A 112,434-nucleotide genomic window follows, 5' to 3' on the forward strand; every position below is an offset into this window, starting at 1 on the left:
GTTCACACTCTTTATGGACTTTCACACGTTCTGCACACTTGCACTGCAACGTCACTGTTCTTCCACTGCAAAGGTCATTGTTTGCATTATTATTATTATTATTATTATTATTATTATTATTATTATTATTATTATTATTACTTTACATGTTTACATTTTCACTTTTTATATGAGTTTTTAAACCTGTGTGTGTTTTATACATAACTTATGTTAGTCTTACACTGGCTCCCATCAATTCGCCGTTATTGTGCTGTGATCATACGATGATCGATGTGCAGTAGAATAAAGAGCAGTAAGTAGGGCACTTGATCCAAAGTGACTCATTTCAGTATCACCTGTTGGTTATTTGTGACCACACTGTATTGGACTTCCGCTCTCCAAGTGAAGTCGCCTGATCAGTTTCCACAGTGTGAAACCGACAGTATGAGGACACAACGCGATTGGCTGCATGCATACAGTATATGTTGCGCCCTCGGCAGCTCTGCAAGCTCTCTTCAGCACCACTGATTGACGTCGACAGGTAAGCGCAGCCTTCTCCGGGCAAACGCGTTATAGGAGGCACAAGCTTAAAACTTGGAAACACACTTGAGTGAATGATTGAAATGTGACGCTGTCTGCTGCTGTGTGTTGCAGAATTACAACAACCAAGTCTGTCAAGGTTGATCCCGTGCTCCAAGTCACCCCACAGGTGTCATCTTCTCATCCAGGTCAGTGCGGAGAGTACAGACATGAGACAGACTACTGTCAGTTCTTTTAATTAATCTACCCACTGTCTTATCTGGGGGTTTGTGAGGTTTTTTTTTTTTTATTTACCACCACATTTTTATAAATCTCAAGACGTTAAGACAAGAAGGCAGCAAACCACTCACTTCTTCACATGTTCTTTGCTGCTGTCGAAAATATTTTATGTGGTGAGTTTATGTGGTGGCGGAAGTATTCAGATGCAGTAAACAACATTTCCAGTCAACACTTCGTTTTTAAATCAAGTAGAGAAAACAAAACAAAAAAACAAATGCATCCAAATATACCAACAAAATGTAAATAGATCATAAAACGCGTGAACGTGAATGACTCGTTTCATGTTTATTACTGAATTGATGATGTTGCTCATGCAGTGTTTTGATGTTGAGGTTGAAGCCACTGGTGTTTCGTGTGTTAGTTATCTCTGTGCCCTCATCTATTTATCGCCCTACAGCTTATGAAATCTTCTAGATAGATTTTATAACTGATGTTCTGGTTACAACTTTTATTTCCCACTCCAGTCTTGTGACATGTCCACCCCGGGCAGCCCTGACGGTGCTGAACCCTCTTCCTCGGTCGAAAGCAGCGGCTACATGGAGTCTGATCCAGAACCTGGTTTCTTGCTCCCTGTGACACGGTCATCCGTGCTGGCCCGGCGTCTCCTGCGCTTGCGGGCCTGCAGCAGCCACCTGAGCCCCATGGCACGCCGCAAGAGGGAGATGATTCCCGCAGACAAGAAAGACTCCAACTACTGGGACAAGCGACGCAAGAACAACGAGGCGGCCAAGCGGTCCAGGGAGAAAAGGAGGCTGAACGACCTGATGCTGGAGGGTCAGCTGCTGGCTCTGAGTGAGGAGAACGCGCAGCTGCGGGCTCATGTGCTCAGCCTGCAGTATCACAGCAGCCTGAGCGCAGAGAAGAGCAAAGCTGCCACTGTGTGCGCAACTCCCACCGCACCTGTAGCTTCCACCTTGTCCTCTCCCAGACCCACTCACGGCCCTGCCCTCTTCCAGCCGGGACTCTGGGGCAACAGCAGGAGCAGCCCAGCCTCTATGCTGAGTCTGAGGCAACAAGAAACGGCCAGCCACCCGTTCGAGACTAAGATCCCTGGTTTTAGCGCACCCAGAGGTGCTGCTGGTTTTAATCCACTGAGCCCTCACACGTGTGGCACACAGCAGGGCATCTTCCCTCTCTCCGGGCCCCGCGTCCTCTCTCCCCGAGCCGCTCTGGAGGTCCGGAAGTCTGCGGAGGCAGAGCTAGATCCACAGCGACAGGTCTCCTCCAGCGATGACATCCCCAACTCCACCGATGAGTTTTCCTATTCCGCCTCTTCCATCCGAGCGTTCCTGTCCACACCTGACACACTCCACCATGCCTCCAACTTGTCCTACCCGCCCCAGAATTGGTTGATGCCCCATTTGAATCCCTCGGCAGTGTGTAATAATCTGCTGCTGCCCTGGCGGTCCTCCTACCTGCCTCCACCGGCCGTCTATCCGGGTCTGCCTCTCTACATCCAGGAGAGACAGGGCCAGGGTGTCGGTGTGGAGGCTGACGTACAGAAAGGGTTCAGGAGCCGGTTCAGCAGCGCACCGGCGGGGATGTCCCAAGTCGGGACGCGCCTCAGCCCCGAGAGACGCTAATGGGACAGTTTGACTGTCGATGCGTTTACTATGCAAGAAAGAAAGTGAGGAAAAACAGAGGTTGTGCTCTAATATCGATATTTATGTGTATATATGTTTCTCCAACTACAAATTAACACAAACTAGTTCACAAGTCTGAATGCAACCCAGAGGCTTTTCACTGGCATCATGGAAACAGATGAAATTTTGATTGTCCTGACAACGGTATTTAACCGTGCGCATTTTCCGAAATATAGAGTGCAAACGTCCCACACTGTGTAATTATTGTGTGACTTTCTGTGGTTTCAAATGAGCTTCTAATACCATGAAGCAGAGGTTAGAGTCGCACGCACGGATCACCGCTGTCAGAGACCAAACCAAAGCTCTTCAACAACAGGACAAACGCGGCGTCATCTCCATCTTTTATTAATGATGTTCAGAGCAAAGGTCGCACATGTAGCGACAGAAGGGCACAAGGAGGGCTTGATGATTTGGGACATTAGAGATATAAATTCAACAGGAAGTGTCTAGACAATATGATTACATGGGTTAAGGCTGATTGTTTGTGGATTTTTTACCGTTTACCTGCGGTGAAAGACAACGAAACTTAGTGCTTCTTGACTTGGTATTCCCCTCTATCCCCACTACGTGATTTCCCAGCAGACTTTGATTCAATGGAAAACCAAACGTTGAACCGTTTTCTAGGCTTGCAGCTCTGTGAGACATCATCTTCCATTGCGTCTGCTTTTGCTTCTGTGCTCACTTTCTTTTTGTATTATTAAATAAAAACAACCTAATAAATATATAAAATAACAAAAAACAATAACTGCGTAAATGTTTGAATCAGGATGATTCTTCAGCTATTAAATACATACATATAAAAAATACAGCATGCTGGGGATTTTCACCTTAATCCAAATATCAAGTTATGCAACTTCTGTCAAAATGTTCTTTTACGTTTGGTAAATAAGATGCTAAGAAAATATTATAGTATTAGTAGTAGTACACCAAGTGATACTTGAAAAGACTTTTTAAAAAATCCCTAAGAAAAGTCTTTGCGACACATGATCAAATATTGAACCTTTTTTATTGCCTATTATTGCAGCTTATGTCAGTTTAGGTCAAGGTTTATATAGGAGGCTGCAAACAGTTGCTCTGGTGCAAATGAAGCTAAAAGTTTCATTTTACTGCTTGCACTGCTGGGAAACTGCATGTTGAAAGCCCCTTCTCTTTTCACTATATTTGTCATTAGCAGCTAAACTTAAATAAATAGCAGAGCAGCATGATGATGGATTATTACAATGCAATCCGGGATAGCTGCTCTCAACAGGTTAGATTTTTTCTCCAGCTTCAGTCTATTGTGATGTCTGGGTTCGGATTAGTTTATGTAAAAAGGGTCATAGCAGTACTTTCAGATTTTGTCAGAAACAAACAAACAAAATTCTTCTCATTTGGTTTTGATTGGAAGGATCGTAGCGCACCGCACAGCAGCACACGCTCCCTGTACGCACCAGCAGGGGGCGCTGCAACACAAATAGTGCGGCAGGAGGCAAATGGCGGCTGCACAGCTCAAAGCAGCAGGAGCTGCACAATCCCCGTTAAAGTGCAGTGCAAGGAGCGTGAAGATCGGGTCTGACTGGACGTCTTAATGTCACATGATGCTCAAAGTAAAAGGTGCATCTCATATACTTCTCACATTCTGACAACAGGACTTCACAGATAGTTACATTACATCCCACAAACTCAACTGGCATTGACTGAACAGAAGTGTAAACACATACAGACACCAGGCCTAAATCTTAGTCTACAGCTTAGGAACTTAGCTTTGGTACACAGGATAGACCGTGTCTTCTTGCCCAAACATCTTTTTAACATTATCCGCTTCAGTGCATCACAACAGGAAGTAAAAAGTTTACTTATCTTCATGTGACTGTGTCTATAGATAGAAATTCACAGTGCAATGAGGTACAATTTGACAAAATCATGGGCTTCGAATATGATTAGAGGGTTAATTAGTGTTTCTATAATGTCTTATCTGCAGGTGAAGTGTGGTCCAAAAAGCACGGCAATAAGAGGATATTAAACGTGCAGAAATGTAGTTGCAACTGCGACACAGATAAGTGACAAACACTTCTCTTTTTTTTTTTTCTGTGAATCCGAGGTGCCAAAGATTTATTTAACACACACGCAGAAACATTTTAGTCACTTCAGTTGAATCGACTTAGTTAAAGTTTACTGTCAATATATAGAAAGCAACTATGTTGATAACTTTTGGCAGGCTTAGTTTCACTACTACTGCTTCTACTACCACTACTGCTACTACTATTACTACTACTACTACTACTACTACTACTACTACAAGTGCTGCGCTTAAGTCTTTTTCTGGGAAGAGGCACCAGGTAAGTTCCTGAAATGTAAAACTGTCTGTGTGTTCAAGTAATTTCATACTATACACCACACATGATGAAGCATCCTTTTAGTCATGACAGCCGGGCTCTGCAAAGACAAACAAACAGCACAGATTTCACTTTATTCTTTATTTACTAAAGTGGCTCCTTTGTTTTTTTGTTTTTCATAGTTATATATGCATGCTTTTGCGCAATATAAGCATTTAATACACAAAACGTCTATTCAAAATTGACAGCAGAATCATGCAGGGAAGACCCCTGTGTGGGCAACCCACCAACACCACAACACTATCAAGATCAAGGGGGGCAGTCAGACACTTTTCATGTGACTGTAGAGGTGGACAGTCAGAGTTGAACACAGGAAAACAACACATGACGGGTGAGAGAAAGCAAAGAAGGAGAGAGACAACAAGACATTATGAGCCCCCCTCCGCTTTTAACTGCATCAATCGTATAACAGTCTCAAAGGAGGGTTCACTGCTCTAAGTGGTAAACAAGTGCCGGGTGAAAGATACCTCTGAATTGGGCCATTGGTACCTCGGTGGCAGAACTTTCTGCTCCCAACAGTTGAAGGTAAAGCCTTGAGTTCATTTATATATTTAAACTGTGTGCTTAAAACTGGAGTGTGTATAGAAACAGCAGTTAGATTGGAGAGACAGTGGTTGAATTGTTTTTGACCACAGGATAGATGTGTTAGTTTTTACAAATGTAGTACCGATGACTTGTTCTATCACAGCACAATAACAGTGATGCTTGCTATGAAAAAGAGCGACCAACTCATTAAACTCTTGTAACCGTTGCCTTTATTTGCTGCTAAATAATAGTAAATGGCTGCACCCGTTTGCATTTTAGCATAGCCTACATGCATTTTTTTGTACATTATCAAAACAAAACCAATTAATTAATAATGTATTACCTGAAAATGCTACACTGCTATCTGGCAATTGAATGAGGAAGAGGAAGTGTTAGTACAGCACCTTGTATATTATCTGCAACATTACTTTAACGGACAGTTTCGTACATTGTGTGTTTCTATTTTAAAAGTAATATTAACAACTAACTGAACTTTACAATAGTTAACTTTTTATGCATTAACTAATCTCATATTGAGGATTTCGCCAGGGTGACATCATCGTACAGTTTGACTAACAACGGTTTAGAATCACACATTAAACCTAATTCAGATCTTTGATCATTTTTATTGATTCTCGTGCTGTGGCCAAAAAAAGCCCAATATGTATCAACACTGTATTGTTATGTGGTAGAACAGCACTGTGATAAGTCATTTATGCATCAATCAGACAATCAGTGATGGGTTTATTTAAAGCTACAGTCACTTTCTAAAGCTGTGCCTTGTGGTGTTGTTCCAAACTGCACTGTTACATGTTTCTTTCATTTGTAGTCTGCAAATATGGGCAGTGTACAAAATTTCACCTTTAAATTCTTAAAAAGTCCAATATAACACAAAAGATTAAGCTCTAACCAAAGATAGCAAGAGCTAAAGTAACACTGAACATTTAAATGGAAGTGTTTATAATAATATGTGTGAAGTTTGAGTTTGTGATGGACTAAAAAACATCACTTTTAATACTGTGATGGCTGCAACATGCTCAAACTGACAGAAACACAAGTTAATGTTGTGCGCTCTTCCACATCCTGTTCTCATATTCTGGATAAGTTATTATCAAGTGCTTTCAATATGTGTATTTAAGCAGGAATAGTAAAAATAAACATTAAATTCAGTTGGTAATGATGGTTTCATATGGGCTCTCAGTAGTAAGTTACTGTATCTATTTTATGTCGTGAAGATTTAAATTAAATATTGTACGTACATCTGTTGTTACAACAGCGCTGACGGCTCAGTGCCATGTTCACACTTACAGTTTAATAACCTTAATAAAACTGAATGGGGTCCATATACATGTACATATACATATATATAAAGAGCACATAGAAAAAGACCGCTATTATTTGCAGTGTCCTTAAAGGAATATATGTAACGGAAAATCTTAGCCAGGAACTGTGGTAAACCTTTTTATTTTCCCAAGAGGACATTAATTCACTCTAATTTCCCTGATGACAGTTTAGAAAAGACGCGAACGTAGTACACTGAGGTATGAACTGACCAGTTAATAGTTATTTTAACAATGGCTGGAAGCGTGCGCAGCAACACAACAGCAGATGGTATGAGTATGAGAAAACGGATAGACACCAAAAGAAGAAGTTTCAGAGCTCCTTACTAAAAAGCAGGCTGGCTATAATTAGTCAATAAGAAACAGGTGCAAATGTGCAGCAGAGGAGTGAGCAGGCTTGGCCTCAAGAGAGATTTCACTCAGAAGCCCTCTCTCTTTTATTTTCTCTCACTGTCTCCCTGTATGATTATTGTTCTGTCTCTTCCTGCTGTTGCTTTTTTGAGTATACAACGCTTTGTGTTGCACACTACTATGCAGGTGTGCATTTTCTCACATAGACATACAAACACGTATGGGCTTATGGTCTATGTTCTCACTGGGCACAGGCTAGAATATTTTTAACCTGATGCGTGTTCTCACTACCACACTCAGGGTGCATGGCCTCTTTGAAAATTTCGTTTTGATGCCTCCGGCACAATCTGACTGGTACATCAAAACTACTACACCGCACTACAAAGTCAGTGCTTATGAGGAGAAGATGCTTTAAGTGTGGAAATAAAAGTGAGTACTTACAGCTAAAGAGGATACAACCTGATAATTCTTGAGGTAATAGACTGTAAAGTTATGGTTTGTGCTCAAGTTCCGCATGTAACCACTCAAGCGATGGACAGTTTTTTGCAGCTCATATATGAGATGTCACTTGTGCCAGCAAGTAAAAAGTATTTTTGTGATATCTAATTAGAAATTAACTTGTCTGCTATAGTGTTGTTTGCAAGACATGAGGCACAAGGGAAACATCAATGACTTAAAAGGCGTATGTGTAAGCTAAATGTGTGAGTGATTCTGTCTCTGTATATGATCACACGTACAGAGGACTGCTGTGGTTACAACACACTGTTCATCCTTCTTGCACAGCTTCCCATGAAACCACCCACAAACCCACGCGAATGAAAAAGTTAAAAAGCTGCCAGCAATCCTCTCAGTCTGGTTATTCAAAATATCTTCCTGTTTGTACTTTCTGCCCTCACAACGAAATGGCCAAACAGCCTTTTGTCCCACAGCGTAGACACATGACGTGAAGCCAGTGAACGACATGAATGAAGAGGTGGATGTGGTGACTAGATGAACACGTCGATCAAAAAGAGACATGGGAGGGAGATGAAGTGAGAAAGTGACAATCACGTTACTTTCAAATTTGATTTACTTTACTGTTTAACAGCATTGTGCTAATGTTTTTGAGTTCAAGCTCTCATACAACAGCAAACGTGAAATACTACTAAAATATGGAACTAGGTGTGATTGCTGCTGCACAAACTCAATGTTGAATAAGACTGTGTTTAATGGCACTTTGACTCAAACAATAGTCCACTAATGTTTCCCGTATGTATAATGTGGTCTAGACAGGTAGGAGGTGTTGAGTCAGGAAGGTGGGTTGAGTGTTCAAGGCGCTAGACTAAGTGAGGTTCAACAGTGGCTTAGAAAAAAAAAAAGACAGGAAAATGTCAAATTTAAAGGACTTTTTATATTTATATAGTAACGTATATCTTAGACCTAGTATACCGATGGTTGTGTCAATTTGTGTATTCATTTATCATGTACTGTACAGTGTGATGTCATATATAACATTATGTGTGTACATTATGATATCCATATAATACTATATAGGACTCATATGTGTCATACTCTGTATGTATGACGTGTCTGCCAGTCAGGTGATGCAGCTGCAAAAGCTGACGAGTAGGCAGAACACCCACACCAGCGTCATGTCGCCCAGCCTGGCATGACAGATGTTTTTCTTTGAGTTTGTCGCTGAGAAAGACACCACTCAAGACAATTATCCACACAGTAAGCTGCCAAACGGCCGCATTAACACCACTTTAGTAACAGGATGAGAACATGTCATGGGTCTACACTTCACAATAGACAACATTTTACCCTATTATAAAACATACTGTGAAACATATTGCATATAACCAGCTGATTTGTCAAATGACTCATGACTCAATGTCTGTGATTTGTCCATTTTCTTGGATGCACAAAGTAAATATTTTCATTGTATTCACTCAACATGTTAGTTCTATTTCGTAAACACATTGAAACAGAAGTCGGGACAAAAACAAAAGAAGACGGAAAAGTTCTGCATGATTCCAACATCAGCAACAGTAACAGGTGTCGTTATGGGGTCTTATGGGAGAACCCACCGAAGGCTCCATCAGTTTGTAAAATATTTAGTTAGTTCATGCTCCACCATGTACAGTAAACAGAACTGTGAAAAGTTTCAAGGATTCAGATCATATTTCAGTGTGCAGCACGGAAAACACTGTTGAAGGTGCATGAACTTGAAGCCCTGAGACTACTGTGATGAATATGGCCACATGGGCTGGACTGCCTGTTAGATTTTACTGGCATTCAACATTGACTCAGTTGTTCTAGTTGCACTGTTATTGCAAGAAAGAAACATCTCAACATGACAAACATCTGGTTTTTATTTGTTGCTAACACTAATTTTATCCCACACTTACACATGTAAATAGATCGTCAGCAGCAGTCGCACAGAATTATCATTTAGTTCAGAAATAGTCTAGTGCTTTGAGCACAACACAAAAATAGTCACTGTAAAATGAGGTGAAATGCAAATCAGATAAAGTTACCATTGCATAAAAAGGAAGTACCTGTATGCCTCAGCCTCTCACACAAGACTAATTCCCTCCATCTATTGCTCTTGATTTTAGGTCTCTGTCTGCTGTTTCTCATTTCTCATCTACCATGGAGTCGCTGTCACTACCTTTCCACGAAGGCCAGGACAGCCATGTTTTACGAGTGGAGAATGAACTGGTGAGGAAGGGACCCCGTCGCAAAAGGGAGTTCATACCTGAAGAAAAGAAGGATGCCCTCTACTGGGAGAAACGACGCAAGAACAACGAGGCAGCCAAAAGGTCACGGGAGAAGAGACGGATGAACGACTACGTGCTGGAGTCTCATCTTATGGCCCTGAAAGAAGAAAATGCCAGGCTTAGTGCTGAATTACTGGCCATCAAACTCCACTTCGGCCTGGTCCACTCTGCAGGATACACTGCTCAGAGCAACCGACTGCCACATCATGTGCACAGCAGCGCACAGCCCATTTCTACCGCCAGCTCCCTCCACCAGTTCCTGCCGAGGGACTACTACTGGGCCGGCAGAGACTCATCTGTAATGTCCAACCCCCAAACCTCTCCACCTTATTTCATCCCTGCATATGCCCTCCGTACTATGACAGGCTATCCATACTTAAACCCACCTGGCAGTCCAAGCTCTAGCCTCCTCAGTCCCCTTGTACTCCCTCGAAATCTCCTGCCCACGCATTCATCCCATCCTGGAGCCTCTCTACTGAAACCGATTCCAACGAGAGCCACCTCAGATGAGGAGGAGGAGCAGCAGGTCCCAGGTGTGTTGCCCCTGTCCTGCTCTGCTCTGCCTCGCAAAGCCATCCCCAAAGGAAACACCTCTCCACCTAGACAATACATATCTGACTGAATGTCCAGTATACAGTGGTGTACCTCCCAATCATAACTATAGATAACAGCAAATCTGAAGAATCTAATCTAATCTAATACTATACAACTGTTAGATTGACTAACACATCCACATTAAAAACACCAAAACATGTTGTGACGTATTGGTGTATAACAGACAAAGCTGGGACACACCTGAATTAATTTCTACACTGTAGATTGAGCCTGAGTACATTACAACTGAAACACACATGTAATCATGCAGTGAGCTCAAGTGTTAAATCAAACAAAATGCACTCTGCTCGCTACTGGTAACATCTTAACCTGTATGTCTGGTTAGTGCTTTGACGGAGGCCATCAGTTGTGTTGTGCCATGTTAATGTTGGCACACAGACAGTAGCTCTATTTGACTAGTAATGGAAAAAAAAATTTATGTAAAAAGAAACAACAATTCGTACTTTAAGACTGGATAGTCAATAAAAAATGTCAAGAACCAGTTGCAGAAACCATCAAACTAGCAATGCAACTAGCTCTCATGGGGACTGCCCCATAAAAGGAACCTTTTCTGCAGAGGTTAAGATTATTATTAATCTCAAAAATCACAGATCAACCGTGCCTCAGATCAGAACCCACATCAATGCGTGTCAGAGTTCAAGCAGCAGGTACATCTCACCATCAACTGTTTGGAGGAGACTACGTGACTCAGGCCTTCATGGTCAAACTACTACATGGAAACCACGACTGAGGGAAACCTAGACCAGTAGGAATGATTACTTTTGTAAATAATGTTCTTATGTTAATGTTATCTAAATGTTAATATTTCTGCCTCTGTCTAAGTAAGTCACAATGAACTTAAAATGATGGTATCTGCATGTGTGGCTCACGTGAAGCAGAGAGGAGGAGGTGTGATGCTGTGGGGGAGCTTTGCAAGCAGCAGTGTTGACAGTTTATTCACAATTCAAGGCACACGTAGGCTGCACGGCTAACATTCTGCAGTGTAACATCACCTCCTCTGGTTTGTGCTCAGCAAGACCATGAGTGGGACTCTCACTTTTTTTTACTAGGGCAGAGATGCAGTAAAATTGACTTCTGGACTAAAATAAAAATTCATTATGGGTTTTCTGCCGGGACAGCTTTGCCATAACATCCTGTGGGTTATAGCCTCCCTCCAAATGGAAACAGTGAAGCATGATGATTTAATTCTTTGGTTTTTCTGTGTGGGCAGATAATATCATCTTCTTCCATACTGTGGCTGTAGTGCCTTTGAATCATCCAGTATTCCAGTTACATTTAGAGACCATGTTAAATATATTTTACAAAAATATTAAAATATATACATTAAAGTGTTGTGGGCAAGGTCTTCATTTGTTCTGCTTCTGATAACTTTTAATGCTTTGTGGCTAAAAATTCACTCCTTCCTTCATAACCCAGAAACTGATGATCCAGAGGTCACAGTAGCCTTAAGCAGACCTGGAGTACAAAAGTAAAATGTATCTTACAGTCTCGCAACGCAGCGAGGTGAGACGTCCACTGCAGCTATTTCTCTGGTCCACCAGGATGTTGTGTAGAGGATGGTCGGTGTACTGTAGAATGGCCTCTAGCTTTTTCTGTGCGCGTTTCTCCACCATGGACAGAAAAGACACAAGTTATCAGTTGCTGTAGTTATTATTGTTAGTATCAGGCTTTTAAAAGTGATCATAAAGATCTGTGTTCATTTGGAGACAGAATGTGTTCACTTGACTTTTTGCACGTTACTGTAATAGTAGTGTAATAGTTTTTTTTTATTATTTGTTTGTTTGTTTTTTTGCCATAACCATTAATGACAAAAAAGAAAAAATCTAACCTTTTTGTGTAGGCTGTAGATTGTCTATGGCGTGGACGGACGGATACATTTTTCCAAATTAAATATGCAATGCAAATCTGAATAATACAAAGTTAACTAGCTAGCCAGTCCTATTACTGCTTCCTAACAAGTACACACTAATTATTTCTAAAGTCTGTGTATTTGTACTTTCTCCCTTAACCTTCTTTGTCACACAGCTTTTTGTAAAATAATAACTATGGATCCATCTGGTTTTGAAGTTTTACTCTAACAGGACTTCGTAATATGCACGTTAAGCATTTATCATATAAGTTGTTCAAACACTGTGAGGAAACTTTGTGTTTCTCATCATTTCCTCACAGTGTGTCCGACTGAGATATACTTAGGAGTGTGATTAAAGTCTGGTCACACAGTCATGTTGGTCTTTGAAAGTTGGTTAACTAGCTACTGTTTTCTTGTTTTTAATCGATATTTTCAATGGGAAAATGCCTACAAACTGCTATTATCGTATTGGCAGGTAAAGGGAGAGTTACGTCCATAAACATAGAGATATCAGCATTAACTGTGCAGCTTCAGCTGGAGGGTGTTTTTCTGATTATCTGGCTCCGTAAGCTACACTATAATAAATGTCATCATAAACTATTCCAATCTATGCCCATGACATGGTTGAATGTTTGCTTAGACACAGACTTCAGTGTAGCCTTGCCTTCATCTTTACTATTTGTCAAAACTGAACCCTGGACACTGGTTGGATTCCAACCTTGTCTTATTTGTTGCTGTACAGTATGTGGGCTGATAATAAAATCATTAGGAAAGTACTATTACTACTCGTACGAGTCATGACTTCTTGTTATGCAGCTGATGTCACTGCCAAAACTCTGAATTCATGTTCTCTATTTCAATGTAATGTGGAATTTGATAACCATATTGAATAATATGAATTCATTTTATCCACAACTAACTAAGTTATTTATGGGGTGACACTGTCATGTCGTAGTTCGCACTGTTTCCCTCACGGCTAGAACAACCTTTGTTTAAATCTATCAGCTGGGTGCCTGTGTGGAGTTTATATGTTCTCCATGGGTTTACATAGGTTTTCTCTCATAGTTCAAACACATGGTTAATCTTTGACTTGAGATTGCTCATATTTAAGAATGTTGTTGAGGATGGTTGTCTGTCTTTGTATGTCAGCCCTGTTAGAGACTGGCGTCCTGTACAGTACTCTGCCTCTCGTTGGGGTACAGAAGAAATGCAAGTAAAATAATGGATAGATGCCTGTTATTTACACCATATTACAGCATTATGTAGGTTAATGGGTTTTGCAAACTTAATGCAAGGTCCAGCATTTACTGGCTAGATAAAAACCAAAACAGTGCAGTCTTGAATTCACTTTGTCGTACCTCTCTGTCCAAATACGACCACTTACATTTGCCACTTATACGAGCACTTACACTATACATCTTTCAACAGCCTCTCTTTTCCTGTCTTTCTGCCTCACCATCAACAGCAACTATTGTGGCAGCAGACACTGCCTGGCACTAGTCCAACAGTCAACTCTCTTGTTTGAATCTAATTACTCAAAAAGTTCAGAAACTGAAATTAATCTCTGGTCTATGTTGCAAATTCAAATAGTGATTGACATGAGTCATTTTGATGCTGGTACACGTAATTCATAATGAGAATTAGATAAACCTGGGGCTCCCACTGGCATCAAGTTCCATACAACATACTACTTTCAAATGTCCCTTTAGCTACAGATTGAACATTGATCAGCCACCGCATTAACACCACCTGCTTGTGTTAATGTTGCACACGTGGGCAGCGGTCGGCAGGAACACAGCAGCACATGCAGCATGCTGTGGTGCGCTGTGTTGATTATAGACGGCATAATATGTTTGTCATGCTGATCCCTGTTCACCACATTAAAACCACAAGGTTGCTTTAATTTAGTTCAGTTCAGTTTAGGTGACGGATACATCACTGTGTCATCAGGGTTGAAAGGTCTGAATAAATTAGGTTAATCAGAATGAGTGTGTTAAAACACGCAGCCAAAACTGCTCCTTTACACTGTTCATATACATTAAAAAGGAACTGGGGAAGGATAATTATTTTTAAATGATTGTTCATCAATCAGTGACTCAGTGTTCTGCAAGCAGGCCGTGGCCTGACACAAAGCTGGCTAGCATGTGCTTTCTGCAGGTGAGTTGTTTGTTCAACAACTGTTAACCACTACAATCCCATTTAGACCACCTCATTTCAACACCATGGTAACACAAAATGTGCGATTACTACCCACACACACACAAAAGCTTTACCGACACGCACATATGCACACAAATTGCGTTACATCACTTCAATCACTTGTCAATGTTCCCATGGTGTGGCTGGAAATAGCTGCTAAAGCAGAAGTTGAATGTCTATGTGTTAAAGAGCATTCTGACATAATTTCCCCTGTTAACCAAATAAAAGATATGCTGTTGGGGTGCTGAGCGCACAGTGCATTTACCACTACTGTCTTGGACTCATCTAAATAGCTAATACCGTAATTTCATAGTGTGATGGTGTTGAGTTCTTGGCTGATGACACATCTTACAGTTGCTAGTCTGAGATGTTGGCTTAATGTATTAATTCCACCTCTCCTACAGTCAACTCTAAACAAGAGTTTCAGGGTTGTCACTTTGAAGTCTACATAAGAAGCAAAAATCTACATTACTCACAGTGATTTCTAGTAAAAAAGATCTCGAGAATGGTTCTTCTAGAAACTGAGCCAAAGGTGAGAGCAACTCACCCTTTGAGTGCATGAGCTGTTGTCTCGGAACCACTTTCCAGAAAGTCTAGGTCCCCCAATTTCAAAATATTTCAGGCATGAGGTAAGTGAGAGATCTTCGTCTGTGAGCATGCAGAGGGACGACAAACCTAAATAAATGAGTGCAGAGACTGAAATGCAGATGATTCTTTAGTGCATGTATTAAATAAAGCAATTAACAATACACTATTATCACCCTGTATCAAAATGCTGGGCAGGACAAGAGGACTTTCCTTTCAAGATGAAAGGAAGCAAAAGATCTAAGTGATTTATTACAAAATGAAACATGCTTTTTGACAGATCAGAGGTGTAAAAACTATATGGTCAACTGAGATGTGGAAAAAAGGTGAGATAGTCATATGAGTCACTGTTCCACACCATATTCTTGAAGAGGAGGGGGTGCATGCAGATACCAAGATAACGGTACAGGTGCGAGGGTTTGCTCTTCACATTTTTCTGCACAGTTCCTCTCCTGAGAATAAAGGGTGGTCTGCAAATCAATAGCACTTCTGGGCTAACAGGAGCAGTTTCTTTGAACTGTCACTGAATGACGATGATGTTTAGCGTAATATTACTACAGCTTGCAGCTTGAATACTTGCAAGTAACTTTTTCACATGTTACTTAACAGATTATTTTAAGGGGAAATCTTCTGGAAGAATGATGTTCAGCACGCGAGTGCAGTTTCTGATCTGTGCTTTAGAGCTGTTGTGGTGTCTGTTGATCCCATGTATTCAGACAGCTTAGGCATTCAAGGGGGTGCTAGAGCCGATGACGGCTGTCACGGAACGAAAGATGGGGCACAACCTGGGCAGGTCACCAGAGAGGGGGGGGGGGCACAAATGGAGACAGACAATCATTCACACTCTCATCCCCATCTACGGGAAGTTCAGAATCATGAGTTAAACTACCTGCATGTCTTTGGGAGGAAACCGGAAACCACTCCACCGCAGTACTGCCCTACTTTTAAATTGTAAATGCGGCAGTCTGATTGTTTAACTGACCTTTGTATGAGCATGAGGATTAAAATATGTATTTAAATCATGCAAAAATACTCTCCTTGAAACAATGCTTTCTTTTTGCGACAGATTTTTCAACACGTTTCCTTTAAAATGTCTTTAAATTAGAATGGCTTTGCTCTCATTAAAGCATTTATGAATATGCAAATGTTGCTTAATTAACTTCTAGACACAAATCTGTATCCTTGAATTCAAAAGCCGGTTTTTGCTGTATGTGCAAAGGAGATGCTTCACATCACATTTATTTTAGTTGCTCACTGGACCATTGTTGGCCTCTGAACTAGCTGTGATGCCACAAAATTATATTTTGTGCCACACATACACAAACGTGTTAAAGGGGAGCACATACACTTTCTGCTTGTGCCGTCGTGTCAAACTAGGAGGCAAAGTGAAGGTCAGCAAGACAAGTAATAGTAGTACTTTTAAAATTGTGATGCTGGAACACATTGAGATAAATTTGTGCTAAACATCTTCCTGTTGCCACTTCCTCTTTGAGGTTTGTATATTTGACCTAACCTACTAGATTCTACAGTATAAGTTCATTTACCCACTGAATAACAGAAGGCCTTAGTGAGTCTTAGTCAAACTCCAGATTACACTGATTTCAGTGAATTAGATCATCGTAGCTAAATGGCTAATCAGTCGAGACCTTGAAAGCCTTTGACAAACAGCACATCCAAGTGCGAATGCAAACCAGTTTTTTCCGCTGCTTATAAAATTTTATTTATTTTAGAATCTTGTGTTTTGATGAATGCATGAAATGAACAATAATAACCCTCAGAAGACAATATATGCAGTACCTACAGTATGGTATATCATAAACGTGTATCATGGAAGGAATGGTTTCTTCTAAGCAGTATATTCCCTTCACACACATCTATCTTTCTGATTTGACTGATTTTTTTGTTATGTTAAACCCATGTAAAACATATCAAAATAACATTTACAACATTAAATCTCACAGTGACAGGGTCACAAGTGTATTGTAGACTCTCAGACTTCTCAGCCTGCTGTCATGAGGGTTGAGAGACCAGATGCGATAGAAACTGGACATGGAACAAGTCATTATCATTGCAGATAAATAGCATGCTTTATAAACAGTGTGCTTCTACTTCTTCTTTTTTTTTTTTTATAAAACAATATCATACAAAACAAACTAGCACAAATTCCAGACATAATGTTTTCCATATTTACAGAGTGAATTCAACAAAATAAAATACAGTTATTTGCATTTTTACTAACTATACTAAATGATGTTTAATGAGATGCTCTATACTTTTTTATCCCTGTCATAACCCATCCAGGTCAGCCCTCATTCACTTTAATAATTTAATTTTGGGAAACGAAATGAACCTCTACCTGTTAAGTCTACAGGTTGTGGAGTTTTGTTGTTCTTGTTGTTGTTGTTGATGTTTTTTATCAGTGAGGATTTTAATACCACATGTAGCCAACAGAGGACAGCAGAGGAACACTGTTATAAATTCAGTATTTGAAGCGCAACTGTAAGATCTCACTTCTGCACTGCTGATTAGAGGATAGACCCACAGACAAAGAGATATGGCTTGAGATTTGAAAGGTACAGGCAGGTCACCTGTTGTCTTTGTCTGCTAAACAAATAAATGCCCCTTTGTTTATACACAATATGATATAACAACTAAATGTGCATTTGCATGTATGATATTTTCAGTTGTCACGACTGTATTCCTATTATCAAAAACATTGCATTGTATTATCTCTAACAGAAATAGCATGTATCATTTAAATAAACACGTATGCTTATTTTGCATGAGTGAATACAGAAACATGCTTCATCATTCTAAAACACTTTTAGAGCATTTCTTAGTCACAAATTGAAAAATTTCCCCTTAGTGCTGAATAGGGAAATTACCATCATAACAACTTCTCCTTAACCTTTCACAGAATGCTGCACACCTGTCTTTTTAGGCTTATGTAGTTACAGGCCAGTGTCATTGTCTTACTTGAACATCTCACCCCTTCTCTGGCTCCGTTTCATCGCGACCTTTATTCCAGCCAGCAAGGTCTTCATCACATTAGCATTTTGTTTCCCTGCATATCTGAGACGCAATGAAGTGAACTGCTGTTAAGCCCAAGCCTCCCCCACTGTCGTTTATTTAGCGAGAATTGGGCAGGTGAACTAAAACCTTCGTGATTTGCCGTGTGTGAGCTCAGGAACGAGTAGGTGTGTCGCTGTCTCGTGTTGTGATACAATTAGACTACAAAAGCTCTCTATACAACTGGGCAGGATATCACCGAACTAGAAAAGAGATTTTTAACAGTAGAACAGTAAAACATGATTCATCACTAAACAGTTCTATAAACAACAACAAAGATTTCAGTAATTACAAAATATATAATACATCTTATACAGTAGATATTCTACCTATACAGTACGATGTTCAATGTTGGGATGAATACACCCTACCAAATGTTTCATTTACAAATAATATACATTATTGAAGGTAAGAAGCCTGCTCTGTACACATGTTCATCTTTAGCATATTTTCATAAACATAAAAGTGTTTTTCAGAATGTGCTTGATGCACAACAATGGAAAACCTTTTAAATGTGCATTTGCATGCACTGGATGTCACCACCTATGTTTGGTGACAAACTAACTTTGACCAGCTTATATTCATTGAGAACTGACTTCCATCTTCCATTTAAGAGTGGGTGCTATTACGTGGTGCTTTACGGTCAAATTGGCAGTGTGCAGAGTGTCGTCTCCTGGTGTCTATTGTATTCAGTAAGAATCCACTATCAGCAAAAAAGCAAAGTGTCTATATTTATGTCGTGATAGTGCTCTAAAATCCTGACTGTGGCTGAGTCTAAATTTGCAGTATACAGCTGGAACTGTTCAAATAAATATTGGCAAGTCCTTGGCATTCAATGAGCACCACCCATTATGTATTCATGAGTTTGGAAATAGAGAGCTTGAATCACCTCAGATGGAGCAGAGAGGTGAAGTCCTTTAAAGATGAAGAGGACAGAGTTCCTTGTAGTGAGGAAGGAGGAACTGGAAAGAGTTTTGTAGAGGTTAAAGACTGGTGGGACTCTGGTGTCTATGTTGCTTGGTCTTTAAAGAGTCTATTCAAGATTTTGAGAGTATCTTTAAATAGAAAGCAGATATCCTCTACACTGCACTGTGAACACATAGAGCAGTAGAAATATAGCTTATCAAATTCTTACAGATTTCCTTTTTTCCTTACATAAGTAATATTATTTTTTAATAATAAAACAGTTTCTCAATAATTGCCCTATAAATAATGTCTTTTAATGTTCTGCAAGCATAGATGTCCTTGTTTTTGTGTTCCTTTATGCCCTAGCTTAAGACTGCTTGTAAACAGTATCAAGGGAAGAATACTAATAAGAAAAATGGACCCACATAATCAAATCATTTTCATGTTGAACTTGCGTGCCCCGCCCTGTCCTCCACTGGCAGCGGGTCCATCCACTTTTCTGAAGGAATATTCCACGGAAAAATTGTTCTTGTGCTGCCCTCTCCCTCGACTCCACACAAATAGCAGAATGAAACAGAACAGGACCACACCAAGAAACATAATGCAGCCCATAGCTGTGGATATGAGGATGGTCTTGAGGTCCAGAGTGAACTTCAGGAAGACTCTGGTGTCATTCAGATTAGTGTCATTAAGGTCCCCAGTGTAGTAGGTACGGTTGGCCATGAGGGCTGCATCTAGCGGCAGCCCACTGACTGTAAGTGTGGCAAAATAGGTGTCATTTCCACCAGCATTACTGGCTATGCAGATGTAAGTTCCACTATCTGTTACCTGAGCATACCTTATTTCTAGTGTGCCTTCTGGTAGCACAGTTAGGCGGCCACTGCTCTTTGTGGTGATGCGGCGCCGCTGAGGAGAGATCCAGAATATCACTGGCGTTGGCTCGCCCTCTGCTCTGCAAATAAATGACACTACCTGTCCCTCGCGGGCAGATATCTGCTGCAGTTTCCTGTTACGGATTTTGGGCTTCTGACAAGTAAAGTGGTCAAAGAGAGCTGAGTCAGAGAAAGCGTTAAGAGCTCGTCCTTGCACCTCAACAGGTGCCATACAGACTGGGGAAGCACCATCAAAATTGAGGGTCTTCCTTCGCTGAAGGATCCAGAGCAAGCGACAGTCACAGGCCAGAGGGTTCCCATCCAAACGCAGCAGCTCCAGAGTGTTGACAGACTGAAAGGCTCCTTCTTCCAGGGTCACCAGGCTGTTGGTGGAGAAGTTAAGTAGGCGGATTTGTCTTAGACCACCCAGCGCATATGGCTGCACTGCAACCAGGTTTGTGTTAACCATATGCAGCTCCTTCAGTCTAACAAGGTCCCGCAGTGCCCAGGACTCCAACACAGAGATTGGGTTGTAGGAGAGGTTCAGGCTGGTGAGGTGAGCCAGGCTGCGAAGGGCAGAGGTCGGCACAGATGTGATGTTGGTGTGTGTAATAGACAGCCAAGATAAATTAAGACCCTGCAGGCTGTGAGGGGAAATGTGCTCTAAAAAAGGCCAGTGATCGATCTCGAGCCCCCTCAGGTTCCCCAGCTTACGGAAGTTTTGGTCCTCTAAGGCAGAGATACTAAGGTAGCGGAGCCGCAAAGTCACCAGGTTATGAAGGTAAGACAAAGACTGACTGGACACAGACGTCAGGTTGCACCTCTCAATAGTCAACTCCCTCAGCCCTACTAGACCCAGGAAGGCCTTATTAGAGATATAAACCAGATCATTGTCTCCAACTTCCAGATTTTTTAGACTTTTCAGGTCTTGGAAAGTAAAGTCCAAAAGAATTACAATCTTATTCCCACTGAGATCCAGTGAAGTGAGGTTGGACAGACGAGAGAATGCCCCCATGGGGACCAGCTTCAATTGGTTTCCCCTCAGTGAAAGCGACTGCAGGTTCTGAAGACTAGAAAAGGCATTTGGTTCCAGGACACTGATAATGTTATCACTCAGGTCCAACTTTTCAAGTCTTGGATATGGAAGCAGGTCACCATGCTCCACCCAGCGAAGTTTATTGCCAGATAGGTCCAGGATCTTGGTGTCTAGTGGGATGCTATCTGGCAGTGCAGACAGGCGTTTACCAAAACAGGACACAGTCTTGAGCTTTGCAATACAGTCACAACGTTGAGGACATCCTTGACTGCGGGTGTGTGACACTGTGATCATCAGTAGCAAAAACAGGAAAGGCATCAGCCAGCCTACGTCCTGGCTCAGTCTCACCTCCATGGTCCTCCTTTCTGCCGTTTTCTCCCGCTCCTGTCTGGGGTTGAATCACTGGGCCAGACACCTGAGGAAAGAGGAAAAGGGAGAGAGAAATTGGGCAGAAGGAATAAGAAGGAATGATAAAGAGACAGAGAGCGAGACAAATTAGTTCAGCTCAATTCCCCTTCAATGGCAGTGATCATACTCTCTAAATGAGTGGAATTACAATTACAAACTTGAATAGACCCGACACAGTGGTAAAATTAATTCTAGAGCTCCAAGAGGAGCCTCAAAGGCCTGAGAGTGTGTTCAGATGAAACTGTTTGGTTTACAGTGGTTTTCAAATTATATCCAAGAAACACACATACACAAATTCTCTAACGGCTAAGAGCCCATTTTTTTTTACATAATGCTTGTTTTGATCTCTAGGTATTTCATGCATCATAAATGAAAACAGGAAAATTTAAAATCCATTGCATTCATAAGACCTAATGGAGGACATCTTAAAATGCATGAAAAGGGAAAACAACTGCAGCCTTTTACAAACTTTTAACAGCAAATGGCCCATTTTAATGGTGTTGGGAAACAGAATACTAACAAATGGGCCGTCGATGAAAACACCAGCATATAAACAGGCTGAATAAAATCTGAACTTAAAGCTAAAACAATCCAATACATAAGACAATATATCCAGTCAATAGTAGCTCAGTAAATGCCTAACAGAGGTCACACACCATAGCAGTAGGCTTTGACTCAGTGCAACACAATAACTTAGTCCATCACATCATTTGCACAAGTCTCTGAGGCATGAGGCTTATCATGAGAAAAGCTTCCCAAGCCTGACCTGCCTATTGGTCTCATAGGACACACACAGACATACAGTACGCACACATGCACAGTCCCTCTCTCCCTACAGCCCTCTTTCTGTCTGTTGGTGGATGTTGACAGCAGGGCAGTAATCCCCATTTAAAGCCATTGTGAAATAGTGGGGAGGAGAGTAACTTCGCAAAACATATTCTACAACCCCATAAGAACTGAACGGTGAGGCTGACAGTGTGTTAAAAGATACTGGAAAGCTGCAGTTCCTACTGTGCGAACTCAAGTGGTTCATACATCAGGAAGTCCCCGACCTCAGATTTGTACACTACCCATTGGTAACAATAAACACATCTATAACTAATAGCCTACTAATAAAAAAAGGAATGGGTCATCAGAGCTATTCTCTTTCAATATACTTCCCTTCTGCACATGTTCTAATTTACCACTCTGCCGGGCTCATGGATGAATATTCCCATTACTCAATCTGCCACTGAATAAATGTAACTCACTGAAAATGCCGAGAAGTCGACCTGTCTGACATCAGACAGGCTTAAAATGAGCAGAACATTATTCTTAATAATCACTTGAAGCAACGAAATCTGAACATTTATAGATTTTGAGATTCCATTAGTAGTATCAAAAATGGCACAGTGGTAGAGAGCGATGCACCCCACACAGCCCTGTCTGTATATATGTTAGACATACTGTAGTAGCCTGTCATAGCTGCCCAAAAAGTGCGTGTCATTCACTAAGATCTAACAAGGCCCACTAGAAAATGAAGTAAAAGTGTGATCTACACAGATTTTAATTTGGACTTTATAACTGAAAACATATGTCAGCTGTTCTGGAGACATTGTCGAATTTTACCTTAAAAAGCACCGAAATTGTGAATCTGTGACAATAAACTCCCCAAATAATTACACTTTAGATTCAATGTCATGGTAAACTTTACCATAGCAGCTGTTTCAGATGTTTCATCTGGCCTCAATAGATTTCAACACAATGTTTTTTTTCCATAGTGTAAATATGGCGAGTTGGGTTGTTGCATGTCTTTATATAAATTCAGTGTCTTGACACTGGACATTCATGTACTTAATAATGTATTATGATGATTCATTCATTTTTCTGAATCAAACTCATTCCAAGAGGGGCCGATCTTTGCAGGGAACTGGACTTTAGACTTACTAGGATTTTCAGAGCTAGCTGAAGAGAACTTGTCTAAGTATGAAATAATGTCTTCATAAGTATTCGATATCATACAAGATTAGATCACAGTAGATACAGCATAGAGGGCTTTAATGAATTTCACTTTTTACTTAAAAACAGTGCAGCACTATGGGCATTGTTTCAAGGACTTTAACCTCCTACTTTGCCTACTTTGATTTTTTTAACATTTGGCACTTTAACACTTGACATTTTATCTTCTGCAACATGACTTAGAGGCATGCACCCTCCATTAAAAACAGTAGTAACTCACCAGCTTCTGCAAATGTTCATAACTCCTTTTCATAAACAGCCCATGGGTGGTGCCTGAAACAGCAGTAACCACTAACTTCCTCTCTGCTTACTCCCTCCCCACATTTAATAATGTCTCGAATTTCCCTGTCAGTCACATGGCTGGTTTTCCAAACCCATATCTGGTAGCAGTCACTCACCAGTGAGCCCAGAGGCCCCAACCAGCTAATGCAGCACAGGTCAACAGCAGGTGGAAAGAGCAATGTGCACTCTACTGTGTACAGCACACTCCCTCACCCCCCTACCCCCCTTCAAAGAGGGTACTGTTACCTGGTAGCAAGCTGCAGTCAAAAATAACCATCACTACCACATCTCTTTGATCACGCAGCAAGTGTTCAACAGAGCTCTCCCTTACTGTCATCCAGCTCTGTAGTTGCAGAGGTCAGGGCAAAGGTGCTGCTCAAAGAAAGGAAATGCTTGTCGAGGACTGACAGGAACTGGTACCCAGTCTTGATATTTCCTTTACTCTTTTTAAAAAGTTGTGGTTTACCACTAACAGAAATTATACTTGTATAGTATTGTAAGTTGTAAATGGTGATATAGTAACGGTGAAACAACAACTTGACCAAAGGAATGCAAAAACTATAAAGAAATTGCACCTAAACAGTTAAATAAAAAGTTTATCATTGCTTCGTGTAATAAAATGACTTGAACGTTAGAGGTTTTTAACATGCCCTGTTCATCAGATAAACATGAAATTGTTTTGTAGAGTGTAATGTTTCACTAAAGTAACGTAAAATCTCATCTGTGAAATCAGAAAATGTTCTCCAGACTGAACTATTCCAGCTATGTTTTACAGGCAGAATCAATATGCAGCTCTGATATAAACCACAATGCTCCGATTGACTTGAAAACTACAATACTGTAGGAGTGTAATGTTGTCATGGCGACGCCTGCACCATCTCCTTGTACTGCCCCCTCCTCTCTGGCTTCAAACTAGTCTTCTGGTTTCAATCCCCAGTAAAAACACACCTGTCCGCTAGATGCGAAACTTCAGTACATTTCTGTTTCTGTGTGCTGACCTCGCCTGAACGTCTCAGCCAGCTGCCACCTGCCTGCACAGCTGCTGCACATTTCCTTGTTGGCTCTTTAGTAAATATCTAAGGTTGTATGACAGATAACATTGTCTGCTTGTTGCACTATCTCAGGCATCTTACCTGCCTCACACTTGTTAAAGATGTCCTGCCATTTTGTCTTACCTGTTGTGTCATGTGTCTGCGTTTAGTTTTTGTTGCCTGTGACAAAAGACAGACGGCCTTTTGTCTGTCACTGTCAAACAGATTCATTATTTATGAATTTGTTTTCAGTGCATTCAGTGGCAAGAAAAACAGTGTAGAGTCCCTGGTTTCTTGCATTAATGGTTTATAAAATTTGATGTGATCTTCATCTAAGTCAAAAATAGACAAAGCACACAAGCAGTAAAATCCTTTCTGCCTTTGTTACACACACATAACCATCAAACATTCAAAGTGCTGATGGAGGAAGTAAGGGACCCCTTACAAGGAAGCAAGGAAGGTACAAGATGATCTGAGCTTCAGCTGGCAGACAGCCACCAAGATGTAATCCTGTAGGATACCTTGATAAGCTTGTCAATGAATTTTCCCCCCCACAATGCCAAGCTGTCCAGTCCCTGAGGCTGCGAAGCTGCACCATTTCATGATGTCCTTTCAACTCTACTTCACCATTAGGATAATCATTACATGCTGTATTTCAGGGCATCAGTTTGCTGCATGTTCTTTCGAAGCAACTTAACCTTGATGTCATCAGTCCACAGAACATTTTCACAGTGTGTGTTGTGTTGTTGTTTTCCTACCACAGACTTTATACTCCATGCAGCAGATTAAGCAGAAGTGTTAAGATTTCCTCCAAGCCTCTAGTTGTTACTCTGGACTTCTTTACACTGAGCTGCCTTTTGCGTTAGGTCTTGTAGTCATCATGTGTATACGCCTACTTCTAGGAAGAGTAGCCACAGCACTGACTTGTCTACATGCAGTTTGGATTGAAAGCTAAATATTATCTTTAAGTTTACTTGGTAACTTTTTCCCTCATCAGAAAATTCTTCTTGTTCATGGCAAAATCAGAATCTTTGAGTGTTAATAAATAAAACAAAGAAGCTCTAACTCATAATCTGAATGCATTGACTGGACTCCAGGTTTGCTAACTCCCGACTCCAATTAACTACTGTGGGTACTTTTAGATTAGGGAGCTTTTGCCAACCTTTACTGTGAAATATTTGAATAGAGTATTCATTATAGAGAAGAACAAATTAGAACGTATTATTAATTCAAATCGCTTGTGTTTGTGCAGAATTGTAACTAAAAAGATGTGATCAAATTTAAAGATGGAGGTATACAGAAATCCGATCATTCCAGGAGGTCCACTTGCCACTGTATTGTTCACACATCCAGCAGCATCAGATAAGTGGTCACTTTCTATATCTAAGTATTTTTGTTGCCAGGCAACATTTACTCATCATACTCTGCATTAGAAATAACTTTACTGCCTGAAGTGATGTTCTATTCTGGAAATGCTTCAATATTTACACACAAGGCCTGTGAATTGATTTGAAAAACCTCTGAAACTATATATTTTTTTGTTTTTTGTTAAGAGTGCTGGAGTGTTAGTCACAGCACATTTTCATATCTGGTAGTTTTAGCTGTCAGCACACTGTAAATGAAACACTGCTTTTATTATCAGTGTTGTGGTTTTTAAACAGTTACTTAGTTGTATTGAAGATTTGCATCAAGCCATGACATTGTCACAGAAAAACAAGAGACCCTGAAACTGAAGCCACTAAATAGAATTCAACCATCATTATTTACTTCTGTGCTTGTCTAGGTGTGAAATGCGAAATTGCCTGTTGTGCAAAACGTCTATGAGAAAAGACAATGTCTCTTTATAGCTGTATAATATTTTCTGAATAGGACAAATGATCTCATGTCAGCACAGGAAAAGTGACTAAATGTAAGAGTGATCTGTGAGATTCAAAAGTCACATTTAGAAATCAGAGCCCAACACACTGTAAAATGTCAGCAGCCCACTTAAGCATTGCTAACACACGGCATGGTTTTAAATGTGCAACATGTGTATTTGTGTCTCTGTGGATGTAAAAGTTCAGAAAGAGACTAATGGAGCTGCCCTGACTCTGAAGACGGCTTCATCCCGTCCTGCTGTAATGCTTTTAACTCACACTTTTACTGTGCTTCAAAGTTTAAATGACACATTGGCACAAGGAACAAACTTTTTTTTGGCTCAACAAATTTAAATATTTACAATTTGTATGTTTCTGACTTCCTGAAAGCCACAGGTGTCTGCTAAAATCAAACATTATTTCACAGCTTCTTATAGCACTGATGATACAAGAAAGGAGCTCTGATTGCCATTAATATTTACAAGCACTGAGGTAATGTGAAGTATTAATATTTTACACTAATGCCTGGGGACATGCTCCAATTACTGCATCATGAAATAGTCTGATTACAATATTCAAGACACGTCTGGTTAATGGCAGTCACATGGAAAGATTGCCATGGTATCAGCTGTATGTAGTCTTTAATAGTCTCCAGCTCGACAGAAACAACTATAAGAACTACAATGCTGTTAAAAGTCCACTAAAGAGGCTTTTAGCAGTCAAGATTGTTGATGCCCTCACTTTCATCATCTGTTATGACGTGAACAGTTGCACAGCTGCTGATGCAAACAGAGCTGCCGGTTAGTTGTGTCATCATTTTAATGTGTCATGTTTCTTCTTATCTTCTTCAGCTGTGCTTGTTGTTGAATACCTGGTCTTGTCTAGCTCCACTATGACATTCAATTCCTGTGCTTCCACTAAGATCAAACCGTGACCTTTACCCTAATCTTGAACATTTTTGCAATTAAAGTGTAACCTTTGTTATTAATATTCCTGTTTTAACCATTTGATCTTATCCACAGCTGCTTTATATTGCTGATTATAATCATAACCTGCGCTTTGGGAAGGTAAATTAATATCCATTGACTAGCTAGTGTGACTAAAATTACAGGCTTAATTAAACTTGTTAATTGATTCTTTTTTAGCCATGGTGTTGCTCCAGGGATGGTAATTTTAGTCTTGGTGTTCATTAATCCACCACTTTGGTATATCTGAATATCTGAGCCTCACATGAGCCTCAGCTGCACTTTTGGTGATGACCAAATTCAGTACAGATGAGCTATGCCATTAACCTTGAACACCTGCACTCTACACTCTTCTTCTACTGCCAAGAGCAGCTGCTAAAGGAATATTACCCAAACTGCCCTGTTAATACTAAATATGTGCAAACGAGATGTTTTGATAACAATTAAATAAAACTAAACGAAACAATCTGTTGATTTATAATTGTGATCTCTGTCCTTCAAAATGAAAGCTCTCTTGCCCTGAATAGGCTCGTTAGGTGAAACAAAGGATGGGGGGGATGTGAAGGATGTAATGATCACACCTCAGCCCACCCCCTCGTAACACCTAAATGGGTCGTTAAGTGTGTCCAACCTGGTGCAGGTGTGAACTGGTTCTGGCCTTTTTGGGGATAGATGAAAGGGCAGCATGATAAATAGAAGACAGGTTGTGTCTAAGTCCTCCACCTCTGTTGAGAGAGGGAGTGTTGATTTGCACATGCACGGCTTCCCTCACCCCTCTCTCAAACCACTTGTCCTCTTTGTCCAATATTTTAACGTCACAGTCCTCAAATGAGTGTCCTTTATCCTTAAGATGAAGGTACACCGCTGATTCAGGACCTGAGGTGTTACTCCTCCTGTGCTGTGCCATCCTCCTGTGTAGCGGCTGTTTGGTTTCTCCAATGTATAGTTCAGGGCATTCCTCACTGCATTGGACCGCATACACTATATTGCTCATCTTGTGTTTTGGAGTCCGATCTTTGGGATGTACAAGTTTCTGTCTGAGTGTGTTAGTGGGTTTGAAATAGACAGGGATGTTGTGTTTTCTGAAAATCCTCTTCAGCTTATCTGAAACCCCAGCCATGTAAGGTATGACCAGGTTTTTGCGTAGGACCTGAGACTCCGACTGTTCCCTTGTTCTTTTCCTGGAACAGGTTCCTGCTTTGTTAAAGGCCCACTTGGGATATCCACAAGTCCTGAGCGCTGTCTTCAGATTCCAGTACCTGTTGTTCGACTCACATCATCCACTACAACACAAAATAGGAGTCATCAGGACTTTGAACCACAGAGCGCAAAACATCCCCACCTCCATAGAAGCCCAAAAGAAAGAAGACAGGCATCTGAAGACAGCGCTCAGGACTTGTGGATATCCCAAGTGGGCCTTTAACAAAGCAGGAACCTGTTCCAGGAAAAGAACAAGGGAACAGTCGGAGTCTCAGGTCCTACGCAAAAACCTGGTCATACCTTACATGGCTGGGGTTTCAGATAAGCTGAAGAGGATTTTCAGAAAACACAACATCCCTGTCTATTTCAAACCCACTAACACACTCAGACAGAAACTTGTACATCCCAAAGATCGGACTCCAAAACACAAGATGAGCAATATAGTGTATGCGGTCCAATGCAGTGAGGAATGCCCTGAACTATACATTGGAGAAACCAAACAGCCGCTACACAGGAGGATGGCACAGCACAGGAGGAGTAACACCTCAGGTCCTGAATCAGCGGTGTACCTTCATCTTAAGGATAAAGGACACTCATTTGAGGACTGTGACGTTAAAATATTGGACAAAGAGGACAAGTGGTTTGAGAGAGGGGTGAGGGAAGCCGTGCATGTGCAAATCAACACTCCCTCTCTCAACAGAGGTGGAGGACTTAGACACAACCTGTCTTCTATTTATCATGCTGCCCTTTCATCTATCCCCAAAAAGGCCAGAACCAGTTCACACCTGCACCAGGTTGGACACACTTAACGTTAATAGCTTTTTAATTACAGTCAGAGTGCAGTGATTTAATTGTGTAAGTGGTAAGCAATCATCCAACAATCACTCTTGCCTATTTCTCCTCAGGTTCCCAGCAGTCCTCTCTCTAAAGCTCCTGCCCGAGTGGCTCCTCCTCAGCTCAGTCGATAAAGTACAGATGGTAAAGTGGTTGACCTGGAATTCACGTGCTCTTTAACCACAGCCCAATTACCATACAAACACTGGCGATAGTGAGGGAGGGAGAGAGAGAGAGAGAAGTGTGGCTTTTAAGCTTAAAAAAGACAAGTGCAGGTCAGATAGCAACAGAGACGGATTTAGACAGTGGAGTGGGCTGTGAAGCTGCAGGGGCAGGGGGCTTTCTGAGATGTACTGAGATCTCTTTAACCCCCCCTCACCTCTTCCTCCACAAACAGTTACATCATTCATTTGTGGGACTTTACTTCACTCTTACCTGCTCTCCAGCATTTTTTATTTAAACAGACGCTATTAGAGCACGAAACCCAGCAAATTAAGCTAATGGACCTTATGCAAACACTGTCCTTCTCTGCTAGTCAGAATAATAGATAGTGAAGCTTCCACATGTTTCAACATGAGGACATTAGGGCAGGATCAGGCAGAGGGCACAGCTGATGCTCAGCTAAATCTTACACATTAAACACGCACAAATTGCATTAATGTATGCATAAAGCTTCTCTAATAATCCAAAAAGTGTGTGTAAGAGAGATAAGGGATACACATAAACCCTGGTAGCAAAGTAGACAATAGATGTTTGTGCAAATGCAAACATGTACAGTAGTATGTCTGTCTTAGCTTACAAGTCCAAAATGTCAGATGTTCAGGGATAAGATTGGTGATGTTTTACAATTTGTTATAGTTAGTGTGTGTGTGTGTGCTATATATAGCAAGTAATTGAAGAATGAACCACAGTAGAACAGAAGGTGAGACTGCCACACTGATAATCTTGCTGCAGGTGTAGGGCACGGCTGACAAATGAGCAGGAAGTGTGTTTGAGAGTGTGTAGGTGTAGCCAAGTGCTCTCCAAAAAGGCACACAGGGCGAGTCATAACATCCACAACAGCTCCTCAAATGGCTGAGCACACACTGATTTGTGCCGTGCCCACTCATCACGCTTTACATAAGCCGACTCTGACGGTGGTATGTGCAAGAGCAACTCTGGGAGAAAACACATTTACAATGAGGGAAGCCACCGTCAGTGCCCATCAATCCGTGTAGGGTGACCCTGAAGCCCCATGGCAGTGCATGGTCTAGGGAACACACACACGCACACACACACTCGTATACACAGGCCATTATACACGCTCACCTGACAAGAGAGAAAGGTCCATGAGAGATAAAAAAAGACTGTGTTGCTTGCTTCTTTTTATGTCCATGTAACTTGCAGTCTGGTGATGGATTGTTAGTATTGGTTGAGCCATGCCAGAAGACAGGAGAGCTGGAAGTGCTGCATGGAGCATAAGCATCTGTACTGTGTGCATATATGAGTAGATACACACTGTATAGTGTGCATTTACATGTGTGTATTAGCATTTGACCACACAGGGGCTCATTCAGCAGCTTTGGGCACCGAGATGACAGGAGAAGTCACGAGAAGATGGATGAGGGGCATCATGTTCACCTTTTTTAATGTGCTTTTGTCCTTGGCCCCTGCACAATAACACATTATCAGTTAACTGATGCAGATATGTCGAAGATTTCCATTAAACCCCAGGACCACATGAAAATTTATGTGAAGCACTAAAGATAACTGCACTTCTGTCCTACGAAAAGCATGACCAGTGAAACCAAAGGGCACAAAAGCATGGTTAAGAATATGTCTTGCCATGTGCCATGAATGTTTAATAGGAGACAATTGTTTCAGGGCTTATGGACATAAAGGCTTCTATGACCAGGAGCTACATAATTTACAAGATTATGCTGCGTGGCCATGACCCACTGACATGAAGAATTTGTCACAACCTTTCCAGCTGCAATAGTCACCCATCCAAAGACATAAGGGAACCACAGCACTGATTAATCTAAACTTTTCCTCATTAATATATATACAGTTCTATGCTGCGTAGGTGCCCCTGAATGTAACCAGATCATCCTTTTACAGCAGAGAGGTACTGTTCTTGTGTTAACAACATTAACATTATAGGGCAGCATGCATGAAGAGTTTACAGCATCTCTTCTCCTTTTTTTTTTTTTTTTTTTAAACTAAAGAATAATGGGACCAGATCTCTTGACACAAGATTCCTGTACATGCTACACCTACGCTTTCGACCTTCACTGTCTTCTGTTAACACAGTGCCGTTTTGTTTGGTTTGAGGTTTGAGCTAAATCTGTAAAACTATTTCTACTTCATTTTTAGACCAGAGCTATGTACATATGTACAGTGCCAAGAAAAAGTGTGTGAGCCCTTTGAAATTTTATATTTTCTGCAATAATTTGTAATAAAATATGACCTGATTTTTATCTAAGTCAAGAGTATTAACAAAGAAACAGTGTTCCTTTACTTTTTTTTATGCATTTGGGAAAGTCTTAGGGATATCTGGACATCAGTCGATCGGCTTTATTCCACCAAAATAGCTCCAGTAGATATTTCAGGTTCCTTCCTAGAATAGTGAGAGCTACTATACAGCATTAACACCAAACAAGAGGCACAAGCATTATAGAAATCAATAGTCAACAACTAACATTTACATGACAAATAACAGAAATAAAACTGACAGCAATCAAGACGTAACACTTTTAATTATATACCTCTTCTCATAATAGAAATGTACTGTTTTATTAATGTTTCTTCATGGAAATCATTTAATAAGCATATTGAGAGGGGACAGTTGAGGCTGTAATGTCTTGCTGACTCACTGTGATGACAGGATCTGACCTGGATTTCCCTTTTATCCTTTTGCACTGAGGCATGTTCACAACTGAAGGTTAAAACAAATATTGGGGCTCCCACACAACCCGATGCCTCCAAACACCGTCAGTTTGCGTTAACACGAAGGAACTATGGCTCAAAAGAACATTAAGTTCGATGCCACTCTCTGAGGGCCCAAGGGCCATCACTGTAATGCAGGGTGACACATCTTCTCCCGGTCACACACTCAGTCGTGCCAGTCAAGGCTTTTACCACCCTCAGCAATATTGTTATTGTATCAACACATGACCTAACACACTTCCATTAGCGACGTTTTGTAACAGTATTCATTACTGTGATCCATCAATTTAGGCCTATTACATGGGTGGCAGACTTATTTATCCCGTGCTTGTTTATTTCAAGGTCTCATGAGACTTGAGAGCTCAGGCTGAAACTAATGATGATTAAAAATCCAATTATAGTAATAATAGTAATTATTCATTATTCATATTTGATATTTTAGCTCTCTCCTATAAGTTAACTATAATTTTTCAACTCATATGACACAAAACGCTCTCCAAATGACTCTGGAAATTTAATTTACGCGTGTTCAGGAGTGAATCTTTCTGAAAGCATCCAGTCTGTGCTGCTACATGTTAGTCAGGTTTCTCAAAGGGATAGGTAAACATTTCAGAAAATGGCCTTATTCATTTCTGAATGCTATCAAGTCAGTATTGTAAATATGAAGCTGGAGCCTGGCGATGGTTAACATAGCATAGCATAAATACTGGAAACAGGGAGAAATAGTTGGACTGGCTCTTTATAAAGGTAAAATAAACAGAAATAACAGAGTGAGCTGAACACAACTAGAAAAATTGTGAGGTGGTCGAAGTTGATTTTTTCACACTTTATGCTAAGCTAACCCTCTCCAGGCTCCAGCTTTGTGTTTAACAACCTGCAGCTGCGTATGTAGCAAGTGCATCTCTGGAAATGTCAAACTCTTCTTTTAAATCGCCCACTGTTTTCCACAGCCAATATTTTCCATTTTATGCCATCATCCACAGTTTAAAGTGTTTGCGTCATTCCCTTAAATGTCACTATGTCAGTGTGGTAGAAAACTACAAACAATGATGCCAATCTGGAGACATCTGGAACACCCGTGGTTCTGCGGGTGTCACGGTGGAACGACGGTGTCAGTCATCCGTCAGTATTTTCACACAGGACAGGCTGGAAAGGCTGTCACTGGCAGCTAGCCTATTAAATGGCCATCCTCTTTTTAAGTCCTTGTGATCAGAGTGTGTCAGTCAACCAGCAGTCCCCCCTCCCCAGGACAGACTCTCAGGCTACTTACACAACAGCACTAGCAATGAGAAGTGACAGACCACAAGGAAAGAAAGGCATAATTGGGGGAACTGGGACAACGAACGGATTGTTTGTGCTCAGTGAACAGATCAAAATGTTCATTTGTCCTTGTCTAAATCTTTTGGGGTTGTTTTTGAACAGAAGGAAAATATAAAAGAATGTGTTACTAGGCTGCTGCTTTAGCAATTACTGATAGGCTGATGGAATAAGACAATCCAGTTTGAAGGTGTCGGGGGCCATTTACCACAAGATTTGTGTCCTTGAAGTACCCTGATCAAATACACAATTTAATGATTCGGAAACGGCCATTACTACACTACTTGCTATAACTTCAGAGTAAATGGCTGGTCAACAACGTCTCCCCTTTGGTTGGTTTAATATGCATGGAACCTGTTCAAACTATTACTGTACACTATCCTCTTCTATTTCCATTACGCTGGTGAAATACAGAAGTGGAGCCAATTTACCAGAGAACATTGCTGTTGTTTTCACTCCTTTCAAATTAATTCAGACACAGCAGACCCCCACGGTTGTAATTTTGTACAAACAGTGACAATTCATCATCTGGCCTCAGTGTTTATGGCAAAATTAACAAATACTGGGGAATCTCAGCATAGTCTCTCCATACAAAAACAAGTAAGCAGCAATAAATCAATAAGGAAACCCCAGGCCAAAACAAAATTACCCCTCAGGAAATCAATTTCTAGCCCAGCATGAATAAAACACCTCAGGTCAAAGATTCATAGGAGTCATTTTCACCACCTCAAAAAAGAAAACATCCTAAATTTTCCTCCTTTTACACACTGTGACCCTTTATTTGAACAAATTTCCCCCATAAAGGCACTACTGCACCTGTTTATCTGTCTCACCAAAGCAGTTAGATACATGTCACAGAGACAAGGGCCAGAAAGACAAAGTCATCGAGAGATGGAGGTGAGTGTGATCAGTGTCCCTGCTGGCATCTATTTCCTGCCTGGCTGGCCTGTCTGCCACGTCTCCAGCCATCGCTTCAATCTCTTCGGATCTTTCCATGCCAACTGGCTCGACTCTCTGTCGCTCTCACACTCGCTGCCATATCCAGAGAGGCAGATATGGGGCATATTAGACCAGCATAACACATCACATGCTTATGGTTGTTTGCACTTCACATCATGCACGCACACACAATTTACACATGAAAACAGCTGAATGCACAGAGGCACAGAAATCGGCACGCACACACTCAAACCACTATCCTCAATCTGTGGAACGTGTTTGAATTGTATATTAAAAGGATAGTGTCTTGGGGACCTGACCTTTAGAAAAATCTTACTGTCCATGTCCAGATGGACAGCGGACAAAGATAAAGGTATAATGCAGGAAGGAAGAAATCGCCATTGCTACATATCCCTGTAAAGGACATCAATTCTCTTTCCTCGTCCTTTTTCACCCCTGAAGGTTGAGAGTCTTGTGGAAGCATCACAAGCCTAAATCTGCTGAAGCCTGCTCTAATCCTTTTTGAACTCCGCAGGCTCTCTGTGTCCTTCTCATTGGCTTCATTAAAAGGCTCCGTGTCCTTTCTACTTCACTTTCACTGCCTGCTCATCAACCAGGCCAATTACAACCTGTTATCCGGAGTCAATGAGTTTCTGAGAGGGGTCATACATGCGCTGCAGCTTCCTCTTCCTTCCAGAAGGAATATGAGAAATGTTATCTGATGTTCTTAATGTGCAAGAAGCAGTCCTATTCATGTACAGTACGAGTGAAACACCGGAGCAGCAACACTGTGTAACTTTATCCAGTGCAGGGAGCAAGCATGCAGATTAATTTCTCAAACTTTGTACATGATTGGTGGGGTTACAGTTTCAGGCAGCAATCTAACACTGCCCTCGAGGTCCCTTGAGAAAGAAGTCTGACTAACGGTGTGAGCCAGCGAGGGAGCAAGCGTAGCAGTGTGCAAATTGAAAGAAATCCTCAGGCCTGGCTGGCGGTACAGCTGGATTCACATCTATTCATAATTCATCACTTGACAGCAGCGGGGTGGAGAAAGTTCTGTCCGAGTAATAAACCAGGAAGAGACATAGTTGAAAGGCATTGATGGAATCAGGCCGATCGGTCTGTGTGTGGCTGGAGTTCCCAGGTGAGAAAGACACTTGTTATAAGCAGGGAGACAGATGGAGCAGATAGCTGGGAGTCTGCGCGTTTCACATCATATTAGATCTTACAGCTGTCCGTCCTCAGTGTTCAAGAGATAAGCTGACTGAGCCACTGCCTGTCTAACATAAACTGTCAAAAGCCCAATTAGACTGCTCCCAAGCACAGACAGCTAAGACTTTTATAAGTGAGACACTGGTTTTTCTCCAGGAGCTATTTAAACTTTTCTTCGCATGACCACATGAGAAGTAAAACTGACTTCTGGTGAATGCATTCACCTAACCAAATGGAAGACGAGCGCATAGCTGCAATAAATTATGATTAGTTCTCATCATTTGGGGAAAGTGGACAACACTTTGTTTTCTATGGAAACTATTTAATAAAGTTTCAGCTCATACTGTACATCTAGCAGACAGGAAACATTCATTTGGAGACATGTCATCTATCTACACTGTATATGGTTATGTTGTTATATTTGGTAAAGTCTTAAACTTCACATTGTATAGTGCCTAGAGGTGACTTTTGTTGTAATTTGAAGCTATATAAATAAACTAAATTGAAATGAATTTTGGGTTAAAGATTGACTCATTTTTTTGTCTGTTGACTTTACCCTCTAAATGCTAAAACTAAACGTAACCTACATTCACCAGCAGGTAGCATGTAGTAGAAACACATGTCCGATGCAGGCTACAATCATGTCATGTAAAAATCGATCTAAACAGTAAAGTTGTTGACCGGATAATCAAATCGAGCTGAATAAGGCTAATAAGCTCAGTCAAGCTCAGAAGAACTGTAGAGTAACATTGGTTTGCTATTGCAGTCTCATTGATTGACTGAGCCATAGTTGCTTTATTATTTTCATCTCTGTAGAGTCAGTAGGCAGAATGAGTGCTTCTCTGTAATATCTGAAGGAAGTCACTTTGTTCTGCATCTGTGACAAAAACTAAGAAGTAAATCAATTTAATTGTCATATCTCAAAACAGATTTGAAGCATAAATATAACTACAGCTGAAAATGTAGCAGGAGGAATCCTTTTAAACTCCTTTAGCAGGTTGCTACTGACATTTTCAAAAGGCCAGCTTCAAGATGATTGATGGGCACAGACACGATGAAAGAGAGACAACTCAGGGACCACACACACTCACTCAACTCGAATGAAATATGCAACATTACCAAAAGTGACTGAAAGTTAAAACAAAAGAACTCAAAAGAACAGAAAAGTTCACCTCAACACGTCTTCGAGTACATCTAAGGGGAGTCTGTAGAGGTGTTTCACCTTCAGAGCACATGTTAAACAAGTTCAGTGAAATGTCCCCGTGCTGACACAAACACAGCTTGTCTCATGACAACCCTGTGGAGGTGACTTTGGTTGTCAGGGGTGTTGGCTGGTCCTGCAACAAACTGGACACCTAAAGTAACGACACCACACTGACTGGAAGGTAAAGAAGAAAAAGTGAAAGTGAAGACGAGGATGGGGATGGGGAGGATGTGAGGAGGGATGAGAGCAAGGAGGATGAGTGTGGTACATTAGCATAAATGTTGGTCATGTCAGGAATGGAACAACTAACCCTGGGGTTTGTAGACGGCTGCCCTACCAAGTGAGTCACGATCAACTCTTCTCTTTAAACGAGAAGACTGATAACACTTCATCTGGGGAGACAGCTGACAGATGTTTTTTTTTATTATTTAACCTTTTAGAATTTTGTGGTTTTCTGCTTTTATTTGTCATAACATCTGATCTGATCTTCATCTAAGTCAAGAGTATTAAGAAATATAATATGCCTAAAATAATAACTCCAAAAGAATTGAGAACAACCATAAAATCATCATAGTGTTACTGGAAAAAGTATGTGAACCCTTGGACTCAGGTGTTGAGGGTGTGGACTAGAGCTACTACTACTGACAAACACCACTTGAACTGTTTGAGTTTGAACTGCACAAGAAGACTACACTTATGTGAGCATGCCTCGCCAAAAGGAGCTTTTTCAGAGGATCTTTCAGCGAATTGACGATGTACATAAAGCTGGAAAGCGTTACAAAGTGATGTCAAAGACTTCACCAGTCTACAGTTAGGAAAACAAATCTACAAATGGAGACATACTGTGACTGTGGCTACTCTACCAAGAAGTGGGTGGCCAGTCAAAATGACTCCAAGAGCACCACAAGTACTCATTAATGAGGTAAAGAAACAACCCTGAGTGTCAGCCAAAGATTTGAAGCCATCATTGGAACTGGCTAACATCCATGTTTATGAGTCTACAGTAGGTAAAACACTAAACAAACAGGCTGTCTATGGCAGGACACCACAAAGGAAGCTGCTGCTTACTAAAAAGAACATTGCTGAATGCCTGAAGTTTGCGAAAAAGCACATTGACACTCTACAGCAGTATTGACAAAATGTTCTGTGGACTGATGAAACTAAGATTGATCTATTTGGAGAAAACATGCAACACTACTTCTGGCATAAAAAGGTCACTGCATATCATAATAAAAACATCATCGTAAAGTATTTAGGAGGAAAAATCATGATTTGAGCCTGCTTTGCTGGCCGGGCCAGCTTGCAGTGATTGAGGGGAAGATGAATTCCCGAGTGTATCAAGAATTCTTTAGGATAATTTGAGGATGTCTGTACTTCAGCTGAAACTCTGTAGAAACTAAGTGATGCAACAGGACAATGACCAAAACAAACAACAGAATGGTTTCACTAAAACAAAATCCGCCTTTTGGAGTGGTCAAGTCAGAGCCCAGACCTCAACCCATAAAGATGCTTTGGAACAACTTGAAGAGAGTCACACATGAGACGTCCAAAGAATATGACAGAGCTAAAGCAGTTCTGCAGGAAGAATGGGTTAAAACTTCTGCTGAACAATGTGCAGGTCTGATCCACAGCTACAGGAAGCACCTGGTTCAGGTTATTGCTGCAAAGGGGGGGGTCATGCAGTTATTAATTGTAAGCGTTCATATACTTTTTCCACTAGCATTATGAGGTTTTTATGGTTGATCTCAATAATGAAATGAAAGAACAGATTTTTTTGTCTTGTATTATTTTAAGTACTTTATATTTGTTAATACTCTTGACTTATAGAAACATCAGATCAGATTTTATAACATATTAATGCAGAAAATCACATTTCTTGACACTGCATATATATATATAATATATATTTATATATGTATGTGTGTCTGTGTGTGTGTTTCTGTATTTACATCTGTATTAATGAAGTAAAAGTGCTTGACAATCACCATGTTACCTCCAGAGTAGAGTTCACTGCAACGTGTCCCTCAACAGCTCCTTGTGAGTGCTAATTACATTCTCGTCTCCTTGTATTGAGTCTGAAATAGAATAATATAAAGTAAAGCATTAGAGCCCTTCACAAGCAGAAATTTGAAACAGGCTCTTACTGTGCTTTTCTGCTGTGACACGATGCTGGCTGGCATTCCCAGCCTCTTCGCCCCTCTCATTTCCATCTGTCTTCACTGACTTTGAACTAAACTGCACACGCTCATGATTTTCACTGAACAGGAAGGAAACCTAGTGATGTGTTGTTATTGTGGATCATGTCAGTTCATGTAGTTCGGCTTGTTGAGTCGACAACATCTCAGCTGCTCAAAACTAACATCTGCTTCGAAGTAACTGTTCACAATCTCAGTTTCAGTTCTCAGACAATTTGTATGTCTTCTGTCTTATTATAGCTGCTCGTTTTCCATATCGTATTGGTTTCACTGTACATTAATTTGGAAGTTCATCTAGATAGTAAAATCTGAATGGCAACAAAGCAAAAACAAATACATTTCATCATTTCTGAATATGTCCTTAAGTTTGAACATCTTTTCTTTAAGTGCCTTTTCTTTTTTGTGTGTATGTCTGTGATAATGCTCCAGGTCAGTTCTGTTCCTTCAAAGATAAACTTTTCACAGTTTACACATAATTTACCTCTGGCAAGTAAGTATCTAAAAAACAAAAGCTCTCTATCTTCTGCCTTTCTTGAATTTCTATTATGGATACAACAAAGTATTAACAAGTGAAAAACAACAGCTAAACCATTTTTTAAAATAAATCCTACTGCACCTACTTATCTACATAGCTTTGTCATGTTGTTTTATTGCTCTTATCTGCCGCGTCTTTGTTCCATAAAATGCAAACAAAACATCAGAATGGTCGCTTTCATATTTTCAATCACACATCTGACATGAGCAAAGCAATCTTGCACCAAAATACAGTCCATGAGAAAATAGGCCACATTTGACATCAAAGTGTTTTTATTTCTAATCAAGGCAGAAAATAGCAATATCCACAAGTGTATCCCTGTGCGACATACATGCTGCCAGCATAGCGGCTGGTTTGGGATTACAGCATAATGGCACGCTGATGAAATGTACTGTGCCATCCAGTTCTGTCTATGTTATAGTCTCTTGTCCATATTTCGGCTGTGCCTGTTTGTATGGCCTACTTCACTGTCCCAACCTCTAATCCTGTGCCGTTGGGAACTGCCACACTGCCCAGTCCACTTCCCATCTCTCCTCCACTCAGCTTTAATCTCGCTGCAGTCAAGACAGCAAAAGCTCAGACAGTCAGACCCAGCATCGGCTCTAACAAATGTAAATCGTGAAGTGAGAAGTCTCTTTTTACTGCATATTACATGCAGCCTTCACAAGGCAATAAAAAGTAGTAAATATATACAAAGACAATCACACGTGTGTCTACATGTACATGTACGTGAGTCTAATAATGTGAGAATAGCGAGGGTTGGAATTCTAGTGTAATTATCCATGAGTGTTAATTACAAGACGAATTGTAAGGCAATTATAGGATCTTAAACAACAACTCTGGTACTTAATCTACTCTTGTGGCAAAGAGAAACAAAGAGAACCTCACTATGCAACACAACAGCTAATTGTTGATTAATCTTCAAACACACACTGAGTTCTCTGCATTCACAGAAATGAATACAAAATCACAAATGTGTTTCTTCTCCCCTGTTTTCCTTATTGTGCAGGTTGAATAATGAGGAGATGCTTGTCTGTTTATAACTATGACCTGAACTAGAGGAAGCAGTAGATGCTGTGAAAAATTAACTAATGCGACGTCGAGCTTCTCGTTAAAAGACGGCAAGAAGTCGAGCGTTTGAAGAGGGGAAGAGGTGGCAGATAAGACGAGCATGTGTGAAGGTGCTGACTATGTGGAAAAAAAAGTCAACAAAATAAGAACAGCGAAAACAAAGATGTTCTCAGACACATCAGACACAAGAAAGCCGATCACTATATAAATATATACAGAACTTTTTTTTAACCGAATGACAGAAACAGAAATCAGAGATGTGAAATGATTTCGAGAAAGTGATGAGGGATTATACATCCTGACAGAACCCTGCACTTCAGAGAAACAGACTGTATCTGCGTGTGTGTGTCATCGGATGCTTGGTTGACAGTCGCACTCTGTTATCTCTCTGGCGTAAATAACTCCAGAGAGATTCCATCACTGAAAGTGTTGCTGCTGCTGCTGCTGCTGTCCATGCTACGACTCTGACTAATATCAGCGTCTAAAAGGGAACATGCATGCTGACAGCACCATCGCCAATATGCACACATCAGTTCTTCTAACTGCACAAAACAATCCACAGACGCTAAGCTGAGGCTCTAAATTTGCAGCAAACCTTGCAATTGACACAAGTTGTCATCTCCTGTGTTGAAGGGTTAGTGAGAGAAAACAGAAGGAAGGTGGAGGAAGGAGGAGCAAGAACAGATTAAGGATGAGGAGAGGGAGGAGAGAGTGACTCAGCTGCTCTCCCTAAAGGCCTCCAGGAGAAGGGCAGGAAAAAGGGGATGAAGAGGCACCAAAGAGGAGGGGTGTTCATGCTCCCTCTGCTCTTAACAGAGTCATCTCAAATATTCAGTCTCGGAAATAAACGAGAAACCAAGACAGGGGACTCAAATGACTGTTCAGGGGGAAATTCACCCCAAAGCAAAAAAACTGATGTCCACAGTGCCAGAGCAGGAAATGAGCAATCGGTGTCCTTAAAGGGGATCCCACACCACGCCATCTTACCAAGCAAGTCTGAGGCAGATGACAACATCATGGCATATGAGTCTGGTATAAAAGGGGCCTCTTCAAAGTCTCTAGGTATAGCTGTGGGCACCGAGTAATTGGGCACTGCCTGCACATTAAACATAAATATGTTCTGCCATCACACGGGAACTCAGCACTGGATGTACTGGGATGAAACAGCATGCTGGATGGAGACAGAACCGCACACTGAGCCGCACAAGAAAAAAAACAAAAACAAAGTCTTGTCCATGCAAACAGACACAACCACAGCTATAGCCTTATGTACAAATAATTCGCAGGCTCTTTTGAAACTGTTTACTCCGACATGAAAACGCTGCCTTCCCCACGCCGAGAGAGTGAAGACATCCATCGAGAGTGGTTCTGATGAGATGTTTTAATGTGAGACACAAGCGGGAGGAAGAAGGAGGGTGAAAAGAAAATTCTTTGAAAGAAAGCTGTGGGAGTACACTGTTAAGGACGGAGGAAAGGGAACGCAGGCGGGGTGTCTTTGAAAGAGATGAGTCGGGTTCTGACTGTGTGCTGTCATATGTCTTATGGACGCGGGCCTGATTCTATGATCAATGTTTGAGGAAAAAAAGATGAATACCCCTAACCAGTGACAGGCGTGTGAAGACGGCTGTAGCACCAGCTCCATGCAATACCGTTTGCACTGATGTCCAGACGCAGCTTGTCTGCTTTACCTCAGTGTGGCACACAGCACAGATCAGAAAGTACACCTGTCAAACCGAGGGAATGTGACAGGAGGGCATTAAATAGACACAGACATGTTTATGCACTTATGCATGGACACGGTGGCATGCAGAGATATTCATAGACACACAGATCCGCAGATTGTGATCTATACTGACGAACATAACCCTTTACTTCTCAGAAACAGCATGCAGCTCGCCTCCACATATAAAAACGGACCGGGCACACAGAGTGTTCCATGCTATTTTATGAGCAGAGTATAGACAGAAGAGAAACTTGCCACAGCTGTGAGTCAGTTCAAAGCACAGATCCTCTGCAGACTACTTCTGATCAAACAGCTCTGACAAGCAAACCAAAACCGTATGTTCCCGAAGAGAGACAGGGAGAGAGGAGGATGAGAGGAAGAAGGTGAAGGAGGAAGAGGAGCCACAGTCTGTTAAGTACAATCTCGTCACACCCATCTGTCACGGTTACACGTGGACACATACAGCTGCAGATTTATTACTTCAAATGATAAAGAAACAAAACAAGGGAGATATTTTCTTTCTTACTTTGACATGCTTTCAAGTGACAGGCTGGGAAAAAGCTTTTGCCTAAAAATATATTACCATCCCCTCTGAGGCTCACACTCGAACACTACACGCTTAAACACATGCATGCACAACTAAAATACTGAATAGTCCTGCAGTATACTACCAAATATGTTCCAACAGATTTTGTTTATTACATTTACATTTAGTCATTTGGCCGACACTTTTATCTAAAGTGACTTCCAAGAGAGGTAATAGGCAAAGGCAAGTGTAAGGAGGTCTTGCCTAAAGACTTTATTAGCTCATTTGTAAACCCTATTTAGCCTGTTTCAATAAGAACTGGTATAAGTATAGCATAACATGTTAGTAGATTTCTAAGTTTAATCACTATCCAAAGCTGAACAGTATTTTTAGAAACTGCATGAAATATTCAGGCTGAAAACACTTCTGTTTCTCATCAAGCTAAAAGGTCATTTGAAAATATCAACTCAGCTCAAATGAACAGCTCTATAATGAAGAAATGATGTATGATTTTTTGTCAGCTGGCAGATGGTCTTAACACCTTGAAGATCCAAGCTCAGAAACACTAATGAACACGGTGAGTACAACAGGATATGTCTGACCTTGCTGCGACCTCCACGTCATTAAGATGTAAATTAAGAAGGAATAAAATGTAATCCCTCTGGTAATCAAGTTCTCAGATGATGATTCAAAGACATTTAGTGAGCAGCAGTTGGCTAATAGTAGTTAAGTAGCTACTGTGCATGTCGGCCTGTCAGCTAGTGTTGCATTTAATGGAGATTTGTTACAGTAAATGAAACGCTGCAGCAACTGTGCAACAGTAGCAGCATGTGTGATGTTTACTGCAGGGACTTTTTTGCTTCAAGGAAATTTGACATTGTTTAAAACAGAGATTCTGCTGTTGGCTGATCAACAAAACCCAGGTCCACTCGCTGACACTCTCTCTGGTCCCACAGCCCACTACCACTGCACCACATTAGCGCCCCTTTTGCTGTTCTGCTCCTCTGTTTGAGTCTTTTAGTGAATTTCAAAGCATAGCTCTGTTTCTCTCTTCTGTCGGTTATGATATATTTATGACCTCTGTCTATTTATGACTTTCTGTTTGTCTTTAGTTTTTTTCTAAATTCATATATCATCCTATTTTTGTGGCACCAACCAACCAAAGCAAATTCCTTGTATGCAGAAACCTGCTTGGTTATAAACTTATTTCTGATTCTGACTCATACAACCCTGATGTATGTATGGTAAATATAATATGTAACTGCAGGCAACATGCCATTAATGTAGCATTAAGTAGAGATGCTATGATCAAAGCTTATTTTGATGTGAAGCCTTTAATACTGTGTATCTGCCAGGAGTCTTGTCCAATACATATATTTAACCAAATGTTGATTCGTGTCTGGTTCATTAAAATAACAGCTGCTTATGTGACTTTTTATGTAACTAATCCAAATAGCTCAAATCAATTGATAATCTCAAATTACAGAGTTTAAATAAATGAAAGTGACCAGTACCCGCATCTCTACTCTCTACTGACCTCCACTTCACGAAAACAATTTGATCAACTAATTATCCGATTTATCTTCAACAGCTGAAAAGAAGATAAAAGTTGGCTGTAGTTCTAACAGTGTGGTCCACGGAGCAGAAAGGAGAGGAGCATCGTTGGATTTTGTGCTGTCATGCAAAGAGGCATGAACCTTTAATGTTCATTTACACTGACACTTCACTGGGATGCTTAAAATAGGTTCAGTGGGTTCAAAGACCAATTTCTTAATGAGGATGAGTGGAGGAAGAGTGAGGGAAGCAGACAATACTTAGGAGAGCTCCAAAAGCAAAAACACAGATGTAGATCAGATGCGCAGGTGCACTTATTTTTTGCACAACTAATCACATTAATCTTGATCTAAATGCAACATCATCACCCCTCAATCGGCCGGCTGAACGCTTGAGAGCTCAGCTGAGTCGAACACACTGTTAACTGTTGTGGCCGACAGGAGCCATTTGAAGAATGATTAATTAATCTAGTGCTTAATACCCTTGCACAGTGTTAAGTGTGTTGGACCACAACACGTAAAGTTCTCATTAGAGTTAAAGTCATTAGTTGGTTCAGAACTGAGGGGACAGTGTGACAAAAAAAAAAATACTGCTTTTCATTATGAAGTGCTCAAAAATCCATTAAAAAAGGCTGGATGAGTGTGTGTACGTGTGTGTGCATGAAGGTGCAGCTACAGGCTTTAGAATTTAATTAGGTATTTCAATCTAATCATGATGTTTTTTTTTTTTGTTTTTTTTTTGTCTAAATGTCACAGAGACCCACAGCGTTTCGGGGAAGATGAAGTGCATCCACCATAGATAATGGTGTATGTGTGTGTGTTTGCACTTCACCCCGTGGAATCAGTCTCACAACAAAAACACACACATTTCGCAAGTTAATCTAAACTTGCTCATAATTACATAATTGAAGAGAGCAGATTAAAGAGCTTCAGTATCTTGTGCGCAGGGGCCATGGAGAGATGTGTGTAACTTGAGTCAACCCCCGGGGCACGGCAGGCTCGACAGAGCCGTTCAAGATACAGTAAGCCACGTCTGCCTGGCTCAGCTGCTACAAATGTGGGTAATAACAAGGCTGATACCCTCTGAAGCTAAAATAATTATACTTCTATAATCAATTGTTCTGCACAAAGTAGAAAGTCTACTTGGTGATAGAAGTTTCCTTTGAATTTCTTCCATTTGAATTTGTCTACAAGTGATATTTCCTCAATTATTTCTCTTATGCAATTTGTTTTTAAAGGTACGTCCCATATTTATTGCAAAATGCACTCAGTGGTGTGAGCGTTATGGGTGAAATCGATAAAAGTCTAGTTTAAAAATTCTTCAGTAAGCTCTTTTAACATCTTAATTGCTCGGCATCTCTCACAGTCGGGCTACTTTTTCATGTGAAAGAGGAAAACATTTCTCAAAACAGTCTGAAGTCTGAAAAGAGTCTTTAAGATTATGCTGTGTGTATGAAAACCTGCTGCCCTTTTTTTTTTTTTATTTAAAGTACTGATGAGAGCTAAGGTTATATCTAACAAAATCATATAATATGGATTTGCTGCTGAAGCTGCTATGCTTTCACCATGGGCTGTTTTGCTATGGCCAGTACTGTACTGTACAGGGAGTGCAGAATTATTAGGCAAATGAGTATTTTGACCACATCATCCTCTTTACGCATGTTGTCTTACTCCAAGCTGTATAGGCTCGAAAGCCTACTACCAATTAAGCATATTAGGTGATTTGCATCTCTGTAATGAGAAGGGGTTGGTCTAATGACATCAACACCCTATATCAGGTGTGCATAATTATTAGGCAACTTCCTTTTCTTTGGCAAAATGGGTCAAAAGAAGGACTTGACAGGCTCCGAAAAGTCAAAAATAGTGAGATATCTTGCAGAGGGATGCAGCACTCTTAAAATTGCCAAGCTTCTGAAGCGTGATCATCGAACAATCAAGCGTTTCATTCAAAATATTCAACAGGGTCGCAAGAAGCGTGTGGAAAAACCAAGACGCAAAATAACTGCCCATGAACTGAGAAAAGTCAAGCATGCAGCTGCCAAGATGCCACTTGCCACCAGTTTTGCCATATTTCAGAGCTGCAACATCACTGGAGTGCCCAAAAGCACAAGGTGTGCAATACTCAGAGACATGGCCAAGGTAAGAAAGGCTGAAAAACGACCACCACTGAACAAGACACACCAGCTGAAACGTCAAGACTGGGCCAAGAAATATCTCAAGACTGATTTTTCTAAGGTTTTATGGACTAATGAAATGAGAGTGAGTCTTGATGGGCCAGATGGATGGGCCCGTGGCTGGATCGGTAAAGGGCAGAGAGCTCCAGTCCGACTCAGACGCCAGCAAGGTGGATGTGGAGTACTGGTTTGGGCTGGTATCATCAAAGATGAGCTTGTGGGACCTTTTCGGGTTGAGGATGGAGTCAAGCTCAACTCCCAGTCCTACTGCCAGTTTCTGGAAGACACCTTCTTCAAGCAGTGGTACAGGAAGAAGTCTGCATCTTTCAAGAAAAACATGATTTTCATGCAGGACAATGCTCCATCACACGCGTCCAAGTACTCCACAGCGTGGCTGGCAAGAAAGGGTCTAAAGGAAGAAAAACTAATGACATAGCCTCCTTGTTCACCTGATCTGAACCCATAAAGAACCTGTGGTCCATCATCAAATGTGAGATTTACAAGGAGGGAAAACAGTACACCTCTATGAACAGTGTCTGGGAGGCTGTGGTTGCTACTGCACGCAATGTTGATGGTGAACAGCTCAAAACACTGACAGAATCCATGGATGGCAGGCTTTTGAGTGTCCTTGCAAAGAAAGTTGGTTATATTGGTCACTGATTTGTTTTTGTTTTGTTTTTGAATGTCAGAAATGTATATTTGTGAATGTTGAGATGTTATATTGGTTTCACTGGTGAAAATAAATAATTTAAATGGGTATATATTTGTTTTTTGTTAAGTTGCCTAATAATTATGCACAATAATAGTCACCTGCACACACAGATATCCTCCTAAAATAGCTCTACTAACTAACTAACTAAAAACTACTTCCAAAAATATTCAGCTTTGATATTAATTAGTTTTTTGGGTTCATTGAGAACATGGTTGTTGTTCAATAATAAAATTGATCCTCAAAAATACAACTTGCTTAATAATTCTGCACTCCCTGTATGTGGTTGGTTTGATGATATTGCTGGATACAGATCACCAAGGCTAATAGGGTGCATGTAAAAGATTGACTGCAGTATAATAAATGTCCTTTGCCCTGGTCGTCTGGCTTGAACTGTAGCTCGCAGTTCGTCAGAAGATCACTGCTGGTGATGCAACTGTGTGAATAGTGTCTGTATGCCCGGCTGAAGAGGACAGTACACAGAGCACAGTAATCACAGGACAGGAACTTGTCCTGCAGGTTAACTGAGTGTGTTGAAGCAAGAATACAGCTTTTTAAAATACTGTACTGTAAGGACCATTTTCAGCACCATCTATCTGTTATTATTTTAATTCATTTAATATTTGCTTAAAAAATTTGAATAAATTCAAGACAAAATCTCAAACTATATATTTGATATATGCCCAGTTGTCAAAACAAATACTATGTATTAATTAAATTAAACAGCAAAACTGTTGCATACTAAATACTACTTATTTACTTATTTATTGCAGGGTTACATTTTACTATAGTTATGAACCCGTTAATTGTTTCTACCTTGTGTTGTTTTAATTGGGACAGTTGTAACAATAGGCAATGTTTATTGCTACTGCAGAGTCACTAACAAATCAAAATTCAATATTTTGGACAAATCAGTCAATCGACTCATTGCTAGAGTACACATTTAATCCTTAGACCCTTGTTTAAATCATGCATTTTGATCACAAGACTAGCATCTTCCTGTTGAGAATCCAGGCAGGAGCCTTGAACTCAATTTTCTCCCCCAATCTCAGCCACGATGGTCGATCCATACACGAGAAAATTGTTTTATGGCTGGCGAGTCACAGCACCTCAAGCTGCCAGCAGCAATAGAAATACATAAAATGAAATGAGCCGAAGAGACTGACAAGTATATAAACTCCCCAAATACCCTGCGTTTCATCCCGTAGCACAACTCAGTGCTAGATACATTTTTTTGATTCACAGATGCCTCCGATTAAATATCAGCTCGCTTACAACCGTTGTCCTTGTGGATTTTTCAGCTAACTTAAGCGCAAATGAGCATCAACAGTCTCTGCTGGTTTTCATAGTTAGATTTGTGGATTAAATCAGAGTGGTGTGAGTGACCTAAAGTTTAAATGAAAGGACCAAAACCTGTTAAAACGCAGTTGTAATGGGCCGACAAAATGACTTCATGCAAGAAGCATTAGTGTCATGTCTCAGCTCCTCTTAAGTGTAAGTGCTGCTTACCTACACTCATGAGATTCCCTGGCCTCCCTTTAATTACTTATGTAATGCCACTGCCATCTCTTCACACATTCTTTCATCCGGCCTCAAAAAAACATAAAATATGCAGGATCCAAAGAGCAAAAACTCTTTTTCTCGCCTTATCGCTTCCTCTCTGTATCTTAACGTTGCCGTGTCTCCAGTCCTCCAGAGTCGGTCGAGAAACGTCACACAGGCACCATCATCAGCTTGAAAGAGCCAGTTTTGTTTAGAGATGACTTCTATGAAAAGAGAGACAGCTTCAACTGTGGCACACTACAGCACTTTGATATTATAAATAGGTTCAACAACAAAAATATGTAAACTAATGTGGTTTTTAATTATAGACAAATATATTTACTGAGGGGATAGTGGCATAAATTGTATTATCATCAAAAGATGGTGATTTGAATAAAACTCTAAAGCCCCAAATAAAGCCCTGATTAAACAAACTTAAGTAAAGGTCCGGGATAAATGGTTGAAAACTAAGTCGTGAACTTCAGTCTCAACGGCCACAGACAGATTGTATGTACAGTAATTAATTTTGGACCAATCACTATTACAGTTCTCTACTTTAAAACAGTAATAGCTAAATAGCATTAATCTTAAAATCAAAGCAAATGAACAACCTGGAACATGGTGGTATTGATAACGTGGTACTGGAGTTCATTTACCAGGGCTGTTGTGGTACGTCTGACACGAGAGGATGGGAACCATCACTCTTAAGAAACGAGGTCAGCTAGGCGCTGTCATCATGACAAATGCCAAATAAAGCAATCATGTTTGGACATAAACATGGACTTGTTAGGTCCAGATGCTGCCTAAGCTCTGCATTAAGGTTACGGCCCCATCTGAATCTATAATGGCATTAGAGTAGTCAGTGAGTGGGAGGACAGCCAGCACACACAGGCCCATGATCGTTCCAGCTGGACATCTTAACCGTAACAGCTGACACGTCAGCAAGCCTGCAGGTATCTGACAGCCGCTCAGAGGCACTCTCGTCATTCCCTCCTCCACCACCCTCCTTGCTTGTCCTTACTCCTTGCTCAGCACCGCCCTCTCCATACGAGCAGCAGTGCCCTCATCTCGGTGACAGCAGATGCATCTCTGCTTTACTGGCCCCCATAAATACTCCACAGTGGAAAACAATGAGGCTGGGCATTGGCAGTGTTAAGCTGAGGTAAGATCACTACTGAGCATGGCTGACAGCTTAATGTGCAACAGAAAACATCAAAATGAGACACTTAGTGTGGGCGTAGAAATGGACAGGCCTTATTTAACAATGCACTCTGAGGGCCACACAACCTTGTTAGCAGACATTTCATTACTGACACATAAATCTGTCAAATAGGGAGGCTAAGTGGCACCTTGGGTACCATTATGTGTAATTGCATTCACTTGAAAGCTGTTTTTTTCCTCCTGTGTTTTACACAGTAACAACTGTGGCTCTCAAAAAGCAGTACGAAGATAGAAAATACACAATCTCCTGTACTTTTTCATTTAAATTGAATGAGAAAAAATTGTAAAAGGACTGCACTTATGTAGCGCCTCTTTTACGTCAGTGGACCAAACTCTGACTGTACTTTGTCTTTCTTCTTCACCCTTATCTCACACAACAGCGGCAGCCATGCTGGTAATTGTGAAAAATCTGGGGTGCTTGCTTCTTCAGTATCTTGCACAAACACGCTTCAACTGAACAGGGATTTAAAAACCGAGTCTACGATTAATAGAGAAAGGTTTTATCTCCAGATCCACAGTTGCTTCAAAACAAAGTTGAGATCTGATCCCCATCAGGTTTGTATACCCACTGAGTAGCATTTCATGTACTATACCTATTGCACTTCACTGCAGGACATTTTCACAGGATACAAGTCTGAGATGTCTAATTGGGTGGTCAACAAACCAGAGCACACAACAAGAGGACAACACTGTGATGTTGACGGTGGGTTCAATTGTAACACGCAAAATAAGACAGTTTTATTAGTTCTTAAAAAGTGCAGGCAGTGAACAATTAAAAGATGTCTACCAGGTATGTGGATTTCTGCACTGCTGCGTGGCTGCCAGTGGCAAATCCTCATGAACCGAACACTTAGAGTCACATAGAGTCCAGCCAGCGACCCTTGTTTTATTACCCATCTGTCGCTACCCTCCATTCTTCCTGTCAATTAAAGACAGAAACAGAAACAGGTTGTAGCAAAACTGTCTTCAAACCTTTCTTTGAAAACCAGCTGACTTCCAGAACTGCACTAAGAACTAAATGGATCCACAAAGCAGGCAGACAGAGAGCTCGGAGAGGGCTGAGCAAACACAGTCAGACGCTTATATGTGTCACGCCGATGACAGGCTGAGAGCCTTTCACGCTGAGATGACTGCAGGGATCGATCAAAGGCTGCCTTCTCAATCTACCCCTATGTTTAGATCATTAAAACTAATTGAGAAGTGGTAACCAAAGACACAGACACACTTGCACACAAACACAGGAGTGGCTGTGCTTCCATGGATACACAAGCGCACCAAGGATGACAATAGAACAGCACAGCCAGGGTGACACAATGAGACCCGCTGTCCGTCTGAGTTAGACAGTGTAACAATCAGCCGGCACTGCACCACACTAGTGGATAAACTAGTGGCACAGTGATCACAGGTGAATCTCGCACTCAGCAGGTTCTCTGTTTATGTGATAGCTGACCACAGCAAACTGGATGAAAGAGACACAGGCAGAGAAAGACAGGGGGGGGAAAAGGAAAAACCCTATGTGCATCTCAGATGTCTCTTTTTGGCAATGGGTTACAGAGAGATATATAAAAGTGCCAGACAGCAGGTCAAGTGGACCAACAGATGAGTATTCATATGGGAAGTTGGCTCACCCAGGACTGGAAGTTGCAGAGCGCTCCTTCCGCATCTGTTAGCCCGAGGCTGCTCTGATCACTGCAGGACGTCCACACCGCCTGGATCCGTGCAGGAAAATGTTGCTCCTCCAGTCTCTCCAGGCTCTGTGCTTCCTCCTTCTCTTCCTCTTCCTCCTCCTCCTCCTCCTCCAGCAGCTCCAGCAGCAGCAACAGCAACAGCAACAGCAGCTGGACTGGACTGCATTCACTCACCTCCCCTCTCCTCTGTCTCTTCTCTTCCTCTCGTTACTGCTGTTGAATTCCCGAATGAAGTCCACGGTTCTGCCCTCTCTCCTTTGTGCTATAAAGGCATCAGGAGCTTCTCTCCCAGCGGGCTCCAAGCTTTGTGTCTCGGAGAAGCGGTGGGGGCTGCCAACTGCAGGCAGCTCGGTCTGATGGTGTTCTCGTTACTGGGTTGCATGTGTGTGAGTGTCCTGGCATTCGTGTGTGGGGGATGTAGAGCGTAGTTTGTGTGACAGCGTGTGTGTGTGTGTGTGTGTGTGTTTGAAAGAAGACCCGGCTGCTGTTCATTGGGGCTCATCTGCGCTGTTGCCGCTCTCTCTCTCTTTCTCTCTCTCTCTCTCTCTCTCTCTCTCTCTCATACTCTGGCTGTTTTGTGCTGCATTCAGGTCCTGTGGGAGAAAACAGAAGAAGAGCTCCTTGCTTAAAAATTCAGCCCACTTTAGCTTTCAGATGGTGGGTTTACTCACAAAACGCTGCAGGGGTGCAGGAATTGTATGGGAATCTAGGTGTGCCAAAATAAAATAGATAAGAAATCTTAGGTTAAACAAATACAATTATAAATACATCAAAGTTACATAAATATAATTATTAGAAAATCATAATTTTTGTAATGTCTCTATAATTTTACTTTATAGTAGCAAATTTGACCTTGACATGTTTTGCATGTAAGTAATTCCTGAGTTATATTTTTTCCCAAATGTTTTTGATTTATAAACTGAAGTTTTATTTAAACTACACCCTGCCCCTTCCACCCTTTAGCAAGACAGAGCCTAACATGGTTATAATCATCAAGTTACTAACTTCTGTTTAATTGGTTATTAGTCTAATTTAATCATTTATATAAACCCATCACAATAAGTGCACAATACAGCACTGGAATATTATTACCTTCAAAAATTAATATAGTGAATGTTGGCCCCAACTGATGGCATGCTTAATTGCATATGCCCTACAGATACAGTACAACATTATTTAGTTGGTTTCTAGCCACCAGGGGAATCAAAGTTTAATATGCACTCTCTTATAGACATCTAACATTTAGTAGTCTACTGCAAATAGGATGCAATCGGTTTATCCAAGCTCTTTTGATGAAAACAGCTGCCTACTGGTGAATGTGAGGTTGATGCAGGTCAAGTGAAGCAAACCAGTAAGTCGCAAGTTGCTAAATCAAAACAAAGAGCTGAAAGATCCATAAAGCTCTGTAGAGCTGAGGAGAAACAACATGGGCAGTTTTAGTGTTTTTAATTAATTATTTTTTACGATAAGATTTCCTTCATTATGATCAACACTGAGCTCTATATTATAACTATAAATTGGCGTGTTTCTTATCTGACTACTTCTGTGGTTTGCATTATACAGTATTACACATTTACGTGGAGGTTAATATGAACAGGTGGAACATACATTAGGTCCACCATGCATCCCTTGTCCCACTGTTCATTTCAATATAAAAATAAAATGAAATAAAACTTTGTTACATTGTGTTATTCATTATAATAAGCACCCTCAGACACTTCAAGAGGAGAGTATACAGTGAACCTTCCCCTGTCCTGCCTGGTCCATGTTTTCTAAAAATGACTTTAGACAAACATCACAGCAAAATTAAGTTATTTAACTACATTATTTCTGGTTTCAAAGTTCTTGCTTTGTTTGTTTGTTTGTTTGTTGTTTTGGTGACTATCCATTCTTTGAGGGTTCAGTGTCTTGTTTAAGGAAATAAAGCATCTGGAGATCAATACAAAAGCTCCCTGTTGTTTTTACTAGATTTAGGTTGTAAAGTGGTCCCAGTTGGAAAAAGTGATCACAGTAAATAAATGTAAAGCTAATTAATTAAATACTAAATCATTAATTCATACTGAATTTGCTTAAAACATTTGGAGTTGCTTAAGGTACAGTGAATTTACTGAATACAAATAGTTATTTGTTGTTGATTGTACTTAATACATTATGACTGAATCCTACTGACTCTGATGTGAGTGAGTAAAATAAATTAACTTAAGTCATTTCACTCCACTTTAACTATTTCAGGTGATATTTTTCAAGTTCTTGATGATATAAAGAAATAACAGTGGTGGAACAAGTGCTCAGATTTTCTACTTTTTACATGTTATATATAGCAGCAGTATTAATATTCTTAAGTACTCATAATCAATAATATTTGAGACATTAATTACACAAATAAATCAATGTAATAATGAACGTGTTCATTACTTTTATGTTGCAGCTGTTAAGGTGGACCTAAATTTAATTACATTATAAAAAGTCACCTGTAACTGCAGCTGTTGGATGAATGTGTTGGAGTAAAAGTACAGAGTGTACTACTTCTAAATGGACTGCTCCGCTCATTAAACATGTAAAAAACACACCATATTACTTCACTCTGCCACAACCTTTGCTGACCTCAGATTGGTCAAACTAGTTCACACCGGCATTTGAGAAGGGCGTCTTGTTATGCAGTAACTATTCCCTTTGTCCACCAGCTTTGGCATGTAGTCTTCTGCACCTGCTGCACTCTGAAATCACTCTTTGTATTGCTGAGCAGGCTCTTGGTATCCAGTACCACTTAGTCAGCCGTGAAAGAGTTTCTTCGTGGATGTGATGGATGGATAAGTTGGATAAGATGGATAAGCTTCCAATGACATGGCCGAGCTGGTTAACTCTGACATCAGAGTAAGTCACTATCTTACACAACATATTGCTCAAAGAAATGTCTTTATATGATAAAAATAGAATTATTGCTTAGCAGTTGTGTGCATCTGCCAACCAGCTTGGATGAACTCACTTCATCCCTGTGCTCCAGTTGTAATGAATTTTGTAATAAAGTTTGTTCATCCAAAAGAACCGTTGTGTCAAACTTGAAGTAATTTTCTCAAGAAGTTCCTGTGATATTTTATTCACAAGCGTGTGGTGGACATGAGGTCAGTGTTGTCTGGTCCTTTGACCAACAAAATCTATCAATTCATTCTTGAGTACACTTTTTTTACTTGAGTGTATTACCTATCACACAACATGTCTTAGATAGAGATGTAAAGATGGTAAAGTGCTGCATTTAATTTAAATTTCAGTTTACTATTGCTACAGTATGTTGTATATTTTAAATAATATATGCTTAAAGACATATGCATGTAATTAAAATGCAAAAAATAAATAAATGGTAGAGAAGAGACTTGACCCAACATTTTAAATGGAATGCTATAACATTGACTCTTTACTTTTCTATTTTCAACTGAGTCAAAGTAAATCTTAAACAGACCTATTTTAAAGAGACCGGAAATGTGTTGATATGAAAATGCACAGAAAAGAGAGGAGAAACTTCCAAATCCCCAAAACAGGAACACAATAATGCTTCTACCTGCAAACCAACTATATTTACAATTGCATTTAGTCATTGGGCAGAAGCTTTAACCAAAGTGACCTACAAGTGAGGAACAAGGCAAGCAAAAAATCTAACACTGAAGCTATGTAAATAAATGTTTCTACGCCATAAGATGCAAATTGACCTCCTACAGTTTAGGATAAAGCTCAAATAGAAAGTCCAGAGATGTTCTGCAGCCATCTTGAGAAAATACAGTAGTGTCTCATATTTTCTCAGCCTCTCTGTAGGAGTGCTTTTTACAGTATATTACAGTATAGTACTGTTACAATAAAAAACAATGTGTTACTGTTGGACTTTGGCCATTTTCTTACAGCTGTTTGTTTAAGTCTAGAGATATATCTCAAACAGACTGAACACTTCCTGATCCATTTACTCATAACTAAAGCACTAGGAGTTCCATTTTACACCTTAATGGGCTAAGATGTCGACAAGAGAGGGAGACTTGCCCTCTTCCTTCAGGCATCCTCACACATCTTTTACATTTCACCGCCGCTTTTTAACAGAGCATAAATCGGAGCCAGAGGCAGTGCAGGGATGTCATACCCAGGTGAAAATGGAGGCGACGCCATGTTTCATTTTAACTGAAGTGGGTGTTGCAGTCCTGAATAGATGCGATTGAGCTTTCCTGTGCTGGTTTTATGTGTGCTGTAGTCTCGGTGCCTGTGTGGCCTCTGAATGTTTTATTTTCACTCTCTGTACTGTAGAGTGAGAAATAGGAATGGTGAAAATATTGAACATTAACACTAGTTGTTGCTTGTTTTCTTTACTGTACTACAATAGGTAATGTAGTGCAGTGACTTTCATGACTGTCACTCCAACCATATCCTTTGGAGGTTTATGGTAACAGCTTCTATGTTAGGTGGAGGATATTATGTCACTTGGCTGAGGGCTTGGTAGCAGCTTTACAATAATACCACAACATAATCATCACCATGCCTCCCTGTGTGCTTCATACCTGAAAGCAGCATTAAAATGAAGTCCGCTTTGGGTTCCAGGGACTTTTCTGGCTGAATATTTTATGGGTTTTCTGCAGCGTGCACGCATTGAGGGGGTGGTACCTGTGCATTCTGTGCAGGTTGAAAAGGCTGTACATCAACTCTAGGATCCCACAGTAATTTGTCAAACTGAAAGTGCTGCTTACTCTCGCTTTCGCTGTGCAGACGTGAGAGGCTGAGATACACAAAATCACAGTCATGGTCCCGGGATCTGAAATGTGCTACACTGACAGCAGCATAAGCAATTTGGCACATTTATCCATGTACAGTCATCAAGTAGAGCTTCAGCCTAATGGGGCTTGATTTGTGAGATTTACTACATTTAGTTCACAGCACAAACTCCATCACATTTAAACACTAATAATGTTATCAACAAGACACTGTTTTCAGTTTTCTCAAAGGGGACCTTTTTGTTTTTTTATTTTTACCACTATAATGTTGCAACATTTGCAACAGGATCATCTGCACGTCAGGTCATGACTACAGGAAATCAGTGGCAGCTACAGTATGTAAGGGAGTTATATTAAGGACCAGTCAACAGTGTGTGTCAGCTTTAGTGAAATAGATAGAAAGTGACTGGACAGTAGCTTGCTTTAATTTTAAATTGTTGTCAAAATGTCTCAAAAAATGGAACAATGGACTGAAAGATACAGAATATTCACTTTCCACAGTTATTTATTACAACATCATTGCTCTGAGCTTTAAACAACAGCAGCTAACCTCAACTGAAGGCCACCGAGCTCATCTTCCAATTTTATGTCTAAATCATAAAAATTTGTACAAACATCAAGCTAATGGACTTGGAGAGCCACTAATAAATCGAAAATATTATCATATATAGTAACTGAAACAAGGATTTGAACATTTGAAAACACATTTTTAAACATTTAGATCTTATTTTCAAAAGTAATATAAAATATATTTTAGTTTTATAAAACTTTATTTTCAGTGCTCAGATGATTTTCTTCCTTTCTAGACAGATTCAGTGAGACCACAAACACTGAAAATAAAGTGTTAGATCTCTGAAAAACATGAGCTGAATGTTTGCAAAGCAAGGTTCAAAACATTAAAGAGAACGATTTGTAATACCGAGATGTTTTCAGATGTTTAAATCGCTTTTTCAAATGTGTTAGTCACATTTCTCAGTTTTAAAACCATATTTTTCAAAAGTATTCTCAAACTTTCAAACCGTAGTTTCAGTGTTGTTATTTCACTCGTTGTTTCACTTCATAACCCACTCACTATGAGCCAAACACGCGACAAAAAAGCAAGGTGCAGATTTCTGTGAATGGAGTAGTGGGATGTGGCACACGCCTACTCTGTATTTCCTGAGAAAACAACTGCCAGAATTCAGAGTGTGCGTGGGTATGTTTCAAAGTTTGGGAAAAAAAGATGAAAAATACGCTGTGTATAGTAATTGTGATTCTTTCATTTCAATCTGAAACTGGCTTAATAGATGTTCCTCTCATAGGAATCACCAAAAACATTGCACAACTATAACCAAAGTGATTCCAAGTTGGTGTGTGAGTGTCAGAGCCAAATCTCAAGGTAAATCATCAGAAATATAGCTGTCACCCAAAACTGTCAAGACTTCTCACTCAAATCTGAAACAGATCAATAACATGGAGATCGTAGAGGAAAAGACACTGGACCTGTCAGTCTGTATTGACATGGGAAAGAGTCACTGATTTTGTGAATCAGAACATCATCATGGATTGTATTTCTTTTAAAGCACATTATATTAACAGTATAATATGTAAGTCTATGCAAGCATGTCCTGCAGCCCTCCAGTGCTGTACTCAACCCATCTTTGGCTGCTGCTGGACAGGACAATAAAGCAGCAGAGCCCCCACTGCAGCTGTGAATCACTGACAAGAAGACAGTAGCTTTGTGTGTGTGTGTGTGTGTGTGTGTGTGTATATGTGTGAGTATGCATGCAAGCAGAGTGTTAGATCCTCACTGCAACCGTGAAAGTGACCGTGAGCAATTGCTGCTGCTCAACTCGTCTCCCTGCTTTCGGACTCCCTGTGGGTGAGGCGGGCTCAGAGGTGGCACATGTACTTTACTAACAGCGCAGACATATTTGGGCTGCAAGTATATTCATCACACCGCAGGCATGAAGGTACACAAACGCACACAAGGAGGCACAGAAAACATCTGTCTGGTGTTTCAAGTTGCCGATTGTTCCTCTGTGTTTTCTGTAGAGCGATTAGGAAGAAAGACGTGAGGACAGAAATTACAAAAAGCGAATACAAGTTAATGAGACACAAACTAATTTTTTTGTACAGGCCAGAAATGTGATGCACTCAGACATGCTGGCTATGAACAAGATTTGTATCTTTACCTGACATACAACTCAGCATCTTTATCCTGCAGTGTCACTGTCTGTAGGTGACGTGCATGAAGAGGCTTTTGAAACTTTCCTTCATAATATGTAGTGATGACTTAAAGTGAAGATTTCCATGTTGCAGCCAGGCAGAGGCTGAATGAGTAATATACTGGTGCTTTGGTGTTTGCGTGACATATCATTGTGTGTGTGTTTTCTTTGTGTGTGTATATGTGTATGTGTAGGCTGAACGGTCCCACACCTGCAGGCTTGGATAAAGGTTGGTGACTCATCAGAGCTCATCTGAAGCAGGAAGAAAAACAAAGTGATAAAAAAAGCAGGCGTATGAGATGAGATGAGATGAGATGAGATGAGATGAGATGAGATGAGATGAGAGACATAAATGGAGAAAAGAAATGTGTAAGCAGGGCGTCGAAGAAGGAGGAGAGGGTGGCAAAGCTGAGACGTCTTCCTTCCCCTGAAGACTGATTTGTGGAGAGTGAAGGAAGGATGAACAAGCAAATAAAGGCAGGAGGGACCAAAAGGGGGAGCATCCATGGGGACTGTGAGGGAAGCTGCAAGGAGGAAGAGAGAAGACAGCTTGGAGGAACTCTGGAGACTTAAGACACACACACAGAACATCTTTTTAAATCTGGGCAGGAGACCATATGTCAGCAGAAGTAAATACAGAAACAACTGGGAGATTGTACTCTATGTATATCTGTGTGGACTGCAGACTTCTCGCATTATGTCAGACTCCTTTGCAGCCTAAACCACAGAGGTACATAACCTGGAAACCAGTGTTTCCACTATGAATAACTATTGATTAAACAGGCTTGGTTGGATGTTTCTCATCATGTCTGGGGTGTGAAGTATGAACATTTTTTATCTATCTATCTGTATATATATATAGGAATGGGAAAAAAATATGCTTGAAGGTTCACATGTGGCCTGTCCTGGCACCTTTTTGCACACACAAAATGCGAAACAAACTGACTGCAAGCTGTGCGTTTCTCGGTCAGTGTCGGTCCTGTTACACTGAGGGTTTAGTGCTTCCCTTGAAAGACAGTCCCTAGCCTTTAGTGTTAAGGGTCAGCGCCTCCCAAAAGGGAATGTGGAGTATCTACCCAACTCTGCACACATCACTGCATCCCATGAATAACCCCAGAAGCTTCCTGCCAATGTCAGGGACACACAGGGCATACAAACACCCACAGCGACAGCAGGGAGAGGAACCGAGAGAGACATGAGGACACGTCTGTGACAGATCTCTGATTAAACACAGACATACAAATGTAGCATTTAATTCTTTCTGCCTAAGTGCAGACGTCTGTGACAGCTAACAGCGGGGCAATGAGCTGACCTCGACAGATCCAGAACCATGTAGGCCGCTTCAATTACATTGCAAATAATTGATTGTTGCCTGGCAATAAAAATGGTCGCAGGTATATGTGCACAAATGCTGTGTTTATATGAGTATCATGTGAATTTTTTAATTAAATCTAGGCTTCGGGCCAAAACCACACCCAGTGGATATGAGTTAATTCCCCTGCTAGGTTTGCTAATTAAATAACAGCAATTATTTATTACACTGTATTAAATTTAAATTTAATTTTTTTTTTTTTTTTTTTAATTTCAAACCAAATATAGGAAGGGGTGTATATATGTAAGGAGAGACAGGCTATACTACAGGGAGACACTAAAGTGAAAATGTATCATACTAGAGAAAAACTATTTACATAAATGACATATTGTACACAAAATGTCTCCAGCTCAAGGATAATACACAACAGCTGGGATCATCCATTACATAAAACCTTTTAGGCCTGAACGAGCTGAGGCAGCAAATGAAGGTGCAGGTGAAAATCTGTCACAGACTCGAGCCTCAACGAAGCTGAGGCTGGCAGAAACGAAGTTAGCAGTGCGGACGCAACAGAGGAGGAAACCGCACACAGCAAAGTGCAGCAACGTTAAGATTAGGGAAGCAACAGAATGAACAGCCTGTGCAAAGTGCATGCTAAATTATATTTAATCATAGGCCTACAGTGTCACTGTCATGTCACAAACTATTTGTCTAATGCTGTAACAGACTGGCAGCTCGAGGTCATCGTCATCCTTGTGCTTCTCTCTATCTCCTCCTCGCACAGACATGCGTCTGTACAGACAGCTGTGGCATTTATGAGTATTAAAATGGCTTAGATTATTACACAGCCGCGATGGCTGTAAACAAATATGATTCTTTATCTGCACAGGAAACTGGTTCATGCTGACTTGTGTAGACCCATCTCGCCAATATTGCACAGCTGGATGTTTATTTCCAGGCTACATGAGATCGCGGATCAGAGGGGTGGAACATTCAGTTTAATCTGTGGAAACACATAGATTCAGAGCTACTTGGATCCACATTGTACAGTTAGCAAGGACGTCATGTTTCTCATACTGTGCACACAGGAGGAAGGACTACAAAGGTTTATTACTGGTTTTAAATGAGGCATGGTATGCGAGAGCTGCCTTTAATTTCTTCTTTCCTTATTTGACATGCACATTTTGCAGTGAATAAATTATACAATGTACCCCACACCATTATTAAAGCAACAAGCTTGACATTTAGCTACATGGAACTTTAGCACTGTGGTCCCTTTAGCTGCCTACAGCGATTGTATGTAAAGTTATATTTATAGATGCTCTTTTCCAACATACGCCTATTTTGTCTCCTACACATCGAGCTCAATGACCTCAGTTTTCTACGTGATAGGAAAGAAATGTTGGGTTGCTGCCAATGTGCACACAAACACCTCATCCCTGTATTGTTACTTGAACCATCTGCTCTTCTGATACATTATGAATACATGGCTTCTTGGCAGGAGGAGTGAGATTAACACTCCACCTCTGCAGATAAATACACACTGTTATTGCGCTCACCATTTGTACGCCCATCCATCTCTGCTGTCCACTCCAGTAGGGACATACTGGTATAAAGCTGAGTTCTTTCACGCTGCGTCTGCACAAAGTTTAGAAGAGACACTGGTTTCTTCCTAGTTTCAGTGTGATACTTGGCTGCGGTAGCGTGTAGGTGTTAATATTTCAGATTATGAATCTAATGTTTGATTATGTGCAAATCGTTTCTGGTGACGTCAGATCTGACACGATACTAGAATTCAACATTTATTTTCCACAGCTGATACAGCCAAAATGACACATTTTCAGTCAGTGGGCTTTAAAGTATGTAGAAGCTAAGACACCCTTTATCCTTAGATCATTGATTTGTCTAAGAAGAAAATCTACAAAGACAAGGTTTTATTTATATAGCCCACACTTTTCCCTCAAGGGGCTTTAGAATCTGTACAACATATGACATCCCCTGTCATTAGAGGATAAGGAGATACACATAGGATACATATCTGATGAGATCCAAATACACACACGTTGTAACTACAATTTCCAAAAAAAAAGTCCAAATAAAATGACAACATTTACTCTGTCGAACTTTGTCGAACTCTCACTCGAGATCAGACACCTTCACAGGCACATACTGTGCTTGCAGGAGAAACACTTGCTGTCCATTTGGGCTCAAGCATGGGTTCCCATGTTGGTGACCTGTGCACCACTGGGGCAGCTAATGTGAACCGCAGCCAAGAGCCCGATCTGCTGCCCACATGGTCAAACAAGTCTGGGCACAAAGCCAAACTCGAAACAAACTGTCTGGCTGTCACAGCCACCCTGTGTATAGACGCTGGCTGCAGGCTATAGGTGGGCTTTTTGTTAACCCATTTAAGAATAAGTATATGAACAGACAAAGGCGACATTTTGGGCATGGATGAGTTTATGTGAGTGTGCATTTGGAGTGTGCTGAAAGACCATCTGTTGTTCATTTAACAAAGAGGAAACAAAAGAACGGGGATATTGATTATCTTTTAGATTAAGATGTTACTTAGATGTTGACTGTGTGTGTGTGTGTGTGTGTGTGTGTATGTGTGTGGGTTTAGACAGAGGCATCTGTTCCAGTCTATAAATTTAATGTATTATCTACTCTTACTGTCAGTGCTGGAGTTATACAACATCTACTTTTGCTAAGTTGAATTATGTGCAACCGAGCCTAAAACTAACTAAATTATATTTTAAAGGTTGAATGCAGAGAGAATATATGTGTGGATTTTAGCCACGCACACATACGATAACTCTGAAAAATCTTTCTGTGCTTCTTCCTGAGGGCGATACTCGGATAAATCTAAGTTGCTTTATCTACAGTGTACAAATAAGAACTTTTTCAGGGAGCAAGTTCAAACCAACAACCCATATTTACTCACCAAGCAGGAGCCTTTGCTCCCACCTTATCAGACTGTAATGACAAAACTGTCTGTAGCTGTCACCCAGAGAAACACACCGGCCTTGATTAATCCACCTCTTCTCTCCTCTGTTCTCCTAATCCAATCTCAAATCCACTCTGTCTTTTTTTTCCCCCAATCTTAACAAATGGACTATCCAGTCCACGGAGAGACGGAGGGGGAGAGAGGCTGGAGGACTCACAGCAAACAAAGCAATGTCAGAGTCTTCTTTTGATGAATCCCCCTAGGCAAGCATGAGCTGCAGAGAGACGGGAGGACAAGAGAGATATCAGGAGGAAGAGACAGCGAAAGAAACAAGAAAAGAAGAAAAAAACTCACTTCACCGTCTAAGGCTGGTCGGTTCTAAAAGTGAGCGTGGCTGAAGAACAGTGTGGAAAATGTGATCACAGTTTCAATTTGAAGCTGTCAGGAGTAAATAAGGAGTATGTGGAAGGCATAGAGGATAGGATTACTGAGCCCTGCTCTGCTACAGCTCATTTCCACCTTTACTACAAAAACACCCAAAGACTGAGAGACTTTAAACTGCTTAATGCCAGCAGAAGGAAGGATCAGCTAACAAAAATACAGCGCACAGATCCAGTCTTTAAAACTCCAAATGCATCACGATGAAAACGCATGAGCTGAATGTGTATTATTATGAGGAGAACCCAGCGTATTTGTGGAGGCCGCATTTCCTCTTTCAGAGAAGGATGTGCAGATGTGATGTGATGGCAACTTCTTTGCCAAGACAAAAATAACTTCACTTCAGATGTAAAGTATGGAACATGTCAAAAGAGATTAGGGGAGCTTGGTCATAGTCATATTTAGCAGTAAGCTAGAAATCATGGAAGTGTGTAGTGAGGCTAAAGTTGGTCCTTAATCATAGCATTTTTGGGGGCTCATATTTTAATGACTGTGGTCAAGGCTGGCCTGTAAATACATATCCAATATCGGACATTAACATAGAGCTCGCATGCAGCTGGAGGCAACAGTTGCCAAGTTTTCTATCACATCTATTTTGGTTTATTGAGATTATGTATGCTGTACCAAATTAAAAGAAAGCTGAAGTTTTGCCCCCAAACCAAATTGTACTACATCAGCATCTCCAGACTATATTTAGCTTTTGGCCGTATTTGATTCACATATACAACAACAAAAGCTTTGCATTTCCTGTTTGTTAGGAAACGTTTTGACTCTGATCTCTGAGGAGAACATTAAACTACAGGCAGGAGCACATACTGTACTGTATGATGTGCAAAAATGTGCAATTCAGTAAAAATCGCTCCCTGCACTCCTCATTTGAGACCTTGATTACAGTTCTGGTACCTTTATTTCAAGATAAGTGGCTGTGTGTATAGTGTGTGTGTGAGAGTGTGTGCGCTGCACATATTTAATATGGCATCGGATCAGTGAGTTCACACAATAGCCTCCCACATCGTATGCAGATCGAGGCATAGCTGAGGATAGTGGGTGGATTAGAAAGCTCTGGGGTTATGTTTCTCTTTGCTGCGGTTTGCAGCCGGTTTTAACAGCTCAGACAAGAGCAATCCAAATCTTTGCAGATGATACAAGCGAATGAACCGGGGTAGATACAATAAAAACCAATTAGATGGACACAAAAGGAGACATTTTCCATGCTTGAGTTTTGCCAAAGTAAAGTGTTATCAGTAAGTGTACATTTCAGAAATTGGATTTCTTAAATTACTTAAAAAGAGAGATCATGTTCTCCCATTGGCCTCTGCTTCTTTACTCCTACTGTATGTGTGTATATTTTACAGATATATATACAGTATATATACACACACACACACACACAAACACACACATTGCAGCACTGATGGTCAAACACGGGCTAAAATATCCGTGACTGGATGTTTTTTCTTGCTGACCACTGCTCCCCTTCGCTTTAAGCTTGTTAGTGCTCAGGCCAGGAGAGCCGATTAGGGTGGGTGGCCAGTGGAGTTAAGCTGGGCGCTGCAGTGTACACTGTTCACATAAACATCGCTGCAAATGTCAGGAAGCGAGAGGGAGAGATAGAAAGTGGACAAGGGAGGGGAGGGGAGAGGGGCTAAAGACTGGAAAAATATGGAAAGTACACATATATAAATCAAAAGTTATGCAATCCCTAAAGTTACAATAGAAGGCATCACAGCTGGGTGCTGCGACAAACTAATCCCAGTTTGAGAGTGAGTTTTTGCTGAGATTATTTCAGGCTGCTATCAAAACAACACAAAAAGCTACTTTCCCCCAGAATACATTTCAGAGAAAAAGACAAAAAAAAAAAAAAAAAAGATTCCATCTTTCTTGGTCTCACCATCTCTGTCACCACACAGTTCTCATCTCCTGCGTATTTTTAGACCTGTCAAATGGCCTTTGCTTCGGTGCCTCCAGGTATCAGAGGAGTGCTCCATGCCCAGCAGTTCATCAGTCTTGTTCCCGTGCCTCTGGCTACTCTCTTTCTATGTTATGTAAGGAGACTAGAGCCAAGCGGCACATCTACAGTTGCCAGGTTCCGTTAATGCTACTAATGCTACAAAGCTACTCTGACGCCACTCTCCATCAGTGCTTCTCTCTGTATGATGCCATTTTTTTAAAAACCCTCACACTCTGCCCTACACAAGCCTCTGCTTACCCTGGATGCATTTGTGTGTGTGTGTGTGTCTGTCCTCATTCCCACTACAAAAAATTCAAATAACAAACACTGAGACTGCCACTATTTTCTGAAGCTTCATCGATGTGGGTGGACAGGCAATGAAGAGGCCAAATGGGCTATTGTCCTTCACTGCCTTTCACAGTTAAATCAATCACACTGCTGAAAAACCTTTTGAAGGATCAGAGGTATAAAGTCAGTGTGGTCAATAACCACTGGTCAGACAGCCAAGGTGAGGAGAAATGAAAGCCTATCAAACACTGGGGTCTCCAGGTAGTAGAGTTTTCAAAGAAATATGCCACAAAAAAACCTTGTGTGTGTGTGGAAATGTTATTTTCTGTGGCCTAAGGCCCTCTGAGTTGTCTGAACTTTGAAGTGGTGTTAAGGCAGTACCCGCTGGTTTTAATTTCCTGTCGGCTCACCAATCACATATGTCATTGACGCCGACAGGAGCCTGAGGAGGTCTGAGGGAAACATTAATATACCTTTGTAATCGATAAAACACACACACACACACAAACATACACACCTGTATTTTTCTGCCTACATCCATCTCACCTTCTATGAAGGCCATCATGTCACAATATTTTATCCTCTCTGCAGCGAATAGGAAAATTCAGATTTGAAATTAACTGAATCACTGATAGAAAGTCATTCAACAAACTCGCTCAGGCTGCACCCAGGCAGCATGTACCTTTAGCTACAGTGTGAGTGTGTGTGTGTGTGTGTGTGTGTGTGTGTGTGTGTGTGTGTGTGTGTGTGTGTGTGTGTGTGTGGACAGGCAAACACTGAAGAAGTGCAGTAATTCTGTCTGAAAAGATGACAAATCTCATTAGTGCCAGTGGGCACATCAAAGATGCATGTTTAGGATTTGACTTTCTCTCTGTCTCCTCCTCGCTGTGTGTGTTTCTGCGAGGTCTCCCTGTGACTAAGAGGAAGCCTAATATTCACTCTGCATGTTATCACTACTGTCACTCAGCTGTGCCTGGCACATTCTCAAGAAGCGCACAAATACACAGCGCTGCGGGTGAAAAAAAAAAAAGAAAGAAAGAAAGAAAAAAGCAGCGTAATGACAAACAAAAGGAGAGCAGACAACAACAACTTAGACTGCACAGAGATGTGTAATGTCTGCGAGATACATCAGGTTATCTAACCCCAAAATAACTACTGTTCTCATAAGCCAGAAAATCTAAAGCTCCTGTAAAATCCTCTGCAGTGGATGCTCAGCCTCTCGTAACAGACGTCTAGACTATCATAGCCCCACCACCCCTTTCCAATGTCTGTCCTACATTCTGCAGCAGCATAATCAATACAAACTCTACTTATGTTACACCAAACAAGAAACAGCAAAAAAAAAAAAAAAAAAAAAAGTGGGTTAATTGGACAGATGGTAATTGGAGCGTGTTAGTCTCGTTGCTGCCACAGACATTATTCAGCGGGAACAGGAAAGAGGGAGGATTTGGGAGAATCTCAAGCTGCCGATGGCCTAAAAACACTCGGCGTGATGGAGAGCAAAATATGTAAGAAGTGTGGTCTTTAAATATGAGGCCCGGGATATCACAATCCAACAAACGCTACATCAAAGCACCAGATGGTATCTGCAGCAGACTTTGTCAGTCAAACTGTAAAAAAAAAAAAAAAGATGTCACTATGATTTAAACATTAGAGGTCAGGAAAAGAGGGATGAACACTGCTTCCACACTCACTGACTGTTCAGGTTAGTCCTTATTATACCATATCAAGTTACATGCTTCAACTCTACATGAGGCATTGCAGTCTATTATTTTTATTCTTACTTGATTACTTTATTATTTGATTTAATGGCTCTCTCTTGTTTTGTATTTTTGTTTCCTTACATTTACTTAAATACCATACTTAAGTACAATTGTAAGGTATTTTTGCTTGAGTATTGTCATTTGGAGATACATTTTATTCCTACATAATATTATTTGAAAAATGTCATCTACTGTTGAAATAGCAATATCAATGTAATCATCACTCATACTTACATTATGGGGCTTTACATTATTACATTATTTACAGTCTATTAATGGCTAGCTTAACATTAGCTCAGTTTGTGCCTTTCGTGTATTGCAGGTAACAATCAGTTCAAGCTATTTAAAAACATCTGCTCCATTTTTTCAAAATCTAGATGAAAATACTTTGTCTGCTGCATAATAAAGATTCTCAACCTGTTTTTCGTTGTCCCAACAAAGTAGCACCCAGGGAAACTGGTAACTTGGGGAAATCGGATTTATTGTGCAGCTAGCCGCGTATTTTCCTTCCAGATGGTTAGGAGACTCTACAGGTAATTCAAACCTCGATGGTTAATTATCTTTTAGATGATCTACTGAAAGTTTTCCCATAAGTGAGACACACTAACAGGGGCTAGATTAACATTGTTCCCAGTGGCTTCAGGCATCAAAAGTCACAATCTCCCAGTGAGCCAGTGGGATACACACTATCTTAACACCTATCTATCTTAAAACATACAACATGCTAAATAAGAATTAATACCATCCTACTCTGCTCCACTCTGTCCTCCCTCTGTCTGATCTGCTACACTCTGCTATGGTCTGTTACACCACGCTGTGCCCACACTTCACATAGTCATTATTATCAAATAACAATAAATTAAATACTCCAAAACTTGTGAGTCATACTTCTATTTTAGCTAACATTTCAATTTCAGTCTTCCTGTTTATCATTTCTCAGCACTGTATAAAAATACACTAAATAACTAAATAATTATTATTTTAATGTTTATTCCTTGTATAATATTTTGAGTAATTTCATGTATTTATACATTTCTATCTAAGAAGCAGTACATTCATGTGCCTGCTACAATAAGTCCAGCTCAGGGTAGGGAATTGCAATTTGCTTGGACAGGTCATTGAAGCCTCATAAATAAAGCTCAAAGTGACAGTTGAAATCTTCTGTCTGAACAACATGTAGACAGGTGGGCACACTGTTGGCAGCGACGGAGGAAGCAGCTGCCTTCGTTTCTTCACTTGAGGAATATAAATCCCCCCCTCCCTTCCCGTGTCTGTTTCCTGAAACTCAGAAAGCGACCAACATGGCTGATTGGCAACACTGTGCTGGGTTCACTGAGGCAGCAATTATTTTTTCAAACCATCGACCCCAATTTGCACATTTATGCTATAACCAAGACACATATGAGTGTAACCTAATGAAATAGGTGCATTTCCCTCACTGCTGTAAGCGTTACTCAGCAATGAGCTGGTGCTGAGGTGACTGTTTGAAATTAAAACCTGCAGAGAAATGAAATGTAGAAGCTACAGAGCGTGTACGCAGGTACGACCTCTACTGCTTGAAGATCACGCAAGGTGGAAAGTGTCTTTATTCAAAAGCTGTCAGCATTGTTTCAAGGTGCTGACACTAGATTTTTTTTTTCCCCCCCAGGTTAGAAGATTTTAGCCTTTTTCAAGCTTTGACTTTGAGATGTTACACAGTTCACTTATTCACTTCACAGTCAGTTTAAGGCATATTAAAATAGAATATCACAGTTCACTGCATCAGTATTTCATTATATGTATTTTTAATGAAGATTTTTAATGGTAATACTTCTTATTTGCATACTTCATTTCAGTCTATAGAAGATTTTAGATTTTTTTCATCTACTTTACACTCATTTAAATAAGCTTAAATGTAGTACCACAGTAATTTATGTATATTTTTATGGTAATGAATAAAGCCCAGTTACTCTTGTGACAGCCCTGGGCCACATGTTGGTGTTTGTGTTTGACTGTCTCCTTATTTCCGACCTTCCTTATATCCCACGGCCACCCCTGCCTGCATGAAGTCTATAAAAGCTGGTTGACTTCCAAGATGGCGCTCTCTCTCTCTCTCTCTCTCTCTCTCTCCTGGAAGGGTTGTGTTGTGTTGTGTTGTTTCATTACTTATTGTTTACTTGACACAGCTTGCCTTGATTAATTAGAGTTGTTATTGTTCCTTTTTACTTTAATTGCAACAGTTTAGACCTCCCTTCTTATGTCGTCCACAAGCTAAGCTCAACACTCTTCTCACTTACACAATAGGTGCACCATGCCTGACTAAAATAAACAACACAGAAGAAGAACTGGATGATAGTCAGACCCAACTGTCATTTAGTTTTACTCCTTTCTTTATATTAGCAGGTTACATCAGAAGTCAAAAAATGACTCTGATATGGTGGCCCGGAAAGCTGAAGTCACTGCTAATGAAGAATATCCATAATATAATATAATAGAGAAAACATAATGTAGCATAAACAAAAGCCAACTAAGTAGAGAAACACAAAATACAAAACACCTATGAGATACAGTCAACACTGCAAATGGCACAGACTACAAGAGATGGGAACCACTTGTTGTTGCCATAGTGATTCACATAGTTGAAGGCTGTCAGTGGTGTGGGGATAACCTTTTCTGATCACATGATTCAGATATTATTGCCTGCTACAGAATCCTGCTGTGTGTCTGTATCTTGTTCCTATATTAGGTTGTTTTCTCACTTTAAATGCTACATGTGTGTTGTTTTATATTTCTTTTATTGCTTGTGTTTTGTCTATTTGCATGTGTTTGTGTTTTTCTTTTTATTAAGTTGCGGTGCGCTCTGTATGATTGCTCTCAGGACCACCATACCAAAGTTGGCTTCCAGACAGTTTTCCACATTTCCACAAGGGGGCAACACTGAACCCACAGTTGCAGATTTCAGTTTCGATTTCTGAACTTTAAGACGTAGTGCAAAAAATATGGAAAGCACAAATAACCTAGCCAGTAAACCCTGACCGTTCCATCTTGTGATTCTTACAGTAATTAACTGGGCTTGAACATCACTCAACCAACTTTCTCTTGTTACCTACATGTTTGACATTTGACCTATCAAATTCTAGCACATTCAGACTGACATGATGGCAACAGAAAACAACAGAAATCCCACCAGATGTTAACAAATGGGATAAAGGTCAGAGTTTTCAAATGCGAAATCCATCCCCACTGCAGCTCCTGACTGTGAATAATAATTTACAAGCCCACTGAGTTCCTGAACTGCAAATACTACTGTACATGCTGAACACTCACACCCTCACACTCTGTTTCTCTCTATCTTCCTGCATGCCTCAGCTCCTCCACATATCTTGCTGCTCTCTGGGCCGTAGCCCAGAATAGCATCCTAAATGTGTGAATGGATTTGCTTACTGGTATCAGCAGAGGCTGACTTCCCACATTTTGAGGGCCCTGTACAGCTGGTTGCGAGCCAGAGGGGTTACTGACCGCTTGACAGACAAGGACATTTAGTCACAGATAGAAGCAAAGCCTCTAAATCCTACTGGATTGATCAAGGAGCATGGTGAGACATAAAATACACTCATCCAGATGAGAAGCTGAGGTGAGGCTGTAGCTCAGGGAGGGGGACTCTGAGGATAAGCTGGCCTGTGATTGTACAAGGTACGAGATTATCATGTAAAACTATTTGAAAGGGATAAAACCAACATTAAGGAAATGAAAAACACTGCCATGTCAAATTATCTCAGTTCTGTCTTGTCCCTACAGTTTGACTTGATTTAGAGAGACAGTGTCCTGAGGTGACAGCTGCTCATCCACCAACAGTTAGTCCTCCACTCAGTCAACAGTGTTGAGTTCAACGCTGATAACACAAAATCTACGCAAAAGTTTTCCTTCGCTCTGAAACTTTTTAGGAGCCCTTACTGTCCTCTGCATCAAAGTGTGACTAACTGAAGGCTGCATCTGTCTGCGTCATTTTTCCCGCTCTACTTCTCTGAAGATGATAGATGCTCTTGAAATCTATGGGGACAGCTGGTCATTAGGCTGCAGGTAAAGCAAAGTATCCTGCATGACGGCAGAAAAGGAGGAGGCAGGGAAGCGAGTTTTAGTCTTTCTACTGGCCGACATTACAGAGTCACATTGTAATGCAGCAGATAATAGCCTGCAGGTCAGACTGGGGGGCCTGGGGAGCAGGCTGCACCTGCTGCTATTCATTCAAGGTGACAATAAGCCAATGCCACCATAAGTTCTAGTCAGGGCTCTGCAGTTGGCCGTGCCTGTGTGCGTGTCAAAGAGGTTTTGTAACAATTTATGATGCATCAAAGCTAGAGCTGCACACGGGGATAAGGTTTAAAAAAAAACAGTGACCTAATAGCAAAGCACCTGCTGTCTGCACCTAAACTGATCACCTCAACAAATCACTCTGCATGGAGCCATTCACTAGACAACAAGACCACCACTACTTTCACAGCATGAGGCCGGTTGCTTTTGTTCTACAGCACACCTGGGAATGTGCATGAAATTTATAGCCCCTTCTAGACGTCGCTGTGTTTTCACCTTGCAGTTGAAAGGCAAAGACAGCGCTACTGGTTTAAAAGCAGTCTCCAGCTGGCTCAAAACACCAGAGATACGTAGAGGTCGATGCTCTCTATTGCTGCCTCCACCGAGCAGTCTACCCTTCAAACGTTCAGACAACCATGGGAACCCCCAGAGACCATCAGTTCCTGTTCAGTATCCAGCTCTCGCTGCTGCTGCCCAACCACAAACACACACACAAAGAAACATCAAGCGTTTAATTCATACCAATGTGCTCTCTGCTGGTTCAGTGAGGTGGAGGTCGCCTTTGCACCCGAGAATCAGGAGGTGAAAAACGTCTGAGAGGAAGACAGGAAGAAAAAAGGAAGTCACAAAGTTCAATGTCAAAACAAGTGTTTTCAGGAATTAATTGAAGACAGCTGGATGTTGGTGCAAACAACTGAAATACATCCCTGTTGTACTGGATATTTACCATTTTGAACATAATACATAGGACTGAATTAAACTGGATTAAACAAACCGCTTAACAGGGCTCATACAGTTTGGCACATTATGACAGTTTTGGTTATACCTGAATAAAATCAGGAGACTTATAAAAGACAATAAAACAAAAACACAAGCAGTCGGCAGCAGAGCCAAAGATATCCTGACTTCTAGGTGCTACTACATTTACCATAAAGCAGTGAACATTGTGTCTTTATTTGGCTGATTCGCAAACGCCCAGATCTTTCCAGGTGAGCTTATCTGTCTTAAACTTTTACTACGACACAACAAATCACCAGGGTGAGTACTATTCATGATCTTTTAGAATAAAAGAAGCAGAGTTCTCCTTTAAACCTGCTACATAACAGGTCTGCACAGCGTTACTTTAAGTGCTTCCTCCACACTCGCTCCGAATCGCCAACACAAGCAGATAAACCACATAAAAAGTAACTTGTGCACAGAAATCAGGCCGATACAAGTGGGAAAAGAGATGAACATTAGCTCATCTCTTGGAGCAATTTTGTTCTGCCCCACCATCAGTGGCAATGAAGAGGGAGCGAGTGTGGGGAAAGTGGGTGCTGATTGTCGGACAAGGACGAGTTCTGGTTCAGTCATTTTCAAGAGGTTGGCAGGGCTCTTCACAGTCACCTGCCGCCTACTCCCCATAAATACAGCTCATAGATGGACTAAAAGAGGTACAACTCTGTAGGCAGCACAGAATTACTCTCAACAGCCTTCTCCTGATGTCAGTCGAATGAGAGCCACACAGCAGCAGCTTCCTCCTCACCTGCAGCACAGAGCCTGTGGGATGCGAGCATCTCGTTATGTGCTTGGATGAACTTGGGTCAAACAACTGAAAACCAGTCTTGTGCAGCATATTTTGGGACAAATGTGCTGCACAGTCTGATGCACATGACCTCATATGTGCCTGAAAAATATCTCTCTGGCTGCCCAATACATTTTATTTGTATTACAGATGAAAATTCTACATATTTTAAAAGTGTCTTTTCCTTATATTGCATAGAGTTGTAATGCTGCCCTCTGGAACCAACTATACATACAGGTCAACTCAGAAAAAGCAGTTTTTCCTCATGGAGCACCACATTTACAATATGACCTCAGTGTTAATGAAATAGATCATTTGCATTTGACACCTTATGGATTTATGGTGATGACTAGTGAGAAAGTCCCTTCGGTGGTTATGTACAGGAGAAATACAGCTAGTGACAGGCTTGATGAGAAGTTAAAAGATTTTCAGCCCATGATGCACAGTTGCTTCAGAAAGGCAACAATAAGAACCCCTCACACCATCAAGACCACTGTCAATTGTCATTTTAGACTTGAAGACTCAAACCTGTGTCCTACCCCTCCTTAAACCTCTTGGAGACCACTATCCCATCAGCACCAACCATAGAGCCTTATACTGTGCTGACCAACCAGCCCCAATCTAAACAACCACTCAATCCACCACCCTGGAGGATAAAGTGAAGGCATTTCACCAAAACGTAAATAGTTTAAGTTTTTAAACCCCATTGTTTTTGTGTATCTGGGAAGTTTTTTAAAAAAAAAAAAAAAAATCTGTTCGCTACACTTTCATACTTTAAGCCAAGTCTGCAGCCACCTCTCACTGGTTTCTGCAAACTTTAAAAGAGCTGAAGTAAACTGACATTTTCACAACTTGAAGGCAACTTCACCACCATAGTTTGAGCATGATTTAACAGTGTCGTCATCTTCCTAGTTCTGAGCCGGGAAAATCCCCTACAATTTAACATTAAACTGTCCCCACGCTGAGCAATTTTAATATCAAAACTGAATGTGTCATGTTTGTCACTTGTACCAGCTGCCTTTATAGAAACCTTACATCAAATGCTGACATTCAGTGGTCTCAGTTTCAGCACTGTTAAAAGAATAGGAACATAACTGCCATCTAGTGGGTGACAACAGTAATATCAAGGCAAATACACAATATTTTATTGAATTGGTATATAAACATACAAAACAGAACATTTTGTCAATATGACACATTAAACAGCAGGGCAAGAGACCTGAGCTTGAGTGGATGGTTCAACATCCTATAAAGCAAACAATAGTTTAGTGCATCATTTGGATTTCAGATCTCCACACATGAAGATGCTGCTATGAGTCACCTTACCGTTTTCACATCTTTAATAATGACCATGCCTTTCTCTTGAACCTCAATATCACTTTCTGTGTCGTTGTGTGAGCGGTACTCTTCACTCTCTGTCTCTACAGTGCTGGGCTGGGGAAAAAAAAAGTCAAGACTAATGTTTATTTTATGTAAACAATATATTAGAGGTCAGTGTATCAGACTACATGTCTAGAAAAGAAACTTCAAGGTCTCACACCAGACAACAGTACTTTACACATGAAGATGAAACCCGTTTCCTGTGTGCCTAATACAAGAATATTACACTGGATCATTTTACAAGCCATTTTAAATAATAGACAACTTAAGGCATGGTACAGCATTTAACAGGGAATACACTACGCAGCACCAACCTCATAGTCCGGATCTTCCTCAGGGTGGTCGTCATCTGCAAGCTCCTGAGTTAGTGCCTCAACCCAGGTCTGATGCTCCCCTTCCTCCTCATCATCCTCATCCAACTCATCCTGCTTTCGCTTGCTGCCCTTTCCACAGGGTTTAGTAGGAGATGCTCTAATTTCTGTTGGGAAATAGGCTCAGTAGTAAATCAAACCTCAATCTAAATACGAATTTAGACTGTTGATAAGTGTCACTGACATAAGGGGGCTCCATGTTCAGTCCATGACACAGGTCAGCTTAACGTTTTGCCAACATGAAATACATGTTTACATGAACACACCACGGATGTCGACGACTTCTTGCCACAGTGGCACACAGACTATACCTGGGGAGAGGGAGCGACCAATGCTGCTCGACACGGGGTAGCCCAGGGCGCCCTGCACCCACCGGGGCACGATGGAGAGCAGCAGACGGGTGAACCGGTGCAGGCGCTTGCGGCCTGCGAGACTGTGGCGTGCAGGACTGGGAACCGCGGGGCTAACGAGGGGGCTCTCCTGTGGATGCCGGAAGCCTAGGACCAACCAAAACCCGCGGTATGCGCGCACCTGCAAGCGAGAGTCAAGTTTCCAGTCTCATGTGAAGTCAACAGGTCAGGTTCAAGTCAGGATTACCCGCAGCACGTACCACGATGCTGAACGGCCAGAAGAGGCCGTCCACCACGGAGCGAAGCACGCCGCGTCTCCTCACAGCTCTGTCCTGCAGGTGAGGACACAAAACAACACAAGCTGCACACACCTCCGTGCTGAGACAAGTCCACGCTAGCTGGCGACAACCTGAGAGAAAGCGTCCGGCATTACCTCAGTGTTTTCGGCCTGCTCCCTCTCCACGGTGTCTCCGCGGGCTTCACTCATGGTGCTGCTGGACCTGCCGACTTGTGGCGTCGAGGAGAAACTGAAGGACAACAGGAAGTTCGGGATCGTGCAGGGGGAAATGTACCCGGACGTTAGGGCTGTGCAGCCAATCGGAGCGAGCACACACACCTGGAGCAATCAGCGCGGACCAATCAGTGAATCCCGCCAATTAACGAGACGGGGACGGTGGTCACGTGACTGCAGATGGCGGCCAGCGTGTGTGTGTTACAGAAGAAGTAGAACACTGTGATTGATGAGTGCAAAGGTTTAAATTAAGATTAAGGATTTAGTTTGAATAGAACTGAATTTCACAAACAAACATGCTATGTTACATTTTCATATTTAATTTTTTTATTTCATTATAAATGCAATATACTAAGTCACTGTAATGAGTTGTCCGTGTTCATCCATTAACTGGACCTTTGAGGACAGTACTCTGCTCAGGTCCAACTCTTCCCTAACTAGTCTAAAATACAGCCGATGACGGGGTTAGTTAGTGACATTTCTGTGGGTTCAAACACACATAGGGTCCACAGAAAATGAACAAGCTGACAAGCAAAATAAGCCATAAAATAGTAACTCAACATCACATTAAAAATGTAGTTAAAAAGATACTGCATGTATGTATTCATATCTATGGAGAACAAATGAAATAGAGAGAATATAATAAAGACAAACTCATAAGATATGTATGAGTTTGTCCTGATCCTGATCCACACTCCTTTCCAGTTGGTGGCGGTAAAATACACAAACTGCCAATAAACACTCAAACACTCTCAAACACACCTAGTGATGAAGCAGAGTCCTGCTGTAAATTGGATATTGATGATTTAAACAGAAAATTAACTAGTTCATGCTTAATTCATGGATGAAAACAAAACATTCCCTTGATCCAGGTCCAACATATCAAATGTGTAGGATATCAAGTCAATACTATCTATTGAATATCTTTGAGTGTGATTTTACAACATCATCGTGGCCTTTAGGAAAGTGTGATCGGCAGTAGGCCTATTCACAAAAGACTGAATAATTGATTAAGAACATAACAGCAGATTACTTGCTAATGAAAATAGTTAAAACCCAACTGCACATAAAAAAGGAACTTGAAACTATTTAACCACGAACAGTTCCTACATTGAGTAACATGTTACAGCTTAACCTCAGGCTTCAGGGTTTACATCCCTCATGTAGCCACGACGCCCTGAGAGGCAGCGAGATGCTGTAGCTCTGTCTGCTCTTTAGCATATGAAGGGGTATAACAGAGAGGTCCCATTATTATGCTTCCATATTTGACAAGCTCCCTTTTTGTTAACTATTTCCGGCACAGGCTTTCGTCACATTTACGTATCTGGTGATGCATTTGTCGGATGAAAACATGTGGGAACAAGACTTGTGAGCTATAAAAGCTGCTTGTCACTAATCTTCTTGCTCATCTACAATCAAGCTTGTGTGCAAATACAGTGGAAGGCATTTAGACATGGATAAGAACACAGTCACACGGACGTTCAGCATCGGTGCAATCTGCAGTGGGACCAAAGCGTCAGATGATTTTTCCACAGCGCGCAGGCACAGCAGTGCAGGGATGCGTGCACTCTTGTGGGCTACCAGCAGTGCCGTCTCTTTCAGGTGTTCTCTGGCTTCAGAGTCCCAGACAAGCCGGGAGAACATTTTCCCAAATATACTAACACCTGACAGCATCCCACAGTTCACTATACCGAGTCTGTCTGTGGAGAGTGGTTTAAGATCACTGGACAGGGAGACAAAGGAAGGTGCTGCAGACTCAGAAGAAGATTTAGGGAGTTCTCGATCCGTTTCTAGACCCTGCTCCACCCTCTCGTCATCCACGTCATCCTTGGGATCCACATTGGTTCTGTCAGACCGCAGGGCCGAGCGGAGTGTCTCAGACCCTTTAACTCATAGAAGGTCTCATCTTCTGAAGGAGGGGTCCTATCCACGTTCTGAGGCTCAGCACTGCCTCGACCCTGCCAGCAGGGCCGCCCTGTCCCTGCCACACCTGACCAAAGTCACCACCCCATACGGCTTCATCACCTTAAGCCAGAGCCCTAAGATGGTGAGTGAAGAAGCCCTCCTCTGCCAAGCAGTACTTCGGCGCCTAAACAAGGATGAAGAGGCTGCGTGCTGTCCCAGCCAATCACCAGGGACGAGCGTGTTGGACATGAAAGGCAAGACCTCCCACATGCCTGAAGCCAGGAAGAGATTTCCCAAAGACTTAACTGACTCACAGAGCAAAGGAACATTAGTAAGGGCTGAAATAAAAGCCTCCGGCGCCATGGACACAGTTTCACCTTCTTCTGTTTCTTCTGTACCCAGACACACCGACGGCAAACTCAAACGCCGCTTCTACGAGGTCATACGGAAACACTTCACCTCCCGCCATTAGCAATGCAACAATGGGACAGAGTTGAGATGATTTGATCTGGTTTAAAATGTGTACTTAATGAATCAATGTGTAGACAATGTGTATGCATTAAAAACACACCATTGCTGTCAGATCAAAAATAAATAAATAAAACTAATTGTGACAGTATTGTGTATTAAGTCGTTCATAGTCAGATTTTGTTGTTTATTGCCTTCCAAAGGCAGATGGCTTTTCAACAAACTTTTATAAGGAGCACAGAAGGTCACTTTTTCGATTCTCGTAAGGATCAGAGTGAATGCGTCACATCAGTGTGTGTTTAAGGTTAATGAATTCCTCCACTGCTTTCACAATTGTAAATGTCAGTTCCTCTCACGCCGTCTGCTCCTATTCACTCCCCTGGTGAATACTGTATGTAGTTTTCACACTGTGGGTCCTGCGGTACTGAATGTGTGCTGATGCGTCTCTCCGGCAGAGAAACTGAGCAGCTCCCTTTGCTCTTTAGCATATGAAGAGGTTTGATGGAGAGGCACCTAATGACGCCTGCATCTCTGCCCGTGTCCTCAGCTCTCCCACACACTGAAACGTAGCGGATTAATATCCTTATGATGCAGAGTGCTCCGCTCTAAGTGAAGGGCAAGGAATCGCTCACCCTCTTGTTGTTGTGTTGTTGTATGCATGACACAAGTGGTTTTACACTCATGTTTTAAGGCAAATGAGGCTTCTTCCATTTGCATTAAATTCACTTGCAATTCAGCTGCTGAACAGCGTTCAGTACACCTACGTGTCCCCTAATGTAACTGTGTTGCATCTTACTGAATATTTAATTTACCTTCAGTGACCTCAACCCCATGATATGAATAGGATGGACAAAACAGTGGAAGCACTAAAATTCAACACCATATTCTAGTAAATGATGATGCAGTAGAACCTGAGCATTGTAATTATAATAAGTACAGGAGTAAGAAGGAGATCGATACACGGGAAAATAGTGGGCTTATAAATAGTGGTTTATTTGACAGCTATAGTTGATAGTTCTTTACAGATGAACATTCACATAAAAACACTTAATAACCAGACGTTTCCAACCCTTTTGGTGCGTGCGCTCTTACGAGAAAGTATTGTCTGGCTGTGGTTCATCAGCATGTTTTTGAAGTCTGTGTGTTAGCAGTTGCAACCCACTTCCTCTCTAAACCTCTCAGATTGATTAACTGTTTATGGTACAAAGAGGTGTAACTATGCAATATTTCTTTAAAAGAAAAACACTTACACTTGTTTTCTTATAGTTTCCTCTCCCATTACCCCAGAGTCCACTCAGATTGAACCCTTTGATCCCTGTAGGCTGGGTAACAAGGAAAAAACTACCACAGTTTCACTTCAGTAAAGTGGCACTTTACGGACAGATGTGACTCATAACATTATTAATAATTACTTTATTGCAATGTCATATATGAAGTGTTGTTAGTTACACCTATGTTTGACAAGTCAAAGTGTCTGCTGTGGGTTAATCAGCAGAGGTTTTACTTCACCTTTTGCTCTGGTCACCTGTGGCCCCTGTTCGTCATCTGTGACCTGTCAGACGGTGTGACTCACAGTGTGTGGAGCAGGTGATGCTCTGATGTGTGCATCCTTCTCTGTTCTCTGTTCTCAAGTGGAAGTGAAAATTCTGAAGAAGTTTTCTAGTTGCCTTCATGCTGAGAAAAAAAAAATGTCACAGGCTTAAAACGCTGCAGTGCTGCTTAATCATCACACAAAACAGCATGTGCACCGTGTTAACAAGTAAATTCCTCTTCAGTTCCTTCATGACACCTGTTAACATGATGGTTAAAGTAAAATAAAATATATATATATAAAAAAAACAGCCCTTTAACACAGAGGATGTGTGAGTTATTTTTGAGCACCACAACAGCACACACCCCACCTCAGTAATATACTCTAGGTAAGACGACGAGGAGGCTCAGACACATAGCCCAGAGTGTGTGAGTGTGTGCTGTGTTGATGCTCATTGTTAATTATAAATATTAATACTGATGCTAAACTGATCCCATATGCTTCATATTTCCCCTCATCCTTTGTAGTAGCATTTTTACCACTTTAGTTCAGACTTATATAAAGTATCTCAGCAAATATTAGTAAATCCCACTAACTTTGGTGATCACTTTTTCTTAATTGCCCCCATGATGTGTATGTCTGGGCAGTAGAACTACACTACTCTCATACTGACAATAAGAACCATTAGATGCATTATAAACTCAGATCCAATTCTCACATTTATTATAGTATTACTGGAGAACGTCTTTTGCAAGACCGACCTTAGAGCATCTGCAAATGGCTTTCGCATCACATCATGTCATATTGTAATGCTACTTAAAGTGTTGTCTGCTTGTTGATTTTATATTATATTATCACACAATGAACATTATATATCAAGCACTTCCAACCTCTACCACTTTTGCAACAATACCAACAGTAAAGCTCTTCGGTCTCGTTCTGCTTAAATATTTTATAATAATATTTATCCTCCCTTTTAAGACACTGGTACTAAATGTTCAGACATGTGAGTGTATTCCGTGAAGCAGGACGTGCATGTGTAGAAGCTCAAACTGCATCATCCAAAAGAGAGAAGTTCACATTGAGGCTCCACACCGCAACGTAGATCAACTGCAACAGAACGAAAGAAAAAGAAAAGAGTGCAAGTAGAGGGGGCTCTGCTATAACTGCTCTTCCCCATTCCGTCAAGTTGAGGTTAGCTCAGAGAACAATTTTGCCCTGAGAACAGACACTACTTTTTCCGGTACCAACCTCACGCTCAGACTAAACGATTTGGGCAAAAGATAAGAAACTTTAAAACCTGCAACAACAGAGAAAATGTCACGGAGGGAGTGTCTGAGATAGAGGGGAAGTCGCTCAGTCAGATAGCGAGTTAGCCACCTGTAAGCTTCACGTACACAGTATCCAGTGACAGCAGTGAAGTGTCAGAGAGGTGGAGGAGCACAGTGTCTCTGCAGACTCCTGATGGCGACCGACTCTGCCAGCAGAGTGGAGGGGCAGCCACCAGAGCTGCCTGTCAAAAAGCACAGGTAAGACCAACTAGCTGTCTTTTATTAATCTTAAGCATAATCCACACACACACACAATCTTTATTAAAAACATCACGATTGGGACACAAGTTGATTGCGAAACTTATATGCTGGTGTGACGTAACCTGCAGTGCATGTATTACATGTAACATGTCACAGACAACAGGAACTTTGACATACTTTTTTGCAAACACAATAGTATTGTTGAAGAATAATCCATTTCTCTTCTTATACAGAAGCAGCTCCCTGAGCCGCTCCAGCATGGAGTCTGACTGTATTATGCTCAGCCCTGTAGGGCTTCACCATCAAACCTACGTATACAGTGATGTCTTCTCTGAACCCACTGATTGTCATGCAGACCAGTGTCCCATACACCAGCGCTACGGTGGGTTTTAGTGAGCAGAGGTAGCTTCCCATCAGATCAGTTAAATGATTCATGACTTAAGTGAGGGATGGAGTGCTGTTTGGCTCCACAGTTGTGAGAGTAGGATTTGAATATACAGTACAGCTCAGCGTGCAGAGGGAAAAACAATAAACGTACTAGAACGTGTGGTTCAGTGTGTCTCAGTTTGTGAGTGCTGAAGGAGAGGAAGTAGCCTATGAAACCTTCACTGTCAGTAAGATGCATGTGATGTTATCCAGCTTATCGTGACGTGCAGAAGTGCTTTTGGGATTTTGATTATTACTATTAGTGGCTGGAGACTAGAATAGAGATGCTGTGTCCAAACTGTTGTCTCATCGTTTCTCATTGTTCAGTCTGACCTAAATCCCTTTCACTGCTTTGCTCAGACCGTTTTCGACACCAGGAGAGATATTTCTCTGATGGCACCCCACCACCTATTCCAAAGAAAAGGCTAGCTCGCACTTTGTCCCTCCCGGGCAACAGTGCGCCTCCAGTCTCTCCTCTGTCCCCTGTGTCCCCACTGCTAAGGCACCCTCAGAACTTTGACAATCCTGTGTACATGCTGGCTCCCATACCCAACACCTGTTTCTCTGAGGAGACGGAGGCGGTTGAACCAGCATCAAGGAGCAGCATTTCCTTACAGCCCTTCTCCCAGCTGTCTTTTGACACCCCAGATGAACATCTGCCTTACCTCTTTAGTGGTTTTGATGACCAGAGGGTTGTTTCTCAGGGGATCCAGCATCGCCACCTACTATTCCTGAGAAGTATGGCACAGAGTGTGGAGGCTAAGATCCTGCTGCAAAGAGAGACCTCGGAGAGGGAGGTCAGCCCATACCAGCCTCAGGATTTCCTGTTATATGGGGGGAGCGAGCCAAAGCTGATTGGAGACACTGTCTACTACAGCGTGCATAGTCCCAAGTTCCCAGGGAGGGTGCTTGGTTTAAAGGTAATGCCACAGCTCTTTTCTATACTGCACCTATACTACAACATGCTCTACACGCTTTCATGCATGTTCTTTGGAAGAGCTCTACTTTTATTGCTTCAAATATGTTGCACTTTTTAAATTTCCTTTAGAATAAAAAAGTGTTATGCAACTAGCACAGAGCAGCAAACATGATCTTTATCAACCTTGGTAGCTGTGGCACTGCACTGCGGTATAACGCTTCCTCTTAAATGTCATCAGGTGTCACTGCAACAGGAAGACCAAAAGTTTTTTTTTTATATATATATATATATATATATATATTTAACACTTTAATTTGCAGTGTGAAACTTTTCTAATTATAATGTTTGGTTCTTGAAGTTTTTTTTTTTTTATCCTTCTTTCTGTGCAGGTACACAAACGGATATCAGCTGACACCAAACACAATTCATCACATGTTAATGTGGACGATGTTATTGTTTATTTCCAACCCAGCAACACCCTAAGAGATGATCCCATCTATTCTTATGGACAAGATCTGTCATCTCCTTTAAAGATAGGCTGCACTGCTTCTAAATCACCATGTGGAGGCAGCACAGAGTCTGACAAACATCTAACAAACACCAGTCTGCCCTCAATTCAGTCTCTCCTCCTGCAGGGACACTCTGTGAGCATTGTGAGAGACCTGCCACATGTCACTCTAGAGGACTTTGTTCTTGACAGCAGCTCACTGCAGAGCACAGAGCGTCTGGTTTATGACAGACAGCTATGTGTTCTGTTGGTGCAGATATTAACAGCTTCACAACATCTGTACAACGTCAGCGCCACTGCAGCAGAGCTCAGACCCCGGGACATCCTTCTAGTGTGGCCCAGCAGAGAGAGGGACGGGAGCGAAAACAAGCTTAAACAAGACACGCCTGAGGGGAAGAGAGTTTCTGAGACGAGCAGAGCGAGGGATAGGATGGAGTGGGAAAAGACAGAGAAAAAAGGGAGCATCCAGGCTCTATGGAGGACGCGTGGTTCCGCTCGTGTAGTGTTGACCCCTAGATTTTCTGCTCAGCCTGAGCCTCATTCCCTTGTCTCAGTCAAATCCCAGATTGCAGCCTTAATTCAACACTGCCTGTATTCACAAGGTCCAACTCCGTTCAAGTCTTCGTACAGAAGTGGACTCCTGTATATTTCCTCGTTGCTCCAGAATGAGAGCACCGGGCCCCAGATGGCTGACATGGTGGCAATGCTTCAAGTGCTCCTCTGGGGCCCCCGTGTACCTCTCTTCAATCTCAGAGGCTACACAACCACAGCTGTACACAACTGGCTGACGATCAAACGAGCTCTGCTGGTGATGAGATTGGCAGAGAAGGGCCTGATCCAGGATCAGTCTGCTCTCAGCTGGGACGACTGCATGTGCCTGCAGTATCTGTCCTTTACAGACCCTGAGACAGTTGTGAGTGTGACCAGTCAGCTCTGGCTCAATCTGAAGGTTGACTGATGTTTGCAGTCATTGCGTGAAATTGTCCAGTCTGTCTGTAAATGTAACTTTGTCCAAACAATGAAATCTTTGCTTCATTTATCAATAAGTAAGTCCACGTACTGTGTCTCTATGTGTCTAATAAAATACTGCACTTTGAATTTCTAATGCTAATTATATTAAATGTGTAATATAATATTGCGACTGCACTTGCTGCATTTTTTTGGCAATTTTTGTTTGATTAGTTAAGACTTGTCTTTTGTTGGTCAGTATTCTGTGCAACGATTACAAATCCATTATTAAAACGCTACCCTTTTTTCCACTTTATTTCCTTCTTATTAGTTACAGGAAGTAGTTGGAATGGTTTGAAATATAGATTTCAGTGTTGTACCAATTCCCATTAAATAAAAATGATGATGCTCACTGACGTTACTGTATGATTAATGAAGATGACTTGTATTGTGTTAGTCACTAAATGCCTCAGTACCTATTATAAGAAATTGCCAGACTAGTTACATGTGGCAGTATAAGAAAACCCCTTATCAAACTATGAATCTGTTACCAGCATCAATACTTTTATATAGGTGTGGTCAGACAACGCACTGTGATCCAGTTACAACAACTTTATACTCAACAACAATACGTTTCAGGTGAGCACTTTTATTTAGTACAGTTACAACATGCAGACTTCTACCAAGTGAAACAAATGAATTTCATGCACACATTAAAAAAAAAAACAATATCAACAGGAGAATCAAATGATTACTATGAAAACACGTCTACTTACATGAGTAAGATGAAGTCAATTTTATCATAAATATTACAACGTGGAGATGATTGGAATTGGGGGGTGGGTTGGGGTTGAGGGGGTTCAGCACTACACATCATGGAAAGTAACACCGTGGCAAGAACACACAGCCCAGGTATCATGTGGGCACTTGCTTTACATTCCTGGTATATTAACATCTTACCTAGTGCAAATATCATTTAAATACAGCACATGGTAGGTAGGTAAAGGTAACACCAACAAAAAAAGGAACCTCTGATGGGAAACACACTGAACTTTAATAATTTATTAATGTCAGCGAAATTATAAAGGTGTGAGGCTATAGATCTAAGTAAGGACAACATTTGTAACTGCTCAGCGTCAATCAATCGTCATCAGAGGAGTCTCGCTCGATGCTGTAAGCCATGAAGAAAGCGTCAGGGCGGGAGGGGACAAGGGGATGACCCGGTCTCACAATCTCAAAGCCCAGGAAACTGAATGTACGCAGCAAGGATGCTGAGGACACACGACATAAACTGATGTAAGTCCTCTTGCTGTCACTTAAAATACATTAATGAAACCTCATACAGGTAATAAAAATGATACAACTTAACTAAAAAAAAGAAAAATACTCTTTCCATAATGGCTAAATTACAAAATTTACACGTGTGAATAAATTTCATATTAAAGTTCTCACCTCTGTCATCACGGTTCTTGTGAAAACAGATAAATACGTGATCAACCTGAAGCTGCTCCTCAGCAAATTCCAACAGAAGAGCAAAACTGTAAAGAACCAAGACAAACAAGAAAAGTAAATGTATTATAGGGAGAAAGTTAATACACCTTTCAGAAAACAGTTATTGATGATTGTTTCATTACGTATATTTCTACAAATTACTTCACATGATAACAGAAACAGTTCTACTATATAACAAAACATCATGGTACATTTTTTCCTAAACTTGTTTAAACCTCTAATTTTTTTTTTTTTTAAATGACATGAACAAAAACACTCCGCCTACCAACCTGTCTTTGCTGCCCTCAGGCAAAGCTCCAGGGGGGATTTCAACGTAAATGTTCCTCCCTTTCAGCGCCAACCTCCAGACACAGTGCTTGCCTTCAGATCGACGGGGCTCAAAGAGCAAGAAACGCACTCTGCCATTAGCAGGAGGAGGTTCCTCAAGAACCAGCAACTGAGCATCCTAAAGGACAGCAGGAGAACAGTGGTAAACAAGAAAAATACTCTCACGACACATGACATCAATTATAAAGTTCTAGCTACAGAGTACAGGAGAAAAAACAATAAAAAAAAAAAAACTCATCTGTGGCTACTTAAATTTAGAATGGTGAAAAGGGAACCACAGTGACAATCATAAAAAGGTAAGTTGTCATAGTCATGTGGCCTTTGACTAAAACAATGACGTTTGTTTCACTGAGTGCTGAGAGCTGAATTACAAATAACTGCCTTTGTATCTCTCAAAGTCGACAAACTCGTCTTCCTGCACTGTTGGCTCGAGGCAGGGTCACACTGCATTTCTTCCTTCCCAAAACCAATAACACCCTTGCAACAAGAAGTTAGTGTGCTCAAACAATATTGAAAAGGTGCTTTAACTTACAGAATAGAATAGCTTAGCTGAAAGATTGCGATCCCGCTGGTCATTCCCTCGCCCACCTGGGATCTTCAGGGGTGGGAGAGGGGCATCAGGAGCACCACAGAGGCCCCGGACACGGGTTACTGCAACAGCGGGAGCACCTCCTGGGACTGGAAATACTGGAGGGTGAAAAAAAACATGCACACACATTGAGTCATCATAAGTAGGGCAGCCACTGAAAGTTCTCGTAGGAAACACCAATTTAAACTACTAATATAAGCAGCAGACATGAGTGATTTATCTGCAAAAAGAAAGTAAAACATTTGCTATAGGTGAGTAAATCTTTAGACAAAAAAAAAGGCGAAAGCTTGTGCCCAGCATTTGGCTCTTGGAAGAGAGAATGGTTTATGTTACACTACAACATAATTTTTTGTCTATTAGTCAAATATTCACTAAAAATCTTCACATCTCTATACAATCCACATTACTGCCCCCTGCAGGGTGACTTTTAACTGGTTCCTTGGTTTGTCTGCTTAAACTTTACACTTGTTGCAATTCTTAACAGAAGGCTGCAACAGGATCTGTTTCTATAACCATTAGCCTACTTTCATGCAGCACTAACCACACTGCTCGAGTTTACAACCGACAGGAGAAACATCACTTTATCAAGTGATCTGAGGCGTTTTAATGGCAGTCAAAGTGCTTGTTACAGTTTGCTTGCATTTCTTGTGCAAATAGTGTGTGTGGCTGCACGCATTTACAGTGTTAAGAGTACAAATATTCTCAGAGCTTCTATTAGAAGCAAAACCCATTAACATAAGCAGTGCTGCCACAGCAACTCAAAAGCTCACAGATGCTCTCTTACGCAAATGTCACTGCTGTGCTATATGTGAAGAAGATGTGTGAATTCCAAATGAGAAATATTGTCCCTCTCATAGCTGAGGCAACACTGGTTCTATGTAAATCCCAATATCAGATTATGGTAAAAATCCATTAACATCTTTAAATAAACCTTAAAAGCAACATTTTCATGCTTTCAAAATAATACACAGCACAAGGGTTTTTTTTATCAACTTCTCCATTCAGAATTATTTGAAATCCCTACACACACCACAGGCAGCAACACAAACTTGCTCCTCAGGCTGTCCTGGAAAATACAGACGCTCTGATCACATGAACGATGAATCTCTTGAGCATCTGCTTGCATAAGAGACCTTTGCCATGTATAAATGTATCAAGGACCACTCATCTCTACAGTAATATCATAATTTAACTGTTCAGGGAATAGGTTAGAATTTTAGACGGACAATGTAAATGTAAATGACATGCTAATGTAAAAGTCTCATCTTATGAGTAGATGAAGATCAGTAGCTGAGCATTTTTCAGTTAAGACACCTGCAGACGCCTTTTAAAAAGATATGGCCTATAAAGAAAATCATATTTCTCAACATAATTTTTCTATAACTAGAGAATTAAATAAAAACATATTTGTGGTTAGAACCATAAAATAAATGCCAAAAGGCATCAGGGTTAATAGAAAAGGCTGAAAATAAACTTCCCTAAACGCCCCCTCCCCCTTCACAGTGCAGTGGAAATTTCCTATGAGTCCTTCACAACACTATAGAGCCTGATAAACAGCCTCGTCCACTGCCTGCCAAAGGCCCCCACAATGATTAATACAATACAAGGTTAAACCGAAGCACACGGGAAAGGCAATTTTAAGCGCTGATTAACTATCTCAGTTACTGCCCGACAGTAAACAAAGCTGGTTCATCTTCCCCTGATGTTTAACTAACGTTAGCTAGCACCTGAGCCCGAGGGCGAAACGGAAAAAAACACAATCACATATGATCAATTCAGCCAGGCTTTAACTACGTTAGTTAGCAACAAGCTAACATCATATAACATCATATAAATGTTTACTGTGTAATATTGTGTATCTAAATAATGTATAATCAAACTACTGTGATGTTATTGCCACTGACAGTTTTCGCTGTCAAGGCTAAATTACGCGTTAACGTACTGGAGCGATAGCAATAAGCTAAAGCAGCTAGTAATCCCCCTCCGTTGACATCAACATGAAAGTCGAGCCAACAAACGCCAAATAACGGATCAATACACTTACTCACCCCTCGATATATTCTGATTAATAACAAGCTGGTGACATATTGTTATCAGTCCACACGCTTAACGTTAGCTAGCTAGCATCTCAACATCTAAGATACCAATTTCTGTTGCGTTTCACATATTAGCCTGTGCGTTAGCATTAGCAGTACCCAAGCTAGGAAGCTAGAAAGCGGACATCAACAGCTACCACTGTTACGCAATCGTTCATACGTCGATGTAAATTAGGGGCCATTTAATATTGACGTTTGACGGAGTTGTATCAAATAAATGTGACTGGAAATGTATTTTAGAAATATATTAAATCATTTAAACAAAGCTGTTCTGCTACCTCAACAAGAAACATACGTATGAGTGTTAGCTTAGCTACTCCTCCGCTAGCTAAACAGCTAGGCCGCGATTTAAAACGTAGCTTGACGTTAGCTTGCTTAGTTAGCTTTTAACAATTCACATCGACTACACCGACATACCTTTCACTTTCAGGTTTATTACTGGATTTCTCAATAACGGGCATCTCGGCTAGGTTTCTCTCTTTTTCTCTAACAAAACAATGACTATTCAAAATCGTCTGTAGGTTAGATTTAACCATCCGGCCAGCGTCCGCACTAGCTCCTCGCTCTGTCCGCTCCTCTCGTCACTGTCGAGCTGTGGGAGCTGCAGGTAACGGTGGGCGGGGCGGAGCGCGACACGAAACGTTTACGTCACTTCCGCTCCGAAAGCCTGTTTTGCAGCTTGATTGTGTCACAAATGTTTTATGAAACGTTTCACATCTGTCACGTCTAATTGTCTATTGTTGAAGGTTTGACGACGCTATGACCGACGGAAAACATGCAACTGCTGTCTTATGTGGAAATCCAAGAAGTTTGGGCTGATCTGGAGTCAGCCAAGTTGTACACCCCTCAGTAAACATCTAAAATTAATAGACCAGTGCTTTAAATAATAAACTATCTCATTTTGTTATTCAAAAAATTAATTCTAACATATAGCAATTTCTTAAGAATAAAGAAATGTGTATTGTTATATGCATATGTGAATATTGCTTATTTTCAGCAGCTGTCTGTGTGCTGGAAGTTAATCCAGCATATCAGAAATACGCACATGTAGTGCTCATTCATACTTGTGTTTAACATATCCAGTTAGAGGGTCATTAAGTTACTGTTTGGATCTGAACGTTCATAACCATCCGTCCATGAAAACCCATGCAGGGCCAAGGAGAACTCCACACAGAAAGGAGGAGACATTTGAGGTCTCCTACCACCTTGTCATAAGAGTGAAGAAGAGACTTGAATCAGTGTGAGACTGAAATGTGACCTATAGAGGTATGAATAATGAAATCACTGTCCCCACCATCAACTGCTGCTGTTAGTGTGTCAGCAGGTAAGGTCCTTTTTTTCAGGCCAAGAATAAGTCAAAATTAATCAAAACATATTTTTATTCCATCTCGCTTGATTTTCTTATCAGTGGCATGTAGATATATGTTTATAACTCTTGTTCACCTGTAGCTTCACTGGATCAGCATAAACAGCAACAGTTCACGCTATGAATGTCATTTCCCTGGCATCTGTGTCTGTCAGTCAAGGGGCAAAGGAGCATGGTGCAGGGTGTGTAAAGCACGGCCTCTGGTCAGATCAAAAGCCGCCATCGACACTACTGTGCCAACCTTTCATTTCATGGTGAAGCAAAACTGAAGCGTCACATCAGGTACGTTTCTTTTTCATGTGCAGTGGTTCATATTAACATCAAGTCTGATCGTTTGTTTTTTTCTACTAGCTGCAGGTGCCTATTTTAAGCGAGCCTATGTTAGTCTGTGACATGCAGTACAGTTTGAAAGACAGTGCACATAACTTTTTATATCTTAACTGTTATAACTTACAACTTCCTTTTGGATGCAATTATAGACGTAGACCTCAACATTAAAGACTGAAGACATCAGAGTTGGAACATCAGAAAACATAAGTAAGAAATCTGTCCACCCTAAACAGCCTGAATGTTACAGCAGCTGTGGCTACATGTATCTGACTGACTGGTCTGTTTGGGTCTTTCTTTAGTGTCTTATGAGCGGATTCTGTCCATTGAAAATTTGAGTGATGTTCCTAATCCATGGAAGGGATTTACCATGAACCGGTGCTTAGTGGTGGCACTGGTCGTTCTCGTTGTGAGCTCAGGGGTGCAAGAGTTACATGGTGAGTGCTGTCATCATGTGATGTCATCACTTCAGATACAGAAAGAGCACAATTTGAGAGTTACGTAGACTTGTTGGCTAAAAGATGATGTATATTTTATATCATTTTGTGTTCTAGATGCTCTGGACTGTTTTGTTGAGGAGACAGGTATAAGGACTTTCTTTGGAAATCTACAGGATGGTTCAATACCTCAGGTATAGTCCATAACTGTCCTCCTTTCACAAAGACCAATAATCATATCAGATTGTTGTTTGGAAAAAACAAATTAATAGAGACTCTTGTTTACACCTCTGTGTGTAGTTTTAAAATACTAATATGTTATAAAGATTCCCTGACGAGACCATTTCACCACTAATACCAGGCTCCATATTAACTTTTTTTGTAATTTTACTAATGTAAACAACAGTACAGAACAACATTTTACCACCCTATTTAAATGATTTATAAAGTTTGAATTAACCCAAATACTTTGAAATGCTTGATAGCACTGAGGTTTAGTTAATGTCAGGTTAATGGGAGAAACATATGAAAAGTTTATCATTATTAAATGTGTATTTTGAGTGCAGTCAAACAGGGAGTCACTAAATCATGCTAGCACAGCATATTACATTTGAATTTTACTTATTATGGTTAGTCTGTTTTAGAGTTTATAGTTTATGAAGGTTTAACAACATTGTGACGTCTTCTATGGCACAAATCTGTCTTTCTGTATTTAGTTACGTCAGACTCGTAAGATACAGTACACAATAATAAAGAATAAAGTGTAATCACTTCCCTTGAAGTACAACAAAACTATATTATAAAAGACACTTTAATTGTCACTGAGTCGCTATTTGAATTTGTGTTGCCGTCAGATCTCTGTATGGGACAGTTTCACGTGGTGGAGGGGATCTGAAGAAGTTGGAGTGATAAGAAGAAGAAAAAAGCCAATTAGCAACAAAACAATCATGAAACCCAAAACTAAAGAATAAAGGTGAAAGGTCAAGAAACGGATGGTTCTTGAAACCTGCTGTCACAATAGCAGGTTTCTGATTAGAGAATATAAAGAATATAAACAGTATTCAGTATGTTTTGAATGCAATTTTATTATTATTTAATATATTTGATTCAAATTATGCTGTTGTTTTTGTTGGTAAGAAATATTTATCATTTCAATGTTCAGTTCAATCAAACGACTTCCTTTTAGTATTACTAACTTAGAGGCTCTCATTTGAATTCTATACCAATTCTGGATTATTTTTTTTCAAATATTTTGTTTTCAATAAACTTATTGAATTGTGATTGATTATTTGTAAGAGTGAAAAACATTCTTTCTGTGCATCTACTCCGAATGGATATGATCAGGCCTGTGTAAATGAATATGTGCATTTTACCCCAGTGTACAGTGTTAATACTGTGTGAATAAATACAATTAGTGCCAGTGAAGATACACTAAGAGCTACAGTGATTGTTAAACAACACTAGTAAAATATCTTTGGTGTCACAAATATATACTGTACAAAAGAAAATAGATCTAGCGGCATCCACACTCCTTTGCCACCATATCTGGTTTAATGGAGAGGTAAGTTCCATGTTCATTTAAATCCACCACCTCCAGGGCTTCGTAGGCCACAGGCACACAGCACGGAGGCCGCTCGTCCACATTCTCACTCCCAATGTGAGCATTGAGCAGGACGGCGTGGTTGTTGCTATTGGCCAGGGGGAACCTACAGGATCCATGACAGTTGTTGATGTTGGCGGAGTTTGGACCCACAACGTGCTTTTCGAAGGACACGACGAGGCTTCTGAGGCCACAGACGTCGCCCCTCGCTGGATTGCTGGGGTCAGCTCTAGTGGCCCGCAGACCTCTCTGCACCTCATACGCGCGGGCCACAGTCTGCAGGGCCTTCAGCAGGAGAAATGTACGGTACTGACTCCCTCCTGTTACATGCAGACAAGAAAACAGACACAACTATGAAAAAGTAGCAAAACAAGAAATCCAAATGTATGGTTTAGTCTTTTGCTTGTTTGCTGTGATTTCAAACCAGTAATAGTTTGAAATAAGTCATAAATGGGGCGACTAATTCAAGTAATTGATTCATATAAATATAGAAATGTTAGTAGTTAACCTAAAAACTGAGCCAGAGAAATATATGAAAAATAATATTTAATACATTTTTATATCCACTTAAGTTAAATATTATGTTTAAAATGAGAACATTCAAAATGGACAGGTGGTGTTGAAAGGTCAGGAACCACTGATCCAAAACCACTCATCACCTGCTGCTGGTTCCTTCTCTGGAAACGCACTGAGTTCATTTAGCCTACCCAGCATCTCTGAGGCCCTGTGACCTACGTCCTCCTCCCTTATTATGTCCTGTATCTGTATCATAGTCTGCTGCAGCCTCCGCCTCAGCTCCTCCACCAGTGCAGGGGACAGAGACAGCTCTCCGTGATTCATCTGAAGCGTGGCGCGCCAGTGAGTGAAGGAGAAGACGGTGGGGGCTGAGGAGTTGATCAGTCCTGCTAACAGGGTCTCACTGGACGATAAGCCAATTGTGAGAGGAGGCAAGGATTGTAGGGAATCCAGCTGGAGCGGAGGGGAGTTAGGGTGGTCCTGAGGCAAGAGCTCACCCAGCAACCGCTTCAGCCCACAGATGAAGGAGACGGTCTGTGAAGGGGCTGGACATGAGTGTGAAACATGTCTGAAAGAGAGTAAAAGATTTGGACTCGGCATCAAACTGAATGCAGTCTGGTAAATTTGAAATGGGGAACATGAAAGTTAAAACAACCTTGTCTCAGTTCCTGCTTCTTCAGAAAAAAGCAGAAGTGGAGTCATGCTGATGTTATTTCCTGATTTTCCACCAATTAGGATGGCTTTTAGGCTTTCTTCTGCAATGAGAGGAAATGAGAGGAAATGTGAGAAGAGTGCACATTAAACAGCAAAGTGAAAACAACATACATGTACGTAGCATGGGATCTTACTCATTTCAGGGGACTTAGTCTCAACAGAAAGTGTCCATTTCTGGTGAATGTGGCTCTGTGATGCTTTTCCTGGCAGCAGTATGTACTGTGTTTCTCCTGAAATGCACACAGACTGGAAGCAACAAAAAAAAAACAGGACGACTCAGTGGAGAACAGTCTTTACTGTAAACCCTGTGAAATCTGCAGGCTTGGTACCTTAAGCGTCGCCCTTATGAAAACATAACCTGCAGCACACTTCACCCCGCGCCCTGCTTTACCTGGGTGTTCGGCTGCAGCAGCTGACTAGTGAAAGTGACGTCCAGGTCTCCTCCTTTGAGTGGACTTTCAAACGTCAAGAGCAGCACAGGTTTCCTTTTGAGCAAAGGAGACTGTGGGAGGTCAAAGGTCAACTTGATCATTACCCTCTCGTGCTCATCTGCCACCAGCACTGTTGTGGAAAATAACAGATGCTGTAAGATAAAAATAAACATTTAAGAAACGTCTGCACTCAGAGAGCCATGTTACCTCCAGCTGGATACACAATCTTCAATCCATTTCTCTGGGTTCTGCTTGTTTCCTGAGCCAGCTCTAACAAGACGTAGCCTGATGAATTCTCAGACGATGAAGTGCAGATCCCAAACAGTATCAAACTGCTGTTTGTGAGTTCACCGTCGCTCCCCATGCTTTCACGAAGGGCTGAAAACGTGTCATCCACAAAGCACGGAGCGTTGTGAGGGACGGGACAAGCCCCCGCGGAGGCTGATGAGGTTGTTGCTGGCGCATTTTTACCATCTAAACCATCCCCGGTCTCCACGGAGATCACTGTGTTATCAACTCCTTTGAATTGAATAAGAAATACATTAGAGTACACACTTGAAAACTGAAAAGTTTAGATGCATCCAGATGGTTAGAGTAGTCTGACCTGTCCCTGTGGGGTCCTGGCTCAGGTCCTGGCCATGTGGGACATGCAGGGCCACACAGAGTCGTGCCCAACACAGCATCAACGCTCCATAGTAGAAAATATTCCCAACCATCATACTGCACTGTCTGAGTGTGAGCCTGTGTGGGCAGACCTTTCTCAATCGCATGTTTTGAATGGGTCAAGCTCCAGAGGATGGGAGTTATATCCTCCCACCTTTCCCTCTCACTAACTGGACGACACGCTGCCAAAGTAGGAATATGGTGTCCTTGATGATTTAAACTGTGGATTCTCAGTTTTTTTCACCCACAGGATATAGGTTAGATCCAGATTACACATGTTATTGAAAGTAGAAAAAAAGTAAGTGAAAAGCACAATGTGCTTTCATTGTGCAGTAAGAATTATGGATGACAACAAAGGCCCGTCTGAAAGTGACAAAGTCAGAAATGATCTTTGCAACGTGGCCACTTTCAGAAAACACTGAAATGTTACCTTACTTTAAATAATGTTAAAGCTGCTTTCTCAAGGTCATTTAAAGGAATGATTTGGTATTTGGGGAAACAAGCTTGCTTGCTGAGAGTTAGATGAGCACATGATTATCCATTTTTATTTATGTACATCAGTCAGGTAACAGAGACTCCAGTTGGTTAATAACCATGCAACTTTCCCATTTCCTTTTTGGTTGAACAAACCAGAAGTAACACAGATAGGTACAACTAGTGTTTCAGTAGGAACAGTGACTGACTGACATCAGTAAATCGGGCTAGAGTGTTATATTAGATATTATAGATATAGATGTTATAGTAGGGGTGCAGTGCATAAACCAATCATTACAAAGATGAATGCACATGTAAGAGTTCAGTAGCACTGGTCTGTAAAAAATGATATGGTCAGATGAGTCGTCCTTCAGCACATCCACAAGCGAGTCCATTAGTGGCATTTGAATGAACTCCTAACAAGGTGACGACAGAGCTGAATGTAACAATATAATGATAACTTAATTAATGTTGTGTAATGTGTACACATGTATCTCGTGTTAGTGATGCTGGAAGGTTAAGAAGAGATTGCACTGTGAGCCCCCTCTCAGAGAACAGATACGAGGTCTGATTCCTTTCAAAGAGCGTTATCACTTCCACTCCCATCACTAGTCTCGCAGCTGCTGCGTTGTTTTGCAGGCAGTCAAGGTCTCGGGGCTGTTTAGTGGCAGTGTATCCCAAGAGATAAAGCCAAGGTTCGCTCTTGTGCATTACAAATCTTCAGCGAGGTATGACAAGAATTCGTCATCATTCATCAATGCTGCTACATGTTATCAACAGGGTATTTGTAGAACATTTCTTGGCAGGTTCCACATGCTCCTGATGCCTATTTCAGTATATTTACACAATGACACCTTTCATGTGGTGTAGCTCTTCTGTGGATATCTACATTTTTCTACTCTTGAGAATTCAGCCGTCTCCCACACACGGTGGCCCATCTGCTGGGCTATTTGGACCCCACCAATTTAAATGAGTGCAGCTATTATGGACATATTCCTCCATGACTCAAGGTGAACAGTTTCACTATAGGAGTTTGTTGTAAGTTTTGTTTTTCTCAGGCATTACAGGCAATTGTGGCACAAAAACAAGTACTGACTTCTCTAAATTGTGGTACTTTGGATTTCTGTGAAAAAGGAAGAGCAGTGTGGGGGATGCACAACTAGTTCCAGTCATGAGAATTTAAATAAACAAACAGTAGAAATAGCTGCACGCTAAACTTTGACAATTTATTTCTATATAATTGTGATGTAGTCACCTCTAGTCTTCCTGGAAATAAAAATAAAAAAGCAGCTAAAATAAGTTAATCAAATGTCCACTGTGACATTGTGCTGTTGTGAATACGCACTGTTTTTGACAGTTGGGGCCTTTTTACTTTACTTTTCTGTTCTCATTTTGATGTTTCTACTTGATCTGCTGGTCTTCCATGAGGAAAAACAAAATGCAATCAGACATCAGTGCCACTACACAACAAAACTATTTCACGTCTTATATGAAACATTTTTTTTTTATTAATAATCATAAAACGCAAGAAAAAAAAAAAACATGAATTCCATTTGTTTCATTATAACATCTTAGGATAAAAGCACCAACACCGAACAGTAACAATTGTTTCTATGAAAACCCAGGGCCTTTTGGAAAGTAGGTCTGTCGTTATTGCACCTCAAACCTGCCCTGGCTTCACCAATCAGAGATCACTGTACACATACTCTAGTTCACCTCTGTCCTTCACCACTCAAATAATGGGAAGGATCCCAACAGGGGACAGTGAACCTCCTTCTTAGAGACACAAATCTAGACAGAGGCATTTGTGAGATAAGGAAGATGCTGAAAGTTGTGGCAATTTCACAGCTTCTCAAAATCAGACTGACTCACAAAGCTTTGTAAAGCTGGATTCCCCTGCAGACGCTGGGTGTAATGTGACAGTGAGAATGAATCTGAGGAGATCTGACAAGGCAGCGGACGAATGTTGTTCTTTGAAATATCCTTACTGAGGGGGTTGTCCTGGTCCTGAGTTAGGCAAGAGAGGGACTTCATCATGTCTGATGGTGAAAACGTTTGTGACATGCAGTAGTTTAAAGAAAATTGTTTACATCGTTTCAAGCAATATGGGAAGTTCCTGAGTTAAGGCCTTTGGCAGGATTTAGAGTAAACAGCCTCGACGGCAGAGCTCTCACAGATTATCTATCAATAATGTACCAGGGTGAAGTATGCTGGAGAACTGCATAGAAGCTTTCAATTCAAATCATGCCCATACGCCAAAGGACTTCGATAACAGCACCTTGTCGCTTTGACTGATAATGTAGCTACAAAAGTGACATTTGCAGTTTCCACAAACGATTCTCACTCGCACATACACCGCAGCTTCTCCAGATTAGAGAAACGTCCAAGGGTTGGACTGCGCTGTCCAGAAATCCGCCAGGCAAGCTTGTATTGAGGATTATTAAACCATAAAACCCTGCAGCACAAGAGGACAAAAGGAGATTTTTTTTTTTTTTTTGTATCAATAGCTGCAATTTCCTTGTTTTCAGTGAAGGAGAGCACCATGCTGTCTGTCTGACTAGTAGTATTAAAAACTGACAAGAATCTGAAGACAATTAAAAGCATAACATTGAACTGCAACTGTATCAAACACCAAGAATAAGAAAATCAAAACAGCATCAACAATAATTACAAAAGACCTCTCAGTGCTGGTAACAAATGGACTCTATCCATATTCTCTAATTATGTTCTAAATGACTTTGTTTCACATGAACACTCGTGTTTACAGAGTGAGTGCACAGGACAGGAGTTTTTTGTTGTTTTTTCTTTTACTATAAAGCTTTGATTATTAGTCTAATCTTCCCTTAGATATGCACCGGCAAGTGGGAAAAAAAACAAACACACACACACAAACTGAGCTTAAGTGTATTCCCACTACCAGAGACATTAAATTAAGCTTGGCTGCTCTCACTTCCAACCATGTGATGCGCACATACCCACCCAACACAAGTGTTTTACAACAGCATGTCTGGCAATTACACAGTATGCTCATGTTACAAGGTGCGACCTTGTTAGTAAGACATCTACAGAGTGTGTAAAGAGGTTGACACAAAGTTCTGTATGCACCAGTGAAGACTTGCGTTTGTAAAATCTGAATTGTTTGGAAACAGAAGCACCATTTTTTCCTGCAGAATCTCAGTTGGTTGACAAAACAACAACAACAAGGGCGAGGAAACAAAGTTGTGAAAATATCCGATAAGTGAGAACAGTTCTAGTGCTGGGATCTACTGTGCTAAGCCACAGCACCTCTGTGTGTAAAACACACACACAGCTTCTTCTGAATTTCTAGTTCTGTGCTGTATACGTCACAGAGATAAAGGTGCTGCTTTGCCGCCATGTTGTAAGGCGCCATCTGTTAAGGTCCAGTGGTTGCAATGCTTCGCTCTCCTTGGCTTCAAGCCTCTTGTTTAACAGCCTGAATTTAAGGATCACAATGCTAGCACCAAAAATAACCCTATTCACTTATATATATATCCTTATATATATATCTATATATGTATATGTATATGTATAGACTGTATATAGATACATATTTTATATATCATTCTGTTTATGATGGAGAGACATACAGGGGAAAACAAAACGTTATGTACAAAACAGTGTGCCTTGTTCACTTTAGAGAGCAAAGTGAGCCGACGTATGTTTAAAAACGTTGAAAAAACATGAACAGAGGCCCCTAATACCTGTTTACTCAGACTCTGAGCCAACTGCTGCAAAGTAGTTTTATCGAAAAATGGTGTCTACAGTTGCACACTAGGTATCCAAAGAACCAGACAACAGCATATTAAATATGAGAAAGGAAATGCCAAAAGGCTTTACAAATGTCCCTGTGTACAGCACCAAGTATTCAATTTGTTTTTGATGTTTTCACTACAGAATAAATAAGGTCAGGCACAGTCCAAACTTAGCACCATTGTTTTCAGACTGTGAGTCAAGTACACACACTATTGCATTCTACAATATCGACACATTTCAGGATTAAAATAAAGAAAAGAAAAAAAGAAAAACATACCAAGGCAAATGGAGAGACTGACAGCATAAATAAAATTATCTAAATTATACAATACAAACTATACAGTTGAAGAATGAATCACATTCACAGTACAAACATTGCTTACAAAAACAAATTACAACAATAAAAAAAAAGCAAACCAAAAGGTGTGAAGCGAGTCCAGTAGTTTGTTGTGGTTATGGTTATTCATGTTTTCCCAGTGTGTGAGGATTTGCATGCATGAGTGTGTATGTGTGGTCATAGCAACTAAATGCAGTACAACTCCACATCTGAGCCTTACACCTGTTTAAACCCGCATTTCACGACAGCAGAGAATATGGATAAGTTTAGCTTAACGAGAGTTCAAAATTCCTGCTGTAGCTCTGCTGTCGCCCACAAAGTAGTGTGATTCACCCAATTGACTGAAGAAAAATGTGAATATAAATACAGAATTTAGTTGTTTTTTTGTGGTTTTACTGTAATTCTTTTACACCTGGATTCATCTTCACTTAACAACAGTACAGCCACAACTCTCAAACAACTACTAGAACGTGGCTAACAATATCTACATCGAGGATCATCTCATTACATGAATTTCATTGGGCATTTTAAAAATGCACTCAACTCTGCTAAGCACTACTGGCACCCCTGGAAATGTTGCTAATTTGCCATATTTTCAAGATTTGACGGAAATGATTTTTGTCCAAATTTTATTATCTGTATTTAAAGAAAAGAAAGACTGGATTACATCAAACAAGGAATTCCTTATTTATTACTTATTTGGCTTTGCTCTAGTTCATAGCAAATAAATGAAATATTAGTGTTAAGAGCTAAAAAAAGAGAAGCCTGAACAGCATGTGTCATAGCTCATCCGCTTTGCATTATGAAAGTAAACCTTAGTTTTCTTTTTTTTTTCCCCAGCACAAAATATAGGAAATAATCAACATAACCAGAGTTTAAGGGGTGTCGTCAACCAGCCCAGATTTGTACATTTTCTGCTACATCACTAACTGTCTCTTAGTATCCAGTGTGAAATTAAACTAAAATGCTAAGTTCCTCATCTTGTTTCATAGTCAAATATGCTGCAACACTGTATTTCATATCAAGGAAGAAAACAGAGATAAGAGAGCATGCACGCAGAGAGGTGAAGCTGCATGACATCTGAGCAGAGTTCAGTGAACTGGCCTATGTGTGTGTTTAAGTGCGCACACACATTCACACATATAAAATGAAACTTTGGAGGGAGCATGACACCTCATGGGACTCAGCTCATAAAGGTGGACTGTGTGCTTCAATCAGTTGATTCATGATAACATTAACTCATTCAAAACTGATCATTATTATTAACTCTAGTTTCTGTAATAGAGACTAACACAAAGACAAAGAAATGACAATCATTATTTGAGCACCTTAAAGATAAACCAGATGTGATAAATCAGTTCATTCAGTGCTGGAGATCAGGCAGTACTGATTCCATGTTGTAAATTAACATATTAACTAACTACACTCCACACATAAACCACATAAACATGACCAGTACCGATGAATTCTGCTCAAGGTGACCATAGTGGTGGTTTGTGTGTGTGTGTGTGTGTGTGTGTGTGTGTGTGTGTCTAAGATCCCAGTACAGAAGCCGGTCTTGGAGGCGGTCGGGTAGTGCAGACATTTTGAAGCACCAGTGAGTGAGAAGAGTGCCTTGGTCCACACCTGGACATTTGCATAGTTTATTTAATGTTGAGGTAGTTTTCATTAATTACCTGGAGGATCAAAAAGAAGAGAACATGAATGATTCTATGGTTAATAAATTCAGCGTAAAAATAAATAAGACAACACTGTAACAAATCCTGTCACATTTACAATCCAAACTTATGATCCTGAATGTTTTTTTTGATTTTTTTAATATATCTTAAACCCAACAAAGGTCTTACCTTGTTCAATAGGAACAACTGCTTGTGGGAGCAGGTATACACAGGTATCCTGTGTCTCTCACTGCCTACCAGTCTCCCTCCCTCTCTCCACTCTCCGATTGCCTTTTGCCCCTCCCCTCCCCACCCTTCCCCCTTCACCTCAGCCCCAAACCCTATCTAGGACGGGAGCCAGGGAGCGGGAGGTGGTGTAGGTACCATGCATACCCTGAGTCCTCCACATGCTCCCACCACCACCTGAGCTGCTGGCCGGTGGTGGAGGCGTCAGCCGAGGGGAATAGTGCACTGCAAATGGACGAGACGAAGAGGAGGCTGACAGAGAAGAAGAAGAAGAGGAGAGGGAGGCAGTAGCGGCAGCAGCAGCAGAGACAGAAGCAGAAGAGGCAGAGGTGGAGGAGGAGATGGAGAGAGAGAGAGATGACTGTGCTCTCTGGTGGTGGAGAGAGGAGTGGGAAAGACGGGAGGAGTGGAGTGAGTCTGATCGAGAGGATGGTGGGGCGTCGGACTGCATGGGTGCTGACGAGGACGGCACACTGTGCAGTGGTGGCGGAGGGGGCAAGGAGAGTGTGGGAGGAGAAGGGCTATGCAGGACTGACTGGGTGCGGCTGTGCTGAGTCTGGGAGAGAGGGAGAGGTGAGGACCCAGACACCAGGCGCGTGGAGGCTTGCTGGGGTGCGGAGTGCTGCTGGGTTTGGGAGGAGGTAGAGGAGGAGAGACTGAGCAGAGAGCTGAGGCCTCCTGAGGTGGGCAGCGCCACCCCAAACTGATGGGAGGACACTGAGGGGACCACATGGTGAAATATACCTGCAAATCACATAGCAAAGAATGGAGGGAGGAGGAGGGCGAAAGAGTGGAAACGGGGGGACAGAGAGAGCAGATAACAGCAGCAAAGGGAGTGAGAGGGTAGGGGACAAAGAGAGAAGCAAGGACTGAGCCACACTGTGCATTGCGCAAAGCAAGACTTACACAAGCACACAGAAAGCAAACAGAGTCAGTTCACTGTGACTGTGCACAGACTGAATCAAATCAGTGTGGCCAATTAAGGATTGCCCTCAAACGGGAGCTTTTATCACAGCAAAAACTGATTTCTTTAATTACTTTTACTCACAAATGATGTGACTCTGACATGCAACTTCAACACCCACAGAAAATGTCAAAATTAACAAATGAACCTACATAAAACAAACAGAAAACTCCTCCTCAATTATGGTTAATCACAGATTTCATGAAAATATTCTGTTAAAATCTATCTACTATTATAAAAGACCATTTTCTGAGGGTTGTGTCTAACTGTAGCACTCAAGCAGCCAGTCAAAGCGAGGGCAGCACAGAGAGTCAAACTGTCAGTGAGGCAGACAGAACGACAGCAGCACTGGGCCTCCACTCACCTGGTTCTGTTAGCAGCCCCTTGCCTTGCAATAAAACTCAATATGACCCCCGGCTAGAACTAAGACCTTCCTCTGACTGTTCAACAATACTGTGATAATCACACAATGAGTTCACTCACCTCCAGCCGCCCTGCCAGCCCAGCACTGGAAAAGCTTCCTAAGGCAGAATGTCCATTGACGAGCCGTGGGGTCCCAGTCACTGTGGAGTTGCCTGTCTGAGCCCCAAACAAGGACTGTAAGACTGAGGTCCCTCCAAGAGGGAACTGAGACCCCAAATACTGTCCCACAGATGATCCCGTTGTTGAAGAGACTGCTACTGGACTGACTCCCACCTTGCCGCTCAGAATCCCCGGTCCACTGCTGGCGGCAGCAGATATGAAGAGGTTTTGACTCGTGTGGCTGCTGCTAGTCTTCATTTCCCAGTCACGAGGGGTCTTTTGCTTCTGGAGGGTCTGGCGTTGGTCCGAACCAATGCCTCCCTGCCCACCACCACCACTGCTGCTGCCTCCACCCCGGGTCCCTGTGTCCTGACTGAGGAAGGGGTTGGGGGTCATGTAGCTGGATGACTCTCCGTCACTCCCTTTCCTCACCTGCTGCTGTTTGTGATCAGAATCTGAGTCTGTGCCGCGGCTTGAGCCCCCCATACCAAATGGAGAGCCACCTTGCCTCAGGTCACAATTGGGTTGCTTGGGGTCAGAAATGGGTGAAAAGGTAGATTTCCACTTGCTTGTAGAGGACAAGGAGGATGAAGAGGAGGCTTCACTACCTGTACTGTTACCACTGCTGCTACCAGATTTTCTGCCTGGTGGAGAAACAGGAAATAAGTCTTGAAATACAGTAGCAAAGTGAAAGATGAAGTTTTTACTTTAACTTTATTAACATATTTTAAAATATTAACATTCTTTTCCTACCTCTTTCGCTGTCACCTAATCTACCAGGTCCATCTCTGCTCTCCAATGATATTGTGGCAATTTTTCTTTCAATTCTAGAGAGAGGAAAAAAATAACAATCAAAACAAACACAGCCACAAGTGGAAACAAAATGTGTATGAACCGTTTAAGGTCTGAGCCTCTTAGATATTCAAGGTACATGATGCTACATTGGTATCACTAACTTCATACAAAAAAATACAGAGCACAGCAAATGTTTTAATTGGTCAGCAAATTAGTTCTACTTCAGAAAAAAAGAAATGAAAAAACCTGAAGCTGGAAGTTATACACAAGTTCACACTGCAAACCACAGTATCTGAGTAGGTAAACGGTCAAAACAGTCGATATTCTTATCTTGATATCAAAGTGACAATGTTACCTTGAGCTTGAGCTGTCTGCTGGGTATCCTGAGTCGTCGTCGTCAGAGCTGGGGGCTGAAGAGTAACGACCTGTACCATTGAGCTCCAGGGGGCACTCCCTTTTCAAGATGGGAGGCTGGTCCAGGTCAGGCCCACCTGGGCTACGGCTTGATTGTTCTGGGGAGGAGATGGCAGAGATCTCCAGGGGCTGGTTGATATTGTTAACCTAATGGGGACAATGACCAGATTACACTTTATTATACTTTAAATTAAGCTGAATTAGGTGACAGTAATCTCCTTGTACTTATTTTGCCAAAGAGACACAGGCCTGAATATTTAAATACATAATATGGACTCACACTTTAAACTTCTTGTTTTCAATATTGCTAGTGTTATTGTTCTGCATAGTTCAATAAATCACTGCGTGACTTCATAGAATCATAATATATTACAAACTATCACCTGAAGTTTCATATTTTTTCAAGTTGGCTTCAATAATAAATATTTTAGGTGACTCACCATGGAGTTAATATTGAGTGGTGATCCTGAGGAGTGGTTGTTGGAGCTGAGCCCAGGGAATGACCTCCTCTTTGGGGACCCACTGGCTGTGATAGCCCCAGTAGAACTGCGTTTCCTTCTGCCCCGCTTGCGTCCTTCTTGAGAGCCATGTCCGTGAGAAGTGCCGTTTGATGACAGCGTATGTGTAGGTGTGTGAGTGTGCGGTGTGCCAGGGGACTGGTGGTGGTGGTTTCCATGGATACTGTGGTATCCCTGCTTTGCTGAGTTGCCAGTGTGATGGTGGAGGCGTGATATTCCAGCCGCACTGCCTCCACTGCCTGATGAAGAGGAAGACGAGGATAGAGAGAGAGAAGAAGAGAAGAAGATTCTCCTGCGCAGTTCATTGTCCTGGGCTTCTGTGTCAGATTCACCTCCCTGGTGGTCCTGTCCAACTTCTGGAAGAATCCTTGGGGTCCATCAGCATACTGGAGCACCCCTCCAGTACTGAGAGGCGGGCTCTGGATGGAACCTCCTCGGCCCATTGGTCCTGTCAGTGGAGTGTTGCTGTGTAGAGTAGGTGAAGAAGAAGCACCATTATGGTCCTCACAGTGGGAACCTCCATTCATTAGTCCTGAGCTTGAAGAATATCCTAGGGAGGGACAAGACAGATGCATATGAAAAACAGATAATAAATTATAAAAGTACAACACAGTACAAACCAGATTTAATGTTCATATCTCAAAGACCTCATAGTTCCATATTTTCCCAGGAGAACTCTCCATTCTCAGAGTGTAGGTCTACTTGTGGTTCCTAGAGTTTCCAGGTGAAGAATGGGAGGCAGAGCCTTTAGCTATCAAGCTCCTCTCCTGTGGAATCAGCTCCCGGTTCAGGTTCGGGAGGCAGACACCCTCTCTACATTTAAGACTATATTTTATTATTGATATTTATATTTTTTATAAAGCTTATAGTTAGAGATGGCTCAGGTGATTCTGGACCATCTCTTAGTTCTGCTGATATAGATTAGTCTGCTGGGGGACATCTACTGATACACCGAGCTCCACCTCTCCTATCCTCTCATCTTTCCATTCAAATGCTACCATTGCATGTCATTAACAATGTCTTTTCTGAAATGACTTCAGTTGTGATTTTGATACTATACAAATAAAATTTAATTGAATTGAACTGATTATTCACTATCATTTTATTAATTTAAGGTAATAATGCAGCGGACACAGAGTGCATTCAGAAAGATTAATTTGAATGATTGTCATATCAGGCTGCAATGTAACAAATAAAAAAAAAGTGAATTTCTGAATGTACTGTAAATATAATATATGCTTTTAAGGTAATAAAAGTAATTATAATATGTTAACAACAGATTGAGTGGCTGAGGGATAAAGATGATTGGAATTGGGGGGTGGGTTGGGCGTTTGAGGGGTTCTTCGCATACACATCATGGAAAGTACCACCGTGCAAGAACACACAGCCCAGAGTATCATGTGGGCCCTTGCTTTACATCCTGGTATATTAACCTCCTTACCTGTGCAACCTATCTTTAAATCCAGGCCCATGGTAGGTAGGTAAAGGTAACACCAACAAAAAAGGAACCTCTGATGGGAAAACAAACCTGAAACTTTTAATAATTTCTTAATGTTCAGCGAAAATTATAAAGGTGGAGGCTATAGACTAAGTACGGAACAACATTTTTGTAAACTGCTCCGCGCAATCCCTCGTCATCAGAGGCGTCTCGCTGATCTGTAAGCCATGCAGAAAGCGTCAGGGCGGGCGGGACCAGGGATGACCCGGTCTCACAATCTCAAAGCCCAGGAAATGAATGTACGCAGCAAGGATGCCTGAGGACACCAGACATAACTGCTGTTACGTCCTCTTGCTGTCCTTAACATCCATTAATGGACACCTCATTTACAGGTAATAAAAATGATACAACTAAACTACAAAAACGAAAATACTCTTTCCAAATGGCTAATTACAAAATTTACACGGTGACTAAATTTCATATTAAAGTTCTCAACCTCTGATTCCATCACGGTCTGTGAAAACATAATCAATACGTGATCAACCTGAAGCTGCTCCTCAGCAAATTCCAACCGAAGAGCAAAACTGTAAAGAACCAAGACAAACAAGAAAAGTAATGTATTATAGGGAGAAAGTTAATACACCTTCCGAAAACAGTTATGATGCTTGTTTCATTACGTAATATTTCTACCCATTACTTTCAACATGATAAACAGAAACAGTTTACTATATAACACAAAACATCCTGGTACCTTTTTTCCTAAACTTGTTTAAACCTCTAATTTTTTTTTTTTTTTTTTAATATTGGACATGAACAAAAACACTCGCCTACCCACCTGTCTTGCTGCCCTCAGCACGCTCCAGGGGGGATTTTCAACGTAACTGTTCCTCCCTTTTCAGCGCCAACCCTCCAGACACAGGCTTGCCTTCTATCGACGGGGCTCACAGAGCAAGACAAACGCATCTGCCCTTCGCAGGAGGAGTAGGTTCTCAAACCAGCAAATGCGCATCCTAACGGGACAGCAGGAGAACAGGGTAAACAAGAAAAATACTCTCACGACACAGACATTTCAATTATAAATTTCTAACTACAGAGTACAGGAGAAAAAACAATTAAAAAAAAAACTCATCGTGGCTACAAATTTCGAATGGTGAAAAAGGGAACCACAGTGACAATACGATAAAAAAGGTAAGTTGTCATGTCATGTGGCCCTTTGACAAAACAATGACGTTTTGTTTCACTGAGTGCTGAATTACAAATAACGCCTTTGTATCTCTCAAAAGTCGACAAACTCGTCTTCCTGCCTGTTGGCTCGAGACAGGGTCACACTGCATTTTTCCTTCCCAAAAACCCAATAAACCCTTGCAACCAGAAGTTAGTGTGCTTCAAACCATATTGAAAAAGGTGCTTTAACTTACAGAATAGAATAGCTAGCTGAACGATTGCGATCCCGCTGGTCCTTCCTCGCCCACCTGGGACTTCAGGGGTGGTGAGGGGCATCAGGAAGCCCCACAGAGCCCCGGACACGGTACTGCCAAACGCGGAGCACCTCCTGGACTGGGAAATCCTGGAGCGGTGAAAAAAAAACAGCACACACATTGAGTCATCATAAGTAGGGCAGCCACTGAAAACGTTCTCGTGGACACCACCCCATTTAAACTACTAATATAAAGACAGCAGACCTGCCGTGATTTATCTGCAAAAAAGGAAAGTAAAAACATTTGCTATAGGTGAGTAAAATCTTTAGACAAAAAAAAAGGCGAAAGCTTGTGCCCACAGTGGCTCTTGGAAGAGAAATGGTTTATGTTACACTACAACATAATTTTTTGTCTATTAGTTCCACATTCACTAAAAATCTTCCACATCTTATCCCAATCCACCATTACTGCCCCTGCAGGGTGATTTCACTGGTCCTGGTGTCTGCTTAAACTTTACATGTGCACTTCTTAACCGAGCTGCAACAGTAATCTGTTTCTTAACCATAGCCTACTTGCATCCAGACTAACCACCTGCTCGAGTTTAACCAACCGCCAGGTAGAAACATCCACTTTATCAAGTGATCTGAGGCGTTTTTTATTGTTTAATGCATTCAAAGTTGCTTTGTTACCGTTTGCCTTGCATTTCTTGTGCAAAATAATAGTGTGTGTGGCTGCACGCATTTACAGTGTTACGAGTAACAAATATTCTCCGAGTTCTATAGAAGCAAAAAACCCATTCACATAAGCCGTGCTTGCCACCAAAAAGGCGGGGCCCCCCCACCAACTCAAAAGTTTCACGATGATCTCTACGCAAATGCACTGCTGTGCTATATGTGAAGAAGATGTGTGAATTCCAAATGATAAATATGCCCTCTCATAGCGAGGCAACACTTGCGTTCTTGTAAATCCCCAATATCAGGATTATGGTAAAACTCATTAACATTTTCTTAAATAAACCTTAAAAGCCACCTTTTCCATGCTTTCAAAATTAATACACAGCAAAGGGGTTTTTTTTTCAACGTCTCCATTTTAGGAATTATTGAAATCCCTACACACACACAGGCAGAACACAAACTGCTCCTCAGCTTGTCCTGGAAAATACAGACGCTCTATCACATGAACGATGATCTCTTGAGCATCTGTTTGCATAAGAGACCTTTGCATGTATAAATGTATCAAAGACCATCACTCTACAGTAATATCATTAATGTCCTGTTCAGGGAATAGGTTAGCATTTAAGGACGGACAATGTAAAATGTAACTGACATGCTAATGTAAAAGTCTCATTTATGAGAGATGAAGATCATACGCTGAGCAGTTTTCAGTTAAGACACCCTGCAGACGCCTTTTAACCAGATATGGCCTATAAAGAAAATCATATTTCTCAACATAATTTCCTATAACTAGAGAATTAAATAAAAACATATTGTGGTTTAGAACCATAAATAAATGCCAAAAGGCATCAGGGTTAATCGAAAAAGGCTGAAAAATAAACTTTCCCTAAAGGCCCCTCCCCTGCACAGTGCAGTGGAATTTCTATGAGTCCTTACAACACTATTAGGCCTGATAAACAGCCTCGTCACTGCCTGCCAAATGCCCCCACACTGATTCATACAAATACAAGGTTAATCCGAAGCACCCACGGGAAAGCACTTTCAGCGTTGCTTTAACTATCTCAGTACTGCCCGGGACAGTAAACAAAGCTGGTTCATCTTCCCCTGATGTTTAACTACCGTTAGCTAGCACCCTGAGCCCGAGGGCGAAACGGAAAAAAAAAACAATCACATATGATCAATTCAGCCGGCTTTTAACTACGTTTAGTTAGCAACCAAGCTAAACATCCTATAACATCATATAACTGTTTACTGTGTAACTTGTGTATCTAAATAATGTATAATCCAACTACTGGATGTTACTGCCACTGACCATTGTTCGCTGTCAAGGCTAAATTACGCGTTAACGTACTCGAAGAGATCGCAATAAGCTAAAGCAGCTAGTAATCCCCCTCCGTTGACATCAACATGAACGTCGAGCCAAAACAAACGCCAAATAACGGATTAATACACTTACTCCCCCCTCGGGGAATATTCTATTCTGATTAATAACAAGCTGGTGACCATATTGTTTATCAGTCCCCCACGCTTCTTAACGTTAAGCTAGCTTAGCATTCAACATCTAAGATACCAATTCTGTTGCGTTTCCCATAGTAGCCTGTGCGTTCGCATTAGCAGAGTACCCAAGTAGGAAGCTAGAAAGCCGGACAGCAACAAGCTACCACGTTACGCAATCGTTCCTACGTCGCTGTCAATTAGGGGCCATTTAATATTGACGTTTGCGTAGTTTATTCAAATAATGTGCCTGGAAAGTATTTAGCACTGTATTAATCATTTACACCAAAAGCTGTTCTGCTACCTCAACAAGAAACCTTACGATTAGTGTTCGCTTAGCTACTCCTCCGCTAGCTAACAGCTAGGCCGCGATTCAAAACGTTCGCGGAGTTAGCTGCTAAGTTAGCTTTTCACACTCACATCGACTACACCGGACATACCTTTCACTTCAGGTTTATTACGGATTCTCAATAACGGGCATCTTCGGCTCGGTTCTCTCTTTTTCTTAAAAACAATGACTATTCAAAACTCTTCTGTAGGTTAGATTTAAACCATCCGGCCAGCGTCCGCATAGCTCTCGCTCTGTCCGCTCTCTCGTCACTGTCGAGCTTGTGGGAGCTGCAGGTAACGGTGGGCGGGGCGGAGCGCGCACGAACGTAGTCACTTCCGCTCCGAAAGCCTGTTTTGCCAGCTTGATTGTGTCACAATGTTTTATTTATGGAAACGTTTCACATCTGTCACGTCTATTGTCCTATTGTGAAGGTTTTTGACGACGTATGACCGACGGAAACATGCAACTGCTGTCTTATGTGGAAATCCAAAAGTTTGGGCGTCGGAGTCAGCCAAGTTGATTACACCCTCAGTAAACATCTCAAAATTAATAGACCAGTGCTTAAATAATAAAACTATCTCATTTGTATTCAAAAAATTCTTCTAACATATAGCAATTTTTTTAAAGCATTAAAGAAATGTGTTATTGTTCTATGTATGTGCATATTTGCTCATTTTCAGCAGTTGTCTGTGTGCTGGAAAGTTAATCAGGCATACTCAGAACTACGCCACATGATGTGCTCAATTCATACTTGTGTTTAACATAATCCAGTTAGAGGGTCATTACGTTACTGTTTGGATCTGAACATTCATAACCATCCGTTCATGCACACCCATGCAGGGCCACGGAGAACTCACACAGAAAGGAGGAGAACATTTGCGGTCTCCTACCCACCTTGTCATAGAGTGAAGAAGAGACTTGAATGCAGGTGTGAGGACTGACATGTGACCTCTAGAGTATGACTAATGAAATCACTGTCCCCCCATCAAACTGCTGCGTTAGTGTGTCAGGCAGGTAAAGTCCTTTTTTTTTTAGGCCAAGAAATAAGTTCAAAATTAATCAAAACATATTTTTATTCCCCATTCTCGCTGGATTTTCTTATCAGTGGCATTAAGATATATGTTTATAACTCTGTTCACCTGTAGCTTCACTGGATCCGCTATAAACAGAACAGTTCACGCTATGAATGTCATTTCTGGATCTGGTCGTCAGTCAGGGGCAAAGGAGCATGGTGCAGGGTGTGTGTAAAGCACGGCCTCTGGTCAGATCACCAGCCGCCATCGACAACTGTTGTGCCAACCTTTCATTTCCTGGTGAAGCCAAATGAGCGTCACATCAGGTATGTTCTTTTTCATGTGGGCAGTGGTTCATATTAACATCAAGTCTGATCGTTGTTTTTTTTACTCGCTGCAGTGCCTATTTTATGCGAGCCCATGTTCGTCTCGTGAATGCAGTAACAGTTTGAAAGGAACAGGCACATACCTTTTTATATCTTAACGTTATAACTTACACTTCCCTTTTGGATTTTGCAATTATCGACTAGACCTCAACATAAAGACTGAAGAAATCAGAGTTGGAACATCAGAAAACATTAAGTCAGAAAGAAATCTGTCCCCCCTAACAGCCTGAATGTTACAGAGCTGTGGCTGCATGTATCTGACTGACTGGTCGTTTGGGTCTTTCTTTATGTGTTTAGAGAGGATTCTGTCCCATTGAACATTTGAGTGATGTTCCTAACCATGGAAGGGATTACCATGAAACCGGTGCTTAGTGGTGGCACGTCGTTCTCGTTGTGAGCTCAGGGGTGCAAGGCGGTAATGGTGAGTGCTGTTTCATGTTATTTCATCACTTCAGCTACAGAAAGAGCACCATTTTGAGATTTACGTAGACTGTTGCGCTAAAAGCTGATGTATTTTTTATATCTTTTGTGTTCTAGATTGATCTGGACTGTTTGTTGAGGAGACAGGTATACGGACTTTCTTTGGAACTCTACATGATGGTTCAATACCTAGTATCGTCCATAACTGTCCTCCTTTCACAAAGACCAATAACATATCAGATTGTTTTGGAAAAAAACCAAAATTAATAGAGACTCTGGTTTTACACCTCTGTGTGTAGTTTTAAATACTAAATGTTATAAAGATTCCTGACGAGACCATTTTCACCCCTAATACCAGGCTCCAATATTAACTTTTTTGTAATTTTACTTAATGTAAACAACCAACAGTTACAGAACAACATTTTTACCACCCTATTTAAATGATTATAAAAAGTTTGAATAACCCACATACTTTGAATGCTTGCTAGCACTGAGGTTTAGTTAATGTCGGTTACTGGGAGTGACACATATGCTTATTATTAAGTGTATTTTGAGTGCCAGTCAAAACAGGGAGTCACTTAAATCATGCT

The 112,434-nt window shown here is 41.2% G+C and overlaps 7 protein-coding genes and 1 long non-coding RNA gene across 10 annotated transcripts; 4 read left to right on the top strand and 4 right to left on the bottom strand.

The window, feature by feature from the left end:
- Nucleotides 1-478: 478 nt before the first annotated feature.
- Nucleotides 479-3,144, top strand: si:dkey-172o19.2. The gene is made up of 3 exons (XM_026344856.1): nt 479-520; nt 634-707; nt 1,263-3,144. The coding sequence occupies exon 3, from the start codon at nt 1,272-1,274 to the stop codon at nt 2,379-2,381; it is 1,110 nt and encodes a 369-aa protein (XP_026200641.1). The 5' UTR covers nt 479-520; nt 634-707; nt 1,263-1,271; the 3' UTR covers nt 2,382-3,144.
- Nucleotides 3,145-5,118: 1,974 nt separating this feature from the next.
- nfil3-4 (nuclear factor, interleukin 3 regulated, member 4) lies at nt 5,119-13,043 on the top strand. Its single transcript, XM_026344756.2, has 3 exons — nt 5,119-5,341; nt 9,633-10,327; nt 11,000-13,043. Exons 2-3 carry the CDS (start codon nt 9,667-9,669, stop codon nt 11,137-11,139), a joined length of 801 nt encoding a protein of 266 aa, XP_026200541.1. The 5' UTR covers nt 5,119-5,341; nt 9,633-9,666; the 3' UTR covers nt 11,140-13,043.
- Nucleotides 13,044-16,615: 3,572 nt separating this feature from the next.
- On the bottom strand, nt 16,616-52,115 carry lingo3a (leucine rich repeat and Ig domain containing 3a). Of its 2 annotated transcripts, XM_026346489.1 has the most exons (3): nt 51,977-52,115; nt 39,093-39,174; nt 16,616-21,340 (listed from the first exon to the last, which is right to left on the bottom strand). In XM_026346489.1, exon 3 carries the CDS (start codon nt 21,277-21,279, stop codon nt 19,447-19,449), a length of 1,833 nt encoding a protein of 610 aa, XP_026202274.1. In that variant the 5' UTR covers nt 21,280-21,340; nt 39,093-39,174; nt 51,977-52,115; the 3' UTR covers nt 16,616-19,446. The 2 variants fall into 2 exon arrangements, with proteins under 2 accessions (XP_026202274.1, XP_026202275.1); XM_026346490.1 differs by lacking the exon at nt 39,093-39,174 and having other exon boundaries at nt 51,977-52,107.
- A 22,528-nt stretch (nt 52,116-74,643) lies between these two features.
- org (oogenesis-related gene) lies at nt 74,644-76,221 on the bottom strand. The gene is made up of 6 exons (XM_026344875.1): nt 76,076-76,221; nt 75,903-75,974; nt 75,604-75,823; nt 75,236-75,399; nt 74,868-74,975; nt 74,644-74,787 (listed from the first exon to the last, which is right to left on the bottom strand). The coding sequence occupies exons 1-6, from the start codon at nt 76,127-76,129 to the stop codon at nt 74,740-74,742; spliced, it is 666 nt and encodes a 221-aa protein (XP_026200660.1). The 5' UTR covers nt 76,130-76,221; the 3' UTR covers nt 74,644-74,739.
- A 4,956-nt stretch (nt 76,222-81,177) lies between these two features.
- peak3 (PEAK family member 3) lies at nt 81,178-85,264 on the top strand. Its single transcript, XM_026345744.1, has 4 exons — nt 81,178-81,586; nt 81,823-81,971; nt 82,376-82,935; nt 83,324-85,264. Exons 1-4 carry the CDS (start codon nt 81,522-81,524, stop codon nt 84,398-84,400), a joined length of 1,851 nt encoding a protein of 616 aa, XP_026201529.1. The 5' UTR covers nt 81,178-81,521; the 3' UTR covers nt 84,401-85,264.
- LOC113152485 (ornithine decarboxylase antizyme 1-like) lies at nt 85,024-89,529 on the bottom strand. Its single transcript, XM_026345746.1, is given in 6 exon segments — nt 85,024-85,661; nt 85,843-85,928; nt 86,172-86,347; nt 86,762-86,848; nt 86,850-86,916; nt 89,332-89,529. Coding segments are annotated over 6 exon segments (666 nt in total). The 5' UTR covers nt 89,451-89,529; the 3' UTR covers nt 85,024-85,530.
- A 904-nt stretch (nt 89,530-90,433) lies between these two features.
- On the top strand, nt 90,434-92,020 carry LOC113152835. The gene is made up of 5 exons (XR_003297919.1): nt 90,434-90,562; nt 90,760-90,817; nt 90,910-91,044; nt 91,162-91,238; nt 91,899-92,020. It is a non-coding gene; the product is annotated as an uncharacterized LOC113152835 (long non-coding RNA).
- A 196-nt stretch (nt 92,021-92,216) lies between these two features.
- LOC113151904 (muellerian-inhibiting factor-like) lies at nt 92,217-95,043 on the bottom strand. 2 transcript variants are annotated; one of them, XM_026344769.1, is made up of 7 exons: nt 94,910-95,043; nt 94,513-94,824; nt 94,266-94,435; nt 94,009-94,120; nt 93,816-93,915; nt 93,352-93,728; nt 92,217-92,964 (listed from the first exon to the last, which is right to left on the bottom strand). In XM_026344769.1, the coding sequence occupies exons 1-7, from the start codon at nt 95,022-95,024 to the stop codon at nt 92,558-92,560; spliced, it is 1,593 nt and encodes a 530-aa protein (XP_026200554.1). In that variant the 5' UTR covers nt 95,025-95,043; the 3' UTR covers nt 92,217-92,557. The 2 variants fall into 2 exon arrangements, with proteins under 2 accessions (XP_026200554.1, XP_026200553.1); XM_026344768.1 differs by having other exon boundaries at nt 93,304-93,728.
- Between the last annotated feature and the right edge of the window lie 17,391 nt (nt 95,044-112,434).

Source organism: Anabas testudineus, chromosome 4 (assembly GCF_900324465.2).
Source record: "Anabas testudineus chromosome 4, fAnaTes1.2, whole genome shotgun sequence".
Classification (NCBI taxonomy): domain Eukaryota; kingdom Metazoa; phylum Chordata; class Actinopteri; order Anabantiformes; family Anabantidae; genus Anabas; species Anabas testudineus.

Bases quoted from the DNA above. Each gene is read 5' to 3' on its own strand.
- lingo3a (XM_026346489.1), bottom strand. From the start codon at position 21,279: ATGGAGGTGAGACTGAGCCAGGACGTAGGCTGGCTGATGCCTTTCCTG.
- LOC113151904 (XM_026344768.1), bottom strand. From the start codon at position 95,024: ATGATGGTTGGGAATATTTTCTACTATGGAGCGTTGATGCTGTGTTGG. The intron at 93,916-94,008 runs GTAAGATCCCAT...CTCTCATTGCAG, and splicing joins GACTAAGTCCCCTGAAATGA to AAGAAAGCCTAAAAGCCATC. The intron at 93,729-93,815 runs GTTGTTTTAACT...ACTCTCTTTCAG, and splicing joins GAAGCAGGAACTGAGACAAG to ACATGTTTCACACTCATGTC.
- org (XM_026344875.1), bottom strand. From the start codon at position 76,129: ATGAGTGAAGCCCGCGGAGACACCGTGGAGAGGGAGCAGGCCGAAAAC. The intron at 75,400-75,603 runs GTATAGTCTGTG...ATTTCCCAACAG, and splicing joins TGGTCGCTCCCTCTCCCCAG to AAATTAGAGCATCTCCTACT. The intron at 74,976-75,235 runs GTTGGTGCTGCG...TTTTTTCCCCAG, and splicing joins AGGAAGATCCGGACTATGAG to CCCAGCACTGTAGAGACAGA.
- si:dkey-172o19.2 (XM_026344856.1), top strand. From the start codon at position 1,272: ATGTCCACCCCGGGCAGCCCTGACGGTGCTGAACCCTCTTCCTCGGTC.
- peak3 (XM_026345744.1), top strand. From the start codon at position 81,522: ATGGCGACCGACTCTGCCAGCAGAGTGGAGGGGCAGCCACCAGAGCTG. The intron at 81,587-81,822 runs GTAAGACCAACT...CTTCTTATACAG, and splicing joins CTGCCTGTCAAAAAGCACAG to AAGCAGCTCCCTGAGCCGCT. The intron at 81,972-82,375 runs GTGGGTTTTAGT...TGCTTTGCTCAG, and splicing joins TCCCATACACCAGCGCTACG to ACCGTTTTCGACACCAGGAG.
- nfil3-4 (XM_026344756.2), top strand. From the start codon at position 9,667: ATGGAGTCGCTGTCACTACCTTTCCACGAAGGCCAGGACAGCCATGTT. The intron at 10,328-10,999 runs GTGTGTTGCCCC...CAAAAATCACAG, and splicing joins GGAGGAGCAGCAGGTCCCAG to ATCAACCGTGCCTCAGATCA.